Consider the following 109867-nt stretch of genomic DNA (forward strand, 5'->3'; position numbering starts at 1 on the left):
GGCCTGCTTCTCCTCTCCGTGACGTCACGCGGCGTGGCGTGACATCACTCCGCGTGACGTCACGCCGGGTGACACCACACCTCTCCCCCCTCCTTCCCCTCCTTTCCCCGGCAGCGCAGGCGCCCTGCGGCCTCCCCCCCCCCCCCTCCGCCTCACTCCCCCCCCCTGCGGGCCGCGGTTCCCTTCCGGCGGGCGGCGCCTTCCCCGTCCGGGGTCAGGCCCCGCCGCCTTCCTGTTATTGCCCGGGCGGGAGGCGCGGGGCTGGGGCTGCCGCCGCCGCCGGGGGCCGTGGGCCGTGGGGGCGCTGCCCGGCCCGGCCCGGCCCTGCCCGGCTCGGAAGCGGCCGTGAGGTGAGCGAGGGGCGGCGAGGCGCGGGGCCGGGCCGCGGCCTCCCGCTGGGGGCTGCTGGCGGCCCGCTGAGGGGTTGGGGGGGGGTCCCCGGGGTGCCCGCCCGCTGCTTTCTCCTCAGGGCTGGGTGTCCCCCGCGGAGCTGGTTTGTTCGTGTCAGAGCTGCGGTTCCCGGCACTGCCCTGTGGGGTCTTTCCCTCTGCTGGGTGTTTGTGTGGAGGGCTTGGAGGATGCGGCTGAGCGAGGGGTGCGCTGTAAGCACGGCGTGCTCGGGATAAGGGTGAGTGAGGGGTGTGTTGGGGCTGTAAACCTGCTTCAGTTTATCCTTCAGGGAGCCTGGAAGGAGGGGTAAGCTGGCTTCTGACTGGATTTCATTGCAATTCCATAGAGGAAATCTGCTTCTCAGCTCTGTTACCTTCTCGTACCCTTACATCCCAGCCTTGAGCTTTAGCTCTTCTCACATTCATCGTGTGGCAGAAGTCAGCTTTCCCATCGCTGTCAGCATCGTTCTGAACGCCCCCCTGTTATTTTATAGAGATGTTCTTGGAGCGCTTGCTTCAGCTGTTTCTAAGCTACAGTTCTCCAGTGCCTTGTAATAATCAAAGTCCACTTCTGGTTGTGCATAAACAACGGGAGTTCCCAGGGATATTCCAGTGCTCGGGACGGTGGGGTTTAATGCTTGTCTGCTGTGGGGATCTCAGTAGATAATCAGCTCTGAAATAAAAACCCATGAGAACATAAAATTTAACAATAAATAACGTTTTTCTCCAACAATAACCATGGCAAGCTCTGCCAGAGCAGTTATTTGGAAGTGTATTTTAGACGATGTCATCATGTAGACAAACCCCACATTAGCCCAGCTCATAGTGTTTACAGGGGAATTTATGAAACCACAGAGCTCTGCCTGTGATCCATGAAGCGCTCTGCTTTTTCATTAAGACAATAAACACGACAGCTTCAGAGCTGCAGTTGGAGTTCTGCTCGAGCAGATGCCCTGCGCTTCAGAGGCGTTAACTTGATGCCAAACTTAGCAACCTGCAGACAACACTTCATGTTTTTCAAAGAGTGCTTAAGCCCAGCCTACGAATCCATGCCCAGATGTTTTTGCTGGTCTGCTCCCTCAATTACTCATTTTGTATTAATGGCAAAAATATTTTGCTTCTTCTTACAGGTTATGTCCACTAGTTAGGGAACTGAGTTTGTGTGTGTGTGTTTTTCTGGAGCGTTCTTTGGAAAAGGTGGTGTAGCTGAGCTGTTTACAAAGCAGTTGTGCTTTATTGGAAGTCGTAAAGTAGCCCAGTGTTTGGTTAACTGTTTCTCTGTCAACCAGGCTGTTACTGCTTTCTGAAAGCGGGTGGGGAGCAGCTCTTCCTGGGTAGCTGTCCTAAAAAGTTGCTGGAAGTTTTGGACTAAGAATTCCTACAAGCAAAGGCTCTGCACTTAATGTCACAATGTCTCACAAAACCAATGAGATCGTAAGAGGTTTCTAGTTATTGGGAGAAAATCATATATTTAAAAGGTGTTATTACGTGAAGAACAGACTTCTTTCTGGAAACAGCTGTTCCTCAGGTTCAAGTACACACTGCTTGTTGATGGCTTGCTCGTGTGCAAGCCACTTTTGAAAAACCTTGATGATCATCACAGGTTTTAAGTCAGAGATTTATCTGTAAATAGTTAAACAGCAAACTTAAGGCTGGCATTTAGTCTGCAGAAACAGCTTTGTTAATGAATAGATGTTTTATGTACGGAATCCTTGCCATAGATTTGTTATGCTGATACATCAGTTCCAAATCATACCAGAAACGCTAGCATCTCATAGATGGGTATCATGTGTGTGTGTATATGATACCCACACACCTGCTTGCTTCGTCTAGTTGAGTACATTAACTACAACTTATGTCAATTTTGACAAAGCGCATGAAAAATGTTGTGCTTGGATGAAAGGAAGCAAAGCTTTTTTTCTGTTTAACTTTGATTCAGGTGAAGAAACAGTTAAAACTAATTTTTTATGATATGTGACTGGAGCAGGAATAATACTTCAAAATTAGTCTTTCTAATTTAGTATTAAAGTAACATAGAAGTGAGTTTTGTCTCGTAACTTTCAGTTTTGTAATTACAGGAAAATGTCTGAGATCTAGTAAGTCTTCTAGTCAAAGACATATGGGTGTTTTGTGCATGTCCGTGAGTTGGAGGGGGAACATTAGAGAGAGAATGTGTGTTTGTACTTCAGCAAACTGCAAAAAAAAGTTTTGTGCCTTGAAGTGTAAGATAAGGTAGGGATTGTTTTTTTCAGCCCTGCATGCATAGTGTTCTATCCATCTAGGAGTTTTGTCTCTTCCTTTTAAAAAGCCACAAGTCCAGTTGCTCCAAGTGACCATGCCTGTCTGAAACTGTAGCTAAGACTAGAAAAGGCATAAAAATATTTAGGCTAAAACAGGGTGGGAATTCTTACTCTTTAAGTTGAATGTGTCATGGTAAAGAATTGTTACAAGTTTGTATTTGTAGTATCCTAATCCCAATGTGCATGGTGGAGAGAGAAAATAGATTTGTTTCTCTTGGTATTTACTTGGACGTCAAATATGTGAAGTGTTTTGAGTTCGTGGTTGGTTCAGATAGCTCCCAGAGGTCCTTTCCAGCTTGAATTATTCCGTAATTCTATTTCTGGGTGGTTAATGGAGTGTTAAATGAACCAGAAATAACTCTGAATACTCTCTTTTTTTCCCCTGTAACACTGCTGTAGTTCTAAATTGAAAATATATATTTATTATTTTTAAAAGGAGGGAGGCTCGGGGGGAGTTAAACTGTTTTTAAAAGTTGCATTTTTTGTAAATTATGCAAGTAAACTGTGGGCAAACGGGAATGCTGCAGACTGAGTAGTGTCTGCAGTTCTGAATCTGCCCTCTGTCTGAGCAATGGCTTTGCAAACAGTGTGTCTATTTTATATAGCATGCGTTTACACTTCACTTCTTGGAAAGTATTTTCCTAGTTAATTCTGGATCAGATTTTTGTGAGAGACAGTTGAAAAACCCTGTGCATTTCAAACAGTGAGTGTGAGGGACAGTGGAAATAATCACTTGTTCTCCATTAACAGAGTACTTTTCTCAAAGCTGGTAACGCGGGGAATTAAAGCCCGTGGCAGGCATGATTGAGCAAGTGCACTCGCTGGGAATGTTTACGGTCTGCTTCTGAAAAGTTACGCCTGAGTACCTGAACTCTAGAAACAAGGCAATGAAGTTCAAAGAAACCAACTTACTTTCGCAAAATTGAAAGAGAGAGAATGATGGAGGCCTTCAGAAGCCTTCACCTCGCTGGCGTGCTTCGAGCTCAACGCAGCAGCAGGAGTAAATCAGCTCTGCTGCGGTCTGGCGTGAGAGCAGCTGGGTCAAGCGTAGAACTTCGGGTTCAATGTTCTCCTGGTTTGTGCCTCGTTGCTTTTTACCGGTAGCAGGTTAGGGATGCCTCAGATCTTTTTATTTATTTATTTTTTGGCCACCCTATAGGTTAATTTTCTTAAATTAATGTTCTTAACCTATATACTTGGATTATTTTTTTGTAGGGAAACTGGCAATTTTACTTATAGCTTCCAGTTAAAGAAATACTTGCAAGGGGAGCTTTTGAGGATTGTGTAATGCGAAGCATGTTTGTCAGATACGGGAGGCTTACTGAATTGACTAAAATTTACTGTAAAGTTCTCTGAAATTGAGAGAGCTGAGTCACATTATTGGCTGTACATTATGACCCTCTTCTAAGGCAAAGAAATGTGGAGAAACATCCCTTGTGTATTTTCTTTCTAAGTTGAAACAGAAAAGAAAGGAAAGGGAACTGGAAGTTCGCCTCCTAGATTGTACAGTATGTCAAAAGACTTATCTGTGGCTCAGACTGAACTGTTTTTTTCGCACTAATTATTTATTTAAGGTGCAAGGCAGCCAGTCTTTTGCCAGTACTTAATGTGGCACTTAATTATGATGAATGCCTCTTCCAAGACTCTTCCTGCCATCTTTTGATTCTTGCTGTTAACCTGGGTCATGGTCCCCTTCCAGAAGCATAGATTTTCTGCTGTGATTGCATTTGTTGTCTGGGAAATGTCTTAAACTCACTGCTAAACAGCTGATAGTCCTTGTGGTGGATGTGACCTTTGTTTTTTTCTTCCAATAGAGCAAAAGGTTATGCCTTGTTGCAACCTAATTCAGTCTTTAAGATATTAGCAGTCAATAAAGAAACCAGCAGTTCTTGAACATCCTGAAAATGCAAAAAGCCTTGAGCAGGACTGAAAAGAAAATAACAAAATTCAGAACTTCAGCTGAAACAAATCCGCCATAAGCAGAAATACCTGCCTGCTCTCTGATCTGAATATAATAGAACAAAATTTTCTGTACCTGGAGATTTTGGTATCTGACTTCCTAGAGAAGCGATGAGACTAATTTTTGGGAAGATGTAGGCAAGCTAAGCACTGGCCATCTGGGCTTACAGGCACAAATAAAGTAACGCTGACCAGAGAGTGAAGGCTGGTTTTCTGTGCAAGCACAGTGGAGATTAATTCTTTTTCTCAGACTTCACAAATATGCTTTGTGTAGTGAGACGTGTTATTACCTGACTTTGGTACTTGTGCTGTTAAGTAACTTTTTGTTAAGGATGGAAAATAACAAAGTGATTCTTGACTACAGGCATAGCTTTAAAATCAAGTTAATTCAGTTAACTTGGGGAGAAGCTTCTGGATAGACTCCCTTTGGGAGACAGGAAGTAAATACTTCCATTCCAAATAATACTCTAAAATATGCATGTTGTGGTCATTAAACTGCTTAGATTATCAAACATACCACTTACGCTTCATTTTTGTATTTATGTTCCCAGCTCTGAGCAGAATAATCAGCAAATGCTACGGCTGGATTTTAGAAGTGGAGATGGAACTCGTAAATCTGAAAATTTCTGCTGGGCTTTGAAAAGTGTATGTGGATGCTGAGCATCCAGTTCTGCTTATCAGTGTATCAAGGCAGTCTCCATTGCTGGGAGGAAAGTAGTTAACAAATTGTATTTCATATTCTTGCAATTTCATGCTGTTACCTCTGAGATCTTTGGTTTTAATATTAAGTACTATAGAAGAGCACTTGTCCCAAGGAAACCTCTTCTGTCTAAGTGAAAGAGCTAATTCTTAAGCAACATCCAGGCCTGTGCCCGTGAGTGCCACTTCTAGTCTAGCAAGCTTGTTACGGGGATTTATAATAAAGTATGTGTTCTGGTGTAAAATATGGGGAAAGTACGTGAAATTGAGATGCTGTCTTTTAGAGGGTACACTTAAGAAGTTATGTGATTTTTTTTGGATACGTTTTTTATCTAAAATAACATATTTAAAGTGGACTTTAACATCTTAATTCAGGAGGTGAAGCATAATTACTTTACTTGTTAGTAAATCCTAATAAGCTGTCTTCCTCTCCAACTTGCTGTGAAATGGAGGAGAAAGCCCTGCTGTAGTTATCGCTGCTGAGCAGCGCTCCCTTGATCTTAGATAGCTCCGACTTGGAACGTTTTGATGTGTAGAGGAAGATGGCATAACAACTATCGAGAGATAAAGGATGAAAATGTGAACTGGTGAACAACAAAACTACACGAACAGAAGGAGAGCAAACTCTATCCCTGACTCTCGAGCCTCTGTTTGATTGTGTTGTCAAATTACTTTTCAATCCAGCTCTTCTTTCACCACCCCTTTTCCAAGCCCTTCATTGTACAGCAGCAGACAGGATGGTATCACAAGCACCTGCAAGGTGATGTGAGAAGTGTAACCATTAGTACAGCTTCTGGTCTCTTCTTGCTGTCCTTTTGTGTGAGCAGGTTTCGTTAAAAAAAAAAAAAAATAAAAAAAAAAATAAAGATGAGTTAGATGACTTGCCAGTATGGTTACTCTCCCTAATTGGTGTTTCTTATGGGCTAGAATTAAATCCCAAACACTTAGCTGGTGTGATGTTCTGTATCAAGGTTAAACTCACCAGGCTTCCAGTCCTTTTGAATATATACGTTTGCAAAAGTGTTACCAAAATGTTTCCAGAGCACCACATATTAAAAACACTTCTTGTTTGAGGTGTATAAAGTGCTCTTAATAGCAGACACTGACCACCACTAGTGTTGCTTTGGCTTTTTTAGAGAAAGTTCAGCCACTGCAGTACAGCCCTTCTAGCAGAGCTCTGATCATAGTGGTAGGCAGCACATCCCAACCTATCCACGTGTTTCAACGGCTGTGGAAATGAAAGCAACTTTCCAAGCAGGGGAGTTGAGACATCTTCATGTTATTGTGGGGAAGTTGATGGCATTCAGTGGTTAAATGCCTATGAGCTTATGTCACTTTCTTCTTAGGAAAGTTCCTGGTATTTGTAAATATCTATCTAGGCTAATACTGGCAGTTTCTTTCAGATATAGTAAATGTGAATTGGGGAACAGCTTGAAGTACAGGCAGGAGGTGCCCCAGCAGCAAGCTCAACATCTGGTCAGCGCTCCCTGGAACTAGTGCTTTCACAACCTGGGCCAGCAGCTGGAACCAAAACACACGGAGGCTCCTCCAGGTTTCACAGAAACTTCGCTTTATTTATAGCTTAAATAAAGCCATCGGTAATAAATGAGCCCTGACACTGCTCAGGTAGTCAGTAAAGCTCTTCATCATCCCAGTGTTTGCCTTTCAGCAGGGTTACCTTCTGCTAAATACACAGCGACTGGCTCTGCGTCGCAGGCTGCTGGGAGTGGTGCTCACAATTTTACCGGACTCCGAAAAAGCCTGACTACTCTGCTGTGGTGGCTGTAGGTTGTGAAGAAGCAGGTGACTACTGCAGGGCAGGGTTCCCAGAACGGGATGCCTTTGCCTCCTGTCTTATTCTACGTCTCTGTCTGGGTAGGGCTTCCTGAGGGCTGGGTTAATTTTAGCTGTTTGTAGGGTGAGAGGGATTAGCAGCAAAAAAAAAATTTCACTTAGGTAGCTGTGGCTTTGTGTTAAGACCGTCACAGACTTTCGTTCAACAAATGATTTTAGAGAGTTAGGAAATACCTCAGTGGAAAATGCGTGGGGTTGTTTTGGTTTTAGTTGAGGAGCTTAAAAAACAAAATGAAACACTACTTCCATGGCTTTTGCTGAGGCATGTTTTTTTTTTTAAAAATGTTCTGTCAAAAGTGAAGCTGCATCCCAACTTCTGTTTGCCAGTAAATAAATTGTAATGCGTGTTGTTTGTTTTTTGTTTTTTGTTTTTTTTTTAAGGAAAGTCAGCATGGCTATGCAAACTAAACCTAAGCTTCTACAAAGGCTGTTTGACCACAGAAGTGAGTGAAGACAGAAGAAATGGAAAACTAGTTATATTTGGATTACAGAACAGAAACTTCTGTCTTCCAGTTCGCTCTTCTATATTTAATATTTAAAAAACCTGCAGAGTTGCAGAAATTCTGCTATCTAGTGCCACCTCAGAACTTATTTTTTATTTTACGCTGTTGCTTTCGGGGTCTGGAGCAATTCCTTCAGGGCAGCAGAAACCTTTTATCTCAGTTTACCGTTGCTCTCAGACATTGTTCTGAGCAACGTGATGTGGGCTGTGTACACAGCGTGCTCCAAGTCAAAATCTGTTGAGTTCGGCATTTTCAGCTCCTCTGTAGTAAAGGAAGGGCTCGTGGGGTGGGTCTGCTGAGGAAAGATAAAATTAATAAACAGCAGTTGGCCTGATTTCAGCCCTGTTTTCTTAGGAACGTGCGTTCCCTGTGCCCCCATCCCCGTGAGCTGGTGGGGTGCCCAGCAGACAGCCCTGACTGTGGCAGAGGGCAGAGTGCCACATTTGGGGTCTGCAGTGCCCCAGTGTCCATCTGCATTTCTTTCCCTGCCCTTCTAGGTATGGTAGCAGGAGGAAATTTCCCCTCTTTTTTCCCTAGGACTAGAGGTTCACCTTGCTGCAGCGTGGATTTACTCCCAAAAACTGGGGGCAGCTCCAGGAAGCCCCCGTGTCCCAGCTGCAGCCCTGCCCAGCTGCTTGCCTGGGCGAGGGCTGGGAGCAGCACACAACACCTGGATTCGTCCTGCTCCGGCTCCTTGTCCTTGTCCCCGTGCCAGCACTTCCTGTTTTTAAAGATCCTGTTTACTGTCTGGGTTCCAAATATCCCAGGAAGGGGGGAGGATGGGAAGAAACAGAAAGAAAAGTAAACAGTGTTATTTAAGGTGGAGCTTAATGTTTACGCCTGTGTGTGTATATATAGCGTTTGTTACCTACCTAGTCCAGTTTCGTGGAAGAAATTCTGGAGTAATCTGTTGTTTAGATCATTCTCTGCTAATTCCCAAAAGCAGAAGACTCTGCATGCAAAAACTGAAAGAGAAGCCCTGTGTATGTTTTGTCACCGGTATAAAACAGAGTATTAAAGAAAATATGTAATCATGGGAAAACCTTCTTTCTGTTGGTACAGAGTGGCTTGTCGCTCTGATTTTTGTTGCCTAACTTGGAGGCTTTTGACTTAAACACGTTGAAAGGATGGGAGTGCTGCTCACCGAGCTCCAGGGCGCACACCTAGCTGCAGAGGAACGGCCCCAGCACAGTCAGACAGAGGAGTAGTTCTCATCCCACGTGCCTGCAGCCAAGCTATGGTCAAAATAGTGGGTAAGCACACCTATGGAGAGTAAAGAGGAGCTGCCTTTCTGCCTCTGCACTGCGCTTTGGGGCTGCTAGTCTCTGTGAGTACAAGATCCTTTCCTTTGAGGTAAAGCTAGAAGTGGAATTAGTGACTGATTTTGGTCTAAAGAAGAGATTTAATTCCAGGCTTTCCTTTGTTTAACAAAGAAAACAAATCTGCCCTTAACTGGCAGAAAATGTTCTGGGATAGACATTCTGCTCTTGGTATGTCACAGGATCCCTAGGGAAAAAAGCACAATCGTGGTGGGAGTCGCAGAGGTCACCAGCGACTTGCAGATGTCTCTTGGTCGTGCTCCTGTTTGCGTGGCTCCCAGGCAGCCAGCGGGGCTGCACACAGCGTGCTCGCACGGGTGGGGGTGGTCAGGGGGCTTGGAAAATAGTGTGATGTCAGGAGCATAGCATTTGTGAAGGTGCTTTGTTCTTAAAAAAAAAAAAAAAAAAAGGATTCCAGCAGTAATATTTCTGGTTTTAAAATCTGTTCATCTTGTGCTTTTTTCAGCTGTTTGTTTGATACTGTATTTTTTCTAGTATTTTTTCAGTATTGGCCAGCGATACTACATAGTGAGTTCTTTTTTTTCCCGAATGACCTCACCATTGATTTTACTTGAGGTTCTGGATGTCACTAAAAGCAGAATCCAAGGATATTACTTTCTGAAACAAACAAAAAAAAATTTGCATGTGATAGAGCTCTGAATGAACTAAACTAAAACTGAGTTTCACTAGTTTCCAGTGAGAAAAATGTTGTATTTCAGCTGTGCTACAATTGTACAGATGCTACCAATAATGTTAATTTGTTAGCTCAGTCCAGAACAAAAGTACCCGGTGCTGTTGGGGCAAGGGGGGACAGGTATGTAACTCTAAGTAAAACTGGTATTGTTAGGAATATTTGCCTGTCTGTTTCAGAAAGAAGCAAAATGCTATGAGATGTGTTTTTGACTGTTCAATCCCCCTGCGTGCTCGTTTCCCTTGAGCTGCTGGTTGTGATCTGATAAGCAATTCTGCGTATTTGTGCCTTTTCTGTGAAAGAATAAAGACAAAAATAATACAGAAGAGACAGACACATAACTTGCAATGCATCGGTCTCCTGCTCTCTGCTAGAGACAAAGCAAATGTTGCTGCTGCGTGTGACAATGCTGTAAGGGAGGACAGTCCCAGACATCTTTGTACTAGTCTTCCTGCAGTTTGGAAAAATGCCAGCTTGGCAAGCAGGAAGAACAAAAGGACAAGACTGAAAATATCTAGTCTGAGGCAGCCGTACTGTCACCACGCAGCAGGTTTGGACAGCAGCAAAATGAGCCAGGCAACTCTGCCCAGTTCTCTTCATGGTGAGTTTTGGGATGACTGCGTCTGACAGTGACAGTAAAACATTTTGGGCTTTAGCAAGATTGAAATTTCAGGGACAAAACGGAATATAGATGTTTGCGTTCTGAAGAGGGTTACTTTTGTTGCAGGCTTTTATTTTTTCATGATGTTAGCTTTGGGGATTCCGTAGAAATAAAACTAGCTATTTTGGGGAGTTGGCTGTATCTGGTTCTTCTGCCAGTTTGATAGGGAAGTGAGGAAATCTTTGAACCCACACGTGAGTGTGCAGTAAATTGGAATCTATAAACGTGGTTGGATTGTTTAATGAGCAGAAGAATTTTTCATTTGAAGCCAGTGGTAAGAGTCTAGAGGAAACTTCTAACTGGAAAAGAATTCAAATCTCCATACAAATCTTAATGAGCAGCTCTTTGATACCAAAGATACCACCAATTATTATAAGGCATTACTACATCCTGTTTATGACAGCAATGTAATGAGATTTGTCTTACAATTGGAGAAGCTAATGGACTTCAATTAAAGTTTAGGAGTTTACTGAATGAGTAATTCAGTTTCAAGTACGGCCTGATAAAATTGTATCAAGTGTTTAGTCTGCTCTTTTGCATTGATTTTGGTCTCCTAGTTTACCAAAAGCAAATTTTGAAGCCTTTTGTCTTAGAATCCCTTATTCTAAATTCTGTAGCTGTTGGACTGTAGCTGATTTCTACCCTATAAGAAAATAGATCATGTAAGTTAGCAGTAATTTGCTGAGTGTGGAAACAAGTAGGAATCAGTATTTTGAGAGGTATGTTCTTTCACTTCCCTTTTTTCTTCCTCGTATTTTATTTTTGAACGGAACTTCAAAATCTGGTCACTGTTGATGCTTAGCAAGGTTAGTGATGGGGAATGTGCTTAATGGATTGGGAGGGCTGTAGTGGGTTCAGAAGAATATGGTCTGATCAGTGGGTGCTTTGAGTTTGGCTTTCTGACCATCTGTGGTATCCCGAAGCTTTTGGCAGAGGAACAAGGTTTAAGGTATTTTGGGAAGGTCAGAGATTGCAGGTGTGCTGTAGTGTTCATCTGATGTGTTTGCATGGAGTCATAGCTGGATCTAAATCTCTCTCAAATTCTCTTAAATTATACTTCTTCGACTGTCGAAGAACATAATTGATTCTCTTTATTCCAGGCAGCTTTCCAGATTTGAAAGTGTACACAGAAACACAAGCTGCCAACTATACTTCAAAACTGTTTCTGTTTACATTTTTGCTTTCCAAATCCAAACCCTGGAGGCGTGCTTACATGCACAAGTAAAATGAATGTGCACACAAAATGACTATATACACAGCTCCAGCACATGTCCGTTTCCCAATTTAAAACAAAGCTGCTGTTTTGGTGCAGTTGCTCTAAAAACAGTGTCGATTCTGGGCTGTCCCTTGTGGCCCATTTGCAAGTCTTTGTTTGGAGGGGGAAAAAAAAGTATTGGCAGTTAATGTTTGGAAAAAAAAGTCAAGGATGACATTTATTTGGAATAGATAGCATCTAGAAGGATTTAATGTGTATGTGCCCTGCGGTCCTGCTCCCTGCACTGCATAGACCCCGGCGTTTATCTCAGGCTCCAAGCTGCTCTCGGCAAGGCAGCTGAGAAAGCAGAACCCAAACTGAGAAGGGAAAAGTGAGTAATTCTTCACCACTTCAATCCATCCGAGCCTGGAAGGAGCTGGCTCGGGGAGCGGGGTGCCAGCGTGATGAAGAATGAGAGCACCTGCCTTGGGCAGGGAGGAGATGGGCTCCAACAGCCGGTGGTGCAGAGCAGCCTGACCAGGGCTGTGGAGCTCAACTTGAAAGGCTGCTGGTGTAAACTCAGCCTGTGCTGTGAATAACTAATTTGATTGTGGCCCATCTGTATTATCATTGTTTGTATGTGGGGACAGGAAAGTTCTTACGACTGCATATTCTTGCTTTGTGTTTTGTTTTTTTTTCATGCTGGTTTATGTGTTAAGAGGAACGTGTTTATGCCTATGCTTGTAATTAAGAAATGTAAATATAAACATCTGATTCAGCCCTATGGAGAGGGAGTTTTGCTCATGCTTCGCCTGATCAAAAAAAGATGGTTTTTAACCTTCTGTGTATTTCTTTTTATCTGTAGACTGGGGATGGTTATCAGTAATTCATAATTCTCCAGGCTGCTGTGAGTGGTGTTATCTGGGTTCATTTGTAACGTTTTGTAATTGGAAAGCTTTCCTGGTCTGCCTCCTTAAATACACCACGAGTGTGCTTAGGGCTTTCCATTTCAGAGGCTGCTCGCTGAGACCATTACAACAGTGAGGAAAATAAAACTGCTTCTTTAAGCTGTTTTTCAAAAAGAAGTCGGTAGCAAAGCCCTTCTAAATATGCATGAGGTGTTAGTGGAAAAGCGTTTTTCTAAACCTGCAGTGGCACTTTAATACTTCTGCTGATAATTTTAAAAGCCCAAACTGCAACTACAAAGGAGGGAAGGAAAAAAAAAAAACATAACCCTATTGCTAGCCAGAGTTGCTTAGGAAGTAGTGGATTTGGGAAAACATCGTTCTCACTCTAATGCGTCTTAAGCGCTGAAGTGTGGCAAAAGTAGGTAGTGGGCAGACTTGAAAGAAAACTCTTCCAAAAAGTCATTTTTGTTGTTGTCGATACCCTCCTTCGTGTTCCCAAAGAGAATAAAACAAGGTAGAGGGTCCATCTGGAGGAGGTTCTTTAACGGAAAGATGGCTGAGAAGGGCTTGAGAAGGGCAGCCTGGTTGTTCCCTGGCCCTGTGCTTGCAGGACACGTGGCTGAGGGAGGAGGCGTGATGGCCTGCTCTGGAGATGTCTGTTGATATATTTTTCTCATGATGGCCATGCTGAATGGAATGGAAGGATGGGCTCAGTGACTGTGATGTGCTGTTAGAGATTTGCTTTGGGTGTGATGACCTCTGAGGTGCTGCAGCAACTGCTTAGGTCCATGATAGTGCAGTGAAATGTCTCGGTGCTCAGGGATGGTCAGAAAGCAACCAGTCAGGAAAACAAAAGAAAACGCTGCCATGGCATCACAGAATAGTTTGGGGTGGAGGAGACCTTACAGATCACCCAGTCCAGCTGCCTCTGCCATGGGCAGAGACACCTCACTCAGTCAGGTTTCCCAAAGCCCCATCTAACCAAACATTGAACGCTTCCAGGGATGGAAATGGGCAGCCCAGTTGGTCAGAACATGAGCCTGTGTGTAGTTTGGCCTCAGACTACGCTGTGCAGCTATAGTTCTCCCTTTCCTTTGCAGAAGGGTAGGATAAGTAAGGCTGGGAGAGATGCAAAGATGAAGAGGAGGTTAGCAGAAAGATGGAATGACTTCAGAGCGGAGAAGGACTGAATAGTCTGCAGCTGGTATGGAAAAGAGGTAGTGGGGAGCATGTGATAGGTCTGTGTAAAATAAAAGATGAGAGCAATGAATGCGAGATCAGGAACTTTGTTTCATTGCAAGGAATCTAGGACATCTGGTGAGAGGAGCAGGCTTTACAGCAAAGAAAAGCAGACACTGTACAACGTGGGGTGTTGTTCTCCTGTCACAGGATGGCTGCGTTTTGTGTGTGCTTGAGAACAACCCAGACAAACTTGACTGGACTTGATAGATTGCTTTCATGAATGCAAAAACATTGCCTGGCTAAAAATGTAAAAATATAAATAAATACTAGGAGAGTTTATTTGTGAAATGTCTGTCTGCTCCTTGTTTGGCATCCATCGTTGGCCACTGGGCTGTACAACACAAATACAATTTTTCTTGTACCTGTTTTAAGTCAGCGTGAGCCAGCGCTGCTGAAAGGTCAGACGTGTCCCCTCCATCCCCTGGCTTGGCAAAGATGTTTCTGCACGCACTGAAGAAGCTTAAACTTGCTGTAAAATAGTTTTAAGATTAGGTATTTTCATCCCCTGTGCTATTTAACTGTTCCACCCATAAGTATATAAACCTTGGGTCAAAAAATTAGTCTTAATTTATTTTCCAAACCATATGCATTTTGGCATTTTTACCCAAGCTAACATGGTTCTATTAACTATTTTATTTGAGTAGGTATTTACGTTAAATGCATGTTCCTTACCACTTTTATCAAGTTTATTTTTATGATGTAAAACGTAGCTGTGAAATGGATCTATGATTGTAAGAAGTGTTTGGAAAAAAAAAATCAAGTTCTTTCTGGTGCTAGTATTTTAAATTTTAATGCTTAAATTTCTGATTTTTCTTCTTAGGTTTACTCATTCAAATCACTGCTTGAAAAACTTCCAGTACAGAGTTATCAAAAGACTTAAAAATGCCTCCAAGACCATCATCCGGTGAGCTATGGGGCATCCACTTGATGCCACCGAGGATCCTTGTGGAGTGTCTTCTCCCAAATGGAATGATAGTGACTCTAGAATGCCTCCGTGAGGCCACGTTACTAACTATTAAACACGAACTCTTTAAAGAAGCGCGAAAATACCCTCTCTATCAGCTCCTTCAAGATGAATCTTCTTACATTTTTGTAAGTGTTACGCAAGAAGCAGAGAGAGAAGAGTTTTTCGATGAAACACGGAGGCTTTGTGACCTGAGACTATTTCAACCTTTTCTAAAAGTCATTGAACCAGTAGGTAACAGAGAAGAGAAGATTCTCAACAGAGAAATAGGTGAGATTATTTGTATTTAAGCATAGCTGGTCTGCTTTGCTGGTTTATCCTCTTCAAAACACAAACCAAAGAATTGAAATGAATTGTAATTGTCACCTCTTGCAGCTGTATGTGCCAAAGCTTGCATTTCGTAATTGTTCGGTGGTGTATCAAATGTCTAAAGATACTGATCATAGTTAAGACAACGTTTGTAAACTGTGAATTAATTTTTTTTTGCTATTCTATTTCATTCATGTATAAATTTCTCACTTTATGCATATTTGCAGCTGTATATGAGTTAGACCATATCGTTTGCTTGTCTCCAATTGGCAGGGTTTCATGTTATTACAGAGCAAAGCTTTATTGTACTTGTTCTATTTGGGAAATCAATCTTAATTTGTTTAGAAGTTTACAGAACTGTGATAGCTAAGAGAAGGTAGAAGAGGATTTCATTACAACCTTAAGTCACGTTTGCAATAGCACAGATTTGGGTACTGTTTTATCTTGCTTAGAGTAGAATTTCAGGGAGAAGGTGAGTTTTCCTCCCCTCCTTTCCTACAAAAAGAGCGTTGGTAGGTGAGGGAGAACATAACAAAAACACCTGAAGGAGACAAATTGTAGTATGTTGAATCACCTCTGGAGAAGCTTTTCACTTTCCACTATCCATTGAGAAAGTACAGGGAGCTTAGCATGTGTTTTGGTATCTAGGTTAACTATCTAAATTCAGCCAGGGCAAGCATACCCCCTCCTTCATAGTTGCTAACAGATGTATATTGCAGTGGTAGAGACTTGTCAACTGGAAATACTTGTTCTGGGGAGCACCTAATTGTTAAATTATTTAATTGTTATGAAGACATCATGGGTAAACTCCTCCTGTTTTGTAAAACTTAACCTGTTCAGGACTTGGAGAGAACAGTGGTTTTACCTAACTGTGCGTGGAGATAGTTGGAAAGTTTTCAAATTTGAGCATTCATGCAAAAATTATTATTTATGAAAGTAAATGGAATTAGATGTAGGACTGAAGACTTGAGAGGAATAGACCCTTATTACGTGAATCTTTGCTAAGGAGCTAAGTTCAGTATCTCTTGGGATGCTTGTCACATCTTTAAATAGTGGAGTTAATCAAAAACTTGAAGAGCTGTCACTGACTTGTAAGCAAATTTGGCAATGGTTCTAATAGCTACTAATAATCCTGTCAGGGTTTTAAAGAAAATCAGCACCACAGCACCTCTGATCCTCTCAGAAATCTTTGTGCTGACTTTAAAGGAAGTTTATTACTGATTCTTTTCTTCCACAAGCAGTATTAGCAGTGAGTGTGGTGATTTAAGGCTTCCAGGATTTTCAGTGAACATACACCTGGTTTCTAACCTTTTATGTGATTGCTGAGTGAACTTAACTTCAGAACTGCGTTGTTCTTGAATGACAAAACAATTATGTATAAAGTGGAAGCCTGTGGTTAACGCGGAAGTATTTTGGGTTGCATTTTGCTTGAAATAATGCTTTTTTTGTCAGTGGTAGAAGGTATCTTTAGCTTTAACTTAGTTTTCAATTGCAATTACTTCCTCGTGCTTCTGCAATATTGTAGGTTTTGCTATTGGCATGCCCGTCTGTGAATTTGACATGGTTAAGGATCCTGAAGTACAAGACTTCAGAAGAAATATTCTTAATGTTTGTAAAGAAGCAGTGGATCTTCGAGATGCTAATGCACCACATAGTAGAGCATTGTACGTCTGTCCTCCAAATGTGGAGTCTTCACCTGAGCTACCCAAACACATATACAATAAACTAGATAAAGGTAAGAAAAATATTTATTGTAGACACACAATGGTTTTTTTGTGTGATTGAGATCAGAATACAGCTGGTGACTTAGGTAAATGACTGTTTTATGTAGTATATTTAGTATACTACATCAGTATCATAACCTTGAGTTACTCAGAATAACTTGCTTAATAGAGTGTAGGTTCAAAAGGCAAACAGCAAAACTTATTTTTTTTTGCTGTTCTAATAACTAATATTTTGTTATTTAAACTTGGTAAATTGTAATCCCTTTTAACAGGCAGAAACAGCTTGTTGGCTCTTTGTTTTTCTTTGCTCAGAAATGCAGAATTAAATGATACTGAACCACTGAGTTATCTTACAGAAGTCAAGGATGGAACAGTTAATGCTGTTTACTTGAAGGCCGAATGAAGAGTCAGTACTTGTATTATAATATTCCTAACCTCTAGGAGTAAAACTTCTTGAATTTACACTAGAATCAAAAATAAGCTGAAGGCACCTAGTTCCTTGCAGTAGTATTGCAAGTAATTCTCCGTAGTTTTGGGTTTTGGGGGCTGGAAGGGGGAGATGGTTTGTATGTCTGTTGAAACCGTGTTGAAAATGTTAATGTTATTTCACATTCTAGGGCAAATTATAGTTGTGATCTGGGTAATAGTCTCACCAAACAACGATAAGCAGAAATACACCTTAAAAATCAATCATGACTGTGTGCCTGAGCAAGTTATTGCTGAAGCAATTAGGAAGAAAACACGAAGTATGTTGTTGTCATCCGAACAACTGAAGCTTTGCGTGTTGGAGTACCAGGGCAAGTATATTTTAAAGGTGTGCGGCTGTGATGAATACTTGCTAGAAAAATATCCGCTGAGCCAGTATAAGGTGAGTAACATAATGGATTTATTTTGAAGTACATTGAAATAATCCAAATTTCTGAGGGAGAAAAGTGATCAATTTTATGACTGGCTTGCTTTTTTATTAAATTAGTTGAAAACATAGAAAGTAAAAATGTATGTGTCTTCAAGCCAATTGGCTAATGCATGTGCATTTGACTTGTGTGCATATTTGTTGCAGTGTTTATTTCAATTGTTGCAGGGGAAGGTAATTGAATTTAGGATTTAGATGACTAGTTTGTTTTTTCTTCTTTAAAGGAAGTAGGAGTTTACCTCTAACATTAGTGATAAATCAGTGGCAGGTGCTTTCAGAAGTATCCCACGTTTCTGATGGCAAGAGATGAGTTATGCTTGAAGGAGGCTGATGTAACGCAAAAGGAAATTTGATCAGATGTTGAATTACGAAGCAACCATTGCTACTGTGAATCTTCTCCCTTCCTCCTTTAGAGGTTGGGAAAAAAAATAAGCAAACTTCCTTGGTTTACTGTTAATTACATCAGTAAACTTTTTGATCTTATGAGAGGGGAGTGGTAAACTGCCAGCACTGCATTAATCATTGTTAAATCTTCCTTGTGGCTGTCCGTCCTTCAGTGCCTTGGTTTTGTTAGTGCTGGGAGTGTGACAGAACTGCTGACAGAAGAGCATCTGAGCAGCCCTCTCTGGAGTAGACAACAATGTTACTCTGTAGATTTCCTGACAGACTGCAGTTGCTTCCTCTTCGAAAAATGTATTGTTGTAATAAACAGCTTCCATTCCTTCATCTGAAATGGTTGAAAATCTGCTCTCTGAAGCAGTGGAGGAGAAAAGGGGGATGAGGGATCCTGAATAATGGAAAAAGGAACTTTATACAATGGGAGCTGGGGCAGGCATACGTGAATAATTCTGTGCAGTCAGGAGATCAAACGCTAGACCTATTTGATCTAGTGTGGTTTCTTCAAAAGTATCTGGTATGCCTTTACTGTGCCACAGAAGAGCTTACTAATTACAGTCCAGAGCTGGACTCATCTTAACACGTTGTATTTTGTAGTGCTGTTGCCAGACTAAATGCTCTCAGCAGTCAGTCCTGAGTGGACACCACACAGGCTTAAAGTTTGAGTCTGTCAGGATCAGTGCTGAGCTGAAGGTGATAAGTACAACAGAACCAAAAATGAACGTCCCTGCCCTTTGTCTTGTGCTTTCTACCTGTGACTAGGAGTCTTTTACACATTGATTACCAAGAGCATACACTTGGAAAACACGTTGAATTTTGGTTTTGTTTTCTTGCAGTACATAAGAAGTTGTATAATGCTTGGTCGCATGCCCAATCTGATGCTGATGGCTAAAGAAAGCCTGTATACCCAGCTGCCACTGGATACCTTCACAATGCCATCTTATTCCAGGCGTATCTCTACAGCTACACCCTACATGAATGGAGAAGCTACAGCTAAATCCCTGTGGACTATAAATAGTGCGCTCAGAATAAGAATTCTCTGTGCAACCTATGTAAATGTGAACATTAGAGACATTGACAAAGTAAGGAAAACGTTGTTATGGAATCACATGTGGTTTTTAACAGCTCATGGCTTCCCTCCTAAATTTTCTGTTCCATGTTTACAATTGGGAAATAGTCATGTAACGTGTTAGAAAATTATATCCTCGCGCCATTTCAATTCAAGCACTCAATTCTGAAAAATATAGTGATGTTCTAACATCTACAAACTTGTATACTACTGAAAAATGCATGAGTTGTGGTATTCACCTAAATATCCTTCTTGATAGGAGCAGAACTGAGTTTGTGTAGCTCACTTCAGCTGAATATGTAATGGATAGAAAAGCAAAACCCATGTTATCTTCCACATTCTAAACAATGAGTATGTTTAAGAATTTCTTGCGGTAATTGGGAATACATTTGATAAGGGGATGCTGGATAGTGTGCTGCTATCCTTTTTAGAAAGGGAGGTATGGGGAGATCAATGAGAAAAGGCACGTAGGGCTTAATCCTAATGAAGTCATGCAAGAAGTCTGGCTCTCTAACTTTCTCAGAATTTGTCTGTTTGGTCTTTTCCTTCATTGTAGTTAGGCATAAGAATTAATAATAAATTCCAGTTTATTTTGGAAGTTCCTTTCAGGTTTATTACTATATTTTTAAGTGTAGTTTAGCAATAATAAGGAAAAAGACCAAAACCTATTTTTTCCTAGAAGGTTATGCATATATACTATACTTCACACCTTGCAGAGCATGAAAAAATCTGAGTTGAGGGATGATGATGCTGTTTTTTAGGGGGGGTGGGTTTTTTTGGCGTTTTTTTTTTTTTTTTTTTAGCCTGATAGAAATTAAAGGCTATTATGTTGTAATCATATTATATTATAAACAAAATTCGTATTCCTATCAACATTTGGAAGATTCTACTAATACTAACGTTATTTTCAGATATATGTTCGAACAGGTATCTACCATGGAGGGGAACCTTTGTGTGACAATGTGAATACTCAGAGGGTACCTTGTTCTAATCCCAGGTAAGCTAGGTACTAGAACAACTATAGAGAACCTGACTTCCAGGGCATCATAAGTGATAGTACTGAAGAAATAAAGGCTCTGCTTAGCATTGTTCAGATAGAGCTACTTGCTGGCAATCCCTTACCTAAGAACGCTTTTACATATCCATGTATGTATAAGTAGAATTGAATTCATTCAAACACAAGTATTTTGTCTTGTAATGTTACGTATAATAGTACAGCTGCTGTACTGAACAGGTCTGTTTTACATGTGCATTCACAATTGCCTCTGAAATTCCAGTAAAATTACTCATTAGTACTGTGAAATCAGTGTAGCTCTGGGCAGCTGAGCTCCCTTTTTTACTGTCTATCAATAGCTGGTGTTCCGGTTGCAGGTACAGATTCCAACTTCAGCATGAGGCAATGGGATGTAATGTAATCCATCAGTTTGTTCCAGTGAGGTTGTGTAGCGTGTACTAAAGCAGAAGCACTGAGTGCGGAGAAACGGGAATCATTTGCTAATGTGCCAGTGACTGCCAGCTCTGGGCTGATTGTTTTCAGGACCTACCACAAATATTACCTGGAAGAATAAATGACATGAACTTGAAATTGCTCTTAATATACAAAACAAAGTTTTATTTGAGCATACATAAACATATTGAGAATTAGTATTTAAAAGATGTTAAATTTCTGCCTGTAATTCTGAGTAAGGAGGAGGTGTGCAATTTTAGCATCTCCTAGGATTAGGCACAAAATAGGTGTTCAGAATTTGACTTGCATTTTGTGACTTCATGTCTTTGAAAGTCGCAAGATATGTGTTTTCTATGAATATGATTAGGCCCTCTAATTATAACACCTAATAACGTATGCAGTTACTGAAAAATAGCTTCTCCCTTCTAGTTATCCCCCACATAGTTAAACCATTGGTTCAAGTGTAGCTCTTCTAGAGGGAAAACCTCTTAGAAAAGGTGCTGAAAGGAGTGATTTGAAAACATGGCTGTCATCACACAGATCTACATTATAAGAAATTAACAAACTGTAAGAAAATTGAACAGATGTATGAGGAGCAGCTGAGGTCCCTTGGTTTGTTCAGCCCAGAGGCTGAGGGGAGGCCTCATGGTGGCCTGCAGCTCCCTCACAAGGGGAACGGAGGGGCAGGCGCTGAGCTCTGCTCTCTGGGGACAGTGACAGGACCCGAGGGGACGGCATGGAGCTGGGACATGGGAGGGTCAGGCTGGGGGTTAGGGAAAGGTTCTGCACACAGAGGGTGGTCGGCGCTGGGACAGGCTCCCCAGTGCAGTGGTCATGGCACTGAGCTGCTGGAGTTCAGAAAGAGTTTGGACAACACTCTCAGACACATGGTCTGATTTTTGGGTGGTCCTGTGAGGAGCCAGGAGTTGGACTCGATGATTCTTGTGTGTCCCTTCCAACTCAGGATATTCCATGATTCTGTGAATTAAACTTTATCTGCCAATTTAGTTATTCACAGAGAAGGGCTCGGGGCAGTTATTTCTTTGTGAAATGCTGCTTTTAGTAGCTACAAACACATGGAAAAATTAATACTGTCCTTGGAAGCTGCTGCTTCTCCCAGCTGAGGAAAATTAAGAAAATGCTTAAGAAAATAAGTGTATTCAGCAGTTCAAAAGCACAGTTCTTCCAGTTGAGAGAAAAATTCTAGGTAGAGAAGTTCATGAAAACAGAATGTATATTTCTCTAGAACTAATGTGTTCTTATTTCTATAATAAATTGAGTAACATCACAGTTGTTTTAGCAGTCTAATTCTAGAGCAAAACTGAGAGCAGAATGAATACACTTGTTTTTATTTATTATGATTCAGACTACTTGAGCTAGTAACAGTGGTGAGATTTTAAGGTAATAAAATATGAGAAACAGTGTCTATGCACAAGACTCTGGAGTGCTTGAGGAATTACTGCAGTAAAAAATACTCATTTTCTTTAGCTCACTTTGCTAATGCACTAGAACCTCATGGAATAGCAAACTGGTCATCCTGTGAAAGAGGATTTGAGTAAGCGTTTATTTTCAAAATGAAATGAGATTGTAATGCATTTGTAACTGGAACACTGTCATTTAAAGAGGTAACATGGTTCAGTCTGCTGTGATTTTGCAGTTCCTTGCATTTTAATTGTTAATTGCTTCCTGTTTCATTTACTTACATTTTAGCAGCAACACAGTTAATAGAGTTAGTAGAGTTAAGCAATCATTTGGAAAGTGTCCAGTTGCTGCCAGCAATTTCAGTTTTCCTTTCTTTATGCAGCTGTGGAAGTGTTCTTCCTTTCTATCACCATTACTGAGGAATCTCTGGTCTGGTTGTACCTAATGACTGGTCCCTAGTGTTTCATGTTTTAGTATAAACTAAGTTGCACCCTTTTTAGCAAAGGAACTGGAACCAGAAATGTCTTGTTTATCACTAATACTTGAAGTTCATCATCCATATATTTAATGATTCTCCTCAAACTGGGGAAAAAAAAATTTGTAAGATACGGTTTTTTTGCTTAGCTCTCTAAATGGCAGCTATAAAACACTTTTCTCCAATCAACTCCTAATTATATCAGTGTAACATAATAGCAAAAATAGAATTGTTAGTCTGTACAGTGTATTCAAAAACTATGGCAGAGCATTAGGAATATTGCTTTGGATTTCTGTTACATTTGCATTTTTTCTTTCTAACAATTCTAATTTAGTTGAATGCTGAAGTGAAAAATTTCACAAGCAAAACCTTATGTTGGTAGCACACTTGCAAAGTCGTTGTCTTCTGGTTATATCGACACAGTCACAGCTTCTGGGTATTCAAGAAATAGGCGAATGAACCTGTTACTCAGCTTGCAGGAATTGAACCTAGCGTGACTTTTTAAACAATGGTGATGGTAGAATGCTTATCAGGGAAGCTTCAATTCCCAAACGCAGTCAGTGTGGTCAAATGCATGTAGGAGGACCGTTCTACAGTAAGGATACGACGCTTTTTAGTATAACTCCTGTTTGCATACAGCTCTCTTCCTGGCCTCTTTTAACCAGGTTTTATTCTGCTTTGTAAATGTTACAGATGGAATGAGTGGTTGCTGTATGACATGTACATTCCCGACCTTCCACGTGCTGCTCGGCTCTGCCTTTCTATCTGTTCTGTTAAAGGCCGGAAGGGTGCTAAAGAGGTAAAATACTTCATAGCTTTAGTAAACTTTCAAACAAGTTACTCAAATCAAGTTTGGTAACCATTGTCCTGGTAATGAGTCTTAGTGAAATGTTTGATTTGAATCAGACTCAAATAGGATTTTTTTCTTTTCTTTTATATTATTCAGTCTACCACTTTTTGTCATTTGAAATCAGGCACGACTGAAAAAGCTTATCCGTTCAACACTGCAACTTTATTGCCTTTCAAAAAGATCACTGTTAGTCTTTTGAGGTGTGAGTGTCTGTAAGTTTCTAAACTCATGAATTACTTGCTACTAATTAAAGGACAGTGTTTATATCTAGATTCAGAGCTTATTTTAAAATTTGCGCTGCTTTAGTATTTGAGGAAAGATCCCAAACCATTTTTTAGGAATCTAAATATGACACCAAATCCTAGACACTAGCATCTTTAAATTCTACATTTCTGTGAGTGTCACAGATACTTTGTAGAATTTTTTTTTAATCTACAAGCAGGTTTACAAATCTTGAGTTACTTGGGCATGGGGACAATGCTAGCATGTTTGCAAGTGTTCTGATAATGTGCTATAAAATGATTGCCCTTATTATGTTGGCACAAAGGTTAGATGTCACAGTTGTGTGCAAGGAAAGAAAAATATGGTACAGTTTCCATAACCTGCTTTCTGGTAATCTGGAAATGTAACAACTTGTTCTCGGATAAAAATGTTACTTCTCATGAGGCACAATCAAAGGTTTGATGTCAGAGACGGAGTTCAGTGGTTTCACAACAATAAATTCCAGTAGATTAAGCGGTCTGTTTGGTACATGATTTATCAGGGAAAAATGGACCTAAACAAGTGTTGCTAAAAGGAAAACAATGCGATTTATGATATAATGATACTTCTCTAATTATTTGCTCTCATTGCCAGCTTAAATTGGCCAAGTGAGATGGTATTATTAATAGCAAGATTATGTACTGTACTGTTCTCCTGAGTCCATTTTCTGTTTTTCCCTCCCTGTCTTAAACTGCTTGAAAAATGAGCAGAAGAGTCTGTTTGGAGCATGCCTTTCATTCTTAACATAACTTTAATTCTCTGATTAGACCCTCTGGTTTGGTATTAGTTAAAGTATAGGGAAAACAGCTGCTGTTTTATTTTTATGAAAACCGGAATTATTTGGTTTTGATAATCTTTCTACTGTGCAGATGGGCGTTAGAAATCAGAATAGTTCATTTGGAAGGGACCAACAAAGATAAAATCTTTAAGCTATGATGAATCCATATTGTTATATTTTTAGTTTTTTTAATCTACTTTGTTTATTTTTTTAAAATGTACTACTGTGCAGTAATTAGAAGATGAAACTGAAAGATCTTCTTTTAATCTCTTTAAGGAGCACTGCCCATTGGCTTGGGGAAATATAAACATGTTTGATTACACAGACACTCTTGTATCTGGGAAAATGGCTTTGAATCTTTGGGCAGTACCTCATGGACTGGAAGATTTATTGAATCCTATTGGTGTTACTGGATCAAATCCGAATAAGGTAGGTATTTGCATGGGAACTGCTTTCTCGAGAGTACATATTCAAAATATGCCCTATTCTAATCAGTATCATTGGACTGAAAAAATAATTTAAATTCCCTTTACATAGGAAACTCCATGTTTAGAGCTGGAATTCGATTGGTTTAGCAATCCTGTTAAGTTTCCAGATATGACAGTGATTGAAGAACATGCCAATTGGACTATCTCACGTGAACTGGGGTTCAACTACAGCTATGCGGGGCTGGTAAGACAAACTTACCTTCCAAGAATAGCTACTAAAATATGAAAGTAGTTACTTTTTTCTTTTTTTTTTCTGAATATACTAGTGATAAATCAGGATATAAGAAGGATTCTTTTATTGTAAGAGGAATAAACCAATTTTTTGTTTTCTTTTTAGCACAGAGTAATATAATCTCCTTCCTTTCTATTGCCAATAAACTGTCTTAATTCATAACTGATCCATGCCTGAAAGAGAAATTGTCTTACTGTGCAGATTGTTAGGACCTTTTTGACATATTTAAATTACAGATTCAGATGTCTAAACTACTTTTCAAAAGTTGTAGTTCTCCTTCAGTGGTACTGTTTTTCTTCGTTGCAATTTCATGTTTATAGGGAGGCTTTTTTGTGTAGTGTAAAGGTGCTTATAACTTTTCATTGCCTGTTGAATGGGTTTGTTATGACCATAAGTACCATGAATTTTAAAGGAATTGATTGCCATACTTATTACATGAGAGTAGTCCTTTAGCCCTCTCTTCTATGAGGCTAAACACAAGGCTGTGAAATTAGTTGGTATGTTTGCATTTTCTCATGGAGGCTGGTTTAAAGACTGGAGAGTTTCCCCAAGATGGCTTTGTGGTCTATGTGAAAAGTTCCACTGTACCAAAAATTGTGTAGGTGTGAGTAAGCCTCCAGCTTGGGAATTCTGGTGATATTGACAGCAGGCCCTTCGCAAAACATCCTGAACAAAGAGTTGTGGGTATTGGATTTCTCTTGATGCTCTATGGCAAGTCCATCGTAGACTGGTATTATCTGCTTATGGTATATATTGTGACTGAGAGCTGCTGCAGGGCTCTCAGAAAGTTAAGGACAGCTGGCATCTTGTTAAAGAGCATTCCTTTGCTATTATATAGCCTTTTACCTAGGCTTTGATATGTTGAACTCATTGTTTAGTTCTACATGTAGGCAAAAACTGAAAAGGGTTAGGAGACTAAGCCAGTGACAAAGTAATGATCAACTTGCGTTTTAGAATTTAAAATTAAAAATACTTGAAGTAGAAAAATGTCTCAAATTACTGCCTTTTTTGTGATAAACCTTACAATACCATAAAAGCAGGTCATAGTGGTTAAATGTAGAGAAAGTCTATTTGCATCAATGACCAAGTTGATAGGGAAACAGAAATTATATTCCAGTATTTTATTCCAGGTTTCCCTTTCCCCTTATTCATGCTGCTTTTTTTCCCTAGTCCTCCTCCTTGTCTTAAAAAAAAAAAAAAAAATCCTCTTATCCTTTTTTAAATCTCAGTGTGTGAGATTTAACATCACTAGTGATCTTTTTGTTCCCTTTACCTTTTAATGTGTGGTATCTTCAGGCTTGGGGCCAAATTATCTATATTCAAGTACTGTGCATATTTATGGCTATTTTTAACGTTAAGTATTTTTAGGGAAATAAGAGACAATGCATTACACATCTAAAATCAGATACTAGGTTGCTAGCATTGGCCATACCTGAAAGAACTTTATGCCTGAAATGGTCAAAATCAGCAAAGCAGTCATTGAGGTTTGATTTCTATATAAATGTTATAATATAGAGAGCATAACTACATCTGTTGTTTACATTGAGATGCATTACACTGCATTTAAATAAATTAATGCATAAGGCAGCATTTTTAGATCCATTATTATCTTTAATATGAAAGACTTTTCAAATATTAAATCTCATTTACTGTCCCACAATTCATAGAATTTCAAGTTTTTGGTGTTGACTGCAACAGGATAAATGCATTTTCCTTCTGGGCTTGACCTAATCTATGATCTTTCTGACCCACTATGCAGGTACATTTTATACTTTTTTGACATTTAATTACAATTTAGGATAACTCAAAATCAAGATAAATATTTACAATTAATCTCTTGTTCAGGATCAACTACTTGATTTTATATCAGGAGTAGGGTGACTGTAGAGTTATAATGAATAAATATTCATTAACTTCCTTACAGAATGATTCTGGCTTTGCTATTTGCATTGTATGTTAACATGATATCTAAGAATGCGTTCCAGAAATCTTTCTATGCCAACACAAAGAAGTCCTGAATTCTCTCAGTTTCAAATCTGGTCCATGTGCTTCAGACTGTCAAATTAACAAGAGACAAACGTACTAAAAATTCTGTGAAGTAATAGTGATAGATGAAAGCTTGAAGGCTGGAATATTCTTGTCACACATAATAGTAGTGAAGCCATCATGGGAGCATGTAATTTATGTAATTAAATGTGAATATAAAGTAGAGAACTTGGAATCTGCAAGTATGCATCTTGTGGCGTAATATAACAACTGGTTCTACATTTAGGTGCGTTCTTAGAAATATTTCCACTTCATTTTTTTTAAAGGGTGCCTTGATCTCCTACCTGGAAATTTCCTATTGCTCCTTTCAGCAGTTTGTGGTTTTTTTTCGTTTTTTGTTTCTGTTTTGAGTGGGTTTTTCCTTTGTTCTTCTTTGTTTGTTTGTTTGTTTTTTGTTTTGTTTTTTAAGCTAGATGCATTGGAAAAAATTTCTGTAAAAGACATGCAGATGTTTTTGTTTCAAAGTTATAGTTCAACCAGTGGAAAATTACAATCAGTAAAACTGGTGGATAAAGGCCAGTTCATTCTTGTCTACTGTATTTTTTTTTAATATGTTCAGTAGAAATTACACAGGAAAAGAGCAGAACAAGAGATCAAATGCTGTGGTATTTTTTCTCAGTTCTAGAAGTTATACAGTTTAAGCATTCTGAACTTTGGAAAGGGTTGATGTTCATTTTCTTTTGTATAAGTCAGTATTGTACAGACATCAAAACATGAGCTTGCTTTAAAAACACTGTTCCTGAGTAGAGCTTTTGGGATAGCATCTTGTTAAGTGTCAAACTTGTTTATTACATTATTGCTCTTGTTTATTACATTGACCAAAGAAGGTCAATGAAGCTGGAGAACGGTTTAGAGACCAAGTCTTACGAGAAGCGGCTGAGGGAGCTGGGGTTATTTAGCCTGGGGAAAAAGAAGTGCAGGGGAGACCTTATTGCACTCTACAATTACTTTAAAGGAGGCTATGGCAAGGTGGGATAGGTCTCTTCTCTGAGGCACCACATGATAAGACAAAAGGAAATGGCCTTAAGTTGTGCCAGAGGAGGTTTAGGTTGGAGATTCAGAAAAAAATTCTTCACTGAAAGTGTTGTGAGGTATTGGAACATGCTGCCCAGGGAAGTAATTGAGCCACCATCCCTGGAGGTCTTCAAAAAAACATGTAGATGTAGAGCTTAAGGACATGGTTCAGTGGTGGACTTGGCATTGCTAGGTTAAAATCATCTAGTCCAGCCTTTAGGTTTTTTTTCCAATCTGAATAATTCTATTATTCAACATCCATACTCTGCTTTTTCAGTTCTGATTCTTTTTCATCCCTTTCAGCAGTTCTCAGCAACATCAAATCTGGAGACAGAAATGACCTGTTTCATTTTGTACCACTAGTCTGTTGCTCATCAGATGCCAACTGCAGCTATTCCACCACACAGCTGATTTTGTGAAATGTTCTTCTTGTCCCAGTAATGACTAAAAGCAGTCTTTAATTTCTTTTTTCTACTTGTAAGTCCTCACTTTTAACAGAAGGAAACAGCAAGGTAGTATGGCATGATGTACAAATATTCCTGTGTTGTTAAAATACTTGTGTATGATGTATGACAACGGTAGAAAATGTGTGAAGGATTAATGGGCCACTGTCTCTCTACAGAGTAACAGAATAGCTAGAGATAACGAATTAAGAGAAAGTGACAAGGAGCAACTGCGAGCCATATGTACGCGGGATCCTTTGTCTGAAATCACTGAGCAAGAGAAGGACTTCCTTTGGAGCCACAGGTATTGGGAGGGGAGAAACAAAAAACACAAAACAGAAAATCATTCATTGTCACAATCAAACTTCATTCCCTTGGTTTTGATTGTTTTGGGCTTTGGTCCCTTTTCTTTATTCTGTATGGTTTAGGTTGTGCTTTAGAAAAGGCTTATGAGCTAAGTTGTTGAATTAGTTTGTTTTCCTGATTACTGTAGTCTTGCATTCATACGTGGATGCAGACAACACTTTATGATATCAGTTGGATCCTGCTGACAAAGGGAGAAAAAGATGCGGGACTGAAGGGATGTGGTAGATAGTTATCAAAACAAAATGATGCTTTGTACAAACATTCTTTTTTTTTTTTTTTTTATCTTTTGCAGGCACTATTGTGTAAATACACCAGAAATTCTGCCCAAATTACTTCTGTCTGTTAAATGGAATTCTAGAGATGAAGTAGCTCAGGTAACAAAAAACATTGGAGAAGTTTTAAGTTTTGAAGAAGCTTGAAAATGTTACTTTACAAGAAAACTTCCAGAAGCTGTGTGTATGATATGTTGAATGAAAACTTAGATGGTTCAAGTTGCCACTGTAACTGGCTGATCAGTCTGTGTTTGTTTTATGTGATCCATTTGCCTGCTCCAGGAAAGGCCCTCAGTTCTCATTCTTTAACTCAGACTGAGTCCTAGTTTTTCTTCTGGTGGCATTACTTCAATCTTTGTTATGTCAATTAGTTAAATGTGAGGGTTTTTTATTCTTTTTATAGTGGATAAAAAAAAACAATCAGCTGGCAACTAATACCAAACTGTTTATTTAGAGGTGACTGGCAAGTAAACAGCTTCTATGCAGAAGCAGTTCGTGTCTGATACATCCTTCTATTATATCTTCTGTGTATTATAACTTCTTCCTAATCAATGCAAATGTGTAACGTCCTTGGATTTCTTGTTCACAGATGTACTGTTTGGTAAAAGACTGGCCTCCAATCAAGCCAGAGCAAGCAATGGAGCTTTTGGATTGTAATTATCCAGATCCAATGGTGCGAGCTTTTGCAGTTCGGTGTCTAGAGAAGTACTTGACAGATGACAAACTGTCACAGTACTTAATCCAGCTAGTACAGGTATATAACATGTTTTGGTATACTTGATGCCTTATGTATATTTGATAATTACAGAGGTTTAAAGTACAACAAATGTTAGGACATTGTGAGGTCCTCAGCAGTATGTTTGCACTGTAGATTATGTTAGCAGGAGGAGCTCTTGAAGTTAAAATATGGTTCATTTTCTGTAGTACTTTGGTATCTGTAACCAATATTAAATGCCAAAAATTAACAGATACAGAACTGTTCTACCAGCTGGAACAGGCAACTATTTCAGCTGTCTTGCATATGGGAAAGTATGAACAGAAGCATCTTTTTAAAATTTGAAGCAAGTTGAAAGTTGAGGCTAAAATATTTGGTAACAGTAAAAGAAGCCTCAGATGGCAAGTTTCTGAAAGAGAAGCAGTCTATGCACTCTGTTAGCAGATACTGTTCATATGCTAACGTGTGCAATTATTTAAAATACCAAGATCAGTCATTCTACAAAATGTAATGTAAAACTTGTATTGTGTTTTATCTAAGTGTTTTCATCTATATGTAGATTAATAGAAATAATATCTAACTTTCTTTCTTTATCCTTAACTAGGTTCTGAAATATGAACAGTATTTAGATAATCAGCTTGTGAGATTTTTACTCAAGAAAGCACTGACGAATCAAAGGATAGGACACTTCTTCTTTTGGCATTTAAAGTAAGCTTAATATCATGATTAGGGGTGGTGAGATACCTACTGTGTTTAAACAAAGCAAGCCTTATTTTAAGAGTTTGAGTGCATAGTTTGGTAAGAGAATGCATTCCTTCCAGTTTAAAAAGCTAGTTATTAGATGACTAATCTTATGTTTTTTTCCTCTAATGGTGATTATTCTAAAACCAGGTAGCCTAATTGAGATTACTGAAGCTTCCCATGTTAGCTGTTTACAACTTTGACAGATTTCTGCTATTTGAACTTTGTTGTATGCCAGATCCCCTCACCAGTCTTACAGAGAATTTTGCCAGAGCAGAGTTACTTCTGAAATTAAGCCAGAAATATATGGAAAAGTATGTTTCTAAAAAAAAAATAATATATCTCTGCAGACTTCTCTTGACCCGCTTGATTTGACCACATAAGTCTTTGAAAATTACGGTTCGTACGTGCATGTTTAGCCTTTGTCTGAGCAAGAAATCTGGAACTTGAGTTGAAAGCTTGAGGCTTAGTACGGCATTTCTGAGAAGCATGGATCTTTGATTAAGGAAAATCTTAGAAAAGAACAGGGAGCAAGAAGGAAGGGGGTGGGCAAAAGAGGGGAAAGCCTGAAAACTTTGTGCTGAATTAGCTGTAAGAAATACTGAACTCTGATCAGTCCAGTCAAAATAAGATGAGTTTTGGGAAGTCAATGCTAATTACTTTGCTGGGAAGAAGGACCCATAAGCCACCTTCAGGAAGATGTTATGAGTATAGTTTCATTTTGGCACCTGTAAGTGGTCTTGTCTTAAAGCTGTAACTGTTCTTCCTCTCTGTGTAGGTCTGAAATGCACAATAAAACTGTAAGTCAGAGATTTGGTTTACTTCTGGAGTCCTATTGTCGAGCATGTGGAATGTACCTGAAGCATCTGAGCAGGCAGGTGGAGGCTATGGAGAAGCTGATTAACCTCACAGATATTCTCAAGCAGGAAAAGAAAGATGAGACACAGAAGGTATTATAAGCTGTCCACATACCAAAACTGTTGCTTTTAGTCATAGGAATTACTAGAACTGTTTTATTTGATAAAATAGCAATGTATCTATACTACTAACATTGGTAGATAGTATGTTACCTGGAAGCTGTAGTGTTTTCTATGTTCATTACCATTGTCTACCTTTTAAAGCAATAGAACCACAGCTAAGAGCTTCCATTTGAGTAATGTGTGACTAAATGGAGTTGCTGATGTTGGAACTGTGTAAAACCATCCTTTAAACAAAAGCTGAAACCTGATATTTATCTTCATTTATGTGTAGTCAGTGTTCTCAAAACCTGAATGTGATTATTTATCAGGTGCAGATGAAGTTTCTTGTTGAACAAATGAGACGGCCAGATTTTATGGATGCTTTGCAAGGTTTTATCTCTCCTCTTAATCCTGCTCATCAACTGGGAAATCTTCGGTATTGTCTTCAGTTTTAAAATTTGTCCAGATATTTAAGTAAATACTTAGTAATGTTAACATACACTAAATGCTAGCATTATCAAAGTTAGCTGAATAAAATTTGTAGCAGAGTGAAGTAGTTTCAACATAATGATTTAACAAATTAGAGAACAACATGACAGCTGTTCCTATAAGGTGGCAGGAACTGTAGTTCATTTGTGAAGAATGCATGCTACCAAGGGAAAATGTATGATATAGCTTGTTCTTCCTTTGTGCTTAGCAAATGATTAGCATTGACGTTAGTAATTTAAATTTCAAGTTGGAAATAGTGGTTGATTGTCAGTTACCTGTGAAGATCTCATTTGATACTATTTTAAAGAAAACAGAGTGAACGTAGTAGTATTATAGAAACATGGTATGAATATGCTTATTTCATATGAACCTTATCTCTTTATAGGCTTGAGGAGTGCAGGATAATGTCATCTGCAAAAAGGCCCCTATGGTTGAACTGGGAAAACCCAGATATTATGTCCGAATTGTTATTTCAGAACAATGAGATAATCTTTAAGAATGGAGATGGTAAGGAAAAATAAGTGTAATTCAAAACCTATGTATCTGTTTATTTTCCTGGCATACTACATAGTATTTTTTTTAAGCATAAAAAAATGCATTTAAAAAAAAAACTGACCAAAGCAATTTTTTCCCAGAAAAACTGAGCATGCACAAATAAATATTTGTCTCAAAGGCATGTGCAAAGTGTTTATGTTCCTAAATATTCAGTCTGTTGGGGTAGAACATGACACTATTTAATACTTTGTTTCCTTACACAAAAATGTTTTCAAGATTTCATTCCAGATGTGTAATGTTTAGCTGATTGACATGACAATTCCATTGTTTTTAATAGCTATGTGTAAACAGCTTGGAGATCAACACAAGTTTATATTCATTCTGAAGTTATTTAAAAGGTTTTCCTCTCTTTTGAGAGATCAAAACCTATATTAAACTATACAAACGTCATTTCCGTTATAAATACTACTAGGTGGTAAAGTCTAACAGTGTTTTGTGTTATGAAATGCGCAATCTCTTATGTATTTGACTATTCCAGACTTACGTCAGGACATGCTGACACTACAGATAATTAGAATTATGGAAAACATCTGGCAAAATCAGGGTCTTGATCTTCGGTAAGCATTAGAGGTCATTCTCAAGCAACAAATTATGATCTTTAAGGAGTGTGTGAGTAAATGGCTGTTTCTGGGTACATTTAGTCCATTAATGTCTGGATAAATAGTAACGTTCCTGACTGTAGATTGCAGTTACAATTCTGTACTATGTTCAGGCACTATTCGAAAAATCATCTTGAAGGTTCCATGCTGCTAATTCAGTTACCTGCTGCTTGTTTATAGTAATCCATTAAATACTAATATTCATTCTCCTAGTATTTAGATTCTGTCTCTAATATTTCATTTTGAATATAGTTGAATAGATACTGTTGAATCGTGCTGAATGTCTTTTTAAAAAGTCTTTCCAGTGGATTCCCCAAAGTCTCCAAAAAGTGTCAATAAAATTTTTCCTTAGTCTTTTGCCTTGATACAAAACTAAAGAACAGAAATGGTGAATACATTGGCTGGCATGTTACAAGACTAATACCTGGTACATTTTTTCCATGGAGCTAATGATAATACACCTGTGAAACATTAAAAATAGTTTTTCATATCCTGAAGTCGGTAATGTGAAATTTACCTAGTAAGGATTATTAAACAGTATCTGTTGGTCGCTATCTTAAAATGTGTTTTATAAAAACCACTTTCTCTTACAGGATGTTGCCTTATGGTTGTTTGTCTATTGGTGACTGCGTGGGACTCATTGAGGTAGTGAGAAGTTCTCATACAATCATGCAGATTCAGTGTAAAGGAGGCTTAAAGGGAGCATTGCAGTTCAACAGCCATACATTGCATCAGTGGCTCAAGGACAAGAACAAAGGAGAAATGTGAGATTTCTTGTTGCGTGTTTTTTTTTGTGTCCACTTGCTGTTTTTGATGAAGCTTCAAGAGAACTAAAACTTACCAGGAGGGAAATTACATCCATCAGTATTTTTCCCTGCCCTCATTTGCCTAATAGTCCTGCTTTATTTAGCTTGTATTTAATGAGTTTGAGTAGTTGTGTGACTTCTCAACAGTAAAGCATAAGTTGAAGGTAGAACTATGAAGACAAGGGTTAACTCTGTATCTTAACAGTAGCTCATCAAAATGAAAGCTACTGTCTGTTTTCAGAAGAAAGCCAGTCCTACTAGCTGGCTTGCTGTTCCATGATCTTAACTGTAAGTACTTCTGTTTTCAGAGTATGCTGAATTTCTTCCTTACTTTGCTAAAGTCTAGGAACTCCACTTCATTGAGCAAGGGTAGTAAAGTTGGTTCTTCCCTTTTAAATAAAAAAAAAAAATGGTCTTGCAATTTTGTTTTACTATCTGTAAGAAAATGTCTTTTGTTTGTTTTCAATAGGTATGATGCAGCTATTGACCTGTTTACACGTTCTTGTGCTGGCTACTGTGTTGCCACCTTTATACTGGGCATTGGTGATCGCCACAACAGTAACATCATGGTGAAAGATGATGGACAAGTAAGATGTTTTTTGCAGGAATGTAGCGTAATATAATCTCGATTTGATATGAGTTTGTTTAAAAAAAATCCATCCAAACTCTAAGTAACTTAACAATAATATCCTTTAAACAAAGATTACTAATCCTTAAATACCTTTTTGTCTTTCCAAGCTGTTTCACATTGACTTTGGCCACTTCCTTGATCATAAGAAGAAAAAATTTGGTTATAAAAGAGAGCGTGTGCCATTTGTCTTAACACAAGACTTTTTAATAGTGATTAGTAAAGGAGCCCAAGAATGCACCAAAACAAGAGAGTTTGAAAGGTGAGCAGCTTTTTTAAGCATTTAAATTCCAGAGTGTTTTGTATATAAAATGCACTTTAATGCTGTGTTATTTTAATTATATTGCCTGTTTGAATGCTGCACTGAAGCTTTACTTGCATTTTTGTCTTAACCTGACTTACATTCGTGATTGCAGCATAAACTGGCATTTCTCACCCAATGTTGTAATAAAGCAAATGCCCATCTTCAGTGCATTCTGCAGAATATCTGAGGAGGAACAGTTACCTCCTCCACAAAATTACAGGAGAGAATTGTCTCTGTCACTGGTAATAACCAGGAAAGCACTGTGTTTGCAGCAGTGTATCGGGAAACTTGCTTTATAATCTGAAATGTCAGCAGCAATAACTAAAATGTCTCTGTGAACTCCCTTAGACTTGTGTTGAACATCTGCACAAACTGCAAATGAGGATTGAAGCTAGAAAGCTTGTCTGTAATTTGTCCGTTGTGTCAGTCTGACCCCTGTGGAGTTTTACAGAAGTTAAGATCACCTAAGTAGGAAGATGAGGGTATCTTTTAGCAACGTTTTGATGTTCTTGTTAGACAATTACTTGATATTACTAGATTATTAGACTAAAAATGTCTACCAATAGCCTGAAAACATGTTTAGAGATCACAAATGCATCTAACAGGCATCTACACTGAGCTCTTTTTCTTCCCCATCTTTTCCAGGTTTCAAGAGATGTGTTATAAGGCTTATCTAGCAATTCGGCAGCATGCCAATCTGTTCATAAATCTCTTCTCCATGATGCTTGGCTCAGGAATGCCAGAACTGCAGTCCTTTGATGATATTGCATACATTCGAAAGACCCTTGCATTGGACAAAACTGAGCAGGAAGCTCTGGAGTACTTCATGAAGCAAATGAATGATGCTCACCATGGTGGCTGGACAACAAAAATGGACTGGATCTTCCACACAATAAAGCAACATGCTTTGAACTGAAATGAAAGCAAAGAAAACAAGAACTGAACAACCCGCTTTGTGGGTACTGCACTGTTAATACCCGTTAGCAGCAAAGACTGGTTGCATAGGAATTGCACAAACCATGAACGACATTAGAACTTACGGCAAAAATAAGAGATGAACTGTACAGACAACTGTTGAAAAATAATGTAAAACAGGGTTTCAGATAGCACTAAAATTGTACACTTCAAAACTTAAGCTTTAGTATGATGTGTGACTTCATGTTATGCCTTAAGCCCAAAAAGGTAAACTTGGAAGAATGTTTCCTTTTTTCATTTGATAGGATAAATTAGAAGGAAAAAGAAAATAGTGCTAGCATGAATATAGAGTCCATCACATATTACCTTAGATCTGGTACAGCAGCTAGAGACTATGCTGGACTGAAAAGCATTGAAAGACAGTTCAAGTGATAGTGGATATTTAAATGCAGCATAGTTTGAAGGGAAGGAGTTTAAGCTCAAAGATCTAAAAATAATAGTGAGAGGACAGTGCCTTTTAAAATGCGCTCAGAGGCATTAACATATATGGGGTTTAGATGAACCTTTGATTTCTGGGTCTGTCATCTGCACAGTTTCTGATAGCAGTAGGAAATCGGCCCGTTCAGGATGGTGTTTCTTCTGCTCAGTATTTCTAGGGGTGCAATTCATACCTTCACAAAGAAACTCTTCTTACCATCCCCCAAAACTGACTAACCTGGAAATTAAATGGTCAGAATTGGGTTTAGTGCAACAAAGAGTTGTAGTGTTCATCTTAGGTTTGCTTTAATCTAACTTGAACTGAATAGATTTTTTTCATACATGTTTTCCAGAACCTAAAGAAAGGTGAGTTATTAAAATTATTGAAAGATTATTTTTTTATAAAGGCTATTTATATAATAGGAACTATTATTAATATATATTCTTTATTTACATGATTTGTCCAATATTCACTCTTTTAATTTTGCAGCCCAGTTCTATCTGTCCAAGACTCCCGTTTCCATTAGTGTCACCGAAGGTGACCAGATATACTCCTAGGACCAAATTCAGCCCTGGTGAAAGAGGACACAAGTAGCATTGAAGAAGTGGGGGAGACACCCACTAATGCCAGAGGTGAACTTGGCCTGATTCTTTTTTGAAAACAAAAACAAAGCAAAAAAACAACACACATTGGGGCAATACTCTTCACATTACTGAAGTGGTATGCTGGCTATTCAAGGAACGTATGTTTAAACCCTCAACCTTTGGGTCCACCATTTCTCCTCTTTCTTCCTCCTCTGGAAGTGGTTGTTTAATCCAGTAACTGATACATCAGAAATAGCTGTTTAGATTTTCAATATGATCAGTAACAAGCAGTTCAACATACAGCAGATACATTTGGCTAGCTCAAAGCATGTGGAGTTACCAAACATTTTATAGCTTTGTCTGTTTTGTGTGTGTGTAATATATATTTGTAAATCTAGTTGTTGTCCTCCAACACAATTATGATGTGTGCAATCAATTAAATTGGCACCACTTTTTGAAACTGTTCAGAGTACCGAGGATGTCAGATTGCCCTTATGCACAACTTCAGGTAGGACTGTTTTTCTAACTACTAAACAGGTTTTTTAATTAGTGAAACACATGATTCTGAGGGTGATGTTCACCCTAACATTTTAAACTCACTAGATTGGCAGCACTTGGAGTGAATTCCAGAGGTCTGGGGGCTTTCGGGGGTTCAGCTCATTCACTTGCAAACACACACCGAGGTGCCACTCAAAAAGTGCAATACCACATGTAATATAAAATATGCTGACAGCTGGTGTTAGATTAGAATATAAGTATATAAATAAACTGTACTTTGTGCAGGCTGTACTGATGAGGTAATGAGTGGTTGGCTTCATTTAGCAAATTGTAATATATTAAAAATGTGCAATTGATTACATTATGAAAGACTTTGGGGATTGTAAAGGCAAGACTTAGGTCTTTCAAGACACTTTCATAGTCAAGCTCTTGCAGTTAATTACTGTACACATAGATACTTGACAATGTTCTGGGGGGAAACCTGTTTTTGTGAAGACTATAGAAGTTCCACGAATAGTACGGGGAATGTGAAGTTTTATTTCCTTAGTTTTACTAAACATTTTGGAATAGTCCAACAGACTTCCCGTTATTCTTTGACTGTTACATATTCCTTTTTGCTCACATGAATATTTTCACTCCTGCTAACCTTGGTCATACTTTCTAGAGCAAAATTAACCTTTGTACATACTACCTTGCAGTCAACACTAATGGTGTAGCTCTTTGAAAACACATCTTTGTTTCAATGAGTTCAAATTGTTTAGTTCACAAAATCTGAAACCCTGTTGGCTGTAACTCTTAATTTAATAGAGTAAACTCATTGCACAAATGCCATATGAGGTGCTATATTATCCTTATTTATCTGTTATTGAAACAATGTTTTACCTTCTTTATATAAGAGATGGTTGGACTTCTCCAGTCTGGATGAAAAAATCAACTCAAATTTATTGCATCCTATGAGCCCAACTTCTTTTGTACTTTACCCCTTCCTAGCCATTTGCTTCTGTAAATATGGGTATGTCTTTCAGTTCAAGCATACAGTGTTCTGCACCCTTTTTGCACAAACAGAAAGGTATGAGGAATCAGGCTCTGTTTCTAAAAGTTCTTGCAACTAAATGCTGTGCACAAGCTGTAGAATTTCACATAGACATCTAATAAAAGAAAGGAAACTCCATAGTGATATAGACATAATATGATTTGGGGTAATTATAGTTTAAAAAAAAAGTAGAGGAAGATCATGGGCTTTAAGCTATTGTTCCTACCACAGTCAGGGTGAGCTTTTGGAAAACATTCTGCCAGTGTTCTGGGGGAAAAACAAAACACTTCTTACAGCTTCAAAGCGTTTAACACTAATTACTTTATCCTGGTATGCCAGTTTTGTGCTAATACAATTTCACTACAGTGGAATTTTATATTGACTTACATTGGTGTAAATAAAATCTCATCTATTCTCAGTATCAGAAGTAAGATCTGCTTACAGACTGTAAAAGCACCTATAGCTGAGCTCTATGTTTTTACAGATTGCTTGGAATTTGAATTTTTTCTTTAATTATTCCCACTTCATGGAGATTTGAAAATGTTCCCTTCTGTTCTGAGAATCAGCTGCACAAAACGCCAAGTAGCTTATTTTGAGCTTGAACTGAATCTGAACACCTTGCTCCTGCAAAATTCCATAAGAGGACTGCCAGAGCAAGGAGCCCAGCACTGGGCCATCCATTTTATTACAAAGCATTAGGAAATGGTGATTTAGTGAAATTTAAAGACTAACCTTTTCAACTGTGAAGCTATTCATGTTTGATTTAATGACAAGACAGGTTGCTGCTGACTAGTTTTTCATAAATTAAATTCTTTGCTTTCCTGAAGGTAGCTGAAAAAACACCTCTGACTTAAGCACACCTTTCTGTTCTGAAGGAGTGCATTTGTAGTTTCTTCAGACTTGCAGTCAGTATAATTTGAAAGAAAGAAAAAAGCATTTAAGCATTTAAATAAAACCAAAACTGTTAGTGGTTTCGTATCTTGTGGAGAAGATATAAGCCTGCATATTAAGGGCAATATAGAAATAACCAAGCTTGTAGAGAACTTTGTATGTGATGACCCTGCTGGTGGTGTTTTGGAGGGTTGCTCTTGTTTCCAACTTCGCTTTTTATGTAAAATGTTATAAGCCCTTTAGCAGTCAGTAGCCCATGTTCATGGACAGTTTGAAGGCATTTTCTTTGCTTTGTCATTTTATAACTGGCATGTTCCAGTGTCTGTTTGTAATTGTGAATTCCTCCTGTTTTGCATGTCTGTACAGGTTGCAGATCTGGGCTGGACCCATTCAAAACAAAAGCCACTTAAATTACTATTTTGTTGAAGACTTTGACATCTTTAAAATGCTTCAAGTTAATGAAAATGGTGTGGTATTACAGAGAATTGTAACTTGCTGCTTCTGAGTTGTTTTTTTTTTTTATCTTCCGTGTTTCTTTCTCCTGTTCTAGTTTTACTTGAATGGAAGAACCACACTTCTTTTGTTGGGTTTATTTTTTTTAACACTATGTAGCTGTTGTTGCAGATCGTTGAATCTCCATTTTAGTTTTGCAATACATGTTTCATACAAATGATTTTTTTTACCTTTTTTCATGCTGAAAGTTGTCTCAGTTTAAGTAAGGCTCTATCTGTCCAAAAAGATGTGTAGCTCAGCACCCCTGCAGCTGATCACATGTGGGTTGTTTTTTAATCTGTGTTGATGAAAGAAGCCAACTGGAAACTAGATAAAGAAGCTTTCTGTCTGCATACATTAACCAAATCGATAGGTGCTCTGGTGTTGGAGAAAATCTGATTTCACTTTATGCTGATACAATGCTGATTTCATGAGAATCACTCTGGATTCACACTAGCATATGAAATCAGAATTAGGCTCCATGTATATTAAAGCCCCAGATTGCTTATTCGTATGATTCAGTGTGAGAGCTGTTCTCTTCATGAGGGATGTTTACTAGCTGCTCAGTTAAACCCTTGACAATTTCACTTTGAAATACTTTCTTTATTAACTAGCCTTTAGCTCTCTAATTCATAGCTGCAGTAGTCTTGTCTGTAGTTGCCTTTACTTGTGAGACCTCCAGGATTTTTATTGCTTGCTAGCTTAAGGAAAACTCTTAAATATTTTCTCTTCCTATTCTTTCATAGTGTTAAGACTTGCAAACCCACACTCAGGAGAAACACAGTAGTTCTTAATCCAGTATCTGCAGTACAGTGGCCTTCTTGGCTTCTGAGTTTTATGGGGTAGACTTAAAAGGATGAGATCTTACTGTGTTAGCATTCCTGATTAATCCAGAGGTGGATCCCTTTCTCCATCTCTCTTCCTTTCCCTTTCCAACACCCACCTCCCCCAAAACAAACATGCCCATGGCATAAGGGTAACTTGAACCATTTGTAAGAGAAGATTGATTGAAGCGATGCTCTGTCTGTTGGTTTTCCATTGGTTTGCATAAACATGTTTTAAGTGTCCTTACTGTCACTTCTGTATGTGACGCAAAATATTTTCAGCATGAAGAAGGCCAAAAAAAAAATATTCAACCCTATCTTGACTCCTGAAATACTGGTGCCAATTTCCCAGTAGCTGTAAACTGGTTTAGGAACCGTTTAGCTCAGTGTAACCGTAGCAATGTGGTTAGGAACCTGATCCAGTATTAGAGTTAATCACAGTTAAACTTGGCAGTTGTATTACTGAAGTTACAGAAAGCCTAACTCGAGCAGAAACTTTCTCCTGCAAATCTTTGGTTTGCTGTACTTAATCCGTGAAGGCCAAAATGTGGATATTCACAGCTGGAATCCAGTTCTGTTTGTTTCTTTGATCTATGTATATTTAATCTGTTCTCAGGCTTTATTAATGGTATTCTATAGCCTAGATTATCAGCTGCCCGAAGTTGTCTTTGTTTGATGTAGGGAAGGGAGAAGAGGAAGGAGAAAGAGATGAATCCTTATCTTATTCATCGCCTCTTGTGAAGATAAACATAACTTCTTCCTCCGAAAGCATCATCCTTTCTCCTTGCCCTCTCACCTCTGCAAGTTTTAAGCGTGAATAGCCACATACACTACCAAAATCCACTTGCCTGGTGGAGAAAATGATTCTAAAAACAAAAAGTTTGTAAATATATATGGGTGCAGTCTGTCCTGGATTCTTGGGTTTGAAGTTTGGAAAGTCTTGTTGCTACAAGCGGCACCATGATGGCAGGAGCTGCCACAGAATCATAGATGGCTGAGGTTGGTAGCAGCCTCGGGATCTTCTGGTCCAACTGCCCTGTTTGCAGGAGCAGGCTGCCCAGCACATCCACCAGCCAGGCTCAGAGGATCTCCAGAAAAGGAGAACCAACAGTAAAAGTTTTGTTTTTCTTGATGTTCGAATGAAATTCCATCTATTTCATTGCCCTCTTGCAGGGCTGCACTGAGAAGCCTTGCCTGTCTGTTTTACTCCTCGCCATCAGGTATTTGTATATGTTGACAAGATGCCCCTTCAGCTTTCTCTTCACCAGGCTTAAATAATCCCAGCTCTCTGAGCCTCCCCTTGTATCCCTTCACTGTCTTCATGGCCCTTCGCTGGACCTGCTCCAGTGTGCCAGTGTCTTTCATACTGGGGAGGCCAGCAGCACTGGCTCGGTCTCTCTGGCTCTGAGCAGAGGGGAAGGATCAAGGATCACCTCCCTTGACCAGGATCCCGCTGGCATTTTGCATGGTTAGAGCCCAGGAGGGTGCATTCTCTTGATGCTTCTCTTGCTTTGTTGAAGTTAGTAGCAGTTACACGTCTCCATCAAAAAAGGGAGTATGAACACCCACCAGTGCTTGAAATACTTCTTAAAAAAAATGAGACAATTATCTTTGAAATAACCACTACTGGGGGCGGGGGGGAATGTTGCAATGTGTATGTCATTCTGTAATAAAGGTCCTGTGGTATAATAGTTAGGAAGCAAGACATTTTTAGTAATAATGGGCCAAAAAAGTATTTAAGATGCAGCAAGATGCATGTGTTGTCGTACTGAGAATAGTCTTGCAGTACATTTAAGGAAAAAAAAAATAGAAAAAGAAAAAAAAAAACTTTTTCCCTTCTGCTGTGCTAAAGACAAGTTTGGCCTATGACACTTATTGTAGTTCATGTTCATGGGAAACTGTAAAAAGTCTGCTTTTTATTTATCTTCGCGGTCTGTATCACATGCTGTTTATTAAAAAAAACTACTTTTGTTTGGTTTTTATCACACTTTTGAGTGTTACTGTATATACTAACAACTAAATTAAAATAATATGGTTGGTACACTTGTGAATCCTGAAGTGAGAATTTAAGGAAACTTGAGTCTTGGAGGTGTGATTTGTTGTTTCAGCTCTTCTAAAAAGGAGATTAAAAATTTTGTGCATCTGTTAATTTAGGTGGGGTGAAAAATACTGAAATAGAATTTGCATTATTTATGGGTATGGCCAAGTGAGAGGTCTTAACAGCACATGGCATTCATTCTTGTACATGTTGATCCTCAAAATAAGTAACTTTAATTTTAGACGTGGTCTGTCAAAGCTGTGAGAAGAGAGCGGACAATATTTAAGTGTTTCAGCTGAATGGTTGTAAAGCCTCTGCTAAGTCAATCTGGTTTGGTTCTGAAAAATATCCTTGGCGTTTCATCACCAAAACTATATTTAAAAATGAAGACTAGGTCATATTTTTGTATCTGATACTGATTTTGAAAGATTGAGAAACATATTTGGGAAATTACTCAATGGCAAGAATAAGACCATGAGGCTGTAATAGAATTGCTGAAGTTCATCTGTGGAAAGGCTGGTCTATTTTCGACTTCAATTTCCAACAAATTGCTATTGTGGGAGGCATGTGAGTTTTCTTGATGAGAATTTTGCTTTTTTTGGAGGGATGAGAAAAGTATCAAGATGTAATCAGGTCGCTGCTAAGCATCTTTGATGCCCTCAGTAAGTTTTAAACTTTGTGCAGTGGTCAATTCTGTTTCAGATGACCTCTGCCTAGTTTCACAAAGGGCTGTGGGCCAGCAAATGCTCAGCCTACCCTGGATCTGAACGCTTAATTAAAGATGGACATTCATCATCCTTACACTGATTTTGAAATTCAAGTGGAGCTCTAATCTGGAGAGGACTCTCATTGCCCTCTCACTAAAAGTCTTAAGGGAAGCCCTGAAATCTCCATGCTCCATAGCTCCCTCAGTTTCTCTGTGAAATGTGGGTCAGGCTGGGGCCTTCCAGGAAGGAAATTAAGTTCCATTACAGGTAGCGAAGTCACCTGGATTTGTCATCCCCTTGGCTGCAGAACAAGATACTCTGCCTTTGTAGCTTGTAAGGTCGAAGCTGGTGTGTCTCCAAGTTCCAACAGCAGCCTGCCCTTCACTGCTACAGGTGGGTAAAAGTTGTCCCTGTGAGCTACACATTCTGATGTCATTGCCAAAAAAAAAAAAAGTTTACCCCATCCTTCCTTATTTCAGTACAGATATATCCATGCTAATGGAAACGAACATCACTTGTGTTGCCTGTTTAAACCACAAGGTGACTACCCCTGGGCTTCTTTATATATCTGGTTGGAATGGGTTCTGAGTGCTTAAAAGCTGACCCAGATCTGTCTGAACATCCCAGGCACGTGAGGGTTTTGAAAGTGAGATTAATTTAGATTTTTCTGTCAAAAGCATTGATGAGCCCGTCTGGTGCCTGTGACTTTGAACTGGATCTATGGCTTCAAAGGGGATCCTCCTCAGACATTTCTTTCTTGGACTCGGTCTCGGCTTCCTAGCTGACAGGTGTGTGTTTGGGTTGTGCTGCTTTGTGTGGAGAAGAAATCAGTCAAAAGGTACAGACGATGTATTGTGCTTTATGTGACAGTGACTTGGTTAGCCTGGTTGTGTCTCACTGAGCAGGACTGAATTCAAAGGAAAGAGTTTTCTTTTTTTTCCCTCTTTTTCCCTTGGCAAAGTACAAATAATAAATTCCCATTACTGCCCTCCACTGGAAGCTGGGGAAAGTGCTTCTCCCCACCCCCATCCCCCCCCCCTTTTTCCCCCAAAATATTTACATAGAAAACGTTTTAGTGAATAAAGGGAGAAATACGTGGGCATCTACACCTTTGGGTGGCTATAGCCAGTTTATAAGAAATTTATCACAAACCATCTTGGAGTAAGCTCAGGTTCTGTGTCTGGAATAAGCAGTAGAGAACAAACTGAAGTGGGATGCTAGTATGTCCAGTTTCAACTCCCAGCTAATGAATAAAACAGATGAGATGCAAGGTATAACTTCTTGTTAATCACTGGAACAGTAACATTAGGGATGTTGTGGATTGTCTGTTAATTGAGAGCTTTTAATTTTTTAAATTAGTTAACTTCAGGCTAACCTAGAGCACAGCAGTTCAATAAAGGGAAGATTTGATAAAATTCCACGATCTGCTTTGTCATCAAACTAAGTGACTGTAATAGTCTGCCTTGTCTCTTCAAAATAAATAATGACTTTATTTTCCAAGGTATACAGGTACCATTTGAAATACCCTGCTTTGTGGGGAGATACAGACTCACAGAATGGCACCTTAAAGATCACCTTTAAAGATGATAGGGCAGGCTGTCACTGTTCTTTTATTTTTATCCCACTGTGACATAAAAAAGTGAGCAAAAAAGGGGGATTCTGTTGTGATATTCTTGGAAGAAGGTTGAAAAGGGGATGGAGCGTTATTATAACTTCCTTAACCCTTATTTTATATTGATTCTTCTCCAGAGGAGCCAATACAAAAAGCTCTGTGCTTGATGAGCATCGTGCTCTATCTCCTCTGTAACACGGGACCAAGGCCCAACGCTACGGTGATGACCCTGTCAGTCCTGAGGCGGGCTTCAGCAGTGCCAGGGGTTACTGCCTGCAGCTGAAACCACGCTGTGAAGCAGGCAAAAAGCGGCCCTGGGAGCACCTTTCGAGGCTGAGAGGACGGCTCCGGTCCAAACGAGCCCTCCCTCAGCGCCATACCGGGGGCCGAGCCCTCCCCTCACGGCGCAGCCCCTCACGGCCGCCATTCCCTGCCGTGCCCCTCAGGGGGCGCCATGGCGGCTGCCTCCCGCCCGCCCCGCTCCGCCCCTTCCCCCGCGGGGAGCGCCGCGTCCGGGGGCGGCAGCGGCGGCCAGGGCTGGGCGCGGGGAGCGGAGCCGAGCGGGAGGTGAGTCCCGGAGGCGGCGGCTGCACGGGCGGGGAGCGGCCGCCGGCATCGCCCGGGGAGCGGGGTGGCTCCCTCCGTCCCTCCCTCCCTCCCGCCCGCCGTTGGCCCCGCCGGGCGCGGCGCCCGCTCGCCGCCCGCCCGCCCCCATCTTAGCGCTGCCCCGGCGCCATTTGAAGCCCGAGCCCGTGGCCGTGCCCCCGTCCCCGGTACCGGGCGGAGCCGCCGGGATAAAAAAAAAAAAAACCGGGGGGGGGGCCCTGGGTGCTGCTGGGGAAGGGCCGGTTCAGGCCGGGCTCACCGGGACGGTGCCGATGCGCTGGGGGCTGCTTGGCAGCGAACCGCCGCGGTGCTCTGCTGCCACCTCCATTTCTTCTGTCCCCAGCAGCTGCCAAGCGCAGCCAAAGTCAGCTAACCCGGCACAAAAGCAGAACAGCATGCGCTTCGTGCATTTTAACGCTAATTTGAATATAAACTTTGTGTGTTGTTTCCTCGTCTCTATTTCAATAGCTTCACGGTCAGCAATGTTTCTGATGTGACTTCTTATTTTTGGTTTAAACCGTTTTAAATTCTGTCACTCCACAGATGTAAATCTTCATGTCCTGATGCGTTCACTACATGTGGGAGCTGCGCAGCCATCAGCTTCCTAGCTGCTCTCCTTGCTGATACTGAAGAGTCTAGGATTTGGGGTAAGGTGACATTTCTGTTAATGTTTCCAATGTGCCTCAGAATATCCCATGTCTGACGAAAGGCTGCAGAATGCAGAACTGCTTCTAATGAGCACTTGAGTGATTGGAGTCTTGACCTGTGTCTTTATCGTAAGCCTCCTCATTATTTTGTTCCAAGGCAGGGATATGAGCCTAGACTCCATTACCTATGTGCATTTGTTGCATTCTTAACTGTAACAGAATGGGCTGGATGGGGTAAGGCAGTAGAAAAGGTTGCCTAGGGAAAGCTGTGGATGCTCCGTTCCTGGAGGTGTTCAGGACCAGGTTGGACAAGGCCCTGGACAACCTGATCTGATGGGAGGTGTCCCTGCCCATGGCAGGGGGGTTGGGGCTAGATGGGCTTTAAGGTTTCTGCCAACCCAAGCCATTCTAGGATTCTATGAAAAGCAATCTTGCGTGTGGTGTTTGGGTTTTCAAAATGTTTGTGTTATTTCATAAACTTGTGAAAGTTAAGAACTAGATAAAAGCAAGTCAGGCTAATTCTTAAACCTTTTCACTTTATGATTATTTTAGACCATTCAAAATGAACGAACACCCTAAAAAGAGAAAACGGAAGACTCTACACCCTTCTCGATATTCAGGTCAGTCTAGAGCTTGATTTATGTACACACTTCAATTAGTTTAATTTGCTTCAGGTAATCACTTTATTATGAAAAGGGTACTTATATCAGGAAAATCAGTAACTTTCAGTAAAATCAGTAAAAGGGTAGGATAAGGAGCCTTGTTCTGAATGTATGGAGTAACCACTCTGCATGCTCCATTGTCAAGCCACTTTTGGTCAACGCATCTGACCCATTTTGTTCTGTACTCCCTGCACATTGGAAAGCTCGCACAAACCATAAAGGGAAGATTTTACTAACACACAAGGGGAGAAATTTCATGAAAGTTGGGTTGGGGGTGTCCATAAGTTCTCAGCACTGAATTAACTGTGCTCTCGTCACTATCTTCAGTGGAAGCAGAGTTTGATAACAACTGCGTCTGATGCTCTGAACATCAGGACAGCAGCTGAAATCTGCAAATCAGAACAGTGATGTTATCAGACAGGCACAGAGTCCTCACAATGTGAGAAGTAATAACGTGGCCAGTGAGAAAAACTGGTGAATGTTAAATCCATATGTAGCTACATCAGTTTGTTAGTGTAAATACTAATTTTTATTTTTATTTTTAATCTAGATTCCTCAGGTGCTACCAAATACATAGATAATAGTGGAATTCTTTCTGACCACTGCTATAGTGTCTGTTCTATGAAACAACCAGATATAAAATATTCTGAAAACAGAGGTAAGAGTGCACTTTGAGATCTTGTTCTGTAATCCTTAACTAAGTGTATTATACTCCTATTCACAGAAGTAAGTAGAATACAAAAATATGTAGTGGCAGACTTCTGCACATCATTCTCATCTGGTACGCCTAAGACTAGTGGAAGGTTGTTTAGTCATAATTCAAATATAATTTTCAAAGTAAAAAGTGACAACAACAAAAAGATAAGTCAATTTTAAAGCATTTAGAATGAAATTTAAACTTTATCTAAATATCCATTGGCCAGGTGACATAAATCCAATGTAGATTATCTATGAGTTGAGAGGAAGCATACTAGCAATAGTAACATGTACTTCAGGAAAATGACTTTTTAATACAGCATCCACTAGTTGATGTAGAGTTTAACACTGGGCAGAGTAAATTTGAGGATGGACTTTTATTATATTTATTTTTCCTTTCACTCTAATAAATTGTCCAACAAGTATCCAGAAGTCCCTCAAAGTATATACCTTAAAATATGATGACCAGAAATACTTAAGGATATTAAAAAGATGCATCTTTCATATGTAAACCTTCATTTAAGAATTCTTTTTCCAGTGTAATCACCTAACTTTTTTCTGAAATTGTAAAGACAGAGTTGCCACCTTTTGAATTATTCTGTTGACTTTTGTATGTATGGAAATAATTTCTGCAGTGTTTGTTAACTTTTTTCAATGTAGGTTACAATGTAAGTGGTATGTAAAGATAAATTTATATAACTAGAATAAGTAAATAGTAAGTAACATCTAGGTTAAATCAAGGGAGTCAGGGTGATGCTAGAAAGGATGAATAATGACAAGACAATCTTTTGTCTTTGCAGGTAGATACCACAGTCCCGTGCAGAGCATAGACACAGATGATGATGGGAGTCCAGTGCACGCTGGCACTTCTCACTGGAGTGGGTCACATTCAAACGTTGTGGGGTTGCACTATACAGAACAGAAAAAGAAGGATAAAGGTAAAGGTAAATGTGTATTTGCAGCTGAGATGCTGGGAAGCTGGAGAGCATGGATGTTAGCTTTTAATATAGCTGATATTTTCCTTCTTTGGTTTGATGTAAGAGATGAAAAATTTGTAGTTTACGTTATTTATGAGTTAATTAAAATGTTAAAATGTAGTCCTAATGGCTGGGGAACAATAACTACTTTTTGTATTTATTAGCTATTACAGCTAACTGAAAAGTTAAATACGGACCCAGATTTTTTGCTGGATTTGTTTTTAACCTTTTGCTTGTATGATCTGTTTCTGTAGATAAAGCTACTAATAACGGAATGTGTAAAGACATATGTGATTCACCCATATTCAGTGACATCCCTGCAGAAGAGGAGAAACCTCTTGATATTCAAACTGTAGAAATTTCTACAACGGAAGTTAATGCTGTAGAAGTTCACGATATAGAAACACAAACCGTGTCACCTGAGAAGCTAGAAGCTGAGGATCTAGAGGAGATCCCTCTTGAAACCTGTAAAATCTTCGAGAAGAACCAGGCTTTGAACATCACAGCTCAACAGAAATGGCCTTTGCTGAGAGCAAACAGCAGCGGCCTGTACAAGTGTGAGCTCTGTGAGTTTAATAGCAAGTACTTTTCTGATTTAAAGCAGCACATGATACTGAAGCACAAGACCTGTACAGACACCCACGTCTGTAAAGTTTGTAAAGAGAGTTTCTCCAGCAAAATGCAGCTGATTGAACATGTAAAGCTACACGAGGAAGATCCGTACATCTGCAAGTACTGTGATTACAAAACGGTGATCTTTGAGAATCTGAGTCAGCACATAGCAGACACTCACTTCAACGACCACCTTTACTGGTGTGAGCAGTGTGATATGCAGTTCTCCTCGAGCAGTGAGCTGTACCTGCACTTCCAGGAGCACAGCTGTGACGAACAGTACTTGTGTCAGTTCTGTGAGCATGAAACAAACGATCCAGAAGATCTGCACAGCCACGTGGTGAATGAACATGCGTGTCGGCTGATAGAGTTAAGCGACAGCTACAACAACAAGGAGCGTGGACAGTACAGTCTCATAAACAAAATCAGTTTTGACAAATGCAAAAACTTTTTTGTATGCCAAGTGTGTGGCTTTAGGAGCAGGCTGCATACCAATGTCAACAGGCATGTTGCTATTGAACACACCAAAATATTCCCTCATGTTTGTGATGACTGTGGGAAGGGCTTTTCAGGTATGTTGGAGTATTGCAAGCATTTAAGCTCTCATTTATCTGAAGGGATTTATTTGTGTCAGTACTGTGAATATTCAACAGGACAGATTGAAGACCTTAAAACCCATTTGGATTTCAGGCATTCGGCAGATTTACCTCATAAATGTACTGATTGCTTAATGAGGTTTGGAAATGAGAAGGATCTTCTAAGTCATCTTCAGATACATGAGACAGCTTGATTACCTTTCCCTGTAATCAGTTTGTTAGAACCCAAATTAATTTTCAGTCACTAAAATGTATTAAATACAGTTTTAACAGCACTTGTACAATTCCGATGTTTTTGTATCAACAAAGCATGTATAACAACTTGGTGTTAATGAATTTCCTTACCTAGAGCTTCGTTAGGAATGATCACATTTACATGTGATGGGTCATATTCAGGGGGAGGGACAGTGGGAGTAGTTGCATGTTATAGCGGTTCCGATGCTCACCCTGTACTCTCACATTCAACGTACAAGACCAGCACTTTAGAGGTTTAAAAGGGACAAAGAAAAGGCCAACATCTAGGTCCATGCTTAAACAATGCACTGACCTCAATTGTGTATCCTACTCATTTTACCCCCTGCAGCAGCAGGTCACTGAGCTCATTTAGGAAGTTTCATCAACCTGCCAAAGATAAGTGTGTTCCAAAACTTCCCAGGCATGCAAGTCTCCACATGTCAGCCTGCATTTACCACCCTGTACTCCTGATAAGCTTCTAAAAGTGACCTGTTTTTCTCTTGGGGTACCTGTCCTATCTCATCATTTGCTTTGTCTTCGTTCAATGTTCTGTTTTAGCTCCTGCCTGTGGAACCAACCAACAATGCTTTCATCCACACATTACTACAGACCTCTCACATCATTTCTATCTCCTTTATTTACCTTCAGTTCCCATGTTTCTCTTGATGCAACCCTTCCCAGAGTAGGGGGATTGAAACTAGATGGTCTTTAAGGTCCTTTTCAACCCAGGCCACTGATTCTATGCAATCCTGACAGGTGTTGCTTGTGTGTAGACTGGGTCATGTTCTAAAGAGCCAATTGTAAGGGAATTTGTGAAATGTTCCAGATGAGAATGTCTAAAGAGCATGATTTTCATAATCTAGTTCTCACTGAAATGTCACCAACCTCATTTGGAGAAAGCTTCTATAAATGAGTTTATAATTACATAATTATAATTTTGTAGACTAAAAATTAGCTTTCCAGCAATAGTAATTTGATGAAAGTTATTCTAAATCTGTAAATTTTAAACTATGTACTGCTTTAAAACACTGGTATGGTATAAAAGTTTATTTAATCACTTTCAAATGATATAACACAGCTGTTCTGATTAGATAGTGCTGTTCAGGCATTACTGGCTTCATAAGTGAATTTTTAAGCTTCATTCCGTAGCTGTATTTCTGAGTGACTGATAGTTGGACAGATAATAAGGGTGAGGTCATTTAGATTGTGCTAGTTATCAGAGTGAAATAACCCATAAAATAGTGGTGGAGTTTACATTTCTGTATCACTTGTAAATTTGTAATGTAAGATTGTCTAATGCAAGATTTGTAGAGATATAATTAATGTATAAAACATTTCTTGATTGGTGAGATTTGGTGTTACCAGCTTCCGGGTGTGCAAGGGCTTTCACACTGAATTTTCAAAGCTATAAATATTGGCTATATAGTCAGTTAATGGAAGACCTGATTTATAGAGAAGTATTTCTAGAAATTCTGGAAACTAGACACTTCTTGCTTTGTAAGAGTAAGACCACTTTCATCATTTTGAAATGCTGATTTAGTACCAAATCTTACGTGTCATTGTTGAAAAGGACAACTTGACTGTATCCTAACTGTATTTTAGTTCATTGTATAGAGAATGACACTGTCTGTAGTAGAATTGCTAATTTCCTATTTTAAGCTCATTCATCATGGCTGGCTTAATATGGTAGCAATAATATAGTTAACAAAATACTAATGAGAATTATATATGGAAGGTTAATTTTGCTCATACGGGGATAAAGGGCTGGGGAATGCTGGTTCTTCTGTTAAGAGTCCAGGGGGAAAGACATTTCTTCATCCTTTTTTTTTTTTTTTTTTTTTTTTTTTTTTTTTTTTTAAATGTATGTGTTTGCGCAGATCAGCATAGTGACCTGTGCAGGAAAACTGCATTTTCCTCATTGAAGAGGCTCTTTTGTAAAGGTATGGAGCCTGTGACAGAAAACTTGTGTTTTGACTCCTCAGTAGTTTCATGTCAACTTTTAAGTTGTATTGATTTCTGGTCTCTAAAATGGGAATTAAAACATGCCATAAGCATGTTTTGAAACCAAACTCTTAACTTAAATGCACACCACAGTGTCTAGTAAGGAAATATATTCAAGTTTGACTTGGCATGGATTTTACAAATTAGGGACTAACATTAGGTTTGCTTATTTGATCTACCAGAAAGTAGATGGAAATTTATGTGGGCTGCTGGTCTCATTTTACTTAGGGAAGGCATGTTGATCCTAGTGAGGGCACTACATGGTAGCTGTGAATTAGAAAAGTTGGGCTTTTTCATTTGAAGTGTGCAGGTGGAAGGTCAGGCGTGGTGCATTGGGGTGAACTTGGAGCACGGGAGCACTGCCAGAGACAAAAGTCTTCTCTGAACCTTACGGCTTGAGCAGTTAGTCTCAGTCCTGGATTAGAGACATTAACTAGTAATCAGAAATATGTCAATACATGCTTTTCTTAGGGATGCTCAATAAGTGTGTCAAATTCATCAGTTTTTTATACAGATACCTGCAAGCTTCCTCTGCTTGAGTGGCAGCTAACTAAAAGCTATCCAAAATCACAGCACGGAAGTAATTTCTATTTGCTTTTTGCATTTGGGCCTTTGGGTTAGAAGTAGAAAGAGCATCTCAACTTCTGGGACCATTTTTGGTACTGAACAGGCGAAGTTCTTTACCTAGAAGATTCTGGGACCTTCAAAACTAAGATCCTACGAATTATTGCAGGAACTGAAATACAACGGATGAATAACTCTGATTCTCCACACTGCTTATTAAGTGTCACTGATTTTCATTGGTGTTTGTGGCTGTTCCTATTTTCCTGTGCTCTCTTATGGGGATGTATCGTGTATATATTTCCAGTGCTTGGACCTTGGGGAACAAATCTCGTGTTTGTCACTCTAGGTGGCAGCTGAGTGATTAAACCAGGGTGCTGACAGAAGGCAGGGCCCGCAGTCAGGGCTCCTTTCCTTTGCTTTGGATTCCTGCAGTGCTTGGCAGGGGACGGGGCTTGTAACTCGGGACACCTTTTGGGTACAAAAGTCCCAAACTGAGGCTGGCAAGGGGCAAGCAGCCAAACCTGAGTTCTGACCACAAAAATAAATAAATTAATTAAATGAAATACAAGGAAATGGAATAAAATGGAGAGGGAAAAAAGGGAGAAAAAAATCCTGTCAGCCACGAGGAGAGGGGCGAGGCCGCCCCCGCCCCCCATTTGCCCCGTCTCCATTTCGCGCCCAGCCGCCCCCCCGCCGCCCTGCCCCAAGATGGCGGCCGCAGCCCCTCACTAAACATGGCCGCCACGCCCCCACCGGCGGATCCGGGAGCGGGCGGAAGCGGAAGCGCTGCTCGCGCGCGGCCCTGTGGCGGCGGGGCGGGAGGCGGCGGCGGAGGAGCGGGGCCCCGCGGCCGTTGCCAGGTAACGGCGGGGCTGGGCCCGGGGCTGGGCCTAGGCCTGGGGCGGGCGGAGGCTGCGGCCTGCGGGCGGCCGGGAGGGCAGCGCCGTGCCGCGGGGTGACCCGTGGCTCCGGGACACGGCTCCGCGCGGCGGCTGCCCTTGTCGTGGCGGTGCCCGGGGGAAGGGCTCGGGCTCGTCACGGGGACGCCGTGAGGGAGAGGTCGGTGCCCCCCGGTGCGCTCCTCCGGTCGCGTCCTTACTTAATTTTTTTAAAAAAAAATTGTAATTAGCGGGGGAGAACACGCGTGGTTTCACGCTGACACGGGTGCTCCCGGGTGCCTGGTCACTTTGAGGTGACTTTCCCCGCAGGCACGCCATGGCAGAAGCCGCGGTGTCCCCGCTGAAGCACTTCGTGCTGGCGAAGAAGACCATCACTGCCATCTTCGACCAGCTGCTGGACTACGTCACCGAGGGAGCGACTTTCGTGGAAGGTTGGTTTCCATCCCCGACACGAGGACCTGTCTGTTGCCTTGAATTTGTTTTGCAGTAGTGCAGTGTGCATTACCGTACAGCACCACGTGCTGTTCAGGTAAATGTACACCTTCAGAAATCGTCTCATTTTTATTTTATGTTTTTATCTTGTGCTAGCAGCAGCACTTAGGATGGTTACATGTTATAAAATCTGTATTATGTGGTAGGTGCCTTCCACAAGGGTCAAAACTGAACCACCTCTGCATTTATAGCCTTCTTTCAGTTTCTTTTATATAGGAAAAAAGGACAAACAGGCACTCCCGTTGTTGAGTAGGAAGGTAGATCAACACAATACAGTGCAAAGAACCCACAGTTACACCTTCAAGTTTTAGCAATGTGGAGGTGCATGTGTTGCCACACAGATCTGGTTGCTCATGGCCCCAGTGAGCTTTGCAGTGAGAGGATGAGATTAGACTGTAGGTTCACCTGCAGCAATTTGTCATGTGCTGTGTGGACCTGTCAAATGATGGGGTCTAATATCAGATTCTGTAGAAGGGTTTTGTTCATTTTGTTTTACCACTATATAATAAAAACTTAGATCTTTCACATGTGAGGTGCTGATAATCTAGATCTTGTGTCCATAAGCATGTAATCTGTTTTTTTTTTTTTTTTTCTTCTTTCTATGTGCAGCAACATACAGGAACCCAGAGCTTGAACATATAGCAACAGAAGATGAACTAGCAAAAATACAGGCGTATAAAAAGAAGCTGGCAGTCATCGGTGAGGTGCTTTCACGGAGGCACATGAAAGTGGCATTTTTTGGCAGGTAATGAACAAAATTACCAGAACTTAATTTGATCTCTCTTCTCTTTCAGAGCTTAATGTTCTAATTCCAGTGCATATAACCTACAAATAAGTTCTTCATTACAGGATTATTGTTTGAAACATAATACATAAAAGCATGCTCACCCTTACCTAACTGCTGTCGTTGATGCCGTCTTGCGCCGTTTGTGTAACTGAATTATGTATGTCTTGTTACATGTTTTATTGATAAACTATTTAAAAAATTGTTTTTTTTTTTGTTTTTTTTTTTAATAGAGCTATTATTTGACTTAAGACAACGTGAGGTGGTTGTCTTTTACACATTTTTTTTTTTTTTACATGATGGCTTTGTTTGTTTACTGGACTATAGTTAACAACTTTATGTTTATGTTTATTGTAAGTACTGAAAACTAAACTTTGAGCTGTTTATGTTTCCACGTATAAGCAACTGAAGAAAAACAGTCTGTTAGAGAGACTTGCCTTGCTGCTTGTGTCATTGGTTTAACAGATCTGTGTGATCATCGTTAGGAATAATAGTAGCAGCGCGCTATATGGCTTACAGATAAATCTGAACATAATATGAATTTCTGCTGCCATGAATTACTGACTAGGAAAAGTTCTAGTTCAAAGTCCTTGCTGGTAGTATTACAAATGGAGTATCAGGTCTTTTGCATATTTAGGTAACAATTCCAAAGTTACAGATTTGTAATCTAACTTCAGTTCTAAAACTAAAAAAAAAAAATATAGCAATTAATTTTTTAAAAAAAACTTTTGGTCACTTTGGGATCATTTCAGCTGTATTTTTATTGTTTGTTGCAGAAAAAGAGGGAGTGAAAGAGAAAAGTTTCTGTTGCACCCCAGAATATGTTGCTACATACAAAGTTTTTGCCTCTTTTTTTTTTTTTTTTTATAGAAGTGCTGTCAGGTTCTTGGACCCAAAGCACTGAAGCTTTATGTATCTCTGTTTGCTTTTAGTTGTGCTGTGTTTTGCTTTTCACTCGCATCATAGTGGAGAGGTTTGAAGTTTTCACTGAGTCTTAACGCTTCTCATAAATGTCTGTGTGCCACACATTGTGCAATTCTCTTCTTGCAAATTTTGGACAGTGTAGAAATAGGCCGAAAATCGGCCTTACTGAATGCAAAATCGTATGTTAGAGAGCAAAATCCTTCCAAGAGATTAAGGTTACAGTGCTTTCAAATGCTTTTATGTGACTGATTAGCCTGGTGTCTGTTAGCCCAGTTTGCTTCAGGAAATTTTTCTTTTTATTTTTTTTTCCCTGTGCTTAAATTTAACGTGTGGTTACTTCTATTTTCTGGAATATGACTCTTCATGTTCTAATTTTTAAAATTTTGTAATAGCATTGGAAAAAAATGTGTACAGTAGTGTTTGTACCCTTGCTTTTCTAAAAATGGTTCAGCTATTAAAAGAAAAACAATAAAAGGATCTGGGATAAATAAATTGGTTTTATCTCAGCCTTGACATTTCACAAAGTTAAAAGTTGAATGCGTTTACAAGTTGTGATGCTTGTTAAAAGATGCTTTTGCAAGTTCAGTGCAGGAAAGAGAGGATGAATGTAACCTTAACTCCCCCTCTGGCATTTTGAATACATTTGTAAGCTGTTGTACAGGGAGCACCGAAGTAGCTCCAGAAATGAATTACAGTCCACGCTTGCTTTGTACTGTTGTGTAAGAGTTAAGCCTCAAGTCTCTGTGGGTGAGGGGTAGGGGGTTAGAGCAAAGTAGGGCACTGCAGAGAACTTCAGGTTCTTGCGGAGCTGAGGAGTTGGCAAACAGTTCCATTTGGTCAGTAAGATTTTGGTTAATTTGCTTCTTTCCTTCTGAAGTAAGGACAAGACTCAGTTTCACGATTAAAAACAGCGTTTGCATTATAAGGGTTATAAGTGAGAAATAAATTTGCATTTTTATTTTTTGCACATTGCTTCACATCTTCCTTTGGAGATCTTCATTAGGCTGAGGTTATTGTCAGTTAAATGATCTGAGCTGTCCCTATTGGCTGTGATGAGACTTCCCAGGCAGTGATACTTTTGCACCACATCTAATGCTTGGTGGGCTATATCAGAAGCAGTGGTTTGTTCCTGAGTGGTACAGAACAAACATTTCCTGAAGGCTGTGGATGAAGTTACTGAGGTGGTAATGGCACAGGCATTTTAAGGAGTCACCCTAGAGCGTGGTACTTCTCTGCCCCTGTCATGCAACCTTTTCCTCATGTCCTCTGGCATCCCTGGAATTCCCTTAGCTTTGCTGTGAGAGGCATGTGGAATAGTTACCTGATCAAAACATGATCCTGCCCAAAATGCTCCGCAGATTTTTAGTCAGTCCTTTTTTGCAGGACTGCCAGTGCTGTCCCCCTGATGTGGGACAGGGTGCTGTGACTTAACAGTTGCTTTAAATTGGTCAAAGGCATCATTTTAGGCTAAATGCTTCTTCGCTTCTTCTGGTGCAGATTTTAGAAATGCCGTATGTAGATTCAGGTATGGCAGATACAGGCATGCTTCCCAGTACAGGTTGGGCTTGTTCAGCTGGTGTGAGTTATGCAAATGGCAATTTGCTTTCTTGCTTGGGTAGGCAGTGTTGGTATCAAGAAAGATTTTTGGAATTGCTATTCAGATGAACTTTTCCTGCACTTTCTACTATTTTCTGGCAAGCTGTGCTACTGGCTTGATGCCGAATCACTCCAAACAGCTAGCAAAATCTGGGTCTAACGTGGTTAAAGGGGGCACGTTCAGTTCAAAACAAAGGTGTGTTTAATGCTGCTGTACTGTGCTCAAAGTACTGCTATTTTCTTTCCCTCTAGAACAAGCAGTGGGAAGAGTTCGGTCATTAATGCTATGCTGTGGGATAAGGTGCTGCCCAGTGGGATCGGCCATACAACTAACTGCTTCCTCAGCGTGGAGGGGACTGATGGAGATAAGGCTTATCTTATGACAGAAGGATCCGACGAAAAAAAGAGTGTCAAGGTAGAGCTTTTGAATGACTTCTGTGAATGATTTTGAATTATTTCTGTACTTTTCATGGTATCCATTTCTCCAAAGACCTGTCTGTTAACAACAGTTAGAAGTCTAACTCATTACGTATTTTTAAGTTCTTATTCAGGAAGGAATAACTAATAAATGAAAATATTCTACTTCAAAATTTTTCCTGGATATTTCAAGGAAAATAACTAGCATGTGTCTCCTTGTGGCATAGCTTATTTTGAGAGATCTATTTTTACAGACTGACAGTAAGTTCTGTTACTTGCTGAAGATTAGGAACATTGCTCTCATTTGGCCTTACAGCGCTTACCTTATTTAATTGCTCATGTTAATGTGTTAAACCTCTGAGGCAAATTTGTGCCAACTCTCGGTATCGCAAATTCTAGCCCTGTAAGGAATACCACGTTGTGACTGCAGTGAAACTCCTGTTTGGTTTTCAAAGCACATCTCATTCTTTAGATGGCAGTGAGTCTGAAGAGGTTTAAAAAATAAATTAAAATTAACAAATATTCACCTGAAGTACGAACTCTGTTACTATATATGACAGATTTGCTTGAGAACCAAATTCGGGTTGTTTACAGACATGTTTGTGGTGCGTATTGCATGTGTGTCTTCTTTCTTTATGCTCTTTATAGACAGTCAATCAGCTTGCTCATGCACTTCACATGGATAAAGATTTGAAAGCTGGCTGTCTTGTCCATGTCTTTTGGCCCAAGTCGAAGTGTGCCCTGCTGAGAGACGATTTGGTTTTAGTGGACAGGTATGTTCTCTGTTTTAATAAAGACTTTCTCAAATAAATAAACCACTGTAATATTTATAAAAGAGGTTTACTGTTTGCTTGTGGTATGGCTACTGGGCTGCAAGATTATTGAGAGGCTTTTTTTTTATATCAGTAGTACAGAGTTTGTTCTTCTGTATATAGTGCTGCCTGTCATCGCTCCAGTGATGTTGGCCTTGCAGCAGTTGGAACACACAGGTGTCTTGTGATCAGCTGTATAAAGGACTAGCTTTTGGCTGAGTCCACTGCCACTTTTAAAACAAACACTATGGGAGCATGCATAGGGTTGTTGCAGCAACTATAAACCTTCTGCGCATTCCCGGTCCTTAAGTGCTTCAGACTGATCACATGAAGTGTGAGCGGTCTGGACTTCATATCTTAAAGCTTCTTTTAAGAGTTGCAGTACCTGCATACCACAGTAATGAGTGCCTGCAAAACAGAATTGCTGTAGTTGGTTCTGTGTGTCCACGTGTTGGGATTGTGTTTCCCGTTGTTTGTGTATAAAAGAATCCTGAAAGATTTAGTTTATCTGTGTCAAATGTCAGTATTCCAGGCCTCTTTGAGCTATGAACTGGTAATAATAATAATAATAATAATAATAATAATAATTTCAAACTGCCAGGTGGTCTATACCTAGTATGTGAATGTAATAGATTTTATTCTTGAGTGAACTTGTAAGCAGTGCTTTTTGTTGCATCTCTAATCTTGCACCGTTGAAATCACTGGAAGTTGTCCATGTTTCTGGGGTACAAACTCAGATCTCATGTCAGTACTAACGCCAGCCTGGCTGGCAAAGGCTGGTGCTGCTTTGTTTGACATACTGATGGACCTCTGAGCTTATGCAGTTGTGCTGTTTCCCTGGGGACATCTGCATAGCAGAGGTGTGCTGGAAGCCCAGAAGTGATCCTTGCCTGGGTATGATACTAGATGTGATTTAATCTGCACAGTCTTGGTTGCTAAAGGTGAAATCTTAAAAGACAAGAAAGCAGCCTGAAATCTAAGAACAGGTACTTGTAAGAAGAAAATCACCTTTTAAATAAAACAAATTTGAACCAGGAATAATTGAGCTGTTGCCAACAGGACGTGATCATCTTCCACTTAGTCCTGAAAAACTGACAGCATTATAGTCCTAATTTCATTTTAATTGTCACTATATTATGCAAGCTGTGCATAGATCTATTAATTTAATTAGGCTTTTATTAATGGAAAAAAAACTAATGAACAACTGTCCTTTTTGATTACAACCTAAACATGGGATATGGGGAGGAAGACCATTCTGTGAGACTGCCTAGATTTCTGACAGACTGCCTGTTACTTTTTTAGCTATTATGATCTGCACGTTTATTCATTAAACTGTATCTTGTAATGAGTAGATGGTCTAATGAGTGATATGCTAAATGGTAATGAACTTTTTATTTCTTTGCCTTAAGCTTGAGTTAAGCATTAGACTATAGATATAAAAATTCATGACTTACAATAAGGTTCTTAGGCAATCCCAATCTATTTTCATCAGTTTCTAAAAATGAATTGCTCCTTTGCTGAATAAATACAAGTTCGTGGTCTCAATTTTCAACAGCCCTGGCACAGACGTCACTACAGAGCTCGACAGTTGGATTGACAAATTCTGCTTGGATGCTGATGTGTTTGTCTTGGTTGCCAATTCTGAATCGACTCTCATGAACACGGTATGGCGTGCAATGGTTTTACATTAGTGTTTTGTTTAAATATTCAGCAATTCCACAACTGGAAGGCTGCCATTAGTCCTTTACAGAAGCTCCATGAAGCGCTGCAGGTAGATCGCGTGAATAGGATGTGGGGTGTGAGGCAGGAAACGTGTGTCCCTCCTTAGGGAAAAGAGAACCTGGTTTTTACCAGCTTTGCTTACACTGACTTGAGCATGAAATTTGTCCTTTCGGTTTCCCTTTTGATAAATGCCTGTAGCACTTCTCTTGTTTTCCAGTTTGTCCATATTTCTCAGCCAAAGACATTTGTATTATCAAATACATCAGTTACAAAGGATTTCACATACAGAAGTTCATGAATATACATGAAGTAGGTTAAGGAAATTTTTCTTGTTCCTTGCGTTCTTGCCTCGGAAGAGGGTAAATTCCCTTAATGTACCTTGTGTTGAGGACAAATGCTACAGGTTGCCCTTGTAGGACTTTGTGCTTTTTCGTATGAAGATGCTAGCCATAAGCAGTCATGTTGCATGGAATAGCTGAAGATGTTTTAACACCTTTATTTTATAAAGCCCTGTCTCAAGAGAAAGAGAGAACCTCCGTACACCTTGCAGCCTGAATATTATATGACTTGTAGAAAGAGAGCATATAAGGTGGCCAAGTAAGCTGTTCTGATATTCAAAACGTGCCCAGAGATTTGCTTTAATTTTATAGTGATCTCCAGTTTTGACTAAACTTCTATAAGTATTATGAATGCACACAATTTCAATATAAGGTTTCTGTGTTATTGGTTTCTGTGTTAATAGTGTGCCTGCCAAGATGTTGCGCAACACTATTGGGAAATCTTGGAGATTTTTATTAAGCTTCCTGTAGACAAATAAAATGCTCATCGTTGTTCTGAGGATAGTTCTGACATTTAGTGTTCGAGCTTTCTAATTGAGGAAGTTTTAATGCAATAAGGATCTGAATATGCAGACAGTGTTTCCTTGCGTTGAGTAGAAATTCGAGAAGGTGAGTTTAAAGACAACCAGTTCTGTTTTCTGATCTGAATCCACAAAGACTTAAATATGAAAGAGATCTGACTTAAAAGAAAAAAAAGAGAATTTTGGTAATAGTCAAGGCAAAGACAGGGTTTGGCACAACTGCAGCTGTATCTTTTCTGTTATGCCACACAAAGGGCACTTTTTGGCCTATAGTCTTGCAATTTCTTTGAAGCATAAAACTCTTTATTTATTTATTTTTACAACTGTCATGCCTCTAAGCCCTCATTTAATACTGAGCACCTTGTTACCATTAGAATCTAGAGGTGACTGGTATCCAGGGTGCATATTGGAGGGGAAGGGAGTAGATTCTAGTTGTGGTTGTGGGGCCTTGACTTGAGCAAACAAATTTTTTTCTCCTTTTTTTAAATTTTCATTTTTCAGCTTAGTAGACACAAAGTTGCCTTTAACAGTTGTATAACTGCTCTAAAGCATTTGCATTTTGCTTTGCATTGTGGCAAATGCTAATTTCTTTCTTTGCCTACACAAGTTTATCCTTCAGGTTAAACATATGGTAATTACGTTCTCATCCTGCTTAGGCATTATTTTTACCTTTTGCTGTAACTGGTTTGAGAATATTTGGCAGCTGCTATACAGCCAGACGTTCTCTGCATAAACACAATTTTTATGATAGTCCCTCATAAATTTTCATTAAACTAAGTTCTCATTTCTGCATCAGTAATCTTGTTTCACATACTTACTCCCCAAATGATGGAGACTTAATGTATCTCCAGCACAGTGTCCCGAATATCTGATGGTGACCTGCTGCAGGTTCAAAAAGCTTGTAACAGCAGAGATCTTTTCTGCTAGAGCTGTGCTGACTGGGGATTCACTCCATCGTGGTTTTTACCCATTATGTCTGCAGCAAATAGCACTGATGGGTGGTAGGTACAAGAAAGGGACCTAAATTATGTTTTCAAGCACGTGCTTGTTTTCTTGCTGAATGTTCCCTCTTAAAAATGGCTTTTCCCTGTGGCTCAAGCCATAAGATGCAATTCAAACAGGAAATGTAACTAACCTGTAGTTCAAGCTAATATTTTCTTCAACCTGATTATAATTAGAGATGACAAATATAATATAGTTCATAGGTGTAGAAACGAAATTTGGTGGGTTCGAGAAGAACTTGTTGGTAGCAAATACAGAAAAGGAAGACATCAGTTTTAGCCAGGCATCTTGCTTTAAAAAAAAAAAAAAAAAAAAAAAGGAAATACAGTAATGTTTTGTGTGCTCCTTCCCTTTCTCTTCCCCAACAAATATTGTGAGTGTATCACACAATTGCTAACAAATTTAATAGAAAGCTATAAGAATTGAAGGAGATAAAGTTTTGTAAGAGTGAAAGCAGAAGGAAAAAAACAAAAGAGCAAATGATGTGACAGATTTATAGAAGAATAGATTTTTTTTTTTTTGTTTCAGTGTTTTCTAAAATACTTGTTTTAGAAATTTTATTAATTGTACCTACTTTTAGAGAAATTAACGGCAGCTAATTGATGTCAATTCTTAGCATTGGCTTCAGTTTTAGGATACTTAATGACTTTTGAACTAACACAGGCCTTTTTTGTACTGATTATCTGTGGGTTTTAATGCTAATGAGGTATTTTTAATATGAATCTCTAAAAAAATCTTGTTTATATTCAGAATCTGTTACAGAAAAATGCATGGCTGTTTTGGATGTTTGGGAAGTTTTCTGTTTGTGTTTTAATTCTTAGGAAAAGCATTTTTTCCATAAAGTGAACGAACGGCTTTCTAAACCAAACATCTTCATCCTGAATAATAGATGGGATGCCTCTGCATCAGAACCAGAATATATGGAAGATGTAAGTGACTTGATGGCTCTTATTTGGAATTATTTTTGTATATTAAAAAAAAAAAAAAAGACCTGCACATGCATGAAGCATGCTAAATTGCTTCAGTGATACAGGTCTTAAAATGAAAACACCAGCTTTGTGTTATAGTAGCAGGATAAGTTATTAGATCGGTAAATGGAAATAACTTGCTGGTCCAATTCAAACTGCAGCATGTGCACACAGGTAACACAATGGGAATCTTGCTTAGAACCTTTGTTTTCCACAGTAAGCTTTGTTTTAAAAAAAAAAAAATCTTCTTTGTATTGCCGTTTAGTTTTGTAATGGTGGTGCAGCTCTGCAGTATTGATTTGACAGTGGCTCAATTTTTGCCTTTTTCTCATGAGCTTTTTTACCTTTTCCTCAGGTGCGCAGGCAGCACATGGAGCGCTGCCTGACTTTTCTAGTTGATGAGCTCAAAGTTATTGATCCTGTAGAAGCAAGGAATCGCATCTTTTTTGTTTCAGCAAAAGAAGTTCTCAGTGCCAGGAGACAGAAGGCCCAAGGGATGCCAGAGGGTGGTATGTAGGAACTCTTGCTTTTCCTCAAATACAAAAAAAATCATAAAACCCGATAAATATTTAAGATACAGTCATTGTTATGCTGTATTGTTTTGTTTCACAGGTGGAGCGCTTGCTGAAGGATTTCAAACCAGATTCCAGGAATTTCAAAATTTTGAGCAGATATTTGAGGTATTTATGATGGGCACTTTAGACTACCTCTTTTATTGATGCAAAGGTAACTTCTGTTTATGCTTAGCTTAATTTTACTGAACGTTACCGGTGTGAACAAGTGTTGGAGTGTCAGGTATTGAAACTGTGTGACAGCTTCGCTTTATCTTTCATCTCTGTTCATGTGTTTTCACTTCAAATAGCAGGTTAAAAAGAAGTATTGTTTAGTGAGAGAAGGGATCAAAACTGTCCTTTAAGCTCCTGTTTAGAAATCTCAATACCAATATAGTCTAAAAGATACAAGAAGAGACTGTGCTCTTAATGGCTTATGGCCAGTAGCTGACAGAAGTTTTTGCTGCTCAGTAAGCCTTATTCTATTCTGAATTTGTTGCTGTGTAATTAATTACTGTAATTCAGGACTCGAACAGTGTAACGTATTGTGTTTCACTGACGTAAAACTAAATATTTACTTGCATTTTTAAAGCCAGAGTTTTAAAATTATCATCATTATCTATCTCTTAGTGCTGATACTCTGAACACTAACACTGTTTGTGCATCCTCGTTGCTGTACAGAATCCATCCTTCACCCTCAGTTTAGCCGCATTCATAGCTGGAGTTTACACTTGCTTCGGAAGTAGGTCTCACCAAATGATGTTGATTTCCGTGTGATAAATTTAATTCGTTTTGCAGAATGTGGTAACTCTGAAGCTATTCTTGGTTATCTTAAGGTGGCATCTTGGATGTGCCTCGATTGTTCTGGGGGGGTGTGTTGGCACATCTCATGCAACACAAGCTTGAAAAGTATGACTGCAGTTTCTATCCAGCAAATGCTAGAGGCTGCTCTTGCATGCCTCAATCAGTAATTTCTTGTTCTGTATATTTAAAAATCCAATTACCTTTAAAAAATTTTTTTCTTTCATTACAAGCAAGCACATTTGACCTTAGTAAAACTTGCAAAAAGGAAGAAAATGTCAGACTGAAGTTTACATTCAGTCCTTATCCATGCTCTTGTAGTAGATGACTGAGTTGTTGAAATGATAAGTTTAGAATACAGGCAGGGCACGAGTTCATGCGACATAAAATTTCTTGTTTTTGTAGTGCAACTACTCATTGTAGCCAAACTTGCATTTTTGTTTGCAGTTTTAGTCCCTAGAATTATAGTAGGAAACTTCAAATCAGTAGGAAAAAAGTGGAAATTAAGCTTATAACTCAATTACTGCCATGTATTTATGCACTTTTTTCTACAGTCTCTTACAGTTATGTGGGCAGTTTCCTACGTTACAATGGCATTTCATTTGTAAGCAAGGCTGATACCGAAGTGGTTTACCAACTCTGAAATCTTCAGATCTAACTCTCAAATTACTGGCACTTTAGCTGATAAAGTCACTGATAACAAAAATGTGCTGATGTTTACCAGCACTAGGTCGTGTATTAACAGAAATGTTGTACGTCAGGTAGAATTTTCTGTGTTCAGTCTGGGAACAAAATTCTACTTGCTACCATGCTTAATGCATTGCTAGACAAAATTTTGATGGTGTTTATCTGTGAGTACAGCCTAAGCACTTCTCGCTAAAGCATTTTGGATTTACTTATATTTCCTGACAGAGGAGCTGCAGGTCCCAAGAATCGTGGATTACACTCCAGTCTGTGAAAGGGAAGGGGCGAGAGCAGGGATGCTTCTGTCTGTTCTTGCCAACAATTAACCTTCCCTGCCTCAGTCTGTCTTCCTTGCCCTTTGCTCCTTACCCCTGTTCGGGTGCCCTGCTCAGACTTCCCACGTCTCTTGCTCTCTTCCATCCAGGTCATATCTCTAAGCTGTCTCCTCACCTCATTTATGCACCTGTCTGCTTGTTCCCACTGACTGTATCTGCTGGGTTTGCTCCTGCTGGGTTTTCTCACCGTGATTTTTGTCTTCACTGAATTAAAAACTGGCCAGCTTCTTCCTCTTTTCCACGTATGCTGAGAGGGGGAACTGTTACTTCTCCAGTACTCCCAGATTCGGGATTTTAGTACCAGTTCCCCAGTGGGAAAACCTGTCCATCCCGAGACGGGTAGGAGCTTAGTATTGCTAGAATCTTAGAAAGTCTAGAAGCAACCTTTCAGTGCTAGCTTGCAATGATAATAGGAAAATTTCAACCATTTATGCTGTGGAATAATAGAAAGTAGTTTGTGTATATTTTTTTCTGAAATTTTACAATGAGATATGTAGAAATACCTTATCAGAATGACCAAAAAAACGTCTTGTAGCGTTCACTGTATGTAGTGGTCTATAGGGGATATTCTACATAAAAACAAAAGCCATTGTGCCTCAGGTTGTGGTGTTTGTCAAGTTGCTTCACAAACCTGCTAACAGAAATGGTTTGGGAAAGAGGGAGGCAGGGCAGAATAATTCCAGCTGTTATTCGGAGTCATTAGTGTGCTACTGCTGAATCCTTCCCTAACAACATATGGGATTATAGCAGGCTGTGCACTAAAAGTCTCTCTTGCTGTACTGGAAGTTGGCTGGAAGGTAGCTGGTTTTGATTATGCTATTGAAACATAGCTTCTATCTTTGTTTCAGTAAATGTTTATTTACAGACTATCAGCAAAAATGTTACTGTCCTCCTCTTACCTTTCCCAGTTGTATAATTAACCTCTGTGTTTTTCCTAGTGCTCTAACTTGGATTTTCTGGTTGTGTTGTGAGTGACTGTCATCCTTTTATCTACCACATACCAATGTTGGGAAGACTTTCCTCTGTGTCTAGTCTAGCTCTAACAATGTGCTGATATTTCTGAAACTCTGGCCTTTCATTGCTGATTTCTAGATCTGCTTCATCGAGGAACAGGGAATATATTTCACCCATTTTGTTTATTTTGCTTTGATCTATTATTTGTAGTTAGCTGAAATTTGTTTTTACAGCATATGCTAAGGTCATAGGCAAATCTTTACAAAGCAGCTTAAATGCTCCGAAAGGTGCATCCACAGATAAAGAGCAATTAACAAACAAAAACATCACCACCACCAAGAAAAAAACAGATCTGATGCAAAGAAACTAGGTGCTTGCTTTCCTTCTCCTAATACAGAAGATGCTGCTCTTTTGTGCCCTACGGCAGCTTGAGCTGCAGTTGCTTTAAAAAATCTAAGTCTTAATTTACAGTTTGCAACAATTGATTTGCTTCTGCCCAGGTTGAACATTTGCATATCTTTTCAGTCGGTGTTCTTTAACTGTTCCTGTACAATATTGGAGGTTGCAGATTCATCAGAAGCTCTCACTTCAGAGCATTCTCTGCTGATGTGCTTAACACGTCAGTAATCTCCAAAGGAGCTAATATTTTAAGGACTACTTAGCAACTTTTCTGTCTTGTGAGATAATCTTTGTTTCCTATTCCTAATTGTGTATTTTTGCCTGGAGAGTCAGTGTGACATGAGCATGTAAAATTTGTGTTGACACCGAAATGAAGCTGGAAGCTAAGAGTATTTATTGAAAAAAAAAAACACACAAAAAAAACAAATAAATAAACCACAAGCTAGGCAATATTGCCAGCATTCATGTTAGAGATTCATAACTCTAAAGGGATAGCTTGGAAAATTTTCAGAAGAGCTAGCTTTATTTTATGTAGACATCTGAGTTTGCTTTTTCTGTTTCCATTATTTATTTATTTTAAACAAAAAACCTATGCACATTACTGTGAATGAACATGGAGGTACAGATTTGCTGCTGTAGATTAATTTGAGATTTCAGTTCTGTTCTCTTTTGATTTCTATACACTTTCTCTCTTTTTATTTCCCATGGGTTTAAGTTCATGGTAGTAGCAGCAAGTGCTTTCTGACAGAGAAATTCCAGAAAGTGTTGGTATGGAATTGCAGTAATGTGTTGTGGCTTGGGCCCCTCGCAGGAGTGTATCTCGCAGTCAGCCGTGAAAACCAAGTTTGAACAGCACACTATCAGAGCTAAACAGATAATAGATACTGTGAAAAACATTATGGACGCCATAAACGTAGCAGCAGCAGAGAAAAGGTAGGTGGGCTGGAGGGCTGGTTGGTTGTGGTTTCTCCAGATCCTCTGAGGAGCCATGTCTATGCTGGTGGTTTCCTTGGGCCATTATGGACTGTAAAAATCACTTATCTCTGTTGGTAAGAAATAAAGAACTTCTCTGGCCTGTCAGTCACACTCCTGTTCACCTGTGTCTGGGACTTCTGTATAGGGCTCTTGGTTTACTTTGTTATTCCTTGTTAATGATTTGCAGTCTGGGGGTTTTCTGATCTTTTTTCAAAATTATTTGAAATTGCAAGGTTTTTCTAGTTGTATCCAGCATCTCAGCAGTGGTGTTTGGGCCTGCATAGGGAAGGCTAATTATTAAAGGCCCTTTTTTCTCCTCCCTCTATATTTAGTTGTAATTATGTACAAAGGTATACACAGAAGGTGTACAAAAACAGAAGGTGTACAAAAGTATTCCAACTCCAAATGCTGCTTTTTAAGATGTATCAAAACCCAGCCATTGGCATCACATTCAATCAATGTAGCCTTTAAATGCGCCTGTAAACTTAATGCCTAAATTTCAGTCGTTCTGAAATAGTGTCTTTGCTTTGCTCAGCCACTGTCACTTTGGATTCTCTTTGGCTGTCAGTAAACCATAAGCTAGATGGTTCATGCCTGATGGTACATGCTTGTTTCATTTTGGGGAGAATACCTGCTGGTGATGGTGATTTCCTTTCTGCTCTGTTAAGAGTCCACTCAATGGAAGAGCGAGAAGATCAGAAGGATCGGTTGGACTTTGTTCGAAATCAGCTGAACATTTTGACAGAAGATACTAAGGAAAAAATCAAGCGTGTAACTGAGGAAGTAGAAAATAAAGTAAGTAATGCAAAGAGGACAGTTTTCTAGTCAAGCAAAGAAGAGATTTGTTTCCCTTCTTTAAATTCTAGCTTACTTGGTAGGAAACCTGTTTGATCAGGTGACTTTGTTTCCTTAAGAGGGAGTGAATTATATCCAGTCTTCTACTAACACTAATCAGATCTGTAGCACGTACTTTTTCAAAAGAAAGAAAAGGAAAATGACGGTCCTTCCTGAATGTCAGGTAATTGGGTTGTTTTTTTTCACTCTGGCTGGAAAAAGTAGGAGAAACACTATTGTTTTGTCTTTCAGGTCTCCTCTGCCATGACCGATGAGATCTGCAGACTTTCAGTTTTAGTTGATGAATTTTATTCAGATTTTCACCCTTCTCCTCAAGTGTTGAAGCTCTATAAGACAGTAAGTTCTCTTGCACGGCTTGAAGCCAGGCTCTTTGTCTGTCTTACAATTTTTACTTCTGTATTTTCATAATTTGCATATAATTTTATGTGATGCTTCATTTAAGCACTACATAATTTTTGCTTTGTGACATGCATATTTGTTTTTTAAAGCCACAAAAAGTTGAAAATATTTTCTGCTTTGTCTGTAGAAAGATTTTTTTCAACCGTCTTTTTACTAGAGTTGTTATTGAAACTAATTCACTGAAATACTGATTTTGTCTTCACTTGTATTAAATTAAAACCTTACATAAGCAATTTTCACCACTCCTAAAATGAAATAGAACAAAAAATAAAAGGAGTTTGCAAATACCTGAAGTTTTATATTTTTTTTCAAAAAGCTTTGTAAAAAGAAAAAAAACCACAAGTTTTCATTAAATATTAATTTAAAATTTCCTGCTCAAACTTAGTATTTTAAAAGAGCATCCACCTGTAAGGTTAATCTTTTGCTCAGCTTTTGCTGCCAATGAATGTCATAACTCCCACCTGTTTCAACCTTGTTGATCCCATGGGAATGCTGTTTCTAAGGTGGTCTGCCCTGTCCTGGCTCTGCAAAATGCGCGGAGCAGACCTTCGTAGCTGTTGGTGGCATTGGCTTATCTCTGTGTAGACCAGTGAAATCGCCTCCTATCAAACGATGACAGGAAATGATCTGACCTGTGGTGGTGGTGTGCTCTTCATTTCTGTTGAAAAAGCAGGCTTTTCCATAGGCCTTTTAATGATTACAGGCCTGGAGAAATCCTCTTTGTGTCACTTTAATTAGATTTTCAGTCACAGTGTGCTATTTAAAAGTAGGGCATTTTCATGGTAACCTGCTTTTCTTGCCACTGCAAATAATAGCATTAGTGTTTAACATGTTTCTGAACTGTATAATGCCACTGATGAGCTAAATAGAAATTGATGAGCATATGTTCTTTCTGAAACTTCAGGAACTCAACAAGCATATAGAAGATGGTTTGGGAAAGAACCTGGCTGATCGTTGCTCCAGTGAAGTCAACCAGTCAATGCATCAGTCACAGCAGGAGATGATTGGTAATATGAGGAAGACAAAATGTTGACTTCTTGTTTAGAGGAAGACAATTTAAGAAAATGTGCTTTAAAAAAATCTTTATGATCATGATTTAACGTTAACACTAAAAAATGCTAAAGGAAAAGCCATCCTAGATGAAGACTGTGTATTTAGCTCAGTACCTTGTCTCTGGTATTAACCAGCACAGCTGCTTGGGGAGAAAAATAATGAGCCAGGGTAAATAGAGTGATCTGTCCCCAGCTGAGGGAGTTCTGAACCGGAATACTTCATCTGAATGAAGGGTTTAAGCACGTAATAATAAACCTGTCCTCTGGGAACTTGCCAAATCCTCATGTAAACCCATTTATACTTGTGGCTTCCACAACAGATTTATGAAATACGCTAATTAACAGATAATGTTTTTATAATGTTTTTACAACACAGTCTTCTCTCTGGGTCCCTCCAGATTCTGAGTACAAAACAAGGGTAGTTTCACAAAACCTTTGTGGTACAGTCCTATATTTGGCACTCTGTGTTTCTGAGGTGTTGAGTTTGTTTTGGTAATAACTTTATTGCGTATCCAGTTCTGCTCTGATCTGTTTCCGGTAATAAAAGATTCAGAGCAAGATCATTTAATTACATGATGCCTTCTTACTCAATAACAATTACACGAAGCCATCTTACTCCATAGCAGTGACTTTTCTGTATGGTGCCACCAACAGGCTTAGTCCATCCTTACCTTTTGACCAGAGTTAGAGGTTTTTTAGTTAATTTGTCTATTTTTTTTTCCTGTGGTGCTTCCTCTACACGTTGATTTTATGTGTCTGTTTTATCAGAGCAATAAACTGCCTGCTCTGTGAGGATCAAGACTGCTAAAATGTCCACTGATTATTTTATCCTTATTGTTTTGTTTTGTTTTAAAAGTCAGTTTAGATTCTTGGTACTTCACAAAGTTAGTCAGCAGTAAAAGCATTTAACTTCTGAATATGCTGAAGCTTTCAATGTTAACTCATCTTTACTATTCTATTTTATTTTTAGAAAATCTGAAACCGTTGTTGCCTTCTGGTGCTCAGAATCAGCTCCACTTGCTAATTCCATGCAGGAGGTTTGACCTTAGCTATGACCTAAATTGTCATAGTCTTTGTGCGGATTTCCAAGAGGATATCATGTTCCACTTCTCCTTGGGATGGACTTCACTTGTAAACCGTTTCTTGGGTCCTAAACATGCTCAGAGAGTACTACTGGGACTGGCAGATCCAAACTTACCAGTGAGTGTTTCAAAGACTAGGCTGACAAGTGCCTTGTTTTACTTTATTGAGGTTATATTGATTTTTATTTTTTATAACTTTATTAACTTCTGCTGTTTACCTGCTTGTTGCTACTTTCCCTTAGCCCTGTTGTGTGAAATACTTTTGGTGAGGGTTGTTTTTATTTGATTATATTCAGGGTTAAAAGGGAACAAAAAACCTTTCCTAAACTTCCTGCAGCTGTTAACCGAGTTCTGTTTTGCTTTGGATTGAACCCTCTGGTTAGCCTTTTTATTTGTAACTTGGGCATTCTAACAGCAGAGCCAGAGTCCAGGACAAAAATAGTATTCCAACCTGGTCCCCATTTGGCAAGGAACTCTCAGAACCTCTTCTGCTTATCAGGAGCAGACTTCTGTGCTGAAAAGTTCCCTTTAAATGAATCAAATCCTGAATATATGAAAACAAAATAAAAACAATCTGCTGTGTAGTCCCGTGATGCTTTTTATTCAGGCTGCTGTATTCCACTCTTCTAGATCCCTCGTCCTTTAGCTACCACACCGTCTGCTGCCAGCCTTCCTGCCCTAACTCCAGAGAACACACCACAGGATGATTTTATGGTTCCCTTGGTAATGAGTTTAGCTTCGCTGACATCACGGACCTCTATGAGCATCATCGTTGTTGGCGGAGTGGCAAGTAGTCTTAGTACCATTCACTGTCCTGGGAGTGATGGCAAAGATGAGGCCATTCTCTGCTGTGTGGGGTTTTGTAGCGTGCAGCATGGAATGGCATATTGACAGCTGGGCCAGATGTGTACACTGGGTATGAGGAATCACTTTGTAGTGAGAAAATTGCTCTAATTACTCTGAGCATAGTTGGACACGTGCTGTATTCTATCTCTCTATGTTGGATGATTTGATGGTGCCTTATATAGTTTGGAATTGGTGGGAGCTTTATTTTCTCCGTCCTCCTTCATTAGAAAGCAGCAAGGCTTCTGTGAGGCCCCGTGTCAACAGGGTGTCAGCTTATCTGGGTATATCTGTATTGCTCTACAGCAATACATTTCCCAAACTAATCTGGTGAAAGGGCCGTGCAGATGACATAAAAACGGGTGGAATTCGATTTCTTTATAGTCCTGATACTGATTGCACTCTATAGGGCAACTCTTACATTAATGAGTCTTCTTTTCCAGATCTGGAGAACAGTAGGCTGGAAGCTCATCTCTCTTTCCCTGAGTATGTATGGGTTGTTGTATCTCTATGAGAGGCTAACCTGGACCACTAAAGCGAAAGAGAGAGCCTTCAAGCAGCAGTTTGTGAACTACGCTACCGAAAAGCTGCAGATGATCGTCAGTCTTACGAGTGCCAACTGCAGCCATCAGGTGCAACAGTGAGTATGAGAGCGGCGCTGCCAGGCACCCAGGGAAACGTTGGGTTGGCCAGGGGTGGGCACCGGCTGTGCGTGGTGTGGGGAGGCAGCAGAATGCCCATGCAGCTTTAGGGTCCCTTGGCGTTTATCTTGAGGGACACCCACAATGTTGTTGGGAGGGGGTTTCTAAAGTGTGAAGTTAATGCCTGGAAAGGGTAGTGCATGCCTCTTCGTGTGTATGTTTGCATGTGAGAATCAGTCTTAAACTCTGTGCAGTACTTCACTGCAAAGACATGGGACTTAGCTCGGTTCCAGCAGAGGCTGAATTTGTCTGCTTTGAGATGAGCATTGAATCACTTCAGACCGTGAGCCCGGAGTTGGTTTAATTGTGAGCATTTGTTCTGTTTTCTGCCTCAAGTGTTGGTATGGCCAGGTTTTAAGCAGCTGGTCACAGTTCTTCTGCTCCGCAGAAAAGGAACTGAAGAGACGTGAGCTGTTCACAGTTTTTTGTGTCTTTGCCAAATGTTTTTCCACCTGTCTCTGCAGAGTAATGTTGGGTGACTGGCTCCTGCAGCCTGACCTGTTGAGTTTGTTTTGATTCAGTTGTTACTTCAGCAGAGTAGGCTGGCTAAATGAGACCTCTAACCAGCAGGGTGCAGAACACCTCTCCTGTGTAGCCCAGGCAATGCTTTACTAGCACAAAGCTCAGCTTCAGATGAGGAAAGAGAATCATCCCCGTGTCCAGCAGCATTGTGTCTCTGTGAGGACATGGACGAGCTGGACTCAAACCAAAGCTTCAGTGAGGTGAAGTAGAGATCAGAAGATTTGTCTGCTCTGTGGGAGAGCCTGCTTGCTGTCCTGCGGTGGTGTCAGTGTTCTGTTGTTGTTTTGTTTGTTCCTTTTGCTTGAGAAGGAGTCTTGGGACCTAGCTTGGGAACACAGGACCGAAGAGGCGAGTAGGACAGGATGTCTCTGCACGTCTGGGGCACTTCTCCTACTCACCTCGCCCTGCAAAGTGCTCATGTGCCCCTCGTGAGCAGAGCACTCAGTGTGGCACGGGCTGTGGCATGAGAGAGCACTTGGCTGCTCAGGCACGTGTTCCTGGCAGTCCCAGTCTCAGACTCAATACCTGTAGGTACTCAGTGAAAAATTGCCAGGCATGATGTTAGCATAGACTGAACATTACTATGTTCAAGGTTACTTTATAAATGTGAAAAGTACCTAATTCTCCTGATTTCTGCTGTTCTGTAATCTTCCTGGCAGCTGGAGACTTTGATTGCCGTGTTTAACACGCTGCAGTGCTGCCATTTATTGTGTATTATTTTTGTGGCAGGCATCTGTAAACTCTGACTACAAACTTATTTTTCCTTTAGGGAAATGGCAACTACTTTTGCCCGGCTCTGTCAGCAGGTGGATATTACCCAGAAAAACCTGGAAAAAGAAATCGATCGGCTTTCCAAAGAAATAGATCAGCTGGAGAACATCCAGAGCAGCTCCAAGCAACTACGGTAAGTCCGGGTGTGACCGGCCAGGAGCCAATTCCTAACCCTGCTGGTCGCTGTGAGGTTGGTGCTTGCTGTTACTTCAGGCTGAAAATGAGGTCATCACACGGGCAGAAGGGTTATGTTCCCTGTAGCCAGGTGGCTGAGCAAAGCTCCCAAAATCCTCTCTTAGTCAATCTTTACCTTACTGTGTTGTATGGGAGACAGCAGGAATGTGTCTTCCACGGGTAGAGCGCTGTGGCACCTTCCCCAGGAACCCTTCCCATAGGAGCAGCCACACTGCACCGAGCCATTCCGTTCAGTACCGTTTTTCTTTTATTACCAGCAGCAGGTGTTTACAGAGCAGAATTTCCAGCAGTGAGTGGTTCAGGGACTCAGGAGCAGCCTCTCTCTTAGTCTCATGTTTTCTCCCTGCTGTAACCTGCCCCTGCTGCGGGCTGCCCCTTGGAGCTCGGGCACTGACGAGCTCGATCAGATCAATGCCCAGCACTGCAAGAACAGCCTGAGGGGGTGGTGTGAGGAGCAGTGCTGAGCGCCTGCCTAACGCTGCAGAACCTCTCCTAAGTTAAATGCTGAGGGTGGGAAAGGTCCCGGTACCAGGGTGGTCCTGAGGAGACCTGGGGGAAGAAGCAACCCCCTGGCAGACAGCTGCTGGCCTTCCGCTGCCTGGCCTGGTGCTGCATTTGCAACATTCAGGGCTCTGACCAGGTTTTCTCAGCACTGTGGGTTTGCGAAATAGAAATCAAACACTTGATGTGTCTTGTGGTGGTGCTGCACTGAAGTCAATTCACTGCTTTTGTTTGTTTTACAGAAACAAAGCCATTCACCTTGAGAATGAACTAGATCGCTTTACAAAACACTTTCTTCAAAAGAGTAAATAAAATATCATTGGTAACTTTCCCGGTGATCCTTTGTAGGACAAAGTAGAAATTTTACAGATGACACTTCTCTGTGGAGTTGCATGAAATGATTATATTTTTAATGTTACTTTGATTACACTTAATAATTATAAAACTGGTTTTGAACTCTGATGGTGAACCAAACTTAAGAGCTGTGGGACTTAGAGTGTTATGTTTGTTTTTGCTGATTTTGGGTTAAGAATTATCCTTAAACACTAAATTTCTTTGGGCACTTGACGATAAAAACTCATATCCCTTTTGGTTTTCATTAATATTTAGCAGTGGCACTCACTTCCTGGCATCCAGGAGGAGTTTATGCAGGGAGAAAAGACTTAACACTGTTATCACCGTCTCCTGTTACCAGTTGACGAGGAATAGCCAGGGAGGAAGGATGCTGCTCTTTCACTTACGGTTGTTTTGTTTTTGTGTTCTATTGAAGGGAAGTACAAAGTCTAGCATGGGGAAAGGACTCTTGACTGTTCTAAAAGTGAGTGAAATTTTGTCGTGAAGCAGTTCCTCTTTGAATGGAAATGAAAGATGCTAAACTGTACAGCAGTCACTAATGAGATGCAGTGGCCTCCAGTTGCCCTGCTGGCTACTGCGTGTAGGTAAGGTGGCATTGATGAAGTTGGTGAAGGGGTGGAAGGGTCACTTGCCTCTGAGAGCACTACTGGAACCCGTGTGCAGGTGAGCTGCAGGTCAGTGGTGGCAGCACCATGCAGAGGTAGCGCAGCCAGGGGCGTGTTGGGCACAGCGCAGATGGAGGCTGCACTTGACAGTTTTTGCTCATGTGGGGTCCTGAACAGCTCCTTGGCGCTGCCATAGGGCAGAGGTCTTCGAGGTGAGACCTATGACAGGTACGTTTGAGTGGTTTTACCATTGCTCACCCCCAGCAGTGCAAAGCCTCTTAAAATTGCTGCTGCCATTGGCAATCACTTAACACCTTCATTTTTTCTAACCAGACTTTTTAAAAATAACTTATTTTGAAAGAGAAAGCCTTTTCAGAATATTTATATATTTTTATGGAAGTATTAATGTGACTAAATGAAATACTTGCAAATGAATAATAGCAATTCAAAACTAAGAGGTAGAGATTTGTTATTTTCCAGTAAAAAGGGCTATCCTAAAAGGAAATACATTTTAAAAGCTAATGCTAGAGAGGTAGGTTATTAGTAATTTGAAGACTAAGAGCACTGTTTCCACCATGATGTATTGTGGTGTGTGTTTTTGACTGTGCTAGCAGAAGCATGGCTGTTCTGAAACTGTCTTTAGCAGTATGCATGAAGTGTCTCAGGTTCTCTGAGGGAAATAATTGTGAAATATGAAAATGATTAACAGCCCAGCCCTCTTGTATATGAGGTTACACATATGTATTAATTCTCTTTTCTGGAGCATTTTTTTAACGGACATTGTATGAAGATAAAACTTTAAATGCATGTGTTCTATAATTATTTATTAAAAAAATATTGTCTCCCCTTTGCTTTAGTAAAATTATTTGACAGCTGTCGCAAATATGAAAATTCATGCCACTGTTCCCATGTGTACACTCTAGGACAAAACCTGTAACTTTTGAGGTTGAGTTTTATGTGTGTGTGTTTTTTTGTTTGTTTCCTCCAGCAGACTAGCAAGCTGTGCACTGTATTTGGGGTTTGGAGAAAGTAATTAGCGCTACAGACTTGACAAAATGCAGAACCGGGAAATGGCTGCTCCTTAAGAGAGCAGTGCTATGTAACACGAATGCTGATATTAAGAATAAGTGTTGTAAAGCCTAGTTTTTCCACTCCAGGACTGGTGGCTAACTTCCAGCTCCCTTTATTGTAGTATTTGCAGGCCCTTCAGTTTATTCAGCCTCTTTTTTAGGCTGAAAAAAAAAAAGCCACAGTCCTTTGAGGGGAAAAAAATCACCTTAATCATTTGTTCATAAGGGCAAATTACTTACTTGCATAACATTGTGCTGTTCAACATTCACATGTAACAGGCTCACCAAAAGTAAGAGCAGTTGATGTTGTTGCTCTCTCCACTTCAGAGCCACTGCCAGGATCTTGATTTTTAGGACAGGTGAGAATTGCCATTAAATAAAGCATTCGCCTGTGAGACGGTCTGGTTAAAAGCACTTGTTTATTGGTTACAATATCAACTCATGGCAACATCTTTCACTGAGCCACTGTACAAATACAAAGAAAAGATCCATTGTGGAAAAAAAAAAAGCTATAAACAGAGTTCATAGCAAGTGATTTTTTTTCACAGGGAAGTCTTTTTACAACAGCACTGTTAAAGAACAAATGGCACAAGTCCCTGGTTTTTTGAATAGCTTAAATAAAAGCTTTAAGACTGTTTCTGTATACATACACGATCCAAAGGCAGTGCAGAATCACTTCATAATTGGTAACATTACTGAAGTTTTCCAAAGTAGTCAGCAACAAGTAAAAAAAAACAAAAAAACAAAAAAACAAAACCTAGCTGATGAGAAATGCTGGAAACTAAAGGCAAATTAAAATCAAGCATGATTAGAAGCATTTTTTTTTCATTTTGGACTCCTTTGGATGTAATATGTACTACAAGTGTTCAGATGCTTTTATTTTTTAAGAGAAAAAAAGGAGAAAAACACAAATAGAGCACCATTGTGTAAGTAAAACAAAGGCTTGAAATATCTAAGACTATTCCACCGAAGTCCATATTAGTTAAACCTAAACATACTGTGTGGTATAAGAATGTCAGGCACATGTAATCTGTTATCAGTTATATCAATTAGTAACACTGTTCACACATTTACCATAACAACACTGCATTAACATTCTGCATGTATTTTACATAACCAGCAATTGGATAAAAAGGCTTGTGGTGCCTCTGAAGTGTAGGAAGTAGTTTACCAGCATGCATGCCAGATTACTGTATACAAAGTGCACCATCAACCCATGCTTAATTACTTTTACAGGAAATGCTATCTCAAAAATCAGTCATTCTGCTACACAACCATTTATACCAACTATTTGAATTAGCCAATACTTATTCTCACCAACATCTTAAAGCACAGCACTAAACCTAGTGGAGGTGACAGTGTCCTCAAAGAGGAAAGACTAAGCACGCCTGGAATGTTTTCACAATGTTTTCATTCCACCTTAAAGTAACGTGAACTTCATCGTGGGACACGCGGTTACACTAACTGAAGAGTTAACTAGTTCCAATCCATGCATTACAGTAAGCACACGAGGACCAGCTGGTACAGCGAGTCAGCTTTGCCAAGTCAAGGTCAGGCCCTCCTTAGGCTGGGGAAAAGCCTATCGAATCCACGTTCCATGTCAAATGGTCTATATCGGTGTCACCTTAGGAACTATCGGTTCTGCCAGATACCGTGCGTATCTGCAATTTAGCGAGGCAGATGATAGCAACGCTTGGAAGAAAAAAGGTCTGGAGACAGATGGAAACAGGCCCACATTACAGTAGTAAGTGAGTGTACATCAGCAAGATGCCATGTGTAAAAGCTTTCTGTGGTTTCCAGAATCTCAACCGGTAACATCCCACCAATAAATAGATGTCTGACTTACGTGACAACAAGCCCAAGTTGGGTGCGTGCCTAATTAGTATTCTCTGTTGCAAAGTTAAATCAACATTAGAATATGCCAACAAAAAATAACTGTACCTGAACAAAATCAATCCTGCTACACAAAGCACAGAGTTCCACTTCCAAGCCATAACCAATAGACTTAGATAGAAGAGAGGCTGGGAACAAGTTACTTTGCTACCAACTGTTTGGCACAATGGTCTCAGTCACTACATTTCTGTAATTACACAAGGTATTTGAAATCCAGATAATGATGCAGTTTGGCACCAAACTTTTACAGCCTAAGATGTACCCACAAGTGCTGCAAAATCTGTTGTACATCAAGTTCGCTGTCATGGCTGCGGTTAGAAATGGCACAAGCTGCACTCGTGAGCTTACGTTAAACTACAGGCATGTATATACCATCTTCTGTGAGATGCAAAGCTCAGAATTACATCTTTTAAGTAAAACCTACAAGGGGCCATTTTCTTAACTTCCTCACGTTAGAGGGAGTTTGAGCTTTTACCATTAAGCCACATCTATTTCAGGGAGTGCATCCACCTTACAAGTTCCCCAATGATAACCATTTAAAAACAGGAAATACCACAGCTTGTGCAAGGTCACTATTTGGCCTCATACAGTAACAGTGTGTTACACCAAGCCTGGAGGCTTTTTGTTTCAGTAAAGTTCTAAATGATGTAATTAAACAGCAAACATCACCTTGGCAGGATCTATCACAAGCGCTCTACAAGTTCCCAAGCAGCATCCCAGATCCCGTTTCCACAGCTGTGCTGAGGCTTCTTCCACCCTTCCTTGTGCGCCAATACAAGAGGCACCTCGGGACCTGCAGCACTACAGAAACCGGTTAACCAAACAGCAAAAGCTGGCAGATATTTATATGATGCTTTTGGAAACCTCATTAGCAAGGGGTTGGCATTCCTCATCAGCTATTTTAAAAGCAGCTGAATCCAACAGACAATTCATCAGACACCGATAGTGAACTTATTTGCAGTAATACCTGTACAAGAGCCATTACCGTGTTTACAGTCTACCCAAACTTTTAAGAAAAGTTATATACATCTGTAAAATTGGGCTTGGAGCTTCACAAGTAGAAACTAGTTCTAACACCTGAATGTAAAAATGGCACCTGTCTTGGCAACAGTGTTGACTAGGAAATTGGTTCAAAACACACTTCTATGGAAAACACTTTTTTTAGAAAAAGAATATTTTCTTAAAATTCCATAGTAACAAGTTTTCAGAATTCACTCAAGGCAGCTGTGAGTAAAAAAATAAAATAATAATAATAATTAAATGCACCACTAAAAATTAAACCAAATCTGCATGATCCCAAAGAGATGCTCACTTAAAAGAGGAACAAGTATCTGCAATAGTTCTGTTAATGCAGACAGATCATAAAGCAAAATGCTGAGGAATTCCTGTGACATATAATATAGTGTGATTTTGGTCCTACACCACAATCTGCTGTTAGTAAATGTACACTTTCTCAGCACAAGATGTGCTTTTTTTCTTTTTAATTTATTTTTAAGTGAATTTACTGTGATTGGTACATTTATTGGCACCTTCACCATTACAGACATGGCAAGTTTACAGGCACAGTTTGGAAGTACTGAAATTTAGGATTACAAACGTCAGAAGCTTGACAAATAATCACCTCAGCCACAAATCTGTTTTGGTATATTACAAAATACTGGGCACTTATATTTACTACCTGACCCAGAGATACCCAGACTCCCCATATCATCAGATGGGGGCAGAGGAACATTACCTTCCAACCTGGTAATTTAAAATTCACATACATTTAAAATAAGTCACTTAAAAAAAGCCAACAGACTTTTAGATTCCCCAGAGAACATCCATTGCAAGCGCAGGCACGCTGCCAGGCACCAAAAAGTTAAACGCCCTTCCTGGGTAGCTTCAGATGGACATCAGTCACCCCATTTTCCTGTACCTACACTCAGCTGTACTTGACCGGAACCCGTCACTTATAAGCTACTGACACTAAAACCAGAATAAATCAGGAGGAGAGGCAATGGCTACTTACAGTGGCAGAACTGCAGAACGATTGGCATCTAACAGGCCGCCGTGGCACAGACCGCTGTGACCACAGCAGAACAAGCGAGTCACCACCTTCAGAGTACCGAGTTCTGAAGGGTGATGCAGGTGAGTAAGGTTATTTGGTTTGGGTTAGGTCACACGATTCCTATTGTAATTCACACCGCACGTAACTGACAACAAGCGCTTTTGGTTGTGGTATGCTTTGGCACCTCCCCAGTTTGGAGGGGAATTATAGGGGATTAACTGCACATTCAAATCTTCCTTAGGCTTCTAAGCAAAGTCCTCTCGAATTCCTCCGCTCATGGTGGTAACTGAGCCGGCTCTGCAAACACGCTGCTTTCTGCACACCGAGTGTCATGCCAAATCATTTCCCTAGTGCAAATCAGCTAGAGCTCATGACGGGCCAAAACAACCTCAGTTAGTTAGAGCTGAACTGTCAAAAGGAAAAGCGCTCAGCCACTTAGCGACAGCAATGCAGGTCACTTGGTTTCCATACCCAAGGCCTGGGTGGCATAACTGATGTGGAAAGCTGCAGTAAGGAAGCTAATACTTCTGGAACTGGACTTTTTTTTTTTTTTTTTAATATATTTTCTCTGTTGTTGCAAGTCTGCCTGGCATTAACTCCTTGGTGTTTGGAGGCCATGACTGCCAATGGATGAACCAGGAACCACTGGCTTAAGGAAGAACCCCCACGGTTAAAAATAGGCAAGCAGGTCAAGAAGTGAGTGAATAAGGCGGTTAGGTATTAACTGGGAGTCTCCAGGGCCTCTAAAAAAAATTCAAATGCCTTCCATTATAAAAACACATACATACCATTGGCTTCACTTTATCTACAGTAAATTCACAAAAACATTTAAAACAGCAATCTAGTTTATCCACTACAAAACTCAGAAGTGACATCTCAGGTTAAAGCAAAGCTATAAATGTAGTTCTTTAAAAAATGCAAACATATTTCTTTACATACAGACAAATGTTACATGATTGGCTGCTATAATGTGTATATTCTGTTATGTACAAAAAAAGTACAGGATTAGCAGACTGAGCACAAGCAAAAACCCTTCAAGGACAATCTAACCAAACCACCAAAAACAAAAAGACTGGCTCTTAGTTTGTCGGTCACCATGATTATGTGTGCTGGCCCCTTTTAAAAAGTCAGTGATTTCTTCCCCCCTCCCCTATTTCTTCACTTGATTTTTTTTTCTAGTTTACAGAAAGCCTTTTTGTGTAATAATCAGTGAATAGAAAAACTTCACCTGCAAATACAAGGTAGAAATGTTATTTCACAGCTATAGGCTGCAGCATTGATCTCTCCAGATCTCAAATGGAGAATGTACATGTTTGGCTCCCAGTTAATTCCAGATTCTGAGAAAACTGTCCCAAGACCCTGTAGCTACAGCCATGCCATCATCGGTAACACCTAAACAGCTGACACGGTTGTCATGGCCAGCAAGGACACCTGGAAGAGAAGAAATATTGAAAGTTAACATTCACAGGGGGTCAGTGACTTCAGCTGCTGCTCTGCCCTCCCTGGTAAGTCTTCACACATGCTAAAAAAGACGTAACTCAGCATCCAAGCATCCTATTTCCTTTACCCTCAAGAACCATAATCAGAGCAGCCGTATCAGGAAACGCAGCAACGAGGTGTTACAGCGCTAAAAGGAGCCAAGCAGAACCCATTACACCAGCAGCAGCCCTGTCAGTGAGCTTTCCCTGCATTTTGCATAGATTTTGACTACCCATTTCCTGCTCGGGAAACGAAAAGCTTCGGCTCCCTGCAGCTCCATGCACTCACCTGCTCTCTCCCCTTTCAGAGTATCCCACACATTGCAGTTGAAGTCATCGTAGCCTGCTAGCAAGAGGCGGCCACTTTTTGAGAAGGCTACAGAAGTGATTCCGCAGATGATGTTGTCATGCGAGTACATCATCAGCTCCTGATCTGCACGCAGGTCAAAGAGTCGGCAAGTGGCATCGTCAGACCCAGTGGCAAATGCATGTCCATTGGGAAAAAACTGGAAGTTTTAATTGAGAGATGGGAGTTTGATATCAGAAAAACATTGATCAGGGGTTATTTCAGAAGCATCACAATATTATTTTGCCAGGGTGACCTGACAGAGGCCGAATGATGTATTAAAAAAGATGTGCTTGTTAAAAAGCTGCACATACACAGCTATGCAACAACACACTTCTAGAACAGCACCAATGACACTCGAATGCCTGGAATCCTACCCAGACAGCTCCTGCATGCAGTACAAGGGGAGGCAAAGGGGATGTAACTAACTCCTATAAAATGAAGCAAAATGTAGTTATTTGTGTCCTGGCTGTGGGCCGGGAAGACCTGGGTGAAGTGGTGCACAATGTTCCACCGTGAGACGGTCAGCCACGTTGGCTGAGCCGAGACAGAGGATTGCAAGTAAGCAATTCAATTTCCAAAATCTACTCCAAATCAGTCAGTCTTACAACAACCATATTGATTGAAATCGGAATGAAAAGAGCTCAGCGCATCTCAGGATTCAGGTCTAAGTATAGGAACTGCATTTTTCTACAGGTCATGCCTTTGGTATTCTCTCAGCCTTAATAATTTTTCATGTTTATCAAAAACAGATGCAGCTAAGACTTAGATTTCATTCCCTATTTGTCACAGCTGGTATCTTGCAGATCAGAACATAGTGTTACTATGACAGGGGAGAAATATAACCCAGTTTATAAATATTACAGAATGATTCCAAGGATGAATATTCAACATAAGCACTGATTTTAACTTTGCCTTGTACACAATTCACTGAAAGCTCTTTTCAACAGAAAATATCGAGTACATTTTTCTTTAACAAGGTTTAAGAGGAGGATGCTTGCCTATTTTGCTCCCTCTTGGCAGATCACATTTATCTATAATTTCAGTTTTAACACCTTGTCACCCAACTAAAATTTCCTGTCCTCTGTTCTTCATGTCTTAAAAAAGTAAGGTCTCGGCTGCTGAACGAGAACATAGCTGACACTATTCCAAGAACACTTCACTGCATCATAGATAATGGTAATAATTCAGTAATGAGCTAGACCACAGGTTATTAGACAATCTAATTACATACAACTTAACCATCTTTACCCTATCGAGATAACTGATTTTAAATCAAGGTAACCCAACAGACTGTAGGTTGAATTCATGCCGCTGTAACTTTTATCCTCCCCCTTGATTCCCATGCAGAAGTACAAACGATCACTTACACACACTGCATTGATGTCTGACACGTGCCCTGTGAACGACTGCCTGCACATTCCATCTCGAATGTCCCAGAGCTTTGAGGAGGCATCACAGGCACCAGAAACAAAAGTCCTCATATCTGGGCTTAGAGAGAGACTCATCACATCACCAGTATGCCCAGTGAACGTGGTGGTCTGCTGACCAGTTTCAATGTCCCACAAAGCGCTGCAGATAAAGTGACAGCATTAACATAAGGTCGTTTTTTATTTGAGAGCTTCAGTTTTAAATACAAATTAAGGCATTGGGAAAACAAAAAGTAACTAAGCCCAAAAACTCACCAAGTGGTGTCTCCTGAGCTAGTGACAATTTGGTTGTCATCTAAGAAGCGACAACAGGACAAATATCCTAAAAACAAAAGTTAAGAAAGTTTCAGACTCAGTTAAACTGAAGATTAAAATCCAAGAGTAGTGATTGCAGTTCTCCCACAGACAGTCTGTGGGCACATGAAAAAGCATTTCACACCCCAATACATCTCAAAGCCAGACTGCTTCATTTGATACAATAAAAAAATAAATAAAACAAAAACAAAAGCTGAAACAAGAATATGGCTGACCTGTGTGCCCTGGCAGCTCCCGGCTCACTCTCACATTGCCCTCTCTGGTTTTCAAGTTGTATATGGAGCAGATGTTGTCCAATCCACCACAGGCCACGTAGTTGCCAGACGGTGCGTACGCACAAGTCATCACCCAGGAGGATCTCAAAGGAATGGCATGCATCTTCGGAAAGAAAGAGCACATGAGTGCTACATCACACCTTCGCTCTCCCGTTTTACTGAAGTCATTCAGTCATTTCATGAATTACAGCAGATTAAACACACCGAACAGACTGTGTATTGTAAACTCCAGTAACTTGATTCTAGAATTATATACAACAACCTACGTTCGTACATATACAAGGATGAGAAATACCAGTAAGTCTCCTGTGAGCATATACAGAATTTCTGTACAACATTATTTAATAGCAAAGCTACTCTAAACTTAAACATTTACAAAATCTGTTTATTCTACTTTGATTTCTTTATCCAATTCTTCTGTCTCTTAAGTGCAGGTTATAAAATGGGACAGTAAAATGGGATGGTTGTGCCCAGGGATGCTGGTCAGTTTACAGCAACAGATCACCTCCCCACACTCTACCTAAGCTTTCCTCCTTGAACAGCTTTTTTTTTCCTCCCCCTTTCTCTGACCCCACAAGCAAAGCATTCATGTAAATTCTGAGGTTGTATATTTCTACAATTTAAAGCCAAATTAGTTTTTATGCAACAACACAGGGACAGATAAGAATAGCAAACTAGAGTAAAAGCAAACCAGAGTAAAAACCTTAGTTATTACCAAGAAGTCCTACTTCTGAGGAATAGCATACAGCGTATCTCTAGCAAACAGCTAGTCACAGGAGTGGAAAAAGGATTGTTTTTCTAATGTAGACTGCTGCTTTTCATTTTTGACTTGCAAACACAGAAAAAATAGTCACAACTTCCCTAAAACACGCAAATTATGCATGAATTAGTGATATGAATTATAAATAACTCTACCTTATTTGTTGTATAACTATCCCAGATAATTAATTTTCCATCTTGTGAAGCACTGACTAGTAGCCTAAACATAAACACAAAATAAAATAAGTTAATATAAAACAAAAAATAAATTCTCAAAATAGACATACATCATGCATGATTATCAAGTGATTCAGACTTTTGCTATTGACATTTGCCTTTTTCTTTTTTTTTTTTTCTTTTTAACTTTTAAGTACAATGTTTGTTGGATAATCTGCAAAGAACTAGATATTACATCACTAAAGAAACCCATGTCCAAAGGGGCTCATGATTAATGATGGACAAAACTTAAAATACATTTTAGAAACTCTCTCTACCACTGCGTTTGTTTTTTGCATACAAATATTTTAACTATAAAGCTAAAAAATAAACATAAATAAATTTAGGAGTAAAGAAGCCTTATTCTGGAAGCAGATTCTGGATGCGTATTTCCAGACTACACGTGGGAGAACAGAACCCAAGGCTCTGTGAACATCTGACTACCAGTTGCTCTAAGGCAGAGCAACGTAACTCCATCCTCAAAGCTTTGTGACTTTTCCTTGCTAAATACAAAAGCGTCTTTTTCAGTTAAACAAAGTTAGCTTGTAAAGTCTCAGAACTCTGTTATGACAGAAGTCATATTATTAGACAGTATTATTCAACATCATGGAAAACGCAATATTGATCATTCCAGAAATATGCCTCATCACATACCCTTCTCTGCTTAAACAGATTCAAAGAACTCAGCCAAAACTAAAAGAAGGAAAAGGCAAAATGTCTGTGGTAAGAACAAGCAAGGCACCTCTTCTTTCACTCAATGCTTCTCTATTGCTGCTACGCAGTCCTCATCAGCTTTATAAAGGCAAATTATAGAATAAGGAATGAGATTGCTGGGGATGTTCACCCTGAAGAAGAGAAGGGTCTGGGGTGACCTCACTGCACCTTTTTAAGGCTTAAAGGGGGCTTATAAAAAAGATGGAGAACAACTTTTTGCTCAGACAAACAAGGACAGGACGAGGGGGAATGGTTTTAAACTAAAAAAGGGGAGATTTAGATTGGATGTTAGGAGGAAATTCTTCACTCAGAGGGCGGTGAGGCACTGGCACGGGCTGCCCAGAGAAGCTGTGGCTGCTCAAGGCACCTGTGGAGGTGCTGTGGAGCTGTGGAGGTGCTCACGGCCAGGTTGGATGGGGCCTGGGCAACCTGATCTGGTGTGTGGCATCTCCCTATAGCAGGGGGTTGGGACTGGGTATCTTTAAGGTCCCTTCCAACCCAAGTTGTTCTATGATACAGCCAAACAAACAAAGAAAAAAAAGACTGCACCACATGGCTCTCAAAACTTGACATTGTTTCAAGTAGACAATCTTATTTCTAACACGTAAATGACAGGTTTACAGATCAATTGTACAAACCTTGAGTCAGATCCCCAGTGCATAGCATAGATTTTGGCTAAGTGACCTCTAAGCGTACGCCTTGTTCGCATTTGAATTCGACCCACTGAGTCCAGGCTTGTTGTGATCTAAAAATAAATAAAGCAACCCCTGAGATACTGAGGACTATTTTTAATATACGAGATAACTGAATACATTTCAACTCTGATTAAAAAAATAAAAGCTATCTTGGAATGCAATACATAAAGAAGAATACTAGCGTACAGCCCAGGATTAGTTCCATGTAACAATGGGAAAAAGAGATTTTTACAAAAGTAACATTCTTCATAATGGCTGTAACCAGAGCTTCGGAAATCTTTTGAAGATGTTACTATGCAATACTGAGCCTAATTCAGATTATCAAATCTGAAAATTTTCGATTAAAACCAAGTGAAGAAAATCTTCCAATACTTACTGCATTGTTACTTTTACAAGCATGGCAAAACTTCAAACACCAAGTACATTTGTTTCCAGAATACAGCAAAAAAACGATTTTCCAAGTTTTTCCAATATAGTAAATACAATTAACACACTCTATTGAGAAGGTAACTTTGAAGCAGGACATATTAAGGTGGTGGGGTGGTGGTTTTTTGGTTGGTTTGGATTTTCTGGTGTGGCTGTTTGTTGTTGTTTTTTAATTAACTATATAAATTTATGGTACATCTCCCAGTTCTTGTTCCACCTTATTCTTTCAGTTACCAAATAAGAACATATTACAATCATGAACTGTAGGGCTGTGTGTTTTTTGTGTCATTTTTTCTTTTTTAAATGTCAAGGAACAACTTGTACACCGAATCAAGTACATACCTGAGCAAGAGTTGTGTCACTACATGCTTTCCTTGCATCCTGAAACGAAAGAACAGAAACAATTTGAATCTAAAACACAACACTGAGCATCAAACTGAGGGGTAGGAGAAGAAGAGGGACTTACAAGGAGTCACGTCCCAGTAACCTTTCAGTCTCCCTTTCAACAGAATACGTGATTCAACAGCATTTGAAGTTACCCTCACGTTGCAGTGCCTATCCCTTTCCCTGTATCCCTTCCCTGGTGCTGCTCTGCCTGCTCAGGGGGCACTGCGCACCCAGGGAAGGAACTGATCCTGCTTTAAAAACAACCACTCACTGTATGGTTAACAGGTTTTGTGCTGGGTGAGGCTCTTGTATTCACTCCCCTTGCCATCGCAGGTGTGATGACACCAGTTATGAGGGGCATGACCTGGGGAGTGGGATGGACAGCAGGCTCGCAGAAGCTTAAGCTGCTGCTGTATTTCATACTAAATGAAGAAAAATTATTCTACACTTTCATTCATTTCATGGAAAGGATGGTGCTCAGATCTCCATACAGATACTTTGTCTTTTTTCTTTACTTCAGGCTGGCTTTCTGTGTGTTATTCAACCCTACCTAGAAGCCAGACTTTATTTTTGTTTGCACGGTAACAGATTGGACACCTGAACCAGGTGAGCACTTCTGAGCCTGGCCTGCAATGCCCAGATCTTGCAAAACCAGATTTTGGTTACAATTGCAAATGCACAGCACTCCTGCAACCCAGACTCCAGCCTTTGTAAAACAAAACTAGACACACAGTCAGCAACCTCTTCTGACAAGCATGGTTTAAAATAATTGGCTTACAATCAGAGACAAACTCTATAGTGCAAGTTAGAAATAAAACTATCAACAGCAATAATGAAGGATCATCCACAAGAACCATCCTAATTCCCTGTAGTTTCTCTGAAGACCATCCAACTTCTGCAACCAACAAAGCATGCATGGCTGCCTTTATCACTTTGTGTGGCCCTCACCCCAAGAAAGCGTCCTATTTGTACACTAATGGTAACGTCATCTTTGAGAGGAGGAACAGAAACATTTACTTAGACATTTTGGAACTGAATTAATGCACTCAAACTAGACTCTTAGAACTTTTAAATACCTTGCTTGAGAGCTCCTTAATATAACAACTTTAATAACTTTTCGTGAGTGTTTACTTTGACTACCCTTTATAGCTTTTCTCCCAGAAAGCAGGCTTGAGAGTGGATTAAGTCATCTCAACTTATTTTTAAAATGTCTGAACTGTAGAAATATTTATAAAATGTTGACGTCTGGAATCAGGAGGGGTTTAAAATACCAGAGCAGTAAATCCCCTAGCACACAGGACTTACTTCGCTCACAGGAAGAAACATGCTGGATTTTAAACAACTTTAATTGTTTAGTTTAGCTGAAACACTTGAAGATGTTCAACATAAAATTAATTCTGAATGTGATCTTAACTCAACAAAGCAACTTTTCTTAAAGAGAGCTATTAGCAACACCTGTATTGAGGCTAATACTTGTCATATGATTGGCACATTTGTAAGTTTTAACTGGCCATTTTAATTCTCACATTTTAAATGTCTTTTCTACATATGCATCATCACATTACGCCATTTACAGATTTGTTTTTACAGATATTTTTTTTCCAAATTTGTGTAGAATCATTGGTGTCATAGCACAAAGAATAAAAATGCCATCCACTCCTGGAAGGTTCTCCCTCCCTCTCTGTGCTTTAATCTGCATGTCTGTCAAGATGTCTCTCACTTTTAGCACAGATCTTTTAATACCCTTCACCCCAACTTGTTATGTCTAGGTTCTAGAAGTTTGCTGCTCACTTTTTTTAAAAATCACAACCACAAAATTTGCTAAGAGGCACACACCCCTAGCAACCAAACGTAGTATACTTCCACAGGAAACAGAACATTTTGTTCAAGAGATGCTAGGAATGAGCTCTATTATACCAATGGCTTACTTTCATGTTTTTTTATTAAACAAATATTTTGGAAGTATTAAAACTCTGCATAACTTAAACGGGAGCAAGTAAGAGAGATGATCTTTACACTTTATTCCTTTAAAAGGAGGAACTTCATCATGAAAAATAAGGAATTAGCAATTCTTACTCTGATCTGATTTCGCAGCTGCTCCGCCTCCTGCCGCAACTGTTCCAGCTCGCTCATCTTGCTTCAGTCTCTATTCCTCACGCTCCACTGGTGAAGAAAACCTGCCAACAAGGAGGAGAAAAGTTTCAGTATCACACTGTTTTGTTTTGTTTTTTAAAAAAGTAGAAGAACAAACTATACACCTATAGTTATTCTGCCTATACAAAGGCTCCAAATAAACATTCCTTTTAGTACAGTGTCAAGTGAATTCAGTGAGACCCACGGTACTGCTATTGCCGAATTACTGTGAAAAGTACAATTAAATTAAATGTATTTTGAGTACAGAAGCAACTGTCAACAGAAACACCCATAGTACTTTATGAAAACGTTACTGAACGCACTTCAGCCTCGCTCTTCTCACCCACACTGAAACGTCCAGGAATGTCAGACTTCACCCCAAGATGGCAACAGAGAGCAAAGGCTGAAGCAGCCGCTTTAAAACATCTAACCTTAAGCTCAACTGTGAAACGAGCATCTTTCTACATGACATCCAAGGCAGCTTTCATTTTAAAGGTGAAAATCTTGAATCCTAGGTTACAGCTGAAATAGGTTTTCTACAGTTTTCTCCATATTTTCTATGGCAAGACACAACGTAGGTTTCATTTCAAAAGCACGCACAGGGTGAGAAGGAATAATACAGATGGAAACATCCATAAAAGCAACTTCATGCTGTGGGGTACAGCCCACAGCAGCCTAAAGCAGTTCTCATCTCAACAGGGATGTAAAGTGACCTTAAGAGAAGAGGCCAAAAACCAGCAAGACCAGATGTAAGCACAATTTCAGTTTTTAGGTGTGGTTTGTTTGTTTGTTTTCTTTTTAAATCACATTTTGCACGCGTATGTTGTGATGTTGAACAATTTCCTCGAACCAATTTTCCTCTTTATCCTCAGTACAGCAGTGCAACCCAACACCACGATGGAGACCTCCCCATCTACCCACACACACCCCAATAACCTCCCAGTGACAGGGGACCCAACCAGTCTCTTGCTGGGGAGCAAGCCAAGCACGGGTTTGTCTCTTTTTCTCTGACAGCAAAATTACACGGAAAGGCTGGGAGGTGGTGGGGCCGGGTCTCCCGCTATGTTATCTTTAAAATAAACCAAGCACACTTCTAGCCTACAAAAGAAAGAAGAAAGCCAAGCTACTGCTCACAAAATGCAAACTGAGGGAGGAAAAAGCTCTTCCAAACATTATTCTGAGTATTTTAATTTAAACATGAGAGAAAATACAGTAGTGCCCACCTGATTTAATTCACTGAAAAATGATCGAAATGAAGCCTTTTTATGAATAAACCCAACATATAAAACTGGATCACCTCTAAATCAAAAACATCCTACAGCAAGAGCACAGCGGTGATTTAGGTCTAACCAATACTTTCAGCTACACCTCAGCAAACTGTGAAGTCCGTACCTTCACCTTCCCTAAACCTATGCTCTGCTCACCTAGAAGACACCATTGTCCGTGTGTGAATACTCTGGGAGGCTGTTTGATGCACCACCGATGTCCTATTTCAGAAGCCCAGACTATTTAATGATGCTTAGTTCACAGCAGGCATAAAATAAAATTAATCAATACACTGATGTCCAACTTCAAAACTGAAATGTTAAGAACTGCAACCACTTCAGCATGCACGCTAATCAAATGCTTTCAGTCTTTGAAATTTAATTTTAACACAGTTGATCAGAATACCGCACCTCTCTGAAATACAGTTCCAACAGTGTCAAAATTTCCTGTTTTTGTTCTAGAACGTACCCAAAGGTAGCACAGACACAACAACGGACTCAAGTGTCTAAAGCAGGCAAGCCATGATACCTGCCCTCCTCTCAGTTACCTCCTGTGCTATTTTTAACAGAAGGTAAAGATTCCTAACAGAAAAGCTGATCTCTTTCTAATCTTCTGTGAAGGGAAATGCGCTTCTGCTCTGTGATGTGCCACACACGTCAGTGCTCTGTGAAGGGTGACTTCAACACAGAGAATAATTCACCTTAAAGAAAGAGACATTAATATTGAACTGGAAGCGTGCATTGCTGGTCACAAGCAGGTACAGGCAGGGCATCTTTTTACTGGCAGGTGAAACTGTGAATGTATCAGAAATTTGGTCTCAGAGACCACTGCTGACCATTCTGCACTTAAACCATAAAGGCAGCATCAATGACTTTAACGCCATTAGTGTCAGTAGTGTTCATCCCTAATGCCACTTCTGCATGAAGCCGCACCAGCAGCTGGACAGCCTCAGATGGTGTTACCCGAACACACACATTGCCACGTGGCCACACTCCAACTTCTGAGCTCTTCTCACTCACCCGTATCAAGCTTAAGTATTGATCCCTGAGCAAATTCAAGGACAATGACCTTTTTATTTTATTTACAAAACCATTGTTAAAGTTGAGAAGCCCCAGCGGTATCGGCACGTTCTGAAGTCTGCACGGTCGCCAGGAACGTGTCAGTGCTTCGAGGCCAGTCCACGCCTCGGCGAATGCAGCCGCTCCGAGTCATGCGAATTAGAAGGGAATCTGGATTAATTTAAGATAGAATAACCTGGGTTTCAAGTTCCTTTCCAGTTCGCAGCAGCTGAACAGCAAACTCTGAAGCTTTATATACAGACACGGGGACACCACAGCACACAACCTCAGTTCAACCACTGAGCTGAAGTGTACCCAGAGCTCTCTGCTGGCCTGGCTGCAGCTCCCTCTGAGCTGCACACGGGTTCAAATGAGCACCCACCTCCAAGTATTTAGCAGGACTGTGAGCACGATGCTTCCACTTGGGATTTTTTTTTTTTTAATCCACCATTCCGAAATGCCCGGAGGAAATTACAGAAATGGGGTGGGCAGGGAGGAAGCTCTCAGACTCCTCCCCAGACGCAGGCTATCTCCACGAGCAGCGCTCCTGAGCTGCTGCCAGCACCTGCCTGGTGCCACGATCCCAAGAGCACAGCGCGAAGATCTGTGCACACGTGGGTTTGTCTCTGCTTTGATGCTGCTGGTGCGACAGTGCTATGACTGAAGACAGCAAACGACAGGAAGCCAGAGGCAAGGCGTAGCTGTGTGTGCAGACCACCACCCAGGTGAGATGTGCGTGTTGTGATCTTGTTTCTGAGCACATCAGCGAGGTGACCTGCCAGCCATGGCAAGAAGACGCGCCGAGGTGCCCGGTGGTAAAGGCAGATGGGTACATCCTGTAAACCTCTCCGCTGCGAGGAGAAGCAGGCCATCCCCACAACCTTGAAGCAGACTATTTCCAAATACTGCCAGTCATCAGATAAAAACCATTTGTTTTTTTATCAGATTAAATGCTGTGACTACCTTCTGAGGGATCGCAACGAGCAGAGGCAATCTGTATCACAAATTCTTCTTCACACAATGGATTAGTGAAAACCTCCTCGGATTCAGATCTAACCTGGACAAGGGTTACACAGGACATGTCTGTTCTTCTTCCCCTCCCAGAAAATGAAATGCTACCAGTCAGGACGGAGTACTGCTCCACAGCCTGGTAAACTCATTATTGCAGACACGAACTTCCCAAGCCACACCATGCTCTGATGCGCACTCAAAGAAGCCATCAGCGCGCTCACCACAAGCAGAAACGGAGCCGTGATTCCTCTTGTCATCTCAGGGGACAGAGGGGAGCAGGATGTCTACCTCCCTAACTTATTAAATTTTTAATAAGTGTCCGGACAGAGAAAGAATATTCTGAGTGCAATGAAATGCAGAACACCAGTGGAAGCTGCTTTTCAGCACTTGCTGGTAGAAATGCCTACAGAAAACCCAGATGCTTCTCTTCGCATGCAGCCCATGATGCACACGATGCACTCTGAATAATGGCATCTGCTACAGTGAAGAGGCCTTGAGGGGATGAGCAGCAGGAAGTGGAAGAACTTTTTAATAATACCGCTAGCCAGGGGGGGCACCGCTGCTAATTGCCAGAGCAATCAGGAAACGGGGTCAAGGACACACCGTGCTTCCCATCAGAACCGACAGCAGGAGCATTGCGAGGAGCAGCTACACGTAACCACGCGGCACAGCTTGGCTTTGTAACGCAGTGTCACTGGTAGGCTGCCCGCTGCCTCTGTACGACTCGTCCTCCGTGGGCATGATCAGCTAATTCAGTCACACCGAAATAAACTGCCCCTCCTCGAGGCAAACTAATTGACTCAGGATTCCACAGCACATCTAGTGGCGTGACGGCCATGGCCAGGCTGAGCGCTCCAGAGATGAATTATTCCTTGCCCTGTTCCTGATTCAGTACCCGCATCACTTGCTAACGGTTCAATTCCTCGTTATATGGGCAGGCAGTGGCAAATTACCCCAAGTTCTCGTCCTGAAAGTACTTTCTCTGTAACACACGGACTCAGATGAAGCTCTTCTCTGCAATGCTGACTCCAAAGGCACTCGAGGAGGCGCTGCACAAGCAGGGTTGTGGGGGGCTCATCTGGGTGCCAAAAGGGAACCCCTGGCCCCCCTGCTCCGAGCTGGGCAGCTGAGTCAGGGGCAGGGAGCCCACTCAGCTCTGGAGAGCCAGGAAATGGGCTGGTCCTTGGCAGATTGCTGGAAGAATAGTCAGGTGTGTAAGGATAGGAACCTTTAGTTCTACAAAGCAGAGCTATTTCTGTCTCGGAGAAGATTACAGTTTACAAACTAAGATGTTAAGTAATTTGGTTTCTTTTTTTTAAAAAAAGAAAAAGAAAAAATAGAAAAAATGGACTTAAAACGGACTTTTTCAGTTGCCACAGTAAGCTTAGCTTGTTCCCATGTAAAATCACCATACAGACAAGGCAAAAAAAAAACGACTAGAGGAGTGTAAATATGCTCCTCCCCACAACAAAGCACTGCTATTTTTGTACCAAATATAAAGAGACTAACGAGACAGAAAAGAGAACAGTCTGGCTGCCTGGAGTCTTAAAAGCTATCCACCGAAGGATTGTTCAGGCAATAACTGGATTCTGGATCAAAAAAAAAACAGTTTTAGAATTTAAATAAGTGCTTAGCTATACATACCAGCTCTCAACTTTTCAAGGCATATGCAGCAAGATCTCACAAGTGGTAAACACACAGCAGCAGAAAGTAAGACAGGAGGTTTCACATAGCTTTCATGTGATCATCCCTACCAGTGCTCACACAGGTGGCTAAACATAAGGAATGCTAACTATAGCGCTTCACTAAATATAGGAAAACGGCACCAGAAATACCCCGGATCTCTCTCAAGCGAGCTATATCGGTAACTCACACAAATTCACGCTTCACAAAACCTCTGCACTCTGAAGCCGCCTGGATCAAGCTACCTGCCTCTCAGCTGGAACAGATGACAGCGCACGCACGTTTTGCTGTCTCAACAGTGTTAGACAACGGGATTCTGTCTCCAAAGCTGAGTTCTGGCAGCATACAGAGTAATAGTTTATATATTCAGGACGTGCCAAAGACGAATTTGATAAAGCATTTCCTCATCTAGTGACACTATACGAGACTTAGGCAGCTCTGCCCATTCATTTATGTCTCCCTAAAACCATGAATGAGGAAGAAAACTGCCCAGGTTTTGCTTCCTATACTCTGAACGGAACAGATTTGACATACTCAAGAACTGCTCGACTTCTATAGACTTGGGCACAGTGGACAAAGACTTACATAAAGTAAAATCTCTGGCTGCCTAACAGCCATTCAAAATAAATGCATCAATGTTACCCTCTAGTTACATATAAACATATAAAAAAGTATTTTTATTTTCACATATAAAAACTATTTTAGTTTGAATTTTATGTACTATAATTATAGAGCTGTTTGAAAATCACATGCTCTCCACCGAGTAAAATTAAGTATCTAAGGTTTGTGGCTGTTTTTGGTTGTTTGGCACTGTTTGTTGGCTGTATGTTGTCACTCAGACTCGCAGAATGGCCGAGGTTGGCACCTCTGGAATTCACCTGCTCCAAGCCCTGCTCAAGCAGCGACACGCAGAGCTGCTGCCCAGGACCGTGTCCGGGATGTTTTGAAGATCTCCAAGCAGGAGACTCCACAGCCTCTCTGGGCAGCCTGTGCTGGTCACAGACACGGCACTGAAGTGCTGCCTGGTGTTTAGGCAGAACCTCCCGTGCTCCAGTTTGTGCTAAAGCTAAATGCTCTGACATGCAAGCAGAGATAGGCCTAGGTTGACACAGCAGCCAGGGTGTGCTTTCTCCTCTCTCTCCACCCAAACCTCCTCTGTGCATTTCCTTCCCTTCTGTACCTTTAACAAATACTCTACGTTAGCTGCAGTGTAACATCTCAGATAATTAAGAAGCAGAATAATGATCAATTAAAACAATTAACAAACAAACAATAACTTGGGAAATCCTAACCCAATCCCTTCCTTAAGGCTGTCTTCGTATTTCCACTCTGTACCCCGGCGAGCTGCTGCCAGCTGCCGGAGCGCACCCCTCGGTGTCAAGCAGGGCTCTCCAGCCTTTCGCAGGCCTCCGGTTTCCCCAAGAACAAAACAGGAAACGGGCCTGGGTGTGACCTTGTTCTCTGAGGTCACCGCTATTGTTGCACTTCTGCACATTTTGGAAGTGTTTTAAAGCGATATGTCTCCATTATAGCTTTGGTACAAAAACAGGAAATAATCAACCAACGCCTCTAAGAGGAAGAGGACTAGCAGAACTTATTTAAACACCCATTTCTCTACCAGATACCACGCTGAATTTGAAGGAGCTGTTGAATGTATGTGCTCAACACTTGGTGCACAGCTGGAAAGCACAGGTGACAAAAAGAGACCCACAGGCCACCAAAAAATCAGCGGGGTAAGAAAACAGCCTTGCCTCCTAGGGCGCGACTCCAGCAGGCAGCACGCAGCAACGTCAGGGGCACGAGGCCGCCCCAGCCGCGTGGCTCTGGCAGGTTGGGGCTGGAGATGTTGGGTGCTCTCCTTCCTGCAGCCACACACTAACACCACTCCACATCAGGAGGAATGCCAGCCTCTGCTGGTGTACACACACGGCTGCTAAGCTTGTGGTTTTCATGTATGTTTGGAGTAAAGCCTGGCACATGAAAGAGTTTCTATTTACTGCAATAACTGCCCGGAAATATTAACAGAAGCAACTTCAGTCAGACAAATACACACCTGAAAGTTCACCTGCGGAATCCAGTACTGCATCAGCCCGTGGTGGCTGTCACTGCTACAGGAGAGCCGAGGAAACGGCAGCTCCAACACCCCTCACGCAGTGCTGCTGGGTTTCAGCACACGGCGAGCTCCACCGCGCGCCTCCTCCACCGATCACCACCTCGCTTACGGTCTCCATGGAGGACAAATAGACTGACAAATACTGAGCACGCTGACAGCAGCCACAAAACTTGCAAAGGAAGTCACAGGGTAGACATTCGAGTGAAATAAAAAATTATCAGTGACTGTAGACTTTTAGCCTTATACATACAACAGGTTGCCGGCTTACTGGAGCAGTGTCTTAGGCTGACAGACACAAGAGCTTATTTCTAAAACCCATTGTAAGGTCTAAGCCAAGCACATATGTAAAACAACCCCGAACCCCTTACTCTTCCTTTGCCAACACACGCTAGATTCTAGAAAAAAAACAAGAAGTTCAGTGTTAAGCACAAGGCTGACAAAAGCACAGGAAGAAGGAATTTTTCAACGTCATGAATATTTCACAGTCCAAAATAGGGATTTTTCTAAAAGTAGCATTCTTGCATCGTATATTCATGATGTCACTTCCAGGTCAAAACGTTTCCGCGTGTAAGCAAAATTTCTTTAATCACACTCCCCACAACCAGAATTTCACGTGAAATTCACGTTATGCTCTCTTGTGACAAAAATGATTTCCACTGACAGGCTGGTTCAGTGACCCCAGAGCACTCCCCTGCTGGATGCAGTGTCTCTGGGTTTGCAATTCAAAATGTTTAAGACCGAAGCAAAAAGATACAACCCTAAGTAACGAGACAGGGATGGTTCCAGTCCACGTTTTTCCTTGGAAAGACAAGTGGCCACATGCAGAGTGAGCAATGTATGAGTTTATCTCCCTCTTCAAACACTCAGCTATACCCAGACACTACTCCGTCAACTTCTCCAGTGCGCTTTTCCTAGTAAAGAGAGGGCAGTTCAAAGCCATTTGTAAATGACTTACATGTAAATCCATCTCAACAAGCTGGATTTTGGACTTTAAGAGGCTGGTGCGCTGATGCTTACTCAAGTGGCACAGGACCCTTTCACTCTGTCGGGCCAAGCAGCGCTGGGCACACAAAATCTGCTGCGGTACCACCACGCACAAAGCACCACCGAGCAGCCCCGTCTTCTAAGCGTGTGCAGGCTGCACGATACACGACAGGCACTGAGCACACAGCAGATTTAAGGCTCCAAGTCAGTGAAGACGCACGTTTAGAGAAACAAATGCTGTCAACAAGAGAAGCGCCTGGGTTGCACCAGATTGTTCACTTGACTGAAATAATTCCTGGCTGACAGTTTTTCCAAGCAGCGCGTTCTCGCACACTTCAGGAGCAGAAAGCCCAGCAGTACCAGCTACACATACACATTGCTTCCTTTCAAACGCATCAACCAGCTTGGAAAAAAACGCATTTGATCTATAGATAGGCTTCTGCACCCTTCCCTCCTCCTCACCATTCAGCCCTACACACACACTCCCTTGGTACCGGAGTTACAGCGAGGCATTATGCAGCTCACATAATTACGCAGCTGTAACGTTTAGCATACAGCTGTACTCTTTCAGAGGAAAACAAGGGAATATAAACATTTGGGTTTTATACTGATTATCCATAGATCAGATAAAGCTATTGCCCTCACGTCTAATTTTGAGTTTGCTTTTGGTTCACAACACATTTCTGGTCAACAATTTGTGATTCTAAGCCACAAAAATTAAGCCGTCTCCCAGACTAGAGTTGAGGCTACTTTAGTAGTTTGTATACATATAAATATTTTTTTAAGGGATGACTACTACCATAGGCCTTTAACATCCAACCATAGCCCCACAGCCTCAGCTTTACACAGCACCACTGAATGACTGGAAAACCCACACTAGAAAATGCAGGGTGTTTTTCACCCTTCCTAACGCACATGTGGGATTAGGAGTACACAGACTGTGCAGCTACTCCCGTACCACTTGTGATGAGACGCAATTTCATATATTGAATGTATCCTCTTTGGAACTACTCTTGATGTGTCTCATGCAGCGCTGCCACTCCAAAAAAAAGAAACGACACTGAATACTTAAGGAAGATGCTATGTATCACTGTGCTTTTGAACTATCTTCACAATCACAGGGTTCTCAAAATAACGCCTGTCTTTATAGTAAGAGTATTTTTAACGCAGTGATTATATCTAGCAGAAAAAGTTCTAGACAAGATAAAAACCTTTCTTATAAAAAACTATCTAGATAAAGCTGGCATTATACTAAAAGGAAGTTGTAAATCAAGCTTACAATTCATTCTTTTTCACGCTTTTGTGATGCATTAAAATCCAGATGTATTTTTAGAGTCCATATCCCAAGACGCAAGAGAGAAGAGCAGATATGTTTAGGTAACATTAATGTACAAAGTATAGTTGCCAAAAGTCAGAGATTAACTAACTGGTTATCGGAAGAAAAATGGTCCTAGATGAAGTTTCCAACAGAAGAGGATGGAAGAAAAAAATGGAAGGAAGGAAGTACAACTCCCACTAGAAGCAATCTTCTCAAAAAGTTAAAAAAAAAAAAAAAAAAGAGAGAGAGAGAGCTACTTTTTTACGGAAGCACGACACTCCTTAAGTTATAAATAGCAGGATTCCCCTGTGGAGGCAAAGCCTACTGTTACAGACAGGAATGTATTTGCCAGGCACTGTTGCCACAGAAGAGCCCCTAGATCCACAGCGTGCCTTGCCAGAGGTTATCTTTCCAACCCACTGAAACTTCTGTGCTCATAAATACTTCCCACGTATCTCAGTCAAAGAGAGCTGGGTCAACAACAACCTGGTGAAGTGTGCTGCCTTGGCTTCTAACCCGCGCCAAGAAGCAGGCCTTGTTCTCATAAATCTTCTCATTTTACAACCTGGGATGCACACTCAGCCATTTTTTGATTTTTTTCAGCATTTGTGGCCCAAAGATCAGTAAAAATGGCTAAATGTTCTTAAAACTCCCAGTTCCAGACGCTGAGTGGAGGGCAAAACTGCTCTGTGACTCAATGAAAAAGCAAACATTAGCAGTACCGATGAAACTCCTGAGTAATTCAACTGTTTGCTTAGGACCTTCGCCTTTCAGCTGTCATCTTGTGAAAGTTACTGTGAAAGTCTGCGATGCAGGGCCGCGCTGCTTCTGCGGAGACTGAGAGCAGAAAATTGCTCCAGCTCCTGAATTATCACTACTGGCAAAAGTCAGTTTTCTTTTCTTCCTTTCATCCCTTTGTAAAGTGCATGTATTACTTCTGATGCCATCTATTAGCATTTGAAATGAAATAGAATAGAGGACAGGGAAAAAGAAAAGAAAAAAAAAAAAAAGCAGTTTTAAATGACTTCCTGTGCCCCGCTACCTGCCCTGCTTCCTCCTGCAGCCAGGGGAGCCGTGCTGAAGAGCCGCTGTACAGGGGTAGTCATTTGTAGGGCTTTTGCTTGGGATTTGTAGTGCACCTTACCCTGCTGTGCTAAAACAATCCAGCTCCCTCGATAAAAGAGTTTCCCCTTTTCTGTCGCATATCTTGGAGATAAAGACCAAAGACTGCCTTTGCAGGGCCCAACACAGTAGTTGTACTTCCTGGCCACCTCATTCTCTGTGCTTTGGATTGTTTTTTGCTCAGATACCTTGCTTCCAGGCTAACAAAAGACTCTAGAAAGAGCAACCACAAAGGAGAACTTCCTTGCCCTACAAGCAGCAGAGAGCAGCAGTATTTGAAGGCAAGTAACACACCGACACCGCCGTGGGCGCTGCTGCTCTTCTGCCCTAGCACGGCTAGGGGCAGCCAGCACCCTGCCATCTCCTTCCTACCTCTGCAGCGGAAGGAAACCGCCACCAGCAGTATCAGTTTCTTGACATTCTAGATCATCTAGACCTAATGTCTTCCTGGAGATGCTCTACTTCCTTTGCTTCCCACCGCCAAAATGCACGTGGAAAGGACTCACTCTACTTTCTAACATACAAGATGAACACCTTTGCTTAAATCTTTGTATTTTATTTTTTTTTGGTGGTAGATAGGATAGGGAAGCTTAACCTATTTTATTTTTGGTTTGTTTGTTTGGTGGAGGAAATAGAGAAACTTTTACAGAATAACCCTACTTAAAAGCTAATTTACTGTAGGTTTATTAATTTTTAGTACATTATATTGCGTTGTCAAAATCACCGAAACTGATCAAAGTCAGTAGATACACACTAAGGCTCCAAATATACAATGTGTTAAATGAGATTTTGACAAGCATTCCATCTATATATGCAATCTGAATATTTATTTCAGCTCAGAAACAACTGAGCTCAATTTAAATCAAGAATCTGAAAGAAAACGCCTTCCTTTTCTAAACTAGGGATAAAATTGGTTTACATGAACAATCACCTAAAGCCATTAGTCGACAGAAAGGGCCACCAGAAGAAGACTCCAATCCAATATCATTTCTTTTAATTAAATCAATTTCAGATACTAAATGTGTTTTAACCATTTCATACATCTTGAATAAGCATCTTCTACTTTAATGCATGATTTTAAGTTCATACAAGTAGGTCAAAAATTGCTTTTTAATTTCCATCCAAATAGAAAATGACACAAATACAACTTATAGGAGCAGTGATTAGAAAAAAGTAATAGAGGGCAGCAAGAAATATATGCATGCATTAACCCAGCAAGAATGGTCTGAAATTTTTGGTTGACCTGTGTGGTGCCAGGAGTTGGACTCGATGATCCTTGTGGGTCTCTTCCAACTCCAGATATTCTGCGATTTTATGATTCTAAGAATCAGAGCAAGTTCTCCTGAAGCTGCTTAGGTGTTCTGCTGAAGCCTGACAGCAATGCTGGTGGAGCAGGCGGGCATGGCTCCTGCTCCGAGACATCAGGACATCCGAGTGCCAAGAGGTGCCCATAGCACTTCCCAAAATTCACCCAGCACTCCCCAAAGGAGCAAACTCTAGGATGCTTTCCCAGTTGGTTTCAAAAGCGAATCTCAGTGCTAACTGCCTCAGGGTGTGTGCTCTGATGCCCACGTGGCAGATCTGCCCTTTTAGGGCAGTAACAAGTAAAACCAATTTCACCTACAGGAGCCCCTGCACACAGACCTGCAAGAGGAGATGCCAACCACCTGAACTGGTGACTGTGCTGCGAGAGCAAACCTAACAGTGCCAGGGGTTGTTCTCAGAGCCAGCTGCAGAGAGGTTATTTGTTCTTTTCAAAGACGCCAAGCCAGTCATCAAGTGCAGCTCCAAGATCTTCAGTCCCATTTGAGAAACACTCAATCCTAAGATTTATGATGTTGCTTAAAATGAAAGTCATACAAATATAATTTAAATCTTAACATTACTCAGCTCTTTTAATAGTGTTTCAGTACAGCAGCATTTGCTATGACTCAAACACTTGGCTTATGTTGAAGGTCCATATGATTAATATTTGTCTGACATCCAACACAAGAAGAAGAAAAAATGAGAGTTTGTCCAAATTAACAAACCTGTCTTACCTCAAAGTAACTAATTTTATGTGATACGTGGGACCTGAACAGGTCTTCTGCTCTACATTACAGCCAGGTACATCTTTCTCTCCCCTCCTTTCCAGGGGAAGTCCTTCCACGTGGCAACAGCCTGCAAGAGTTAGAGTAATTGAACCAGAATTTGCTTTACTCTATGTCAGCATTTCACATGCTTTTGGAAGCTGAGACATCTTAAAGGAAGTGAAACTGTCTTCACTGACATAGCTGCTTGCTATTAGATGGCCATCTATATAGTTTTTATTTTTATTTTTTTAATTAAACCTTCAAATCAGCTCTCATTCATCTGCATAGGATGGCATTTCCTCACACTAACTACACAACTCCTAACGATCAGACCTTTAGGTAACACAGATGGCCTCCAAGCTGAGATCCCTTCGAAACCTGAAGGAGTTCACCTCTTGGTCTTTTCTTTCATGCTCTCTCTCTTCGAACACAGAACATTTTGTTGTTCACACGCTGCTGAGCATATCAGCACAACCCTAACCAGTAGAGATTTTTTGAAATTACAAGTTGCAGCTTTGTGTAGCAGTGCCTCTTGTTATCTAGAAAGCTCTATGAAGCTCTCTGCCCTAGTATCAGATATCAAACCACAACCTTAAGAGAACTGCATATGTTCTTGGTTTCCATGATCATTCGCTTTAGTTCTGTTTAGCATCTTTCACATAAATTCTATTACAAAACACCAGGTTACAAAATACAGAAGTTTCACACAAGAACACGACAACAACCTTAATTACACACTTCGGCAGATGAAATAAGTGACAGGTCTGCACCCAATTAAAGGGAAGAAAAATGTTGTTGGAACTCAACATTTTTCTTCATTAGCAACATTATGCTTACTTTCTATAAAGCATGCTCGAGGCACTCAGGAATTGCATTAATCTGCGTATCGATGTTCTCAGACGCTGTTAAATAAAAAACATGATCACTGCATTATCACTGCCCGCAAGTATCCACATTCCATGAGCAAGCACTGTGTGGCAAGCTCAGAGACTCTGCATTTCTTACCAGCTTGATGAGACTTTTTAAAGTGACTCCTGAGATTAGAAACAATAAATCAAGTGACCCTGTCTTCAGTGACGCGCAGTCTTAATTTATGGCTGTGGCAGAGAAGACAGTAACTGAGGGAGATTTACGATACACTGCATAGTTGTGTTTTTTTTATTTCTTGTTTCACCTTCAGGAGCCTATATTCATAAATTCTGTGGCATTTTAAAGGTTGCGTAATGTTCTAGGATGGAACTAGGCACAATTCGGTATTCAAAAATATTCTGCAATGTTTTCTAATGTTTTTGAATCCCAGTTTTTTCTTTAGAAACTGTGTGGAAAACTAAACTACTTGAACAAATTAAACACTAGCTATATTAGTGCTCAACTAGGGAACACTAAGACTTGGTTGAAACTTTCATTATCCAACATAAATATAACAGATTACATTCGTAGCCAACTATCTTCCACTTCAGATTTAAATGGCCTGAGCAGTCAGTCAAGACCAACTTTTCAAGCGCTTGGGGAAGGGCTAAACATTAGAACACCAGTTATTTGCTGGGCCACTTCGACCACGCCAACTCACAGAATACAGAGAAATTCATCCCTGTGTCATGAAAATGTGGGTTTACTGTTTAACAAAAAAAAAAAAAAAAAAAAAAAAAGTATTATAGTCCTAACTCTCAAAATATTAAACTGTTTAACTCTTCCACACTACCTACTGTAAGAACTATTTTGAAGAATATGTAATTGAGTATTGCCTGTGTTTACTGTATTAGACACAATGAGATTATATATATATATAACTTCTACAAATATAAAATTTATTTATATATAAATAAAGAATCTCCCTCTTTTTCCTAGCCCTCTCCTTCCAAGATAAAAATCAGTCCATCCTGTGGAAGCACAAGTTAACTTCACCACTGTTATCACACAAAAATCACAAACACTGCAGAAAAAGCACTGAAGGCTACCATCCCACTAGAAGACCTCATAATCTAAGGTGTTTTTTTTTGTAATTTCTTGATGTTATTATTAGCATTACTCCTGAGTTCTCCCAGTTGAACCGCTAGTTCCATCTATCGTGCCTGTCATCTGACCGTCAGATGAGCGATCACCTTTTACATCACTGCCAGCGTTTCCACCAGCAGTCAGTGCAGTTTTCGGTTTTCCCCTGCGCGCCGAGATGACTTTGCAGGCGCACATCCCCACGTATTCCCACCGCCACCGACTCCCCGCCACGACTACCGGCATCTCCGGACCCCCCCTGTTCATACACAAAGCCCAGGCAGGTCTGGCAGGCACACCGAGCCCCCCGGCAGCAGCTCCACGGTGCAGCGAGGAGCCCTGCGAAGCAGCACGGAGCTGTGCTGGCGGAGACGCAGTGACCACCAGGAATCACTTGGTGCCACGCAGCTGCCCTCGTCTCTCAGCCCAGATTCTCGGCAGAAAACAGCCGAAGGGTTTTCAAGGAAGAGACTGAAGCAGAGCGCAGAACTGGACTGCACAGAGAAAATCCACCAGACTCAGGGGGCTCTGCCTCTCTCCCCTCCCAATGCCTTCCCAGGGGTTTCGGCAGCTGGTTACCTGCCTACTCCCTCCGGAGCGCCCTTCCCAATGACAGGGCAGGGGCTGCTCTCAGAGCATGTCACAGATTGATGACAGGTAATCAGATTAAACTCTAAGCAATTTTTTCCACGGCTCATGCTTAGCACAGTCCTACTTCAGGACTGAAAGCGAGCCTGGCAAAGCAGCTATTCTGCGGGCTGCAACAACTGGCCCAACACAGGGCAGGACGCCGATCGCCTGCCTGTGCAGGCACACGAGGAAGCGCCGGGAGCTCCTTCTGCCCGCGCAGCGCTACAACAAACCCCAAACTTGGCGGCGTGAGGCAAGTCGGGCGCTTCTCACAGTTTCTGGCGGAGACGAGAATAAAAAAAATTTAAGCAGGCGATGACCCCCGCGAGAAGCGCGGGCAAGAAAAAAATCAGATTTTGAAAAAAAAAAAAGAAAAAGAAAGAAACAGGATCTGGCTGTGGAGACAGCGAGGTGCCAGGCAGCGGGTGCCGGCTCGCCCCCCGTGACTTTGCATTTTTTTTTTTCGCATTTTTCCCGGGTCCCCCCGTGCCGCCCCCCACCGGGGCAGGGCAGGGCGGGGTCCCAGGGCCCCAAAGCCGCCGGGGAAAGAAGGGAACCGGCAGCGAGCACCAGCACCAGGGCGCCCACCCCACCCACAGCCCCAAGACCCCCCCCAGGCGGTGCCGCTGCCCCCCGCCCCCCCCAGCCCCTCGGGCCGGGCCCCCCCGGGCCGTTACCTGCAGGCGGCGGCGCTGGGGCCGCTGCTGGCGGCGACGCCCGGCTGCGAGCTCCCCCCCCGGGGCCGGGCCCTGCCGCCTCCTCCTCTTCCTCCCCGTCCTCCCCCTCCTCTTCCTCCCCCCACTCCTCCTCCTCCTCCTCCTCCTCCCCGCGCCCCGCCCGCAGCACGGAGCCGCCCGCCAGGGGCGGGGCAGCGGCGGCCGCGGGGCTCCCGCGGGGCTCCCGGGCGGGGTCGGGGCTTCCCCCAGCACCGCCACCGGGCCCGGAGGCTCCCGGGCGGCCGCCTCAGCCCCGCTCCGCGGCCTCAGGAGGGACCGAACCGGGAGGGGGGGTGAGGAGGGGAGGGGGGGGGGCGGCCGCCGCCCTGAGGGCCCTGAAGGCCCCCGGAGCCCCGCGCCTCAGGAGGGGCGCCCCTCAGGGCTGTACCTGCGGGCCGGGCGGTGCCGGTGCTGGTCCCGGTGTCGGTGCCGGTGTCGGTGCGGGCCCGCGGGTGTCACCGAGCCGCCGCCGCCGCCTCCATGGCGCTCGGTCGCGGCGCCCGGAGCTCCTCCCCCGCCCGCATGGCCCCGGCCGCCGGGCCGGGCCGTTGCCATGGCTGCGCTGCGCTGACGTCAGAGCGCTTAAAGAGGCAGCGCCCCGGCAGCCAGGCGGCGGCTCCCGCGGGGGCTGAGGGCCTGCAGGCCTCGGCGGCCCCGTGGCGGTTTTTACGTTGCCACAGCCGCTGCGCAGCGGCAGAGCTTGTATTTTTTGTTACAAATACTGTGGAAAAGCACCCCCCGAAATGTCAGTGTGATCACTAAATAACTCACCACTCATGGCCAGACATCCACAGAGCAGCCCGTGGCCGCACAGACCGTAACACACCGCAATGCCACAGCCCGCTGCTTTCCTCACGTAGTGCCTTAAATCACTCACCTGCATCCCCAAAAAGCCCCAAATTAATCACCCCGGTTACTTTGTCCTTGTTGTGAGGTCCCACTTTCCCCCATGGCACCGCATCTGGCCTCCGTTAGCTCGAAGGACAGCTGTCAGTCAGCAACGTGTTTGCTTTTAGTGAGTGCTCACGCGGCAAAAATCAACAAGGAATGGGCTTTGTGTCGATGCACCAGGGTTGAAAAGGGAAAAAAAAATCTTTTTTTGGAGTTGCTGTATCGCTACAAGTTGCTTAACTTTTCATAAAAGGGATACATTGGTACAAAGATAGTTCTCCCTTGAACTAAGCTTGTTCCCTTACGTTTTTCTTAATTCAGTCTTCGGTCTCAGAGTAGTGATTACTGACAAGATGCGGTCCCAGAACAAGCATACCATTCCTCATCTTTTCTTTTAAAACTGCTCTGGAAAATCACAGCCAGTAAACAAAGCCCCCGAAAAGTTCAGATGGCATTTAGGTAGTTACATATTATGAAATTATCAGTCTTTGTCCTTCCAGTAGAGCAAATTAAAACATTTTATAAAAATTACATAATTTATCCTCATGACTCATTTGGGAGACGGGGAAGTTTCTTCCTTAGCAGACTGGGAAAATGATGCACACAGGACATGGGTCTCAGCAGGGGAACTCAGTCTCGCAGGAGTGGCATTGCTGCAGCTGTGATGGTCCAAGGCTGAAAGCAAAGCAAGGTTTGCAAGAAGGAATATCCTTTCTTAGACAAACTGGTACAAATAAAAGAAATTGCCTCTCCCTATAAAACTCACCTCACCTATTGAGAAGTCTGCTTAGTCATTTATTATATAAATAAGTTAAGAATTTCTAATGAAACAACAGAAATCCCCAGTCCTGCTAGTGGCAATATTTTACAGCCAGCCTTTATCCATTTTTGTTTCTCATCACTGGTTTCAGATGCCAAACCCTACTCTGCAAAATGGAGCTACCCCAATGGAGCTTTTCTTATGCCAGTTCAGTTCAGCAATATGCTTTGTATTATTTCAGAATTTATAAAAGGAATCAATTTGCTCTGCAGTGATCAAGAAATGTCGAGATACAATGCCAGATGAGTTTTTAAAATCAATCTCTATATCACTTTCTCTAACGCATTCTCTTTGAATTATGAGTTACTACAGCCAACACAGCAATTCAGTTTCTGATAGATTAAGCCCTACTGGAGGTCCCCACTGCTTGGACTCCTGCCTGATGAGTCTGAGACATCTTGGATGGGAAGGCAGAGGAAGGGAACCTGTTCAGAGATTGTGCTGATTCAGCTGGAACTAAAACCATCTGCCAAGAAAGCTCCAGCAGCACCCTAAACACCCCTTTGATGGAATTTTTGCGAAACACTGTGATTTGGTATTAGGAAGCGATGAGATGTTTTCTAAAACTCCCCAGTCTTGGCAGGGCCTGAGACCAAAAGACAGACAGGCACACATATACTCTAAATAGCTAAAAATACTACTACAATCCATGTACGTCTTTTTTTCAGTTCCAGAAAAACACTGAGTTCATCATCAGCTTGGTACTTTCCGTGTTCCAGAAAGTCCCCACCTTTCTTCAGCCCATTATCTAATTCCTTCCCAAAACACTTCAGGATGTACAAGAAGTAATCATGTTTCTTCGAGAGGCAAGTTAAAGCAAAAAAAAAACAATAAACTCCAGGTAATGAAGAGATAAAGATCCAGAGGGAATCCCCTCCACTGGTGTGACTGAATCACACAACCCTTTTGACTGAATTTAGGAAAACAAACAAACAAAAAAATGCCCCTTCCAACTTCAGAATTAACTTATCAGTGTAGCAATCCACTTTCTTGACACCTCTGTAATAGCAAAATTATTTGTCTTTATCTTTCATCTTTTTTTTTTTTTTTAATCAGTTAAATCAGAACTCTCCCACAGTATGTATGTACTCTGTCCTCATGCTTTGTTTATCTCTGACAGCACTTCTACTTCTGCAATCCCTACTATTCAGGTAAGATGCCAGTCCACATCTTTTTCCTCTTACACTTCCATCTTTCCTCTCAGACCTAGGAATTAGAATGATTAACCCCTTACTAACAAGTAAGCCATCTCATGATATTCTTTATTCAAGCCTTATGAAGGTCCAGGGACTTGAAAGCTCACTAGATTTATTGATAAAGTTTAATTACTCTGTTAAGGATTACACATATTGTCTTTGCTTTCTCTATCATGAAGGGAAAACATGTCCACCTTCCTCAATGTCTGCCTAAATATGAAAGCAAAAGTTTCATTGCTTTACCTACAACTTACTGTTTTGACTCTTACTGAGTGTAGTGTTCACTCACATCAAGACCCCTTCAGTTGCTCAGCCACACAACCGGAGCATGACCGATCATCCTTTGTCACCCTGTCAGTGACTGCTTACATACAGGCAACATTTCACAGTACCAGGGAGCCGTGCCCTCTCTGCACACCAGCTGATGTTCTCCGTGACATGTATCTAAGGGGGCAGCTTAGATCACGCTGCCTCTGTGTCCCACTAGTCCCTCCAGGAGCCCAAGAATGAATGAGGACAGCGATTGCACAAGGGGGTCGCCACCGGTTCCTGGATCGCTGCTGAACTGGGTGGAGGGAGGGGAGCACCTCTGCTCTTTTATTAGCATCCGTGTGCTACCAAGAAACAGTAAACTTCGGTTTCTAGAGCTTTCGATCCAAAATAGCTCAGCTCCTCTTGTATTCACGTATTTATTCTCTATTTTTTAATTCAAATACAAAAACAAGGAAGAAGAATGTAAGGAGAAACAGTAATAACATTTTTCTTGTTATTTAGGAGACTGAAGACAGAGATTTACGCAGATGTAGAGGACAGAGATTTGGTTACTTTTTTAAAACAACTGATCAAGATACACAGTTGGATCATTTTGCAGCTACGGTTTGGAGCCTAGATTCCTGACTCCAGCGTGAGCCAGGTGACTCATCCTTTAGAGAGAACTGAACAGTCACTGAACACAATTTAAATGGAAGAAAGGAGAGTGGATACATATGCATAGCTGCTTTACATATGGCCTAGATGTATGTGTGTATTTAGGAAAAATATCTATTAATATTTATTTCAGACAGAATGATGAAGGATACGTGTAGAACTGCTGAAAATGCTC

General features: G+C 40.8%; 4 protein-coding genes across 12 annotated transcripts; 3 read left to right on the forward strand and 1 right to left on the reverse strand.

The window, feature by feature from the left end:
- The first annotated feature begins 206 nt into the window (after positions 1-206).
- On the forward strand, positions 207-42743 carry PIK3CA (phosphatidylinositol-4,5-bisphosphate 3-kinase catalytic subunit alpha). 2 transcript variants are annotated; one of them, XM_027464233.3, is made up of 21 exons: positions 207-350; positions 14541-14954; positions 16519-16728; positions 17335-17585; positions 18863-19108; positions 20007-20092; positions 23133-23238; positions 24605-24757; positions 24866-25000; positions 28731-28855; positions 29210-29291; positions 29779-29943; positions 30509-30612; positions 31424-31595; positions 31934-32040; positions 32479-32600; positions 33127-33205; positions 33841-34011; positions 34523-34640; positions 34792-34943; positions 35631-42743. In XM_027464233.3, exons 2-21 carry the CDS (start codon positions 14603-14605, stop codon positions 35899-35901), a joined length of 3207 nt encoding a protein of 1068 aa, XP_027320034.1. In that variant the 5' UTR covers positions 207-350; positions 14541-14602; the 3' UTR covers positions 35902-42743. The 2 variants fall into 2 exon arrangements, with proteins under 2 accessions (XP_027320034.1, XP_005024748.1); XM_005024691.6 differs by lacking the exon at positions 207-350 and adding an exon at positions 10184-10315.
- A 2744-nt stretch (positions 42744-45487) lies between these two features.
- On the forward strand, positions 45488-50128 carry ZNF639 (zinc finger protein 639). 4 transcript variants are annotated; one of them, XM_027464236.3, is made up of 6 exons: positions 45488-45624; positions 46207-46310; positions 46863-46930; positions 47523-47630; positions 48469-48612; positions 48900-50128. In XM_027464236.3, the coding sequence occupies exons 3-6, from the start codon at positions 46873-46875 to the stop codon at positions 50045-50047; spliced, it is 1458 nt and encodes a 485-aa protein (XP_027320037.1). In that variant the 5' UTR covers positions 45488-45624; positions 46207-46310; positions 46863-46872; the 3' UTR covers positions 50048-50128. The 4 variants fall into 4 exon arrangements, with proteins under 4 accessions (XP_027320037.1, XP_027320039.1, XP_027320038.1 ...); XM_027464238.3 differs by having other exon boundaries at positions 48469-48606; XM_027464237.3 differs by lacking the exon at positions 45488-45624 and adding an exon at positions 45721-45830.
- A 3247-nt stretch (positions 50129-53375) lies between these two features.
- MFN1 (mitofusin 1) lies at positions 53376-76556 on the forward strand. Of its 3 annotated transcripts, none has more exons than XM_027464235.3 (18): positions 53376-53512; positions 53861-53982; positions 54653-54788; positions 57600-57762; positions 58413-58537; positions 60132-60240; positions 62981-63088; positions 63483-63636; positions 63740-63807; positions 67663-67784; positions 68495-68621; positions 68913-69017; positions 69985-70087; positions 71103-71332; positions 71845-72000; positions 72501-72697; positions 74050-74184; positions 74990-76556. In XM_027464235.3, exons 2-18 carry the CDS (start codon positions 53868-53870, stop codon positions 75057-75059), a joined length of 2223 nt encoding a protein of 740 aa, XP_027320036.1. In that variant the 5' UTR covers positions 53376-53512; positions 53861-53867; the 3' UTR covers positions 75060-76556. The 3 variants fall into 3 exon arrangements, with proteins under 3 accessions (XP_027320036.1, XP_005024741.1, XP_071898552.1); XM_005024684.5 differs by lacking the exon at positions 53376-53512 and adding an exon at positions 53531-53711; XM_072042451.1 differs by lacking the exon at positions 53376-53512 and adding an exon at positions 53703-53725.
- A 620-nt stretch (positions 76557-77176) lies between these two features.
- GNB4 (G protein subunit beta 4) lies at positions 77177-106385 on the reverse strand. 3 transcript variants are annotated; one of them, XM_027464241.3, is made up of 11 exons: positions 105820-105939; positions 102488-102608; positions 89837-89937; positions 87716-87754; positions 86891-86997; positions 85479-85542; positions 84504-84666; positions 84229-84295; positions 83914-84115; positions 82487-82703; positions 77177-82150 (listed from the first exon to the last, which is right to left on the reverse strand). In XM_027464241.3, exons 3-11 carry the CDS (start codon positions 89891-89893, stop codon positions 82044-82046), a joined length of 1023 nt encoding a protein of 340 aa, XP_027320042.1. In that variant the 5' UTR covers positions 89894-89937; positions 102488-102608; positions 105820-105939; the 3' UTR covers positions 77177-82043. The 3 variants fall into 3 exon arrangements, with proteins under 3 accessions (XP_027320042.1, XP_027320045.1, XP_027320040.1); XM_027464244.3 differs by lacking the exons at positions 102488-102608; positions 105820-105939 and adding an exon at positions 106247-106385; XM_027464239.3 differs by lacking the exon at positions 102488-102608 and having other exon boundaries at positions 105820-105957.
- Positions 106386-109867: the final 3482 nt, after the last annotated feature.

This window comes from Anas platyrhynchos, chromosome 9 (assembly GCF_047663525.1).
Source record: "Anas platyrhynchos isolate ZD024472 breed Pekin duck chromosome 9, IASCAAS_PekinDuck_T2T, whole genome shotgun sequence".
Taxonomy (NCBI): Eukaryota; Metazoa; Chordata; class Aves; order Anseriformes; family Anatidae; genus Anas; species Anas platyrhynchos.

Coding starts and splice junctions, on each gene's coding strand:
- PIK3CA (XM_027464233.3), top strand. CDS start 14,603: ATGCCTCCAAGACCATCATCCGGTGAGCTATGGGGCATCCACTTGATG. Junction 29,944..30,508: donor ACTTAATCCAGCTAGTACAG/GTATATAACATG, acceptor ATCCTTAACTAG/GTTCTGAAATATGAACAGTA. Junction 32,601..33,126: donor AATCTTTAAGAATGGAGATG/GTAAGGAAAAAT, acceptor TGACTATTCCAG/ACTTACGTCAGGACATGCTG.
- ZNF639 (XM_027464236.3), top strand. CDS start 46,873: ATGAACGAACACCCTAAAAAGAGAAAACGGAAGACTCTACACCCTTCT. Junction 46,931..47,522: donor ACACCCTTCTCGATATTCAG/GTCAGTCTAGAG, acceptor TTTTTAATCTAG/ATTCCTCAGGTGCTACCAAA. Junction 48,613..48,899: donor AAAGAAGGATAAAGGTAAAG/GTAAATGTGTAT, acceptor CTGTTTCTGTAG/ATAAAGCTACTAATAACGGA.
- MFN1 (XM_027464235.3), top strand. CDS start 53,868: ATGGCAGAAGCCGCGGTGTCCCCGCTGAAGCACTTCGTGCTGGCGAAG. Junction 58,538..60,131: donor GATTTGGTTTTAGTGGACAG/GTATGTTCTCTG, acceptor AATTTTCAACAG/CCCTGGCACAGACGTCACTA. Junction 63,808..67,662: donor ATTTTGAGCAGATATTTGAG/GTATTTATGATG, acceptor GGCCCCTCGCAG/GAGTGTATCTCGCAGTCAGC.
- GNB4 (XM_027464244.3), bottom strand. CDS start 89,893: ATGAGCGAGCTGGAACAGTTGCGGCAGGAGGCGGAGCAGCTGCGAAAT. Junction 84,116..84,228: donor AGCTCAGGAGACACCACTTG/GTGAGTTTTTGG, acceptor CTTTATCTGCAG/CGCTTTGTGGGACATTGAAA. Junction 82,151..82,486: donor TCTGAAAGGGGAGAGAGCAG/GTGAGTGCATGG, acceptor CTTCTCTTCCAG/GTGTCCTTGCTGGCCATGAC.